Genomic DNA, 128,118 nt, shown 5'->3' on the forward strand with positions numbered 1-128,118 from the left:
CCTATTCTCAGATCATCCACTTGGAGCATCTGTTGAAATCACAGCAGATGGAACACATCAGAAATGTATTTTCCTTTTTACTTATTTTAGTTCCTTGGAGAATCCTGGTACCTGGGGTACTGCAGCGGTAAAATGAAATAAAAGTTTATTTTTATATCATCATTTGTAATATCATAAGCATTACCTGTTCCTGGAGAAGTAATTTCATTCCCTTCCCTTCTTGAAGTGAAAACTGGAAATAAGACTGAAGTGTGATATTTTGTGAATAACGCATTCAGTTGTTCTTTTTTGTTGTCTGTTTGTTTTTGCAGGGCCAATGGACACCTGATCCCCTGCTGCCTTTGTTTGAAATCCAAGAAGTTTCCTTGTGCTGATTTAACTGCCTGCAATCTTTTCTATCATAAAAAACAAAACAAAACAAAACAATGCTGATTCTGTCCATTTTAACCCCTGTGTGAAACTGACTTTTAACATACTTGTGCGTTCTTTGACCCTCCATGAAAGATGTCTGAACCTGGCTCTTCATCTGTATTTTCGGGTAACGTGGAGAATGGAACTTTCCTTGAGCTCTTTCCTACATCCCTGTCCACATCGGTAGACCCTTCCTCAGGCCACCTGTCAAATGTCTACATCTATGTGTCCATATTCCTTAGCCTTTTAGCGTTTCTGCTTCTGCTTTTAATCATTGCCCTCCAGAGGCTCAAAAATATCATCTCTTCCAGTTCCTCCTACCCAGAGTACCCAAGTGATGCTGGTAGTTCTTTCACCAATTTGGAAGTCTGTAGTATTTCCTCTCAAAGGTCCACTTTCTCAAACCTTTCCTCATGAAGAAAACAGAAGAATTCTTGAATGCTGCAGCAGCCTCGGTTTTCCCTTGCGGGAAGTGTCACATGAAGTAGTTGCTTCATGAAAGAAATAACCCCCTTTCTTTTCCAACCAATGAGACCTGTGTCTCCTCCTTCACCCCTAATCTCTCCTTCCAGTCATGATGCTTTCCATTTGTGAATGTAGGAGTTGATGCTGACTCAGAGAAATGTGTGCAAACCTTAAGGGGCAGAATTTCACACAAACCACCTGACCAATCCGGAGCGGACTTCTTGAGGGTGGATCAGTTCATTTCACTCTGCTGGACACCCGAGGCGGAAATCACGCGAGGCGGCCTCACAGTGGGTGCTGGATACAGACTCTTGCCCTTCATTTCCCTTACAAAACCGTGAAACCAACTGAGCTGGCAGGAACTGGCAAAATTAAGTCTGAGCTACTTAGAAGACATTTTCCATATTTAAAAGATAAAGTGGAAACATCAAATTAAAAAAAAAAAGAATCAGTTTAGATTTAATGTATAACATTCCTATAACCGGAGGCAAAATATGCTAAATGTTTTCACTTTAATAAATGAAAATCACATTTATTGATGAGTAAGTCACTATGGAAAAGTTTTGGAAGAGTAACTTTTAATAGCAAGACAAATATGTGTTATGATGCAGTCTGTAATGTATTTTTGCCTCTTGGTTTTTTTTTTCTACTTATGTTATAGTCATAATACTCCTACTGTTGTAGAATTCTTTGTGATAATTGCTGTTACTAAGAGAAACACCCTAAGAGACACTAAGAAGTTTTTATTTTATAGCTATACTTTCTATTAGTGGAAATTAAGCATATGGAAAAATATTCATTTAGTTCTGTTTTCTGCAGTAATAACTCCTAGCAGTCATGTAAGCATGTTCCTTTATTCAGTTTCATAGTCTTTATAATTTCAGTGCAGAATTCTGTTAAGGCTCCCAGATGTCAGATGTTTGTTCACCCACATTAGATTGCAAAACTTAAGGGACTAAATTGCTATTTTACATATTATTATATACTCCATGAATGTGACATGTCTCTGGTAATTAGTTGTTCTATGTTAACATAACACTTTGAATTAGAACCCCGGGATGTGGGTTTTTATTAGAAATTATAGACATTCAAGTTGTGTAGCTGCTGAGAACTTAGTGATCCTGGGAGCCCCACACTATGTTCACCCAAACACTGAACTTGGGGGCTTTGTCCATGCAGTGAGGCATACCTGTGAGCACAGACTTAGAAGACGGAAGAAATCAAGCTCCCCCTAAAAACAAAGCAAATAAACTACAGCTTCTTTAGAGTGAGAACTTTAATTTACTTTTAAAAATAATAAATGGCCCACAGCATAAACAATGAAGTTCATCAGCCTACGGAACCCACTGCATCAACATGCCCCATCTTCCCACGGCAAGTGGATCATTTCTTGTCCAAAGCATTTTCTAACCTTCAGTAATGGAGCTTCAGTACATCCTTTGGATTGATTGTGCAGGCAACACTGTCTAGTAACTCGAATGGGATAAAGAATCCGCCATTTTTACAAGGTGTATTTTTGTCATTCCAAAATGCTGAGGCAGATGAGGACTGGTAATGAGGATCTGAAGGTTGTTTGTTTGTTGTTGTTTTTCTTAAATCCATAAGCTTCACTTTAAATCAGACCACATTGAACTATTTATATGAAAAATGTTCCCAGACACCATAAGACCTGCACAGAGTTGCTGTCCTAAAATGCGTAATTAGTGAAAACGTGGTTTCTGCTGCCATTTCAAGCATGGCAATGTGTTGCAGTGTTATCATGTAGTGTAAATGCTGGACTAGAAGAACTCCATTACTTTAGATCATTATCAGCTGTCTCTGAGTGTGTGTGTGTGTGTGTGTGTGTGTGTGTGTGTGTGTGTGTACTAATGTATATATATTTTTTCACATGCTCCCAATTAAAAATTCTGTAAAAACTACAGGATAACAGAGGCATCTGTGTTATCACCTTTGCTTTTTTGGTTAATTTTGTGCTATTTTGGTTATTGAGGAAGAAAGGATATGGATCAAGTGATTTAAAAAAAAATAAAGTAACAAGTTTGCCACACAATAGGATAATCTGAGTACCATCTGTTCTAAGGGTAACTTTATATTCTTTCCTTCTGAAAGAGATACAAGGGCTTCTGAAAGTAAAACTGCCTTTAAAAAAAAATCTGCAGGTAGATCCCCCTCCCTGCTGCTGCAGTGGTTCTTGCTCTCCAGATTAAGTGGAGTATTTAAAAGCAACATTCGCAAATGTGTATCAGGACTTGTCAAGCTTGCCAAGATAACGGATTGCACAATTTGAGATGAACTTGTCTAGGAAGTTCAGAAAGCTTGGAGGACTGGTTTATAAATGAAGAAGTAGAGCCCACTGAAAGCCTGGTTCTTCTCTTGTTGTTTTCAGTGGGGTGGTCTTCCCTCTTAGGGAGGCTTTTCCATCACTCTGTCTGCACATCCTCTCTGAAGCAGGGTCCCTAATGAGTGAGTGACCCTGATCTCAGCCTCTCCCCACCCCGCAAGAGTCCCCCACCCTTGGGGCAGTGAGTCGCACACTTCCCTGGTCAGAAGATTCACCTAGACACTTGGAAAATACCCTGGTTTCCAGACCACAGCCCAGACCTCAGGAGCGGAGCCAGAAAACTGGTATTTGTAAGAAGGGCCCTGGGTGATGCTTGTGATCAGTGGGGCACATGGTGGCAAAGGGAGGGTCACATATATTGCTCTAGTGTATTTGCGGAGGTCAAGAGCTCTCACCTCTCATTTACTGCCTGAAACAACTGCTGTATCTCCAAGCTAAGTTGCCCTCCTATGCACAGCTTAAAGCACCCCCACCCCAAACCTTCTCACTCTCCTGCAAGGGTCTGAACTCCAGGCCACCCTCCTCAGTGGAAAGCTATGGCCATCGTACTGGGCTCAGTGCAAGAGGGACGTGAGGAAGGTCACATCCCTTCTTCCCCACAACACCATTTTCATAAGACCATGTGCACATAACAGACGATGGCAGACGACTGAGGGCTAACTGACAGGATTTATAAAATGAGAGAAAACATTTTACATTGTATTCTCACAATCCAAAGGAAAACAATGACACAACTGAAAAATGAAACATTCTCAAGGAGAAATGCCAGTTTCTAGAGTTGGCTCTGCCTCAGGTCTGCCTTTCCTGGAGAGGCTGCCACTTCAAGCCATTGCCAGGTCCCGCTCTGGTTTGCAAAGTCCTCTAGGACCCATCCCCACTGGGGCAGCACACAGACCCAAGCCCCCAGTACCACATTGCCCAGAGCCTGAGTTACTCAGGATAGGATGCCAAGGCTGTGTGTGGAGGGGTATGGTGGGTGTTGGAGGGAAGGGAGGCTGTGGGGGAAGAGTAGAAGGGAGGCTCAGAGCCTCCCAGGACCAGCTCTCCTCAGAATTTCTCCATCTGTGAGAGAACAACTGCTTCTCTTTCCTTCTAGTTATCCAGTGGGCAGCTCTTAGAATCCCACACGTGTCTGTGTGTGTGCACAGACTCATACACACAGAGAATCCCACGCATATGTTCTCTTCCACACACAGCCCTCCTGTGAACAAACAATATATCTCAATGCACACCTCAGTTCTCAAAGTCCATCAACCTCAATTTAACCCTGCCTTCAATGTCAAGCAGAGTACAGTAGTGCCCCATGCTCATCCTTCTCTTTCAAATCTGTGTCTACACATCCACCCTTTTAAAAGAGAGAATTGCTAGTAATGCTCCTTTTTATTGCAACAGAGTTCACTGATCCCTGTAGTCACATTTGACTATATGAAGACCTTATCAAACCATTGCAAGTACTGACTGCTTTTCTATATATGCAGGTAAGAGCCCTTCTGAAGTAGGGTCTTTGCCATCCTGAACACTGTAAGGAGACAGAAGGCCCTTGTCACTAGACATAGCAAATAGATACGGCTCCTGCCCTCGTGAAGCTTACAATCTACTGAGAAAGACACAAAACAACAGAACAAAAAATATGCATATTTACAACTGCAATTAGCACTATGAAGAGAATAAAATGGTGGAATGACAGACAACAAGGTGAAGTCACTTAAAATATGGTGGTCAGGGAGAGCCTTTTTGATGAGATCATATGTAAGTACTGAAGTGTGTTGGGAAGAATATTCTCTCAAAAGGAGTAGCATGGGGGTGCCTGGGTGGCTCAGTCGTTTGAGCGTCTGACATCGGCTCAGGTCATGATCTCACCATCCGTGGGTTCAAGCCCCACATTGGGCTCTGTGCTGACAGCTCAGAGCCTGGAGCCTGCTTCGGATTCTGTGTCTTCCTCTCTCTCTGCCCCTCCCCTGCTCATGCTCTGTCTCTCTCTGTCTCAAAAATAAATAAAAACATTAAAAAAAATAATTAAAAAAAAAACAGGAGTAGCACGTACAAAGGCCCTGTGGCAGGAAAGTTCTCCGCTTATTGGCGTAGAGAAGTCAGAGTGTTGTGGTTCAGAGCAGTGAATTGAAGGTGGGTAAGGGCAGATTATGTAGGGCCTGGTAGGTTATAGTAAGAGTTTAGGTTTTATTCTGAGTGCAGTGGGAATCCACAGAAGGATTTTAAGCAGAGCTGTTAAATAACTAACTTTACATTTAAGAAATATTACACTAGCTGTTTTGTGGAAAATAGACTAGAGATGGACAAAAAGCCTTATTCAGATCCAACCTGGGTGGGGTATACGAGTGGGTGGAGAGTTGTTCTCCCAGCTACAAATATCATATCTGTTCATCTTCTAGCCATGGAAACGGTCTTAGCTTAGAATTAGTGTCAGCACACAACTCCCTTCCCCTCCTCCTCCACCACATACTCATCTCCCTCACTCCTCCCATCTCTCTGTCTCTTTTACACTCACACGCATACGCACTCCTACCGTTTCCCTCCTCTCCTCACTTGTCCGCATTTGGCCCTCGCTGACGTTCTTTCGATCATTTTCAGTCCATGGTATCTCTTATTCCAGTATCTTCAACATGATGTGTGACTAATGTTCCAATAAAACAATTAATATTCTAATACTGGAGTAAAGTTGAAGCATTAAAGCATTTAAAGTTTTGCTCCTTTCAAAATTCCATTCCCGAAAAAGCTGTCATTCTTTATGCACTCTATGGCTTAACCCTTATGATTCTAGCCTCTCATGAATAGTTGGCATTTTTGAAAAGTTTCTCCTCAGTTATCTGCCTGCCCTGTTTAACTAAGTCTATGTGCCATAGAACTCAGGGTGTGTATTCAGAGTTTTGTTCAAATCCCCAAGTCCTAAAGACTACCTCCATGACCACAGGCAATCTTCCCGAGTCTCCAAACCTTGGTAACCTAAAGAGAAGAGTCATTTCCTTATGGGTTGTGAGGATAAGGAGAAACTGTATGTAAACTGTCTAACGCTACATTGCTTTCTACGTGGTAGTATTACAGATGCAAATACCAAGCAAACATCACTTAGAACTTTTGGTCCCTGAAGGTTCAACTTTTCCCATTTTTTTCTGCTTACCATCTACTCTCCTTGCCTTCATGAATTCAATCCCTCTTCCAGTCTTATCTTTAAGCAGTGTTTAAGACTTTAAGCAGTCCACTGTACTGCTTTCACCTACCCCCTATCTAAATCTCCCTGTGACCTCAGTGAAGATCCATGAACGGAAGAAGTTGCACAGCAGTTTCTCTCAACAATGTACTTACTTATTCAGCCTTTCCCTTCCCAAGGACTGTGCATGTTAGGGACAGAGTAATGTGTCATAATGTAAGCAATAGTGGTGGAGAGACAGATCAAGAACCAAGACTGCTGGTAAGCACCATCTGATTTATAAAATTTTTTTTTCAACGTTTATTTATTTTTGGGACAGAGAGAGACAGAGCATGAACGGGGGAGGGGCAGAGAGAGAGGGAGACACAGAATCGGAAACAGGCTCCAGGCTCCGAGCCATCAGCCCAGAGCCTGACGCGGGGCTCGAACTCACGGACCGCGAGATCGTGACCTGGCTGAAGTCGGACGCTTAACCGACTGCGCCACCCAGGCGCCCCAGCACCATCTGATTTATGAAGCATAGTAAATATGCTGGAGGGCTTTGGGGTTGCAATCAGATGGATGATTTAGGAAAATCAGATTGGGAAGAGTCAAGCAACACTAAGGCCTCTGCACATTTGCCCAAATCATCCAGTGTTGGCCCAGTTAAGCAGCACCTCTGGACTCCCGGTATGAGCTGCTCAGCCGCACAGCATATTGTTGGTTCCCAAACTGTCTTTGTTTCCTTACTGTTAGGGTAGTCTTTGCGCCACTTATCCCTTGCATTCAAGAATGTAAACTTACTGAAGAATTTTTGCACATTGCTACTTCTGGATTACTACATTTCACAAAAGCAGTTTCTAGTTTCTTTTTATAATACAATCCACTTCAGGGGTGCTTGGGTAGCTCAGTCGGTTGGCCATCTGACTTCACCTTAGGTCATGAGCTCAAGGTTAATGAGTTCAAGCCCAGTGTTGGGCTCTGTGCTGACAGCTCAGAGCCTGGATGGAGCCTGCTTCGGATTCTGTGTCTCCCTTTCTCTCTGTCCCTCCCCTGCTCACGCTCTGTCTCTCTCTCTCTCAAAAATAAAACAAACATTAAAATCCACTTGACCCCAGAGCTGTAGTTACCCTGAGAATTCAGAAGATAAGTCAAGATTTCCCAGTGACCCAGACATATCATTATAAACATCATTCTTATACCCAGTCCAGAGGGAACTCTGGTTAATAAAATACCAGATTCATTTACTATTATATCAGTTGTGATAAAATTAAAAGTATCTAGACATGCCTACCACTAGTAATAAAAGTAAACTTAGCTCAAGACCATTATTCAAGCAGGAATACTACTGATAATAATATTAATTGCCAACATTTATTAGTCATTGTAAGACAATCTTTTAAGTGCTTTATGTGTTCACTCACAACACTCCATAATATAGGTACAATTACCATTCCCATTTTTCAGATGTGGAAACTCAGGAAGGTCACAAAGCTAGTGAGTGGCAGAATCAGGGCTTCCACTAAAAAGAAATCAGGCTTTAAGTTCTACAACTTCATCATTATGCTTTACTCCTCTCTTCCTTTCATTCAGAAAGAGTCATTTTTAATAGAAATATTTGGGAAACTGTTTACTCACAAAGGCAGGTTGAGGAGGAATAAATAAATAAATAAATAAATAAATAACCAAATGTTAAACTTTATGATATGTCCCAGACCAGTATAAACATGTACTTGCTAAAAATGGAGAAAAGATCATAGGCTATTGCTCTCTTACCTAACTATGGCACCAGGTCCCACACAGTCCCTTTTGTCATTGACATGCCTGAGGCTGACCCTGTAGATACGGAGCAAGGGCCCTGCTTCTGGAGTCTGGACAGAAAGACATCTCAGTTCCATGGGCAGCATGGCAGCATGGGAACATACATGCAAGATGCACAGGGAAACCCTCCTTGCAGTAGATTCATTTCAGATGAAAGGAAGAGGTGTTAATTCATTTAGCAAATATTTATTGATCATCTATTATATATGCCAGGCATTGTTTTTTGGTCTTGGGATTCAAGAGCAAACAAAACAGACAAAAACCCTTCAAGAAGTTGACATTCTAGTGGAGGACAGACAGTAACAAAATAAATAAGTCAAATACATAACAGGTTTGATAATTTAAGTGAACAGGAGAAAAAACAAAGTGGGAAAATGGGATAGAAAGAATTAAATGTGACTGAAAGTTTAGAGAGGGGTAGAAAAGGTGATTTTTCTGAGAAGATGCTATTTGAGTTGCAAAGAGGAACTTTTTGTGCCCTTCCCCCCCCCCAAATTAAATTATAACACAAAAGACAATCATCTGAAGATTACAGAGTAAAAATGTTGAACCCCGTGATTTCAATCACTCAGAGTCAGCCAACATAAAACCATAAACCAAACAAAGCTTTCACAGATTTATGTGGGGGGAAAAAAAGGAACAGAAAAAAAATAGATTTCCTCACACATTGAATTGACTTCTTGCTCTGTCTTCCATCTGCTGATGTGGTCTAACATGCTCTCCTTACTTGCACAGAGGATATATGCATGAAAACAACTGGTTGGAGAGTTGAAAATGATATTAACCACTTGCTTTCGCTATCCAATTCCAAATATTGTGGTGATTATTTTCACTTAATAGAAATGAATGCACACGGGTGTCATGCCAACCCAGCCTCAGCTACTTGGCTAGAAGTGGGAACAGACTGCTATTAGAACTTACTAACTATAAAATTAGCTCTAATGGAAGTAAATATAAGGTACAGCAGACACACGAAGAAGGAAGTCTGTTCCCAAGTGGAGGATGCTTGAGCCAGCTGTTTGCTATATGGAATGCTGAAGGAAGCATTCTAGCAGCAACACCAAGTCCAAAGGCATGGAGGTCTGAGATGGCTTAGCATGTCTGAGGAACCACATGGTAGCCCATGTTGTTAGCACATAACACACAGGAAGGAAGGCACACCACCACAGGACCACCTTTCAAAATGTCTCCGCCCTCCACTCCCGGCACAACATCTTAATTCCTGGTGTCCTGGTGTCTGAATAGCACTTCACAGCCTGTAGCTAGATACCCACTGGGGCACTTTTGCAGGGCTGAGAGAGAGAACCTGAAATCCAAGATCAAGGACAAAGGGCTTGCATGAGAAGGTCACTCGTCCTTTCCATCTTACCCCATACACCTCTATCTCTGAGGGTCTGAGGCTGAGCCTCACTGATGACCCTGGGATGACAAAATTGCTAGTTATGGCTCTTCCAGAGACTGGCAGAAGACAGCGCTGGACAGCCAGGGCTTAAACCTAATGCCACATTAGGTTCAGGCATTATTCTACAGCAGGGGATTGCTGCTGGGCGCTCCTAACCAGGGGAAAGACATGATCATATGCTTCACACGTTTATTTTAAAGTTGGAATAATAATACATTTGAAAGTGCTTTGCAAACCTTAAAGTCTTATTTTCCCCCCAGTTCTTGGCACATAGGATGACTTAGTAACATTTGTAGAATGAATGAGGGAGTGAAAGACCAACCGCGCAGAAACAAATTCCCTCTGCTCCCAGAAAGACACCTTTAGAGCCCTTAAGCCTGTGAGGAGAACTGATCCCCAGTGATTTCACAGGCACCATCTAAAAACTCGATGGAAACTACTTGAATTGGAAGGCTTTCCAATGTTCTATTTCATCATAGAAGCTATAACAAATATTCACTTGCTTAGAAAAGTGAGCGGAAAGAAGTCAGACTGGAAGATATGTAACCACAGCTTGGATCACTGAGTTTTTGAATTGAGAACTTTTGATAAAGCAGGGCATACCATATGCCATGAGCATGTTCATGAGGACACGAGGAAAGTAGGATTAAGCCAAAGAATCGAATAAATGGCTGAACAGGAAAAAGGATCCTATTCGGTTCCGTAAACCCAACATTTATGAGACTTTAAACTTTTCTGTCTGTCCTACTGCAGCTCTCAATCAGCCGTTCCATATAAATAGCAAAATATTTCTAGCTTATTTGTACTCTTTGCTTCAGTGACCATACAGGCAATTTATCTTACACTGTTTCCAAGGCTGAATGAAATCCACAGTTCTGCCTGAATTCCTTTCTCCCTTTAGAGATTTTGCTGCCTCCTAGTTTGGGTCCTCTCCAACTTGCGAGAATAATGTGTTTTCTCCCCCTTCCTCTCTCCCCCTTCCTTCTGATGTTATCCTTCATTAACTCCAAAGTTTCCTCTTCTCCAGAGATTCCACTGGCTTCTTCACCTTTCCCCAGGAACGAACAGCTCTCTCATTTAGGGACTTGTCTACCTTGTGCTCAGAATTAGCAACATCTGCTAGTTTGTTTTTCTGCACCCTGGGCTGCTTAAAACTGTCCTGACTTGTAATCCCAGCAAAACTAAGGTCCAGGGGACATTTATGCTCCAATCTACAAAAAGCTTCTCCATAAGATCTGATTTACAATTACACTGCCATGATGAGAAAGCACTGAAGGAAAATGATTTATGAAATCAGTACTCATGTTCCAATCATTTGTTTTTTTTTTTTTTAATTTTTTTTTTTTAACGTTTATTTATTTTTGAGACAGAGAGAGACACAGCATGAACGGGGGAGGGGCAGAGAGAGAGGGAGACACAGAATCGGAAGCAGGCTCCAGGCTCTGAGCTGTCAGCCCAGAGCCCGATGCGGGGCTCGAACCCGCAGACCGCGAGATCGTGACCTGAGCCGAAGTCGGACGCTTAACCGACTGAGCCACCCAGGCGCCCCATCATGTTCCAATCATTTGTGACACAGCTCACCATCTCATCATAAAATAATAATAATAATAATAATAATAACAACAACAAACATTTAGAATGATCATATTTGCTTTGGTGACAAAATGGCTTTTTCTTACTTTTAGTACTACTTCTGTTCTAAAGTATAACTAAAATATGTAAGAATATTTCACTCTAATTTTAATAGCACTCTTTTCTTCCTACATTAATGCCACATTCAGTATCTCAAATTCAACATAATAATTTAGTCAAAGAATGTCATCATATATGAAGAGTAGCATTTTTAAAAGTCCTAATTTCCTTATAATACACCCTGTTGTTCTCTGGATGGGCCTCCCTTGTCCTAACTTGACTTGGGAGGGAGAGGGCAAGTAAGAAAAATGACAAGACCTTAGGAGCATAGCTCAGGAAGTCAGGGGAGGTGAAGGCTGCCAGGAACAGGCAAAGCAATTGTGGAGAGAAAGTATCCGGTTGATAAAGGCTGGTCCTTAGGAGGGCACTTGAGTGAGTGAATGCAAATTGTCCAAGGCAGCATTGGGATCTTGGCTCTTACTCTCTTCCTCTTGTGATCTAGACTTTATTGAAAGGGTTTCCTCCACTTACTTCCTCAGCTTCATTCACTTCTCTACCTACTGCAGCCTGCTTTCTGCGCACACACACACACACACACACACACACACACACCTTTGACTGAAATCATTGTGCTCTTTGACAGTCACCAGCTTTTTTTGTCATTAAATCCAGTGGACACATCTCAGTTGCTCCCTTGTCTGAATTGCCTGCAACACTGACACACTGTTGAGCATCCCTACCTCAAAACTCTCTCTTCCCCATGCTTTATTACCCCATGTTCCCCAGGCATTCCTCTGGCCACTGCTTTCCAATACCTTTCTCTGCATCTGTTGTCTTGACTCGTCTTTTAAACGTTAGTGTCCACCAGGTATTTGCCATTGGTATTTTCTTCTTTTCATTCTACACAATCACATCCATTCTCATGGAATTCATTTCCGTTTTCCTCCTGACAACTCTCAGCCAACCCATAATCCAACTGCCTCCTGACCCAAACTCAGCGTATCTAAAACTAAATTTCTCAGTTTCCTGCCAGTGCCCCCTCTCACCCCCAACCTGCCCTCTCTCTTGTATCTGCCATGCTGACTCCTCCTAAGGCCTCACTGGCACTCTAACACTCACAGAATCCTGACCATCAGACCCATTAAGATCTTGAATTCAGCCACATCTCCCTTTATCCACTGTTGTCTTTCAGGCCACTTTTCTCCAATCCTTCACTGGTCTTCCAGCTTTCTCTCTCACTCTCCTCCAATCTATCCTACAATCTGCAGCCAAAGTCATCCTAAGAAAATGAGAATATGATCCATCATTTACCATCCTTCAGTGACTCTCCACTAAATGCAGAATAAAGATAAATTTTCTCTATTGGTTATAAGGCCATCAGGCATGGCCCTTCAGTTCCTTATTTCTTACTATCCCAGCCTTCTCTCTGGGTCCTCCTACTCAGTCCTGCCCACATGCTCCACCCACATCAATATGGAAAGAAAGACTTATAGTCTCAATCAATCTCTGTCTCTCTCTTTCTCTCTGTCTCTTCTCCAGATCTTTGCACAGATGTCTGGCCAAAATATATACATAAATATATACTTATACATATATACCTTTTCACTTAGATGTCTGGTCCTCCAGGGGACTTCTGTGACCCTCCCAGGAGGGGTCAGTCACCCCCTATGGGTTTCATACTGCCCCTGTTCCTGTGTTGGTGGAATACACAGCACCCATCACTGTGCTGTTTCATGTGTCTCCCCTCACACACGATACACAGAGCTCCTTGCAGGCAAAGCTGCAAGTTATCCTCACAGCCCTGGGCCTGGCACATAAGATACCTTCAATAAAGGGTCCACAAATAAATGAGTGATAATCTAAGAAAACAGAATTACATTTTCCTCACACACATTAATATTTCCATACAGAATTCACTGAGAGTAACAAACCAAATAAAATTCCCTTTTAAATGTTTTTTAGGGGTGCCTGGGTGGCTCATTCAGTGAAGTGTCAGATTCCTGATTTCAGCTCAGGTCACGATCTCATGGTTATGAGATTGAGCCCCATATCAGGCTCTGAGCTAAACATGGAGCCTGCTTAAGATTCTCTTATGCTGTCTCTACTTCTGCCCCTCTTCCCTGCTCACACACTCTCTCTCTCAAAAAAAAAAAAAAAAAAAAATATATATATATATATATATATATAAGCTATATAATACCTCATAAAACCAGTGAAAACAAGAGAAAAAAAATTTAAGTTTAAATGGATTTTCCAAGTCATTTAACTGCATAAAGCTCAGGGCTTTTCAGTGTTTGCACTTTCCTGACCTGTGAGCTGCCCAAGGCAGGACCTATTCCTTTTAGCTTCTTTTGAGACTAGAGAACTATTATACACTCCTCTCCATGCCCTTGCTGTAGACTGTGTGTGCCCCCAACTGTCACTAATTCTCTTGGACCTACTTGCTCTTTATCAAAGGAATCTCTATGACTCACCAGCTTTCAACCTGCCTTCTTAAACAAGTGGACCTTTTTGCTCAAAGCAATTGAACACAATGAGGCACTACATACCACACAACAATTGAGTTAGGAGAACACTGAATAGACAGATCTCTACATAATCAGAAAATATCTGCTTATAAGCTGCAGGTATCTAGAATCATTTTTTTTTTCAGCACAAAGTCACAATTCAGCCACACTTTTCCACATTGTCATACTGAATGCTAAAATACAATAAATAATTCCTTGTGAGGGAAATATGTTCTTAGTGCTCAGTGCTATGATTTTTCCCCACAGGAAAATGATATTTTACCAAAAATAATTTATACCTTGGCATCCGAAGTAATGCAAATTGATGAAAATATGAGACTGTTAAAATTAAGGATATGAAATCCCTTGGCTCACACAATATGTAGATTTGAGAACTTTGGTGAATGTTAGAAATGTGGGCTGCACATTGTGTTCTGGGTGCATTTATATAGGTTGTACAGGTCTGTTCCCAATCCATGTGAAAACATACCCTAAGTAAAACCGTTAAGGAATGTTTACTGCAATGACCATACAGAGTTTATTCTAAATTTGAACTTCTTTGTACTTCCAACAGCAGGAATACAGAAGGTTGAAAGGCTGGCAGCCTCAAAGATTTTTAAACACAGAATTAGAGGGTCCATTTTTTTAGGTCCTTGTTATATAGGTTCTGTGATTCACTAATCAATTACTCCTCATCAGAAATAAGGAAGGTACAGACCCTGTCCTCAGGTTGCTCATGGTCTGATGAGGAGAAGAGAAGGAGAGGAAAAAAGAAAAAGAAAGAACAAATATATGTTGAGTGTCTGCTATAGGTCAGGTAGTATATAAAATGTTATGTACCATTTCATTTAATCTTCATGATAACTCCATGCGGTTGGGATTATTAGCTCTGTCTGTCACAGAAAGAGATGTTCAGAGAGATCTTCTTTCCAAGATTATCCTGCTGGGAACTTGCTGTAAAGCAATGTGGTAAGAGCAAGAGAAGCCAGAGAAGGAGGCAGGCCCATGTAACTGAGTGGATAATATTATTAACTGACATAAGAAATAAGAGTATGGGAAGGAGATTTGCATGGTTAGACATAAGGAATTTGGAGATCCCCATTTTGATGTCTCTGCTCCTGAGATGACAGCTAGAAATATGGGTCTTGAGTTCAGGGGAATTCAGGGCTAAAGCCATGAATGAGATCCTTAGGGATTAGGTACAAATCCAGTAGAGAAAAGTCTGGGGGCTGAAATTTGGGCTTAAAAACAAAACAAAACAAAACAAAACAAAACAAAACAAAACAAAACAAAACAACAACAAAAACACTGCCTACGAAGAAGAATTCACCAAAAAGGCAATGATGGAATTGTATGAAGTGCAAAACCAGGAACAGGAGAACACTGTGTTATGAAATAAGGGCTACAAAGTAGAAGCAGATGTTAAAAGAGGGCTGCATCGATATTTACATCTCATATGGGGGGGGGGAGGGGGGACTGGTTGAGTTATGGGCTGAGGAGGAGCCTGCTGAGGTGGAGACAGGGAAGATGGACCAGAAAGGAGGTAATCTGTTGATTTGCAAACTGGCCCCCATACAGGAAGGACAAGAAAAGACCAAAGAAAGAGGCAGACCATTCCAGATTGGTAGGTAGCTGTTTTCATAAGCAATAAGAAGCAAGTAAGGGAACTTATGAAGCTTGTTGTAGAGGCTACAGATGAGTAGATCTCCACACCTGCCTGCCAGAATCTTAAAAGTTTATACAGAAGCCTTAGCTGGGTTCAGTCACATATACCATCTAGATGGTCTCAACAACACCTTATTATCTCAAGGCTGTGTCCTTTAGGCAGCTTCTAGTACAGGGAAGGCAAGTGGAATGCACACTCCATGGACAGACAAAGAAGTTAGGGTCCTCTGATTATGTGGGTCCAACTCTCAGGTCAACCAAAGGTCATACCCTCCTCATGATGACCTCCTCCAACACAGGTTTCTCCCACTGGGTGGCACACTCCAGACCTAGCAGAGGGCTGTGTACAAAGTCTCAGAAATGTTTCTTAATGACTGAAGTATTTAATTAATTAATACTTGAAGGACCCCAGAGAAGATGGGGCAAAATGAGATCCAGAGTGCAGATGATTGAGATCAGCCCTGGACATGAGAGACATCACATCTTCCTTTCAAACTGCCATCACCAATGATAAGCATGGTGCTTGAATAGAGGAGACACTCAAATGTTTGTGGGCAAAAGGAAGGAAGTTATATTAAGGGTGCTATCAAAATAGAGTTCATCAGTGTTCCTTAATTTCAGTTAGAAAATTCTATTTAAAAAAAGTCTATTGATCAAGTCGAATTTTGGTAATCTACAGCAATTTTGTAGTAGGCATGCTAAAATGGCCTTCTCTTGATTTTTCACCAAGAGTGACATAAGCCTTTCACTGTTGATAGTTTAATACTATGCTTGAAAAAGGAAATAGGTTATTGAGCATTGTAGAAATTAAGTTATTTTTAAATATGAATATTCTCATGCTTCTATACTATAGGGTATGTTCATGGATAAAAAGAAAAAAAAAGTTGGGATGCATAAAAACAAGAATGAAATGTGGACATCTGCTCTTCTAAGTTGGTGTTTATCCAGTGAGTAAGGACAGAGGCCATAGGAAGAAAAGGTGTTAAGAAACTCTAAAAAGTATAACCATACAGGCCTGCAATCCTATGGCTATGTCAGTAGAAATGTAAATGTATAGAGAATTTAGATACTGCTTAGCAGGGTTTATCTTTTCTATTCATACCCTTCAAATACCATCTGAGACAGCACTCGGACCATGGCCCCCAGGTAAGAGCAGATTCTGTGACCCGTGGCTTTCTGTCACAAAAATGCCAGCCACCTCCTTTCCCTTTGGATTTGAATTTTGTTCTCTACCTTGGAAAGTCTGCATTTCCACTCATATTGACTTCTATGCTCCCTGCCTAGGTTTCCACTGACAGGAATGCAAGCCAACCATTTTCGAACGATGCAGGTTATAGAACACTGGAGAATCGTGTTATCTTCCCAAACTGTTCAATGGATAAACTTGTTTAGTTATTCTCCAAGATTCCTAATGAGACACCAATTTTCTCCAATGCCCCCCAACCACTACTAATGTTTGCAAGAAGTAATATCTGGATAATGAAAGGTCGTAAACTAATCTCCTTTCCTCCCCATTCCCATTGTTACCATGTGGTCAGCTGGAATTGAATAACTGCAGTAACTTCAAAACCCAACTACAGTCTGCAGACTGCTTTCTCCCAGGTGTTGTTTATTCTCTACTATGCTGCCAAATCAATCTTCCAGACACAAGCATAATTTGCCATGTTGAGGCCCTGTTGAAGAACCTACAATGGCTCCTATTGTCTGCCACGTTAAGTCTTAATTCCTTTGTGCAGTTTTTAAGATCTTCAGAATGTGGCTCCACTCCTACTTATACTACTTATACTCCTGCACTCCAAGGCACCCTCCTCTTGAACAGAACCATCTTCTTCCCATTCAGCGCCATTCTCATCTCTGACCCATGCCTACCCTGTCCTGTCCCCATTTCCCTACCAGTTGGAATGCTTTCCTTCCCCCTCCATCCCCCTCCCAACTCCTTCTCCATCCCTCCAAGACCAGGGTAAGCTCTACACCTTCCAGAAAGTTCTCCAGCTCTTCCAGTTGGACACTCTTCCTGCCAGTGGCAGACAAAGTCAAAACTAGGTAATATTTGGAAAGGAGATGACACACTTAACTGTTCTTTGCTGGGGCCTCTTTGGAAATATATCTTACACTTCTTTCTGTATTCCCTACATAATCTAGGAAAGGGCAAAGCAAGTAGTAGACCTAAATACTTACTAGGCCTTGACTGTAGAGTGTGTACCTGTCCTTTAGCTCTGAGGCCACAATGGTTTATCTCTGGTTAAATGTCAGCAGCTGGAGGACTAGTTACTAACATTCTTACTACAAACCCAGTTCTCACATTACATCTTTAGTAAATGCAAGTCTATAGCTGGATGAGTCAGAGAGAAGCTTCTATAACTTCATTCAATGTTAACCAAAATGAAATGTTTGCCTCTGGCTGGCTTTTACCACTTTCTCAGAGAGATGCAGTTGGTTTGGAATCTGAGCTCTATGTTAAGTGCGATAAGAAGCTAAAGAAAAATAATGTGGGAGCTCATGGCTGTGGAACCACTGAGCTTTGGTCATCCCTAACTCCTTTATGTCATCTGCTAGCCTGGGCTCAGTTCACGTGGCCATGTTGCCTACAAACCATTTCCATGACTTTGAATGGCACCATTTCAGGGCTACTGATGTTTAGTGCCTGTTTTAATACTTTTGAGTCACTTAGGAAAGATGGCTGATGTGGAATGAAATGAAACTTGGGACTCTTGGTTGAACTCTTAAAGTCCTGTTCATCAGATCCTTAAAGAAGACAGAGGCCTTTCCTAGACTCTCCTCAATCTGTTTCCTCAATCATTTCAAATATTAGAATTAGTTTCCCCCTGGATTGTTATTTTAAATGTTAATTATATATTAACAGAAGAACCAGAATAAATAGCGTTTATATTTTTGGTTTTCTGTGATTATTTATGTCTCTGCCTTCAGAATGAAATCATTTCCTTCCTGACTAATCAGAAGGCTGAATTTAGGTAACAGAGTATAGCTGTGGACCTAAGCTAGATTTCTAAAAAGAAAAATAATTTCATAGCTGACTATGCATGTCTTAGTTGAATGCCATCCTACACTCACTGGCAACTACATATGCATTCTTCAGGACCCAGTTCAAAATGTCTTTCACTCTGTGAAGCCTTCTCTAGCTTCCCCAAGCAGAGTCTGGCATCTCTCCTTCATATTCCAACGGCACTTTTTTTTTTATTCCTTGAAGTCACAAATATTTACTGAGCACCTACTTTCTATTACTCAGTCTCTTATACCCTTGCCATGATGTACTTTATGGAGTTTATCAGTTCGCCCATCTGTCTCCCCCTCCCACTCAACTTCCAGAGGGTGAGTACTATGTTTTACTCATTTTCCTACCCTCTGCACAATGCTTGCACACAGTATATGCTCAATGGGGTGATTTACATCATAAACTACAGGAGGGAGTGGTTCCTGAGCAGCCCATGAGTAACATTAAAGACAGGCAGACCAAGTCATCAGATCTGAGGTTGTGAAGTAGAAGCCAGTGTCTGGGCTTCTAGCCTTAGGCACCAGAGGGAAAGGATGGGAAGATGGAGTTTAGGCCTGAAAGTTTGACCTGTCAACAGAAATCATCTAAATAGCTCCTGAATTTGCCTCCTACTACCTTTCTATTACCACAGCCTCTGACTTTTTCAGGCATTCCTAGCTTCCTGCCTGAATTTACTGATGACCTCTCAATTGGTCCCTCTAACTCCACAGTATTCTTTTCCTCCCTCATCTCTTCGAATCCATCTTTAACATAACCCTTAGCCTGATCTTTCAAAAAACAAGTACTTGTTTTTCATCACGGTTACTCCTCCACACCACACCCTTTTCTCCAATTACACTAAACTACTGGAAGCTCTCTGAAAGTTCTAAACCATCTTGCTTTTATGTCTTGGCATATGATGCTTCTTTTTCCTGGATTGAAATCTTCCATATCCTTTATCTTACTCAATTCACTCTTTCAGGTTATATCTAAGGTGGTACCTTACCTGAGATACTTTCCTTAACCTTCCCCCCACATCCCAACTGGATTAGGTGCCCAATGCATGAACTCTCATACCACCTGCGCATTCCCCTAACACAGAATATCTCACAGTGCTACAACACTTGTCTGACTTGTCCAGGACACTGAGCTTCTTAAAGATTAGCACACTTTCTTATTTGCATCTGTCACTGTCTCAGTGGGTTCTTCCCTGATCAGCCCACTTAACGTAACACACACACACACACACACACACACACACACACACACACACAGAGTTTCCTATTTGCATTCCCTGCTCTTCAACACTTCTAACAAACTATACAATGCACTAACTTATTTTGTTTATTATCTATTTATGCACTAGAGATTAATTGCATGAGAGCAAGAATTTGAAAATCTGTATTTTTCATAACCATCTTGAATTTCCCTGGTCTCATGATGGTTTTTCCCTTCTACCTGGCTCTAAGTTATAGTTACATTACTAAGAAATAACCACTTGCACTTTTCTGAGGGAAACTGCTGGAGTCCTTTTCTTCTTGCACATGCCTACCTATATCACCAATATCTTATTTTGCTAACATGTGAATGCCAGGATGCTTGAAACTTCGCTCTGGTTTATTGTCAAAATTTCGGTTACCTGTTCATAGACTGACACCTTCTTACAACACTATAAAATTTTGTCCCTACTTAATCACTTCAAAGCAGCTACTTTAGAAGGTGTCTCCTCTGCTGCCAGCCAAGTTCATAAAGAGAAACCTTTAACCTTTGATTCCTCCATTTTGCTCGTGTGTTTGTTTTTTGCTTGTCTCAAAAGATTTTGTCAGTTTCTTTCATTGCTAGATTCTGAGTCTAGAACAGTGCCTAACATAAGAGCAGGTGTCCATGAAATATTTGTTAAAGAAACGAATTTGTATCTAGTAAGACACCTGGACATAATAGACCCTTAATACATGTTAACTGAATAAACTAATGGCAGATTAGAAGGAACAGGGATGCAGAATCACATCAAAGACAGAGGATAAAAATGCCATGCTAAATTTCTCCTTCTTTCCCATGTTCTGTATCAAATCAATTGCCACACTGTGATTCACTTCTTAAAAGCCTTCCTAATACTTTCTGTCACCTTCATTAATTCATTCATGTCCCTCCACCTCCATTTTGGACTATGAAAATATTCTGCTAGTTAGTTTCCATGTCTTCAGTCTTGTTCTCCTCTAGTCGATCCTATTCTAAGTGCCGTTTCTAAAATGTGTCCAGGAGCATCACTCCCCTGACTGATGAACTCCATTATCTGAGGGATCAAGTGTAGATTCTTTTGCAAGAATGAGGCCCTTCATGACTTGGCTCCTTCCCATCCTCACCTTCTATCCAGCTCTACCCTTCCCCACGTGTGTTCTGCACTCCTGCCTTTCCCAACTATTGCAATTCTTTACACATTTTTTTTTCACGTTGCTGTGCCTCTGTTCTCTTTGCTTGGAGCAGCCCTCATCTATTTTGCACACCTGATGAACTTTATCTTCCAAAATTTAACTTAATGTGGCTTCCTCTTTGAAGTCCCCTTTAACCCCCAAAACGGTTGCTCCTTCCTATGCCTCCCAAAGCACCCATCACCCTGTAAACTGTCATCATTTTATCATGTGTCTGTCTTCCTCTCAGGATTATTTCTCATACACCTTCGTATACCCAGAGCTTCACTCCATGGATGGCATCCAGTAACTGGACTATATCTATATTTGTATATTTTTTTTAAACTAGAAAGACTCACACACTAAGCTAAACATCAAAGTCCTTTGTACTTTGTGGAAATTAGTCAATTCTTGAGTCTTTATGAAACCTATCTGGAAACCCATGACATCAGTGCTCTGACAATTCTCCTGGGCTCACTGTTACACTGAAGGGCAGGGTGAGGATTTGAGCATGGGCGTTTTCTAAATTATAGGAAGGCAGGCTTAGCAATTTTTAAAAGCCTCTCAGCCTTTCCTCACAAACTAATCCATCCCAGTCTTAGTTTATGACTTAAGTTATACTTTTGGCAGTCTCTGAAATGGTTATTAACTCTTCTTCCTGCTTAAAAAGCAAAATGAAAAATACAATTGGCATTTATGATAATTTACCAAGAGGGAATTGATAATATTAAGCAAACAAGGCAATGTTAGATTTGGTATTAATCTGTATTTATAGATTATAAATATAGAGTCAAGGAAAAAGACAAAATGATATTCAGGAGGGAAACAGATTGGAAGGCAGAATACACAGCATGAAGCATTAGGGCAAAAAGGTAAGACAAGGGCACTGATGGGTAATGAGGATGGTGGCTTAGAGCACCAAGAAAACAAAGCACAGAGTAGAGTAGGAGAGACTTGGCTGTTCAGGAAATTCAGCCATAAATGTTTCACGTTCCAGGTTCCTGTCTAAGTACATTCCTTCAAAGGCACCATACCAGATTTCTCACTGTCTGTGTACTCAGGGTAGCATGCTAGTCAGGGAAAGGCTAGGGTTTCCCTAGGTTTCCTTGGTAGAACTTTGTGGAAAGTTTGTGGGTGTGCTACAGGTGGGACACACGCTTGCACTTCAGGCCACAGCACAGGGGGGCAGACCCCTTTACGGCTGGGCTTCCAGGCCCCCAGGGAGCTCCACCTCCTGACTAGTGCTCAGGTCTAGAGAACCTATGGTCCAGGGAGGGTTTCAGGTGTTCCAGGCTTAGCAAGGAGAAACAAAATGCCACATAGATAGAGTTTTACAGATGAGGGAAACAGGAAACAGCAGCCCTGCGATGAGCCTGTGAATCCATTCTCCGGTTTTCAGCAGGCCCCAATGGCGTAAGTTGGAGAGTGGAAGACCTTAAGGCTCTGTACCAGTCCTTATGTGCCAGGAGTTACCTTGTATGTACCTGTCCTACGGGCATCATCTTGATGATAATAAGGGTGAGACTCCTTAAAGGCATTACACCAATCTAACACACAGAAGGGCGGATCTCAAATGACCCATGTACCTGAAATGTATTGTACCAATACAACAACAATTCCTCAAAGGCAGCTTCATTTGTAGGAGACCTCAAGGCTGAGATGTCTAGCAGAATGTCCCCATTAAGAGTGCCAAGTCTGAGGCCCTTGACTTCCAAATCTTCAGCCAAGCTCACCGTGGTCACCTGCAAAATTATACTTCTCAGGGAATATATTCTAATGAAGCTTTAAACCACTTAAGTTCCATATGTGCAAATTTCCCATGCCCAACCTTCATTAGAATTCTTCCTCCTTGAGCCCTCTACTATAACCTTCTTCCTACTTCTAACTCCTTTAACTTGGTTCTTATGAGATTTTTTTTCCTTTTTTAATTTTTCTTAAGTTTATTTACTTATTTTGAGAGAGAAGGAGAAAAAACAGGGGAGAGGCATGGAGAGAGGGAGAGAATTCCAAGCAGGCTCCCCACTGTCAGCATGGAGTCCGATGTGGGGATCAATCTCACAGAAGTATGAGATCATGACCTGAGCTGAAATCAAGAGTGGGATGCTTAACCAACTGAGCCACCCAGATACCCCAAGATTATTTTTTCTTATTATCCTGAGATGAAGGGCAGTAGAAGAAGGAAAGTGTGTATCTAACTAAGAGTAGAAAAGTTTAGCACTAATAAAAATGGCTGAGGTCAATAAATACTTAAAAGCCAAAAAGTAATGAAGCAAGACTTTTGAAATCTCATTTCCAGTCCAAAGCAGGAAAATCATAATCCTAGGTTAAAATTCCCTTGTATCATCTTTTTTAGTATGGCCAGTCATTGAGAGAGGATCCTGGAGGACAGCCAGTAAAGCTAAGCATGTATTGGTTCTTTGCCTCCCCAGGGGAAAGAACTCGAGGATTCCTTGGTCTTGGGATTCACTTCAGTAGAGGCAGATTAAAGCTGAAGTCATTTCTGAACTACCAAAGGGAGTTTCCTAGTCACACTCCAATCACAGATGGGTGGACTGGTGAATAGGACTGTCTCAGATCAAAATGTGAATCTGGAGAAGTTTATGATTCCTTTTGAGAATGTGAATCCTTACCAAACTTTCCCTGGGCAGGTTTGTTATGCCACCCAGGCCCAGTCCTTCTTCTACCCCCTCTCACAGATCTTATCTGCCCTGCAGGTACATACTTGTCCTGGACACGCTGGGCTTTCCAAGGAGAAGAGTTAGCTAACTCAGTAAATTAACTTGCCCTCTGCTAATAGACAAATGGAGGAAGCTAAAAGAACCCCTGTAAGACCAGGCCTCTCTGGAAATCATTTTGCTTTGTTAACAATGACCTCCTAGAGGCAATGACTTAGAAGAGAAGCAATTCTGATGGTAAAGTACTTCTAGTTGTGTAGAAAGGGACACCGGAGCCATAAAAGATAATGGGACCGGGGCGCCTGGGTGGCTCAGTCAGTTGGGTGTCCAACTTCAGCTCAGGTCATGATCTCACGACTGGTGAGTTCAAGCCCCACGTCGGGCTCTGTGCTGACAGCTTGGAGCCTGGAGCCTGCTTTGGATTTTGTGTCTCCCTCCCACTCTGACCCTCCCCTGCTTGTGCTCACTCTCTCTCCGTCTCTCTCTCAAAAATAAATACATATTAAAAGAAAGTTTTTAATAAAATAAAAAGATAATGGGCCAGATACTTTGGGGCAGGCAGGTCCTTGTAGAGCTCCTCAGAAGTAAGCTCTGCATCTGCTGTCCTGACTATGTGTGGAAACCTGACAGAGGAATTCTGAGCTGTTCATTTATTTACTCACACAGTCATTTAACAATAGTAATGAAAGGCCTACTATGTGAGGTCCTGTGCCACAGAAATATAAAAGTAAACAAAAGAGATATGTCTTTACCCACAGGGAGCTTACAGTCTAATGGGAAGACAAACCAAAAATAAATGTAAGCAGACCAAAATCTGTAAATCGGTTGGCGTTGTATTTTAAACAGAGAATGTCCAGGAAGTCTTCTTTAAGGAGGAGACATTTAGGCAGTCTCAAAAATGAAAGGAGCCAGCCAGGCAGAGAGAAGGGGACCAGTGCTCCAGGCAAAGGAAACAATGTGTGGTGAATACTGAAAGAGCTTAGCATACTCAAAAAACAGAAGAAAGACCAAAGAGGTTGGAGATTGCTGGCAAGGCGAGAGTGACACAAATGAGGTTAGACACCGAGGTAGGAGCTACAGAAAGTTGACAGTAAGTTTTATCAGAACTTATAGGCTTGGGGTTTATTCAAAGTGAAATGAAAACACATCAAAGGTATTAACTAAGGGATTATGCTTTGGTATGCATTTAGAAAACTCTTGCTACTCTGGAAAATAGATTGTAGGTAGACAAGAGAGGCCAGGGAGAAACAAGCTGAGCATCTGTTATATTTGCCCAGGAGGGAGATGATGGTGGTCTGGACTTATCTGAAAGCAGTTGATAGATGTGAAATGTATTCTGGGGTGCCTGGGTGACTCAGTCAGTTGAGGGTCCAACTTGGGCTCAGGTCATGATCTCAGGGTCTGTGAGTCAGAGTAGCCTCACATGGGGTTCCACACTGTCAGTGGGATTCTCTCTCTCTGTCCCTGCCCTCCCTAACTCATGCTCTCTCATTCTCAAAATAAATAAGTAAACTTAAGAAAAAAAGATGTGAACTATATTTTAGAGAAAAAATCAATAGGATCTGCTGATAAAAGGTATATATGAGCTGAGGGAGGGGAAAGAATCAAAGATGACTTCAACACGTCAAAGGGAACAAGGGAATGTCACAGCCCATTCATTTTCACCCTTGGCTGTGACTCCTGAAGCCTTCTTGAGTTTCTCAGAACTTACAGGTCTTGAGAAAAAGCTCTTGTTTGTATCCATCAAAGGCTTCCTTCTCCATGAGCAAAACCATCTAAGAGATCCATCCATGTAAAGTTTTCAACATGAATTAGGAATTCTGAGAAGGCACAAAGAAATTAAAAAAATAAAATTCTTACCTGTGTGAATCTTATTGAAATTGGCAAAATAAAATGATGCCTTGCTTTGAGATTGTGAAAGATTCTTATTTAATTGCTCGGAGTAGTTATCAGAGGGTTTAAGAAACATGTCAAGAAGTTCAGTGGAATCTGGGAGACTGAGTGAGAACTCTGATTCTAAAAGTAGGCGTAATTTCTTTTCCTGATAAGCCACAAAATATAAAAGTATTTAAGTAATCTCTTCAAAGAATATAATGGAATAAATAAATTGTAAGAGCAGTAAGCATATAGTAGTATTTGGCACTTTGTGTGTGTGTGTGTGTGTGTGTGTGTGTGTGTGTCTGTGTGTGTGTTTAGTTGAACATGATCTCTTCCTATAGATAGATGGCCTAAGAAAATATTCACAAATAAATATGGACTCTCTTTTCTAGCATAATCACTATCAGTGGGACATATGGTGCATCTCTAAAAGTAATCCCAGTATTTTTCCCCACTTCCTTTTAAAACAATGCTGTTGCTAAAGTTTGGTGAATAAAGAAAATATATCCTATTTGGTAACCACTTGCAAATAGTGTGCTTTCTTCCTTCAAAACTATTGTATGAACTCTATTTATATCCAATAATTAGTCTTTCACACAACCAAGTGATTACTTTGGGCTTGGATCCTCAAGAAATTCCACTGCTGTGCTGAATAGTGGCTGGTCAAGAAATAAAGGGGTAGGTTTTAAAAACTGTCATATCTCCTTATTTCTACCATTAAAAAAATGACAATAGAAAATCATATCCTGATTCCCAGATCCAGGAATGCAAGTGTAATCAATATCACTACGTTAGTAGCAAGTAAGAACCCACCAAGAGCAGAGAAGGGCAAGGTGGTGGGATGCAAAGAGACTTAAGGGATGGGTAATGCCCTCAGGGAGTTTACAATTTCTTCCTATCACTGCAGTCAGCCTAGCTCCTTCCTGCCTCTGGACCCTTGTCCTGGCCATTGCTTTTACGTTCAATAGCTTCCCCAGACCTCTGACTTGGCAAACTCCAACAGTGTCATTGATTCTCAGCTTAAACACCACTTTATCAGAGTAAGGGGGTTTGGGGTTATTTCCTGTATCTCTAAGACAAGATCCTTTGTTTCTAGTATCCTGTGCATTCCTTCATTGCATCTGTCATGGTTGTTATCATACAGATATTTGTGAGTTTTTTTTTTGACTCATGTCATTTAATGATTATCTCCCCAGATAGACTGCAAAGTCCATGGAGACGAATGACCTTGTGCACCACTCTACCCTCAGCCTTAACACACTGCATGGCACATAGTGGGGTCTCAGTATTTGTGGGGTGAATAGATTTATTAATGACATGAATACAAATTGTCAAAAAGCACTTCATGGTAGGATAACTACCATAGAAGCTACCTTGTGAGATTAAAGGAGGGAATATCCAACCTGAAGCTGAAATGGTCACTATCAAAAGAAGAGCCTAGAGGGAGATGGATCTAGAAGAAAGAATAGGATTTATTCCAGAGAAGATATGGAAAAGTGTCTGTGACTGGAGGAACAGAATAGTGTGTATGGCAAATGGGAGGGGACATGAGAACACTTGTATGGTTAAATAGGAGGGTCTATAAGAAAGTGGTGGGAGTAAGAAGTCAGTTACATTTAGGCAAATCTAGGCAATGATAGTCCCATTAAACGTTTTGAGCAAAGTGATTACTATACAAACCTAATATTTTGACATCTAAACTACAAAGCAGTTAAAATAAAGGGTTTAATTTCCACTATAAAGATCTCTTGGCTTTACTAAAAGATGATGGAAGGATTATTTTAGACAACATCACTTTGGAAAGATTAAAATATTTGTTTACAACTAAAACAGAGCTAGAGTTGTGAGAGATTAATAATTAATGAGCCGAGTGGCTAAGTTAATTAAAGACCATTTAAAAAGTAGGGTAACACTTCAATTCTAATCATGAAAACTGACATTTGTGATTTGATTTACAAAATTTTAATTTATGTAAAACTTTTCAAAATCACATCTACCACATTTGGCAAAGTATCTTTCAGATTCTAAAATACCACTTGCTGAAGAATATTCCAGAATATTTTCAAAAACACAATTAATTACTCTGCTAATTGTAGAAAAATAGAACTGCAGCTCAGATGCCAGCTGAGGTACCTTGCCTTCAAATAAAATTGACATGGGGCGCCTGGGTGGCGCAGTCGGTTAAGCGTCCGACTTCAGCCAGGTCACCATCTCGCGGTCCGGGAGTTCGAGCCCCGCGTCAGGCTCTGGGCTGATGGCTCAGAGCCTGGAGCCTGTTTCCGATTCTGTGTCTCCCTCTCTCTCTGCCCCTCCCCCGTTCATGCTCTGTCTCTCTCTGTCCCAAAAATAAATAAACGTTGAAAAAAAAATTCAAATAAAATTGACAGTAAAATACCTGGCTTCCTCTCAGTTTCCCTGAGGATGACAGGAGATGGCTTCTGCCTAGTGACTTCTCTCTTGAGTGTCTCTCAAGAGTGTTATTGTCTGACAATAAGCTGTCTATTTTTAAAAATACTACATTTCCCCAAATGCAGAACATGTGGCCAACTCTTCTTAGGGACTTATCAATATAAAATAAGTGAAACTATGCAAAGGAAATGATCAACATCCACCCAAACTCTTGATTCTTAGACTAATGCCCCCTAAAGTGCAGTTCCCCTTCTTCTTTTTTTTTTTTAATAATTATTTTTAAGAGAGTGCAAGCTGGGGAGGGACAGAGAGAGGCAGACAGAAGATCTGAAGTAGGCTCTACACTGACAGACTGATAGAAACAAGCCTGATATGGGGCTTGAACTCAGGTGCCGTTCCCCCTTCTAAACTACACAGAACATGTCACCACTCACCACTGGAGAAGACTCATTTCATATGGCTCAACCTAATATCATCTTTCCTTGATAATCCATGTGTCTGAAAAATGCCTACATGTCGTCAGTAGTTCCAAAAGAGAAATTCAGAGATACATTACATGTCATGTCTTATTCTCAACTAATGATAAGACTTCAGTGATCCCACAGCAAATCCAAAGCATCTGACATTGAAATATACTCTATGAAATACACCACTGAAATATAGTCACCTCTTCAAAAGGAATTTCACAGCATGACTGAAAAACTTACAAAGTACAACTATTCTGTCATGGAACCTAAAAAACTTGGCTGTGGAGAGAGAAAATGAAAATTATTGTCAAGCTGGTATGTTTACAAAGGTAATGTATCATGGATTAAGGACTACTTGAGCAGAAATGAATATAATTGACTAAAATAAGTTTCAGTATTGTCTGAATGCAAATTGTAAATTTACACTGAGCATTTCCATGAATTTAGTACTCAACCACATCCGATATGGAAATCTCTAGGGTTGGTAGGCTTTCTCATCCCAGGCACTGCCTTCCTAGGTATGAGCACTAGAGGCCGCCATATGGGAAAAAGCTGAATTGGAAGACAGTGACTCTGATCTACATATATGGCAATTTGCCTGGAGATTTCTATTCAAAATGGTCTCCCAGAGTCTCTCCTAGGAAAAAGGAAAAGCAGCTAATTAATTCACCACTCCTAGAGTTGACTGGAATAGCAGATCGATGTGTACGCTATGAATTTAACTTCAAGGAAGAAAAGCCTAATTTTGGAAACGCGAATATTTTAGGAGCATCATAACAGATATCTAAGGATGTTTTCTTTGCCTGGTGAAACATGCGACTTTCTATTACAGTATCCCAGACCTGGGCCTTCCATTATCTCACAAAAGGGCATGTGGCCTTTCGAGAGGTTGTGCTACTCTTATGACAGAAGAATTTGTAGCACAAAGACCCCAGTACACTCTAAGAACACATGCAGGGCAATCCGGATCTCTTCCACTCAAAATACTCTAAAATAGTGCTGTCCAGTAGAGCAATTATATATATATATATATATATATATATATATATATATATATATAATCTCAATAACTTTTTACATTGATCACATGTTAATATGACAATATCCTATCATATGATAATATTTTAGGTTAAACACGTTACTATAGTTTTACCTTTTAAAAAATGTTGCTACTAGGAAATCTAAAATTATGTATGTATCATGCATTATATTTCTAGTAGACAGTGGTCCTTGAAAACTGGGAAAACCCATCCTCTTCTTAACTACTAGGGTTGGATGGAGCCCAGCAGGCATGCCAGCTTTGAAAACCCGAGTTGTAACTTGTGATGCTAGATGCTGAAATGAAGGTTTATACAACAGTGCAGAAGAATTTATCCTAGTAAGCAATGTGATGGGCAATAGATCACAAGGGCCAGGTTTCTACGACTGTTTCAGAAGGGAAGCTGTGGTTCTCAAATTGTGGTCCTTAGACTAGCAGCATCAGTATCACCTTGGAACCTGACAGATAGCAATTCCTCAGACCCATCCTCGACCAACTGAATCAAACTCTGGAAGTGGGTTCTAGTAATCTCTGTTTTTAACAAGCCCTCCCAGGTGATTCTGATGCACTCTCAAATTTAGAATCACTGTTATATCTCATTTAATATCCCACCTACTCTGAGGGGTTGGAAATAGTTACCATCCCATTTACCAAGTGAGGAAACTGTGTGAAAAAGAATTTGAGAAATATACCCCAGTTATGTAACTATTAAGTGGCAAAAAAAAATCAGCCTTTCGATTCCTGTGTTTCTAATCCTAGAGTGGATGTTTTTTGTCAAATCAGTGAGGGGAAGGAGAAGGAAAGTACGAGGAAAAAGAGGAAGAAGAGGGGGAGGGGGAGGAGAAGGGAGGAGAAGAAGAAGAGGAGGAGGAGAAACAAGGAAGCTAGATCATTTGTGGTTAAACTTTTTGGAGTAATCAACCTAAGAATCTGGTGAAATTCTGGTCTGTCTTCAACAAAAATGCACTTTTGCACAACACTGATATAAATTTCAGGAGGCTACTTGACCCTTGAGTGCTCGGCCTGCATCTAATTTTATAACCCCTCATCTAGAGCCCCAAATAGGATGATTAGTCATTATTCATAGTAAACTAGTCTCCCTTTATAGGAAGAGGGTTTTATATATATAATGTTTCCTACTAGATACATTGAAGAGAAAATTTGGTCTTAGATGTTGGATTAATAAGGACTGTGTGTTTCTTTTAACATAGGCAGTAATCACTTGGACATCAGCCTTAACAACAAATATACAGATCTGTCTCCTTAGGCAAAAGAAACAAAAGCAAAAATAACTACTGGGGCTACACCGAAATAAAAAACTTTTGCAGAGCAAATGGAACTATCAGTAAAATGAAAGGCAACCTAGTGAATGAAAGAAGATATGTGCAAATGATATATCTGATAAAGGATTAATAACCAAAATATATAAAGAACTTATACAACTCAATACCAAAAAACAAACATTCCAATTTAAAAAAATGGGAAGGTGAACCGAATAGACATTTTTCCAAAGAAGACATACAGATGGCCAACAGACACATGAAAAGATACTCAATGTGACTCATTATCAGGGAAATACAAATCAAACCATAACGAGGTATCACCTCACACCCGTCAGAATGAATGGCTAAAACCAAAAACACAAGAAACAAAAAGTATGGGTGAGAATGTAGAGAAAAGGACACTCGTGCACTGTTGGTGGGAGTACAAATGGGTGCAACCCCTGTAGAAAACAGCATGGAGGTTTCTCAAAAAATTAAAAGACAGAACTACCATATGATCCAATAATTCCACTACTGGGTATTTACCGAAAGGAAACAAAAACACTCATTTGAAAAGTTACAAGTATCCTATGTTTATTGTGGCATTATGTACAATAGCCAAAATATGGAAGCAACTCAAGCGTCCATCAATAGACGAATGGATAAAAAAGAGGTGATACACACACACACACACAGTGGACTATTTCTCAGCCATGAATAATATAATCTTACCATCTGTGACAACATGGATGAACCTAGAGGGTATTATGTTAAGTGAAATAAGAACAGAGAAAAACAGGGGTGCCTGGGTGGCACAGTCAGTTAAGCGTCCGACTTCAGCCAGGTCACGATCTCGCGGTCCGTGAGTTCCAGCCCCGCGTCGGGCTCTGGGCTGATGGCTCGGAGCCTGGAGCCTGTTTCCGATTCTGTGTCTCCCTCTCTCTCTGCCCCTCCCCCGTTCATGCTCTGTCTCTCTCTGTCCCAAAAATAAATAAACATTGAAGAACAGAGAAAAACAAATACCATATGATTTCACTTATATGTGGAATTAAAAAAAAATGAACAAACAGATTTAAATACAGAGAATGAAAAGTACAGTATAGAGAATGTAGTCAATAATATTGTAATTACTTTGTATGGTGACAGATTGTGACCTGTATTTCCTCCATTGGCTTAACTAGGAACAAAATGTTCATTTGTGGTTTATAATCCCAACTGCCTTTTAGCAGAGGGAGTAGCAAGCATTGAACTGATCCTGAAATCTGAAAACGGCAGGGTCTTAAGGGAGAAGGAGGGCCAGTGGCTTGGTTGCATTTGGCTGTAATGTCAAAGCACTGCTACAAAACAAGTAAAAAAAAAAAAAAAACTTACTAATAACGTCTGTGTTTTCCACTTGAAGATAACGTTAATGACAGGAATTTCTACTTGTGTTGGCTTTGGGAGCAAATTAGCCTGAAAAAATGGATGTACAATGAACATGTCTTTGTTGTTTGGGGTGCAGAAGGTATTTGCAGAGTCTGAGGCTCTTTGATAAGCACAATACAGCTCGTTTTTAACCTGACATGGAACTTTTATAATTTATTTCCAGACAATGATGATCAAGTACTTGGAAATGGTGAAGGAGGGGAGGCTGGTTTTTTATTAACCTGCAAAAATAAAGCGAAAAATTTATTCTTTCATAAAAGGGAAAGTAGGCTATCTTGACTGTTATATTGATAAATCCTTATTGTTTCTTTAATACGTAATTCTACATTTCAGAAGATAGGAAAATCTTAAGGGTGAATATATACCTCTTTTCATTTGGCATTTATTTAATGCCTTGAAATAACAGGCAATCACTGATATAAATGGATTGAGTTCTGAAAGTTTGTAATGTAGAAAATTTTCCATAAAAATTATAAATGCCATTATAATAATATATATCCTATTATAATTATATATTATTGTAATTATATACATAATTACACTAATAATGGATTATATTTGTTTTTCTAACTACATCAAAATTAGCTAAAATACATGTTTTTGGAATCAACCTGCAAATAATCTAACCATTATTTATGGCACTATTTCCATGAGAAAGACAATTAATGTTAGAAACCTATTTAAACCTACGATTGGAAAAAGTAGAGACTTTTAATACCTTCTACGACTCTGGAAAAAAAACAGATCAGGAATTTTTCTTTTGACTGGCTCTGGTGGAAGAACTTTCTCTCCTTTGGCAGCTAGTTTTACAAAAGGAAGGGAATTCGCCCCCTGGTGGTGATCACATACATGCATGAAATATTCATAAACCAGTATTTATATATTACAAACTGTTTATGTATTCCTTTTCTCCCCCACCATGGGATTTTTAAATACACCTTTATATCTCCCAAAACTTGTAGGGCATTATCTTGCATATGGCAGACAATCTGAAAGTTTGCTGAATTAATTATTAAAGATACTGATTTTCCACTAAACATCAGACAAGAGTGAATGACTTATTTTTACAAGCTCTTAGCACAGAATCATAAGCAAAATTATTTTTCTTACAATATGAGGACACTACCATAGGCATTGTTTTAAAGTAGTTCATAGTAGTATCAATAAATTTCTAACAAACTAGTTGCTAAGTTGAAACTTCTGTGACCAGCTTTTTTAAGTGCCACCCCACCACCAAACACAAACACACACCCTACCTGTCAAATTAATGTTTTAGTTAAACTGGTTCTCCTGTAATTCCCCAGATGCAATTTTCACTGACCAACCCCCTCCCGCCACCCCCCCCCCCCCAACTGCCTTTAACTTGTAGTTATCCTTTGGCCTTACCACCTAGAAAGGGATTCTTTTTTTCTTTCCATATTGTTAAATCTCACGGTCTAACACTCTTACCCTCTGGCAATATGAATAGCCATTCTGTCTTTTCTGAATACTGAAAACCTAGAACATGTAATGCTGGGGGCTGTTATCTCTCTTGTATTCAAAAACAAAAACAAAAAACAAAAAAACAACAAAAAAAACACCCTTCTGTATGAATTACCCTACCCAGACTATATAATTAGCACCTTCTTATATATCACCTTATCTTCAATTTTTTACCCATACAATTCAAAACTTTATTATACAATGTTGTGTTCAGATGTTTCTAAATTAAATTATAAGCTATTGTGTAGAAAAGTTTTCTTACACTTCTACATTTATTCATTCACTTCAGGAATTATGCCATTCGTTAATTCATCACATAATTCACTCATTTGAATAATAAATATCTATGAAACATGAATGAGACACTATTGATGATGTCATTGGGTTCACTGCATCTAGTACGGGGTTATTATACATCATCTATGACATGGAAAGCTTGTTGCTATAAAACAACAACAACAACAACAAAAAAGTAACTGCAAAAAGATGTTTCCCAGTGTTCTGATATGATGATCAAAGTTTTTCTGCCTCAGTTTAACATAATCTTATGTCTAGTTGAGATCTTACTTTGTGTGTGAACCAAATGGTATAGTGGGGGAAAACATGGACCCTGAGAAGGAAGTCCCTGAAAAACTGCAACTTCTCACTGTAACACATGAGGCAATGTCACCTGCTAAGAAAGGAGGTCAGTATTTACGAAAAAGTGAATAAGCCCATGAAGAAAGTGAGAGACTGCCTCCTAGAATCACTTTGAGCATCTCGCTCAGATTTGGGGACCAAAACTATGCAGTAACAACCTGTGATTTCCTCCAGCAATATTCAGTACCTAGGTGTAGGGCAGAAAAGGTCCATTTTGCCTTTAAACAAGGTCAGGACTTGGGAGGCTGATGCCATTGGAGGAAAATAAGGCCCAGGCAAGAGAATAGTTGGAGAGATGTTTCTAGCCAAGGAAGAGGGGGAAGGAATGAAGGAATACAAGCTTGAGGAACCAGGGAACTCAACAGGGCATGGTAGGTGAAAGTTGGATGACTAAGAAGCTGCAGTCAGAGACAGAGTTTAAATTTTTTTTTAATGTTTATTTATTTTTGAAAGAGATAGAGAGCGAGCAGGGAAGGGGCAGAGAGAGAGAGAGGGAGACACAGAATCTGAAGCAGGCTCAGAGCTGTCAGCACAGAACCTGACACAAGGCTAGGACTCAGAAACCGTGAGATTATGACCTGAGCTGAAGCCAGATGCTTAACTGACTGAGCCACCCAGGTGCCCCTAGCGACAATGTTTATATTGGAGTTTCCAACTTCAGGAATGATTAGTGAGGATGAGTTTGTGGATGGGTTGCTGACGTAGAATGGAAGTTAAGCTTTGTTCAGTTAAGGAGGTCAAGTTGAACCTTGAAAGACTGCTCACCAGAATGTTAATGTTATCTGTGATTATGGCAGGGGTTCTAGAAGTCATGACTCCTATGAGTTGGTGCCAAAATCTTCAATAAATGAAGGCTTATGGGATGGGAAGAGTGGTAGAACTACATGGTACAAAACTCAAAGAGTCATCAGAAAAATGCAAAAGGGAATTCTGCCTGCTAGTGAAGTCTCATTGGTTTATAGTTTTTTTCATTCTATGAAGCTGCTTTCCTTACTTAACAAATCAGAAAACACAAGTGTGGTTGATATGTATTTGAAAAGTGTACAAATTCAGGTGCAAATACTTGGAAAGGACCTACAGTTTTATTCTGTAATTTTTTTTTAATTGAGAGACAATTTACCAGTCATGATGCATTTCCTATCTCATTTAAAAATCACAAAAAACTAGGGGCGCCTGGGTGGCTTAGTCGGTTGAGGGTCCAACTCTTGATTTCAGCTCAGGTCATGATCCCAGGGTCATGGGATCAAGTCCTGCATCGTGCTTTACACTGAGCTTGGAGCTGCTTGGGATTCTCTCTCTCCCTCTGTCCCTCTCCCCAACTCATGCTCTCTCGCTAAAATAAATAATAATAATAATAATAATAATAATAAATAATCACACAAACTAACATTTTATTAATGCATTATACCTGATCAAAATCATATTCTGTTTTATCTATGATACAGGTAGCATTTAAGTATTCTACTGGGAAACCTGTTTACAATGATTAAGCCCAAAATTAAATTTTTAAATGATTAGACATGAGGATGTTCTCTTTCTGTACACTTCTCACCCAACTTAGGATATAAAGTACAAACCTTATTGCCACATAGCAAAGCTCCTTGAGAATCAGTCTTATTTCAAATCTGAGAAAATATCATACTAAGTTTTTTAAACTTAAATTAAAATGATAGTATGGGAACTCAAAGTGATAATATTAAATGCTAGGCATAAATCTTTATCTCTTCATCAAATAAATGAGGAAGTACAATCTATTGGTTAGAGCCTCATTGTAAGTAATCTCTATTTTGTAAGAGAGACCATGGAGAGGGTTATCACCCCCATCATTTATGCTCTTTTAAGTTCTCAAGAATATTGCTTGACTTGTCTAAATAATAATCAGGTTACTATTGAGAACTGTTTGTTCTCACCTAAACAATGACCAGGAATGATCAAGGCATATAGCTACAATTCCAAGTGCATAAGACAGAAGAGGGAGGCAGTGAACCTCTTGATATGTTCACTTGATATGAAGTCAGGCATTTTGGTTGGGGATGAGCAGGTTTAGAAAGGAATGGGAGCAGGCAGGAGAAAGTGTTGCAAGTTGGTAGAGTTGGAATGGTGACCTGGTTCCAGTTAGTTCTCAAAATTTCTATAAGCCTATCCTGATGGGAACTTGAGCTTGTTAGGCCCTTAACTATACAAGAACACTTAGAAGAAACCTGGCCAGCCAAATCTTCCCAAGTAATAACCTTGTACTCCTATGCCTCAGCCATATCCTAACCTCCATATTTGTTCCTCTAGAGAAACTCCACCTCATCCATCACATACCAACGAAATCATTGTGAGTAACTCATGAATTATGTCCTATGCATACAAGATTAAAAATCTCTATTAGGCCTTACCCTCACCAACATGAAATGGGGTGATGTTGGTGAAGCGTCCCCTGGTATCTTTACTGTTTTTGAGAAGGCTAAGGTTCACCTGAAGGTGAAGCCACAAAAGCCCTCATCTTTGTACCTTGTGTTGATCCCTCATGTGTGCAATGGGAATTTTCATGCGCAAGGAGAAACATGAGAACTCTCTCAAGATTGTAAGCAATGCCATCTGAACCCTAATTGTATGGCTCTCCTGGCCAACATCATCCATAAAAATTTCAAATCATGGAGAAACTCATAATCACAGTCTATGCCATCAATGCCACGAAGACACTGTGGGTGTCCCCTGTGGTGAACCATGATGTCATGGTGCTTCCCAGAGTATCATCCCTGTAACCAGTGGCACTTCCAAGAGTATGTCATGGATCCGACCTGCCATCTGAAGAAAGCTTCTAAGTTCAACGTCAAGAATGTGGTAGATCAGGAGTTGGGGGGCCCTTTGAAGAAAGTCCTGAGCAATACTGAAGACTAGATTGTCTCCCATGATTAACAGAGTCACCCACTCCTCCACCTTGATGCAGGGCATTGCCCTCAATGACCACTTTGGTAAGCTTATTTTTAGGTATGAATGTGACTACAGCAACGAGGTGGTAGACCACTCATGGTCCATTAGGTTCCACAGAGTAAGAATCCCCTGGGCAACAAGCCAAATAGTCCTGAGGTAGAGAGCGACTCTCAGCTGCTGGGAAGTCCTTGACTCACATCCAATCCCCAATCCACTGAGAAACTCCCAACCCTTCACAGTTCCCATTCCAAGCCCCTGAAGAACCCTACCATATATATATATATATATACCTTGTCACATATGATCAGCACAATCAATATTATACACTGTGCCCAGAGAAGGAAAATCTGCCAGTTCCCCATTAAGAATCACACCTAAGCTTTTTAGTATGGCATTTTGCTTCCTTGTTAAGCTCTCAGGTTACTTTTCTGTGCTCCACTCTAACCATTCATACAACCCAATATCCTATACGTCAGCCATACTGGCCTTTTTGCTGCATTTTATTAACTCTGTTTTAGTGAATACTGTTTCCTTTTCTTGAATGTTCTTTCTATGATCCTGGTCTACCTGACAAATGATAGATAATCTTGAGGTAATTGGTGTAACAGTGTCAAAGAAAAGTCAGAAGGGGCTATGGGAGAAAGGTCTCAATAATAAAGAGTTAGCAGCATGTTATTACTTATTGATGGAGCAAATCAATGATGATCTCGGTTGTGAAATAGGTACACATATGATGCTACTGAAGAGGCATGACCCAAATGTCACCTCTTCTCCATTGCTTTCCCTAGCCTCACTACCCACCTCCCGAGAAAAGGTCTTCGGCTAGAATTATTTTCCCTCTATTTTAATGAGAAAAGCATTTATGAGTTCCTTCATTTCTAAGCTTCTAATGAAGAAAATAAAGTTTCTTCATTTCTAAGTAAACCTTAGTAAATCCCACTCCTGGGGCATCTGGGTGGCTCAGTCAGTTAAGTGTCCAACTCTTGATATCGGTTCAGGGCATGATTTCATGGTTGTGAGATCAAGTCCCACATCAGGCTCTGCACTGAGAATGGAGCCTCTAGGGATTCTCTTTCACCTTCTCTCTCTCTGCCCCTCCCCTCCCCTGCTCATGCCCATGACCATGCTCTCTCTCACTTTCTCAAAATAAACATTAAAAAAATAATAATAAAAATCCCATTCCTTCCAGACTGTTCTCTGAGTCCTTCTTGCAACATTATATCTATCCTTTCCCTTTTTATTGGAGTCTTCCAGTCTATCCACAAATATGCACAGATGCCTGTATCCTAAATCACTTAACTTTAGTGCCCTTCCAGCTAATATCATATTTCTAACCTTCCACACCCAGCAATTCCAGTGGACAATATATTATTATTGCCTCCATTTTGTTATAAGGCATCTACTGCCCCTTTTAGCTTCTTTCTTCATCTTCTTCACTATTACCTCAGGTTATCTGATGACAACAACAAAAAATCCAGATACCAAATGCAGTGCCTTATTTTCAGTTTCCATTGAATATAGGTGATTTATCCTAGTTCTTGAAATGATCTCCTCCTAGTCTTTTGGGACATAACTCCTTTGCTTTCCTCCTATCCTTCTAAGCATACCTTTTCAGACTCTGTTCACAGGCGTTCCTCCCTTCCTTCCTCCTTCATCCTAGATATGTCATTGATTCCCTTCTCTTTCATTAGATATTTCACTTTCACAACTTCAACCACCATTCCTGCATGGACTAGTCCTATATATAAGCCTTGACCTCTCTAACACATTCTGGCTCTGATTTCTGTCTGCATATGGGATGTGACCCCCTAAAGATACCACCAACACCTGAAACAATATCCTTGCAACTAATTTTCATCACCTCTTCTTTTCCAAACATACCTTTATGTCTATCTCTTACATTTCCCTTCCAGCAGAACCACATTAAAACCATAAATAAGAGATAAAATGTCTCTTTTACTTTTAAAGGCTTTCAGAAATTATAATATCCTAAAACTTCTTTGGCAAACAAACTTTATAAACCAGGCTACAGAGAACTAAAGAGGAAATGATGTTTTTACACCTCAAGGTAGATACAATTCTGCAATTTAAGATAAAAAATGTCTCATTTTACAAAGAAAATCACTTCTAGGGAAGCACATAAAGAGAGTTAGATGGATTCCTAAAAGACTAGAGAGGCTCAGGAGTACTTACCTTAGAGGAATCATTTATTTAAGATATAAGGCAAAAAGAGATCTTAGAAAAAATAAGATGCTACATGAATGCAAAGATTGGTTCTATTGAAATTATGTTAATTTAATTCATTTACTCCATGGGGATTATGCCACTAAAGAGTTCAAAAGATTTAGTCATCTTCCTCTGTTACAGATTTATTTTAAATCCTTATGTTTTCAGCTGTCTACCTTTTGGTCTAGTGGCCTTTTGTACAAAATATTCCCATTAGAAGAAATATTTCTGACTAACCCTTTAAAATATGAACAAAATAGCATCTATTCTGAATTGCTAGCTGCTCTCTGAATAATAAATCTTCCTACAGTTAAACACGGATAATTAAGGTCTGTTTTAGAGACTTGATTTCAGAGAAAGGAGGCTCAGTAATTAAAGTGAAAATGAAAAAAATGAAAATGGAAACTGATCAGGAGTGAATTTCCATTTCCATTTAACAGAATCTCTCAGGCACTAAGTTTTATTAAAATTACCCAGGAGGCTACTCAAGCTATTTGCTTTCCAAATAACCTCTGATTTTGAATAAACAAAATGTAAGCTATGTTATTTTGGTTCTATAACAGAACTAGGAATGAAACGCAATTGAAAATTCAGGTTGCAGTGGAGGTTGAAAAAGATGAAAAAAAAAAAGAGCAAAGGTGCTGATCAGGAGTACCTGGCGAAGCCCCTCTGCTCCCTCCCCACAATAGCCTCTTCCGGGGAGAACCGCAGCCAGGAAAGGTCACTGCACAGTTTTAAAGTTGCTGTTCCTTAAAGCCTATCTACCTCTTAACCTCCATGGCTGGCAAGGGACTGCTGACCACCAAGGGGCTGCTGCAGTCCTCCAGGATGGCCTCTTCCAGTCGAGGGTTGCAGACAGAACTAGCTTCAAAGATGCCCTGTATCTACTCGTGTGGTGTGACAGTCAAGTATGTTCAACGTCATGGTGGCTGTTAGTTCAGCCCCAACAACAGATGAGAAGCACTGAATGCTGCAGGTCTGGGAGAGAATCCCAAAACACATGAACCATCCTCTCTAAGAAAGTCTCAAAATCTCATGCAAACAAACAGGAGAGGACCAAAAGATGAAAGAAAATCTCACTTCTTTTTTCTAGGTTAATAATGTTTACATTTCCAATTACAATTCAAAACATTCACACCAAACTAAAGTGATTAATTTATCTTATTTGTCACCTTCATAATATTTAAGTTCTACTTGAAATGAATGGAAAACAGCTTAGCAAAAATAAACAAAAACCAAAAATACTAATTGCCCAGTATTAGTTTAAGGAGCTTCATTTTTCATATAACCTTTATTCCCCAAATTCTATTTAATGAAGAAACTAAAGTATTATGCCAATTCTCGTGGGTTTCAGACACTATGAAAAATCTAGAGATAATCAGAAAGGCCTATTATTAAGGGTCATGCATGGGAAAATTGGAGGGTGGGGGTCTTGTGCACTCCAGAGTGGTACCAACCAGCATTTTGCTACATGTTTGTGTAAGTGTTCAATCTGCTTGGTGATCATGCACACTCTATGATAACCACTATCTTTGTATTAATCATTTTGTCCAGATAGCTTTGAGGGTTATAAAGAAGTATCTTTCCAAATGATTTTTGTGTAACAGAAGGACTGTGCCCAAAACATTGGATCATTTATTTTTGTTCCATTATTTCCCCCATATATGCCAAACTCAATTGGATTAACATACTTGAAACTTCTCATAATAGTAATTCATTTTTTAAAATATCTTAGCATTGCACATTACAGAATAGAATAGTATGTCAACTAGAAGGCACAATTCCTGATGTGAAGAAAGTTTTACTTGGATAGGCAACCAGTCTTGAACAAAGGAAACAATTAGGAGATAATTTCACAATTATGAATTATGTAAGTCTTAACATAAGCAAGTATATTATGACTTAATATGAACATTTAAGGTCACTGTCATATTTTCTTGGATTTACTTCTAATTCTTTATATGTTTTTCTTTTTTTTTTTTTTTTTTTTTCAACGTTTATTTATTTTTGGGACAGAGAGAGACAGAGCATGAACGGGGGAGGGGCAGAGAGAGAGGGAGACACAGAATCGGAAACAGGCTCCAGGCTCTGAGCCATCAGCCCAGAGCCCGACGCGGGGCTCGAACTCCCGGACCGCGAGATCGTGACCTGGCTGAAGTCGGACGCTCAACCGACTGCGCCACCCAGGCGCCCCTGTTTTTCTTTTTTAAATGGCATGTTTTATTTAACCATATGTCTTAAAATTTATTTTTTATAGAATATGTATCTAGTACACTTGTTGATGTCCCTTATTAATTTTTCCCATTATCTTTATAAAGCTTTATTGAAACCTGTATGTCAAGGTGACAATAATACAGTGTTTGGAAAATAGTAACAAAAAAAGGGTATCCCAGAGTCAGGTTTACCAAACACAAACTGGAAACCAGGGAGCATCTTCCTCCATTTCCCAGCAGGAAGAGAGGGCATAACAATAGCTTCTGCTGACTTATATGCCATTATTTTCTCTTTTTTAAATCATTATCTATGAGTAATTATAACTTTATTCATATATCTTTAATACGTTTTTTTCTTATTTTTCAACTGGGACCTCCAATTCAATGTTGAAATGATATAGCAGGCATCCTCGTGTCATGCCAATTTTAAAGGAGATGATGTTTTAATGATGTACCAGTAAGGATGATATTTGCTGTAAGTTTTTGGTAAATACATTTTAGGTGTTTTTCATTTACTGTGATAAATTTTAATAAAAACATTTACAAACAGCTTAAAACTGTCATGAAACAATTTATATTTACCCATATGTTAATTTGCTCATCATTCCTTCTTGTGTTTTTTTTTTCTTCTTCCTTTCCTTTTTTCTTCTTCCCCAAGTGAGTCCTTTAGAAGCTCCTTTAAAGAGTGCCTACTGGTAATACACTCTCAATATTTCTTAGCTGAAAATGTCTTTATTTTGCCCTTATGCTTGCCTGAAGTTTTAACTAGGTATGTGTTACCGTATTGACAGTTCTTTTCTTTCAGCATTTTGAAAATATTATCCATTTAGGGCCTCTCTCCATTGTTGATGTTGAAAAGTCGGCCCTCGCATTACTACTGCCGCCCAAAAGTATGGTCTACGGAGCTTGTCAGATGTGTGGATCTCAGATCCCATCCTAGACCAATTGAATCAGAACTCTGAAATGGTGGAGACACTTCTCCATGCTTACTTACTAACTTTACAGGTGATTCGGGGGCTCATTAGAGGTTGAGAACCTAAGAGTAATTTGTGTATAGGCAACTTGATCTCTTCCTACTTTTAAGATCTTCAAGACATTATGATGTATCTAGACGTAGATTTATTTTATTTATTATGCCTGGGAACTTTTACTTCTTGCATCTAAAGATTCACATCTTTCAATAATTCTGGGAAATCATCAGCCATTATCTCACCAAATATTTTCTCCTTCTGTAACTCCAATAACGTGTGTTTTAAACATTTTCATTTTTACTTTCCTATAGTTTTTAATGTAGATCTCTACATATTAATATCTCTAATGTTTTCATAGGAAAACAATTTCTGAATAGGGGTATCTGTAAATGACTACATCTGCAGAAATTTAATTCAACAACTTACACAACGGATGCTGAGTGACCCACACACACACTTCTAATCTCCGAGTTGGGAAATAACTTTCCACTAAAATAGTATAGCATTTTACAATTACTGCAGTACCTTAAAGCTTAATCAAAACAGCACCACCAAAAACTACACTGTAAAATGGAACGACTGAGACCCTTCTATTGTTTGTTTATGAAGTAAAATCTCTTAGAAAACATTCAAGACAAGTTGATACTTCATTTTCATATCACAGTGTGTTCTTTTACAAAAAGGTACCCACGTATCATATCTTTGTCAAAAAGGAGTAACTTATTTTTTTTTTAAGTAGGCTTCACATCCAGTGTGGAGCCCAATGCAGGGTTTGAACTCATGACCCAGAGAGACCAACACTTGAGCTGAGATCAAGAGCCAGATGCCCAACTGACTACACCACCCAGGCACCCTTGCAGTAAATTATTTTTTAAATACTTCTCAGTGAAGAAAACAGCCAAGCTAAGAAAAAAAAAATCCAAGATATTTTCCTGTGACTTTAAAATTCATTTCATTAATAGTTGTATTCATAGACTCCACAGAAAATCTGTTTCCTGATATTTCAGGGACCTTTCATCAAATTTGGTGATTCAATGACTTTCACAGAAAAGAATGTCAGCAGTTTTAGAATGCCAGAACAATAGCTTCATCTGAACCTCTCAGTGCTTCCCCTCCACTCGAAAACATGAGGACAAAGAGCTTGAGCAGAAATAAAACCAGGCATAGAACCTAATGGGGGAGGGGGCATATTCTTCTTTAACATGCTGATGGATAAATAGGAAATTTAAAACTTGATTTGTTTTAAAAGCTAATGCTTTCGAGACTAATTATCTGTAATGACAATATGTCTGTGTGCTATGTAAATAAGAACCTACAATGAGACACATCTGTCATAATGAAATGTGACACAGGAGAGATTAGACTAAAGCTTTCCTTACAGTGAGCTTTTAGACAAACTTTTTCTCTGATTAATAAAATGTCCCATTGTTTGAGACACTTGCAGTAAGATGTGGATGGAAATAGGATTGGATTATTATAGGAATTTTTGTGGATGAGTTATGCAGATTTGATCTGATTAGTTCATTTGTGCTCAGCAGAGGCTATGATCGCTCCCTCTCAGTCAGCCATTGCCATGTTCTTCAGAAAGGCACAGGATCCTCTGGGAGCTGAAGTCTGGTACCTGACATTAATGTATGGGCTTGTTTACATCAAGAAGCTCATTCAGAAGAAATTCTTTTCTCTCTCTCTCTCTCTCTCTCTCTCTCTTCATCTAGAGACCATCATAAAACAAACAGAAACTACCATAATCTGAGGCTTACCTCGTCTCACTCTCTTCTCTCACCTGTAACCTCCACCTCTCCCTTTCTGCTGGTTCTTTCCCATTAGCCTAGAAATGTGCACATGTCTCTGTCATCTTAAAAAAATAAAGTAACAGAAACAAGAAAGTCCTCTTTGAATTCTGCCAATTTAATTCACACTTGACTCACTGAAAGAATAGTGCATTTCTCATCTTCACTTTTATACTTCCCTTTCATTCAGACCCTATTGTCATCTGGCTCGTTCCTAGATTAGAAATATTGCTGGGACGCCTGGGTGGCTCAGTCAGTTAAGTGTCCAACTCTTGATCTTGGCTCAAGTCATAATCTCAAGGTTCATAAGATCAAGCTCAACATTGGGCTCTGCAATGAGAGCAAAGAGCCTGCTTGGGATTTTCTCTCTCTCTTTCTGCCCCTCCCCTACTCATGAAAACTCACACACTATCTCTCAAAATTAATAAATAAACTTAAAACCAAACAAACAAAAAAATAAATCTTTTTTTTTTTTAATTTTTTTTTCAACGTTTTTTATTTATTTTGGGGACAGAGAGAGACAGAGCATGAACGGGGGAGGGGCAGAGAGAGAGGGAGACACAGAATCGGAAACAGGCTCCAGGCTCCGAGCTATCAGCCCAGAGCCTGACGCGGGGCTCGAACTCACGGACCGCGAGATCGTGACCTGGCTGAAGTCGGACGCTCAACCGACTGCGCCACCCAGGCGCCCCACAAAAAAATAAATCTTGTTAACAACTGTAATAACAACAAGGTGTCTATTTTTCAGCCCCTACCTTGTTTGACCACTCCAGGGACCCAACACTATTGATGACTCCTCTTTGTGAGGTTCTTTACACAGTGGGTGTCTATGACTCCAGTTTTTCTTCTAATTCTCAGTTCTACTCTTCCATGGGCTCCTCATCATCAATCCTCCTACTAAACAGTGGTGAGCCCAAGACCTGCATCATGAGGCCCCTTCTCTTCACATTCTGCCTGGGCAATTGCATCGTTGCTCACAGCTTCTCCTTAAGTTGAGAATTCCAACATCTGCATCTGCTGTGCAAACCCTCTCCTCAGCTCCTGAGCTCCAAATCTATACATCCCACAGCTCATATGGATGTTAAATAGACACCGCAACTCAATGTAACCAGAGAGGCTTTATTTTGAAAGAAGAAAAGTTTTTCCTACTATATTCTTTATCCTCTCAGTTCTTCAACCAGTAACCAAAGAACCAGCTTTGCCGCTTCTCTTTCTCCTTTGTCTGACTTCAATATCACTAAGACTTGTTAGTTTTCCTTATCCCCTTCTCACCATTCTCAGTGTCTTACCTATCCCGTTGTCTTCCTTCTCAATGACACTATTGTAGTTTACACTTGTTATCCCCTGCCTATAACACTGCCTCCTAAACAGTCTTCCTGTTGTTATATTTGCTGCTCTCCAGTCATTCAATTCACTGCTGAAGCGATGTGCCTATAATTATAAACCTCACTCTGTTGTTGAAAACCCTCCACATTGAACATCTCTTACGCACCCCTTCAGATCCTTCAGCCTCCCTGTCTCCCAGGCCTCTGTCACTTGCTCTGCCCTAACTACAGCTACTTCACACATCTAAAATGCCTGCCTACAGAAATCTTCTGCCTGATCCCAAGGCCTGGAGCTTCTAGCTCCCCTCCACCACTCCCATGCTCAGATGAAGCACCACATGTTAGTCCTGGTTCTCCAAGAAGCAAATACCAAGATTCAATTAAACATGTGCTACAGATCTGATCACTACTGAAGGAGAGAAAGAAGTTAGGAAGGTTATATAGAAGAGTCCTAGACTCCAGTGCAGTTCTAAGGAAATCTTGGCAGGAATGCTGAGACATCCACAAGCTAAAACCTCCTGTTAGAGGAGTCCCTGTCTCCTAGGAATAGACCTACCTTACTATGCTATGATCAGCCTGCTATGATCAATCACTGGGGCAGACAGAGGAAGTGTGGCCTCTGTACACTTAGCGTGTACGCAGATCCACCAAATCATACTGCTGGACAGACACAGCAGCAGTCTACTATATGACGGAAGTGGCACATTTATGATGAGGCTGGAGCAGGTCCAAAATTATGAGTAAATTACTATCAACTGCTGGTCCAGACTGCCTGCCATCTACTTCTACAACACCAGTGTCTCTCTTTCAACCCATTAATTCCTGTGCTGACCAAGTCTCAGAGGAAAAAGACACAAGAGTGACTCATAGTGTGTTGGTGTAGCTGGAAATGAACAGTTACCACATTAGCCCCAAATGTGGGTGACTGAAAGATGGTCTGACATAATGACCCTGAATAGTCTCCTTGACCAGCCCAGTGCTTGGGCAATAAGCTACAGAGTAGACAGGGTAACAAAGATGAAGACTATGCATGGGCCTAATAACAATGGCTTCTTGTCATCATCACCAATCTGGCTACAGCCACTTATGAGTGGCCAATGTGCCAGCATCAGAGACTAAAGATGTGCCCTCAATGTATCGCCATCCCTTTAGATGTCATCCAACAACTATCTAGTGGCAAGTTAATTTTTCCATGCTGGAAGGGACATTAATTATTAATCCATACAACATTGACACATACTCTGGATAGAGGGTTGCCTTTCCTACCTGCAAAGCCTCTATCGACACCACTATCAAAGGGCTTGCAGAATGCTTTATCCTTCAACATGCTTTCCACACAATGTTAGCTCCCACGTGGGATTGTTTTCTACAGCAAAAGAGGTACAAAAGTGGACTTGTTACCAGGGGACTCAATGATTATACTACGTACCCCACCAGACCAACAGAATGACAAACAGCCTGTTGAGGGCTCAACTATGGATGCAATATCTTGTGGGGTTTGGGTACTGTCTTCCAAGAAGTGATATATGGGCCAAATTGACAGGTGACATATAGTAATATGCTTCCAACAGTAAGGGTTTATGGGTCCAGGAAGCAAGAGACACACAAGTTGTCCCCTCATCATCAAACACAGGGGTCCATTGACAGGATTTGTGCTTCTACTCCTTGCAATCCGAGGTCCTTCCCAATCGGAGGCCCTAGTTCCCAGAGAAGGGGCACATCTGCTACTGTATGTAAGAGTTCCATTGATTACCCCTGGACCATTTTGAGCTTTAATGACAATATTTTGAGCTTTCATGCCAACAGTCCAAAAGGTAAGGAAACGTTTTCCTGTCTTATTGATTTAATTAAAGAGCTGGTGTTACCATCACAGGATGGCTTCAAAGGAGATAGTGTCTGAAACCCAGGGCATCCACTGGGTATCTCTCAGTACTCACATGCCCATTGGTAATGGTTAATGGAAAAATGCAGCAGCCATGACCTAAAACGTACAGGGAAAGCAAAGGGTGAGACCACTTGAAGTTCTAGGTCACCTCACCAAGAAACCAATATAGACCAGCAAAAGCTGGCCCAGGATGAGGGAAGTATATAGAATGTGTGTGAGGACAGAGATGATAAATATCAATTAGAGCCTCAGGACCAGCCCCAGCCAAGAGATTGTAGCTTATTATTTCACTAGCCTACTTGCCTTCTTTCTGGAAATCACAACAAGTCTCCTTCCTGAGGGGAATTCTGTGACTGACTGACTTGTTCCTCCCCTCTGTGGGGAAGCAGTAAGAGCAATTTGTTCTCACAACAATAGAAGCCCAATATTGTATCACAGAAACCATATATAATGGAAGGTCACAAGCATATCTGAGGATCATAAGAGGTCATCTGTACTGGGTACATCTTATGCACTGCTTCAGATTCCCCCAGCCTCACCTGTCAATCAGCCCTTGGCTATCTGTTCTGCCTCAACCACTGCCACAATGACCGGTTCCAGACTCAGATGAAGCACCACACTGCAAGGCATGGATCTGGCTCTCTAGAAGGTGCCCAGTGATGCAGTTCAAAAGTAGAAGGGAGTTAATACCTCAACAGTGAGCTCTGTTTAATGGGAGACAAGAGAAGGTAAGATGCTATCAGATGGATTCCCTTCCCCTACACCCTCTGATGGAATGCTCTGAGGCACGTCTTTTTTGTACAGCGTCTTTGGAGCTGTTTCAAGTGGCTGAGAAACTGGCTCTGTTTCTTTGTGAAGTGATGACCAACTTCGTAATGAAGACCTTGTGTACCTCCCATCCTTCCCTGACTTATTGCACTTTTCCTGTCTCACTGCCCCCAGATTACCTTTCTGGGACAGCATTAGCATTTAATCCTTACCTCTGGTTCTGTTTGATAAAGAACCTGGGCTAAGTTTCACTTCACTGCTCACTCCCTCCAAAGAAAACCTCAGTTCCAGTTCCCGATGTCATTTTCACTCTCATCACCTGTGGTCCCCTACGTTCATCTTTTGGTGATCAAGCAGAGCTCTTCACAGGTTTCCAAGCTGCCCACCTTTTTCACAGCATCATACATCTGTATCTGCTCTTTACTGTGCCTGGAGAATACTCTCCCACCCACTCCCTCTGGTGAACTCCCCACAGTGCCAGGGGTGAAGTCAGACAACAATGAATCCAGTACCTCACGAAACTTCACTACAATTGAAATGTTTAGAAGCCTCTTTCAGTATCCTTGCTTAATACTGAAATATTAAAAGAAAAAGAAAAGGAAAAGAAAAGCCACGTATGAATAGATAAACACTTATTCTTCCTCTTATGGTAAAAAAAATACTTGAAATACAAGAAAATCACTATGGAGACAAGCTGAAATGCATTCCTTTATCAGCAAATGTAATTGAAAGATTCTCAGCAAAACTGCTGAATGTTTGAAGATGTAAAGAAATAAATATTAAAATAAGTATATAATAATACAGGTTTTCTGTATAGATAGAAAAAAGTAAAGATATTGCTAAAAAATCAATTTATGATATTACTAGTCTGGTTCAAAAAAGAAATAAAAAATAACTCCTTTTCTTATGAACAACTAAAGGAAGACATATACCAAGAAGCTATATTCTCAATGGTAAATTCTTTAATGAAAACAATTATTTATGAAAAAATTTGCTTAATTGAATGGCTACTTAAAGTGGAATTAAAAATATTCTGGGATAAAGTCAGAAACATTTCCACATATAAAATCCTGCACTGCATCATTCGTAGTCAAGATGTTACAGCAAAGCAGTTGAAGCCAGGAGTGTGCCAAGTGTTAGAGATGTCAAAAATGTAGTTCCTTTCCAAGAAGACAAGGTCTTTAAAATACAGACTCTTGTACAATACTTTGTAATGACATGAGGAATAACCGTGGTAATCTTTTGAATGACACAAGGTTTGTTTGTTTTTTTCTACTTGTGGCAAAATACATAAAAGGTTTGTTGAATATAAAGGTATTATACATCTTTATTATATAAAACACCATGCTCCAGATTTGCTGATTTTTTCTGGTATGACAATGGTGGTCAGGATTTGCTGTTTGGAAGATATTTTCATAGATTAAATACCCTTTATCACCACCTTCAAGATGAAGCTACCATTTTGATAATTTTGATTCTGATAATGAATGAGAAAACAACTGCTTCTTGAAAACAAAAAAAATTACTCTGGGGAGAGTATTTTGAACAATGACTGTTTGATATTGTTTCCATTAGCATATGATCATACAACTGACAATAATATATGCCACCTGTAACAACTCCTTCCTGTGCTCACATTTTAAAAGTTGACAATACATTTTTCAAACCTGTTTTCAAATCATCCACATGTGGAATTTCATTGGACCTATACCCACTTACAAAAATACATAAAATGCAGGACTTTTTGATGAGTCTGCATAAACAACTGATTGATATCATGGAAGATGAACATCTGGTGAGTGATTTTCAACTAAAATCTTTGCATAATTGGTGAATGGAATTGAAAAAACAGCATCATGATCTAGCAGGCACAACCAACAATGCACATCTTCAATTTGTATATATGTATCTTTGTGAGGTATTTTTCTACTATGACCACCTTTAGAAACAACTATAGAAAGAAACTGAGTTTAGAACCAGAACTTAAAACCAAATCTTTTCAAAGATAATATAGCATACCCAATGACATGTTTTCAATGATGTTTTAAAAAATGTAACTGGTTATCTCATCTTTGTCTCATCCCTTTTTAAAGTTCAATTTGCTTTTGTTTGGTATACGATTCATGTATATAATAAATATGCATCAATTAAGAGTACATGACCATTTGGCAATGATTTCTTGGATATGACATCAAAAGTGTAGGCAACAAAAGAAAAAAGTAGATAAATTAAACTTACTAAAACTACAAACTTTTGTGCATCAAAGGACACTATCAACAGAGTGAAAAGGCAACCTACAGAATGGGAAAGATATTTGCAAATCATGTATTTGATAAGGGATTAATATCTAGAATACATTTTTAAACACCTGCAACTCAAAAACAACAGAAAATAAACAACCCACCTTAAAAATGGGAAAAGGACTTGGATAAACATTTCTCCAAAGAAAATACACAAATAACCAGTAAGCACAAATCACTAGTCATTAGGGTAATACAAATCCAAACCACAAAGAGATACCATTTCATATCCATTATAATGACTGTTACTAAAAACAAAAACAAAACCAGAAAATAACAGGTGTTGGTGAGGATGTGGAGACACTGGAACCCTCATACACTGCGAGTGGGATTGTAACGAGGTGCAGCCATGATGGAAAACAGTATGGCAGTTCCTCAGAAAATTAAATACAGAATTACCATATGATCCAGCAAGTCCACTTCTAGGTATATACCTGATGAAATTGAAAATAGGGACTTGAACAGACACCTGTACACTAATATTCATGTCAGCATTATTTACAATAGCCAAATATATATTTGTTATTATATTTATATTACTGACATATAACATTAGTAATAATTGTTATTATATACTGTTATATTTTTGTATACATTTTGTATACATATACACAATGGAACATTGTTTAACCTTAAAAAGGAAGGAAATTCTGAACAAGGTATATAATATGAATGAACCTTAAAGACATTATGTAGAATTCCCCTGGAAAGCCATCTGGCCCTGGGCTCTTATTTTTTGGGAGATTTTTGATTACTAATTCAATTTCTTTACTGGTTATGGGTCTGTTCAAATTTTCTTTCTTCTTGTTTCAGTTTCAGCAGTTTATAATGTTCCTAGGAATTTGTCCATTTCTTCCAGATTACCCATTTTATTGGCATATAATTGCTCATAATATTCTCTTATTACTGTTTTTATTTCTGTTGTGTTGGTTGTGATCTCTCCTCTTTCATTCTTGATTTGATTTATTTGGGTCCTTTCCTTTTTCTTTTTGATCAAACTGGCCAGAGGTTTATCAATTTTGTTAATTCTTTCAAAGAACCAGCTCCCAGTTTCACTGATCTGCTCTGTTTTTTTTTTTAATTTCACTATCATTGACTTATGCTCTAATCTTTATTATTTCCTGTTTTCTGCTGGTTTTGGGTTTTATTTGCTGTTCTTTTTCCAGCTCTTTAAGGTGTAAGGTTAGGTTGTGTATTTGAGACCTTTATTCCTTCTTTAGGAAGGACTGGATTGCTATATACTTCCCTCTGCATCCCAGAGGTTTTGGGCTGTGGTGTTATAATTTTCATTGGCTTCCATGTACTTTTTAATTTCCTCTTTAATTTCTTGGCTAGCCCATTCATTCTTTAGGAGGATGTTCTTTAGTTTCCAAGTATTCATTGTCTTCCCCAATTTTTTCTTGTGGTTGATTTTGAGTTTCATAGCATTGTGGTCTCCTATGGAATAAAGACAGTCTCTTCAGCAAATGGTGCTGCGAAAACTGGACAGTGACATGCAGAAAAATGAACCTGGACCACTTTCTTACACCATACACAAAAATAAACTCAAAATGGATGAAAGACCTAAACATAATACAGAAAGCCACCAAAATCCTAGAGGAGAAAGCAGGCAAAAATCTCTTTGACCTTGGCCGCAGCAACTTCTTACTCAACACGTCTCTGGAGGCAAGGGAAACAAAAGCAAAAATGCACTGTTGGAACCTCATCAAGAATAAAAGCTTCTTTCTGCACAGTGAAGGAAACAATCAGCAAAACTAAAAGGCAACCAATGGAATGGGAGAAGATATTTGCAAATGACATATCAGATAAAGGGTTAGTATCCAAAATCGATAAAGAATTTATCAAACTCAACACCCAAAAAACAAATAATCCAATGAAGAAATGGGCATAAGACATGAGTAGACACTTCTCCAAAGAAGACATCCATATGTCTAACAGACACATGAAAAAATGCTCAACATCCCTCATCATCATGGAAACACAAATTAAAACCACAATGAGATACCACCTCACACCAGTCAGAATGGCTAGAACTAACAATTCAGGCAACAACAGATGTTGGCAAGGATGCGGAGAAAGAGGATCTCTTTTGCACTGCTGGTGGGAATGCAAACTGGTGCAGCCACTCTGGAAAACAGTATGGAAGTTCCTCAAAAAATTAAAATAGAACTACCCTATGACCCAGAAATTGCACTATTAGGTATCTATCCAAGGGATACAGGTACGCTGTTTTGAAGGGGCACATGCACCCCAATGTTTATAGCAGCGCTACTGACAATAGCCAAAGTATGGAAATAGCCCAAATGTCCATGAATGGATAAAGAAGATACAGTACACACACACACACACACACACACACACACACACACATGCACACACACACACACACACAAATGGAATATTACTCAGCAATCAAAAACAATGAAATCTTGCCATTTGCAACAATGTGAATGGAACTACAGGGTATTATGCTAAGCAAAATAAGTCAGTCAGAGAAAGACAAATATCATATGACTTCACTCATGTGTGGAATTTAAGATACAAAACAGATGAATGAACATAAGGGAAGGGAAGCAAAAATAACACAAAAACAGGGAGGGGACAAAACATAAGAGACTCTTTCATACAGAGAACAAACTAAGGGTTGCTGGAAGGGCTGTGGGGGGAGGGATGGGCTAAATGGGTGAGGGGCATTGAGGACACTTGTTGGGATGAGCACTGGGTGTTGTACAAAGGGGATGATCACTGAAATCTCCTGAAAACATTATAGCACTATATGCTAACTAACCTGGATGTAAATTATCAATAAATAAGTAAATAAATAAATGACATTATGTGATGTGTGAGATAAGCCAGACGCAGAAGGACAAACATTATATCATTCCACTTATTTGAAGTATCTAGATTAGTCAAATTCATAGAAACAAACAATAGAATGATGGTCACCAGGGGCTGGGGCTAAGAGAGGATGAGAAGTTATTGCTGAATGGGTATGGAGCTTCAGTTTGGAAGATGAAAAGTTTTGGAGATGGCTGTACAACAGTGTAGATGCACTTTATGTCACTGAACTGTGTACATTAAAATGGTTAACTTTTATGTTGTGTCTACTTTACCACAATAAAAATAATAATAAAAGGAACACGACTTAAATGTATGTACATCTGAATGGCAGAGCATTCTTCGTCCTCTGCACAAGGGCACATGTCCAATTAATGCTTGGGAAAGGAAGAAAGGAGGGAGGAAAGGACATCCATCTTGGAATTATGACAGGGAGACGTTATTTTCCTGTGTATGTCTTTGAAGGATACAAATATTTGGCACCCTGAGAGATACCAGCAATATATTCTCCCAGAACATGGAGACTTTTCTCAACATCTAACCTGCCCTCCTCCATCTTCCCAAATTCTGACCCCACAGTGTTTTCAACCTCACAACGGCTGCCAAATTTGCAAAAGTTAAGGGGAACTTCTGATAAGTCCTCAGTGAAATTAGTGGGAAAATCCATACCACCTTTCCTAAGCATGCAAACAGAACTGCATTCAGGCAAAAGCCTCCATTTGATATCATGTATAGGAGAAAAGGAAAGTCTACCCACATGCCTAACACCACTCCCAAATGACAGTCAGGCTCAGTGTAATAAGTGTCTTCAAGTTGCTGGGCCATGACCTAGAGCGTAATTATGATGAATTAAAATAAGCAAACTTTGCTCATTTCTCTTCTCCTGAAGTCTATGTTTGGCACCTTATTTTAATTGAAATCTTTGGAATTAAATACTACTAACATTGACACATACAATATGGGGTAATTCTTCTAAAAGATCAGTAAAGTTTAAAACCCTGCAATGCTTTCAACTTAAAATATCATTCTATGTTTAGGGAAAACGTCAAAGACAACAGTTTCCTTTTATTACAGATCACCTAGAAGACAGATAATATTTAATATGTGTGAGGATAAATCTGCAAAGAAAAGGAAACGTCAAAAGGCTGCTGTTAGACTCTATGGTATGCCAGTGTTTAAACACTGAAAAACCAATAAAATGTCATTTCACATTTAAAGTAAGCATGCTAATCTCCAGATAGAGAAGTTATAGGAATTCTTTTTTCCTTTAAAAAAACTTATATTCTGACAGTAACTTCTGATATTAATATTAATGCATGTTATTTTACAAACAAAATTGGTGTCGGCAGCTCAGGATACAACGTTTTACAGCAAAGGGAGAAAATATAATAGGAGTATGGGATGGAAGAACTCTTATTTTACCATTATTTTTAAATCTCTTCATTAGAAAGTATGTAATTCTATGAAGGCAGAAACCATATTATTTTGCTCATTTCTATATTCTCCCAACAATGCTAGCACATAATAGGTATTTCATAAGTATTTGTTAAGTGGATACATAAAAGTGCAAAGTTAGGTATTCACTTAACGTATTTCAGAGGAAAATTGCCAAAAACAGGCCCCCCAAATCAGTTACAGAACTGAAACCTCATCTCACTAGGGTGACGTGACTGCCACATGACTAGCTAGTGGCAGAGTTCCAACAGAGACCAGTGTCCTCACTTCCCCAGAAATTCATGTTTCAGTTTAAAGGAGCAGAGTGAAGATTCCATGCTGCTACATCAAGCTCTTCTCCAGTTATTCCCTAACAGCTGAGACAGGAAATGAGACAAGGAAGGATGAGCAACCAGCTTTCTTCAACCACTAAGAATAAAGACAGAGAGCAAAATGCCAACAGGAATGGGAGCAGATCTTGAACAAACAAGGGAAAAGAGGAGAGGCCCAGAAAGAGTCATCCTTCCTAGATTTGAAGATTTAGCATTATTTTCACAACTCCCTTCATCTGCTCTGAACTCATGAATGTTCTCTGGGTCCTTCTCAGTACGAGCCTTCAACATCAAAGAAATGACTACAATGCTAAATGTTTTTTCCTATACCAAATGTGTACCATTTTATTGAGTTTAAAGGAGATGTACCACTATATACCAAATAAAAAATAATGTTTCATATAATTAGTATTTATTTTTCCAACTACATACTTTTTGGGTAACAGATGTAGTTACATCCCAAGGCTTACTAAAAAGATTTAATTTCTACTTTACTGAAAAATATAGAAGTTTCCATTTTTATTAAGAAACACATCAGGGGAGGGGCGCCTGGGTGGCGCAGTCGGTTAAGCGTCCGACTTCAGCCAGGTCACGATCTCGCGGTCCGTGAGTTCGAGCCCCGCGTCAGGCTCTGGGCTGATGGCTCGGAGCCTGGAGCCTGTTTCCGATTCTGTGTCTCCCTCTCTCTCTGCCCCTCCCCCGTTCATGCTCTGTCTCTCTCTGTCCCAAAAATAAATAAAAACGTTGAAAAAAAAAATTTAAAATAAAAAAAAAAAAAAAAAGAAACACATCAGGGGAAAGAGAAACAATTGTAAAATACAGACAATATTTAGATTCCAAAGAAAAGAGGAACATTGTATTTCCTTTAAATTTTTTTTTAATGTTTATTTATTCGAGAGAGAGAGAAATAGAGTGCAAGGGGGAGAGGGACAGAGAGAGAGGGAGACACAGAATCTGAAGAAGGCATCAGGCTCTGAGCTGTCAGCACAGAGCCCAACAGGAGGCTTGAACCCACAAACGTCAAGATCATGACCTGAGCCCAAGTCAGACACCTAACCAACTGAACTGCCCAGGCGTCCCTGTTTTTAAACAAATTATAAAAAGAGATGATCTAGGGGCGCCTGGGTGGCTCAGTCGGTTGAGCGTCCGACTTCGGCTCAGGTCACGATCTCACGGTTCGTGACTTCGAGCCCCGCGTCAGGCTCTGGGCTGATGGCTCAGAGCCTGGAGCCTGCTTCCGATTCTGTGTCTCCCTCTCTCTCTGCCCCTCCCCCATTCATGCTCTGTCTCTCTCTGTCTCAAAAATAAACATTAAAAAAAAAAAAAAAAGAGATGATCTAGTTAGAAAGCACTGGTCAGTGTATATGGTAAAAAAGCAGTATCTATCCTCTGTCCTGCCATCTCTTCAATTTTACTAGAGCCAATGCTGAGACCTATTATCAGTCATTACCCAATCCTGTCTGTAGGATTTCTTAATTCAGTCATGAATATAAGCATAGAGTTTAGGTACCGGGAAAGAAGTGGTATAAGTGGAAATGAAATTTGTTTCCAATGAAATAAAGGCTTTACAGCACACTCAATATAAAATGAAGTACCCTTCTCCCAACATATATTCAACAAGCGCTGGCTTATATTTTCCTTACCTGGAGTAGATGGTTCTCATTCCCTTTCTACACAGCAGAGCCTGTTATACTAGCCAATTGTTTCTAAATTCTACCCCTTGAAAATTACAAAGAATGTTAGTAAATGCTACAAGAGAAACAAAATCTGTAATTAACCAAAAAGTTCAAAAAGACCCTGGCTTAAAGAAAATGATTAGAATGATTTGTTTGCTACCAGTTTTTCACACTCCCTTAATATGCTAATGTGAATAGAGAATCTCCAAAAAAGGGATTAATATGAACTGTTTTCCAAACTTTTTTGGCACCTTTTTTTTCTCAAAGCATCTTGGGGAGAAAATGTCTTTTTCTCTTTACCTGTGTCAGAAAAGGCACCTTCAGCCATGCTTAGCTCTAGTTTCTGAGTGGAAATCAATTCTCATATCACTTCCCTATTTAAAATCTGTCAGCAGTTTAAAATACTTCAGAATATTTTAAGAACATAAAATCCTGGGGTGCCTGGGTGGCTCAGTCGGTTAAGTGTCCGACTTCACTCAGGTCATGATCTCACGGTTCATGGGTTCGAGCCCCGCGTCGGTCTCTGTGCTGACAGCTCAGAGCCTGGGGCCTGCTTTGGATTCTGTGTCTCCCTCTCTCTTTCTGCCCCTCCACCACTTGTGCTCTATCTCTCAAAAATAAATAAACATTAAAAAAATTTTCTTAAAAAAAAAGAAAAGAACATAAAATCCTGATTTTGGCTTGTAATTCTGACCCCTACCTGAATCTGCAGCTTCGTCCCTTAACTTGTCCCAGTTAAGCCCTTAGAAGGTGCCCTCCCGGGGCGCCTGGGTGGCTCGGTCGGTTAAGCGACCGACTTCAGCTCAGGTCATGATTTCACGGTTCGTGAGTTCGAGCCCCGCGTCGGCTCTGTGCTGACAGCTTGGAGCCTGCTTCCGATTCTGTGTCTCCCTCTCTCTCTGCCCCTCCCCTGTTCATGCTCTGTCTCTCTCTGTCTCTCTCTGTCTCAAAAATAAATAAACATTAAAAAAAAAATTAAAAAAAAAAAAAGAAGGTGCCCTCCCGTCCCTGGGCTTTTGTGCACCGCAATTCCATAGACTGCAAGAGCTGCTTGCTGGGGAATGGCCCCTTCCTGGCGCTCTGGCCTGGCAGACATCACCCCACCCAGTCTGGTCTGGGTTCCTCCGTGCCTGTACCTCCTCCGCCGTGCCACAGCTCCAGTGACCGTTCACTTGTCTTTCCCACTCCTTCTGCGTAATAGGTACTGTTTAAATGTTTGTTGAAATGGATGGATGAATGAAGAGTTCTCACCTAACAGAAGTAATGAGGATGGGGAAGGCAGGGATTTAATGTCAACAGACTGTGAAAGAACACTCTGCTTTATACTAAACTCTTGGTTTTCCATGTGACACATTGTGCAGCCTATTTAAATCACCAAGGAACTGGCCGAAACCTTACCATTTATGGTAAAGAGAAAATTTCACTTTTATTTTTGACCATGTTGGACATATAAACATCCTGCAGCATAAAATCTACACACATATATTCTTCCATCCACTGGTGAATCATTCATCTATGATTCTATTTTTCCATTACTACCAGATTCTCTTTCTTGACATTTGAGGACTCTAATTAGCAAGAAGCTGCTTTTTCTTTCAGTATTATAGAAATATTTTTTAAGGGAAAGGAGAAATTAATGATTCCAAATAAATATCAGCCCCATTTATGCCTTATGAAGCAGGACATATAGGTTCGAATGTGTCCCGGAGGTAGAAGCTGGGATTCTGTCTTATGCAGATGAACAAACATTGCCAAAGTCCACAACTGCATGCTTGCATGAAGCCTCCAAATCCTAACGAGCTCCATCACTGTGGCCAAGGGCCGCAGTCTGACAGGTCTGCCAGCAGCACTGCTGAACTGCTAATGGGTTTTCCTGCCTCTCTGCTCAAGTACAACAGAAAGGTTGTGTGCTAAAACTTCCAACTAGTAAGAGGGAAGAAAAAAGAACTGCGATAATTTTCTGAAATCATAAATTAGGAGATTTATTTTTTACTTCCTCATCTCGTTGCTTTTTTTTTTCCTCTTCAGTTTAATAGAGTCCTGAAGTCAAATGTAAGATGTCCTAACTTACTGTTTATATGGATTATAGTAATCGGAATCAGGACTGCATGGATGCAGGGAGAAAGTAGCCATCTATTCCAGGCGGCCACCTAGATGGTGTGCTTTCCTTTTCAAAAATAATAGGGGCGCCTGGGTGGCGCAGTCGGTTAAGCGTCCGACTTCAGCCAGGTCACGATCTCGCGGTCTGTGAGTTCGAGCCCCGCGTCAGGCTCTGGGCTGATGGCTCAGAGCCTGGAGCCTGTTTCCGATTCTGTGTCTCCCTCTCTCTCTGCCCCTCCCCCGTTCATGCTCTGTCTCTCTCTGTCCCAAAAATAAATAAACGTTGAAAAAAAAATAATACCACTTACACCTTTTCTGAAAGCCTGAAAAACAGAGAGCTAGAATATAAGATAAAAAGGCCTGTCTTCTTGGAGAAGTCTGTCGGATTTGGCCTATGCAATATAATGCTTTATATTAACGTTATGTTTGACACTCCTTTATGTATAAACATACATGCACAAATATGAAGGCACTAGATCCAGAAGGTCAAATTGTTTTTGAAATACAACCATACCCCTAAAGACTTTATCTACTTCATAGTTTTGCTTAGTGATAGAATTAGTTTAAATTACATATATACATTTAATCTATTTCCCCATTTAATCTATCATAGTGCTAAACACTCCATAAATATGTGGTGAAATCAATGTTTTGTACAATGACAGGATTAAAAATATTTAAAAGCAGCGTACCTGGGTGGCTCAGTTGGTTGAGCATCTGACTCTTGATTTCATCTCACATCATGATCTCACAGAGCGTGGGATTAAGCCCCACATCAGGCTCTAAGCTAACAGCACAGGGCCTGCTTGGGATTCTCTCTCTCCCTCTCTCTCTGCCCCTCTCCCACTCGTGCTCACTTGCTCTCTCTCTCTCTCTGTCTTTCAAAATAAACAAATAAACTTTTGGGGCACCTGGGTCAGTTAGGCATTCAACTTTGTCTCAGGTCATGATCTTGCATTGCAGTCTGTGGGTTGGAGCCCCGCATCGGGCTCTGTGCTGACAGCTCAGAGCCTGGAACCTGCTTCAGATTCTGTGTCTCCCTTTCTCTCTGTCCCTCCTCCACTTGCATTCTCTCTCTCTCTCAAAAATAAATAAGCATTTTAAATAATTAAATAAACTTTAAAAAAATGTTTTAAAAACAAAATGAAGCAAAATCATAACATTTTTCTGCAAAAACGGTAGAAGTTATTACTCTTTAGTGTGTCAGAACTTTTGATTCACTATAACTTATAAGGATGGCCCCTGGAGTTACAGAATGAGCATGTCCTAATGCTGGGATAATATAGACCCACTGCACTTTCAGTTCTGCTGAAAGTGTACAAAGCAGTTCTGCTTTGATTCTGCTCTGAACATGTCGGTAGCACCTGGCTGGTTTGTCTGACACCGTATCTCTCTGCTAGCTATTGAACAGAATGTTGAATTTGGTATCATCTTTGCTTTGTATACCTTGATTTAACACTAGTTCTCTCTTTCTATTTTACCAATCCTGAGGAAAACCAAAATATTTCACGTTGAAAATATTACGCATGGCATTAAGAACACTTACTCAAAGAGGTGGCAGATTGAAAAATGGCTCTCCAAAAGACGTCCATGTTCTAATTCCTAGAACCTGTGAATGCTACCTTATTTGGGAAGAGGGTCTTTGCTGATGAGACGCATACCCTGAGATGAGGAGGTTACACTGGATTATCTGGGTGGGCACTGAATGCCATCACATGTACCCTTACAAGAAAGGGATGAGAGACAGACACAGGGAGGAGAAAGTGATGTGACGATAGAGCAGAGCCTGGAGTGATGCGGCCATGAGCCAAGGAATGCCAGCTGCCCCCGGAAGTCAGAAGAGCCAAGGGAGGGTTCTTCCCTAGAGCTGCCAGAGGGGACATGGTCTTGTCAACACTTTGATTTCAGACTTTGAGGCTCTAGCGCTGTTAGAAAATAAATCTGTGTTGTTTTAAGCCATCAACTTTCTGACAATTTGTTGCAGCAGGCACAGAAAACTGTAGTGTCATTTCCCCTTTAAGAAATTACAGATTAGGAAGGGCAATAAAACAGGTTCACAGGTAACAACAGTATGAGGTGTCAAATCACAAGTACCCCCCAAAAATGCAGAGGGCTATTCTTGGAAGTTACTCTTGTAGAAATATATAATATGGGGGGGGGACCCACTAAACCTAACTGGCCATATGAAAAGTATGGTTTTACTGCAACATACTAGATATAAATTACAAATGAAGAGGACAGGGCAGATGTCAAGAGCTCACAGTGAGATGAACTTGACCAGATTTGGCAAATAATCAGCTGGCAAAGGAAGAAGTCAAAGAGAGGGCTGGAAATGTGTGTCAGGAGAGATGGTAGTTGTTAAAATAGAGATAAAGAACACAGGAAGAAGAACAGATTTAGGAAAGGTGGATGAGTTCAGTTTTAAATACACTAACTGCAAATTATTGGCAAGATGTGTACATGATAACAAAATTCAGGAAGCAGGAAATGTGGAATGGCCCCAAGAGAGAGGTTGAGGCTGAACATAGAGGAAGATGTGGGTATCATCCATACGTATGATAGTTACAGCCAAGATATTGGGTAAAATTTATAAGAGATGGGGTGTAGAATACCCATTATTTGCAATATTTTTTAAAGTTTATTTATTTATTGAGAGAGAGAGAGAGAGCATGAGCAGAGGAGCGGCAGAGCAAGAGGGAGAGAGAGAATCCCAAGCAGACTCTGTGCTGTCAGCTCAGAGCCTGATGCAGGGCTTGATCCCTCAAATCATGAGATCATGACCTGAGCCAAAATCAAGAGTCAGACGCTTAACGAACCAAGCCACCCAGACACCCCTGGAATACTCATTCTTAAGTAGAGTGGGAAGTATGGAGAATATCTCTATGAGGAATGTAACAGAATATCCAGGAGTTTTAAAAAATATGCCATTGTGAGTTCCTCACACATGCTGAGAAGAAACAAGGCTGAGAGGAAATGGTATAGACAGAGCTTCCCAATCAGCATGCCTATGACACTGTGTCTTCAATGGGTTGCAGGTCTGCTGCAAGAAATTGATCCCCACAAGCTTCAGTATGGCTAGTAGATTCTTTTTGTTTGTTTGTTTGTTTGTTTTGGCTGATAGATTCTTGAGGGGTCAGAGTTCTCCAGTCTCCTTCAGCTATGAACAGCTTCAATGTGAAGCTCCACGCAGAGTGGCCAAAGCAGAGTAGGATCTGATGATGTGCCCTGTGGAAACCTCACTGTTTCGTGGTGGCCAAGAATTTGAAGAGATTATCATTTTAAAAGTCTTGGTTAGGTGGGGCACCTGGGTGGATCGGTCAATTGAGCATATGACTCTTGGTATCGGCTCAGGTCATGATCTCACCGTTTGTGAGTTCAAGCCCCATGTTGGGCTCTGCGCTGACAGTGTGGAGCCTGCTTAGGATTCTCTCTCTCTCCCCATCTCTCTCTGCCCTTCCCCTGATTGTGCTCTCTTTCTCTCTCAAAATAAATAAATAGACTTTTAACATAAAATCAAAGTCTTGGTTAGGAATTGCAAGCCAATCAAATTCATTCTATGAGGTCAGCATCACCCTGATACCAAAACCAGATAAAGACTTCACTAAAAAGAGAACTACAGGCCAATATCCCTGATGAATATGGATGCAAAAATTCTCAATAAAATACTAGTAGATCAAATCCAACAGTATATTAAAAGAATCATTCATCACAATCAAGTTGGATTTATTCTTAGACTGCAAATGTGGTTCAATGTTTGCCAATCAATGTGATACACCACCTAAGAACCATATTTTCCTTTCAGCTGATGTAGAAAAAGCATTTGACAAAGTGCAACATTGATTCATGATAAAAATAAAAAAATTTAAAAAACCTCAACAAAGTAGAGACAGAGGGAACATACCTCAACATAATAAAGGCCATATACAAAAAACCCACAACTAATATTATCCTCAATGGGGAACAATGGACAGCTTTTCCTCTAAGGTCAGGAACAAGACAGGGATGTCCACTCTTACTACTGTTATTTAACATATTACTGGAAGTCCTATCAGAGGAATCAAACAACACAAAGAAATAAAGTGCATCCAAATAAGCAGGGAAGAAGCCAAATTTTAAATATTTTAACTAAAGGGGCACCTGGGTGGCTCAGTCGGCTCATGTCATGATCTCACAGCTCGTGAGTTCGAGCCCCACATTGGGCTCTGTGCTGACAGCTCAGGGCCTGGAGCCTGCTTGGGATTCTGTGTCTCCCTCTCTCTGTCCCTCCCTGCTCACACACTGTCTCTCTCTCTCTCTCTCAAAAATCAACACTAAAAAAATTAAATATTTTAAATATGACATGATACTCTATATAGTAGACCCAAAGACACCATCAAAAAACTGTTGGAACTGATACACGAATTCAGTAAAGTTGCAGGATATAAAATCAACACACAGAAATCTGTTGCATTTCTATACACCAACAACAAAGCAGTAGAAAGAGAAATCAAGGAAAAAAATCCCATTTAAAACTGCATCAAAAACCATAAATTATCTAGGAATAAACCTAACCAAAAAGGTAAAAGATCTGTACTCTGAAAACTATAAAACACTGATGAAAGAAACTGAAGAGGACACAAAGAAATGGAAAAACATTCCACGCTCATGGACTGGTAGAATAAATTATCATTAAAATGTCTATAGCCCTCAGAGCAATCTATATATTTAATGCAATCTCTTTCAAAATACCACCAGCTTTTTTCACAGAGCTAAAACAATCCTAAAATGTATATGAAACTACAAAAGACCCTGAATAGCCAAAGCAATCCAGAAAAAGAAAAGCAAAGCTGGAGGCATCACAATTCCAGACTTCAAGTTATATTACAAAGCTGTAGTGATCAAGACAGTATGGTACTGGCATAAAAACAGACACATAGATCAATAGAAAAGAACAGAAAACCCAGATATGAACCCACAACTATATGGTCAATTAATCTTCAACAAAGCAGAAAAGGATATATCCAATGGAAAAAAGATGTGTCTTCAATAAATGGTGCTGGAAAAACTGGACAGCAACATGCAAAAGAATGAAACTGGACCACTTTTTACACCATAAACAAATATAAATTCAAAATGGATTAAAGACCTAAATGTGAGATAGGAAACCATTAAAATCATAGAGAGCACAAATAGTAACCTCTTTTTTTTTAATGTTTATTTATTTTTGAGAGAGAGCACATGCAAGCAGGGGAGGGACAGGAAAAGAGGGGGACAGAGGATCTGAAGTGGGAAAGGTGTGCTGTCACAGGTGCTGACAGCAGACAGCCCAATGTGGGGCTTGAACTCATGAACCTCAAGATCATGACCTGAGCCAAAGTCAGACATTTAACCAACTGAGCCACCCAGGCACCCCTGTAACCTCTTTGACATTGGGTGTACCAACTTCTTACTAGATATGTCTCCTAAGGCAAGGGAAACAAAAGCAAAAATAAACTATTGGGGGGTGCCTGGGTGGCTCAGTCAGTTAAGCGTCTGACTTCAGCTCAGGTCATGATCTCACAGTCTGTGAGTTCAAGCCCCGCCTCAGGCTTGTGCTGACAGCTCAGAGCCTGGAGCCTGCTTCGGATTCTGTGTCTCCCTCTCTCTCTGCCCCTCCCCTGCTCATGCTCTGTCTCTCCTGTCTCAAAAATAAATAAAAACATTAAAAAATAAATAAGCTATTGGAACTACATCAAAATAAAAAGCTTCTGCACAGCAAAGGAAACAATCAACAAAATTAATAGGCAACCTATGGAATGGGAGAAGATATTTGCAAATAAAATATCTGATAAAGGGTTAGTATCCAAAATATAAAAAGAACTTATAAAAGTCAACACCCTTAAAAACAAATAATCCAGTTTAAAAAATAGGCAGAAGACATGAATAGACATTTTTCCAAAGAAGACATACAGATGGCCAACAGACATATGAAAAGATGTTCAACATCACTCATCATCAGGGAAATACAGATCAAAACTACAATGAGATATTACCTCACACCAGTCAGAATGGTTAAAATTAATAACATAGGAAACAACAGGTGTTGGCAAGGATGTGGAAAAAGGGGAACTCTCTTATACTGTTGGCAGGAATGCAAACTGTTGCAGCTACTCTGGAAGACAGTATAAAGGTTCCTAAAATGTTAAAAATAGAACTACTCTACAATCCAGCAATTGTACTATTTACCCAAAGGATACAAAAATAATAATTTGAAGGGATACCTGCACCCCAATGTTTATAGCAGCATAGTTAACAATAGCCAAATTATGGAAAGCACCCAAATGTCCATTGACTGATGAATGGATAAAGAAGATGTGGTATACACACACACACACACACACACACACACACACACAGAGAGAGAGAATATTACTCAGCTATCAAAAAGAATGCAATCTTGCCATTTGCAGCAATGTAGATACAGCTCAAGAGTATTATGCTATGAAAATAAGTCAGTCATAGAAAGACAGTAGCATATTATTTCACTTGTATGTGGTATTTAAGAAACAAAATAAATATACATAAGGGAGAAAAAGAGAGGAAAACCAAGAAATAGACCCTTAACTATAGAGAACAAACTGATGGTTACCAGAGGGGAGGTGGGTGGTGGGATAGGTTAAATAGGAAATAGGGATTAAGTAGAGCACTTGTGATGAGCACTGGATATTGTCTGTGCTTAATCACTAAATTCTACACTTAAACCTAATATTACACTGCATGTTAACTAACTGGAATTTAAATAAAAACTTGAAAAAAAAAGGAATTGCAAGCTATTCAAGCATAAAACCTATTATAAAGAGGTTATAGTCACAGAAGCAAACTCCAATGTCTCAAGAAAAAGTTTTTTTTTAAAAAAAGTTTCTTTTGGAAGGTTTTAATTCTATTTTTCTTTTTTTTTTTGTTTTACATTTTTTTTTTCAACGTTTATTTATTTTTGGGACAGAGAGAGACAGAGCATGAACGGGGGAGGGGCAGAGAGAGAGGGAGACACAGATTAGAAACAGGCTCCAGGCTCTGAGCCATCAGCCCAGAGCCCGATGCGGGGCTCGAACTCACGGACCGCAAGATCGTGACCTGGCTGAAGTCGGACGCTTAACCGACTGCACCACCCAGGCGCCCCTAATTCTATTTTTCTTATCATATGTATGTAATATAAAGAAAATACAAGCTGTTGTCTGCCAAACTTCCCATACAGCCACCTCCAAATCCCCTCCTGTTTACCCTCAGTGTGCAATATTATTATTTTACTGTGTGTGTCATGATATAAAAAAGATTGAAAAGCACTGATATAGAGAGACAAGGGGTATCAAATCAGATCCTTGTGAAATATCTCCATTACAGGAGAGAGGGCGGTGAAGAAAAGACACAGAGAGGGTAAGTATCTGGCATTTGGGAGACAAGTCCTGCCTCAAAAGGTGGAAAATTTCCCCAAAGGAAATGGATTTAGATGCTGGGCCACCAAAATAGATAATACTTGCCCCAAACAGGTCGGCAACGCCAAATATCACAGAAAAGTGCAATAAAGATTAAAAAATATCCATGGGATTTGATAATTAGGAAGCACTAGAAATGCTAGCAGCATCCATTACAGGACAGGCAAGGAAAGGCCACACAATAGGGAGCTGGGGTGGAGGTGGGGGAATGGTGTGGACAGAAATAAATAAACTGCTCTTTTAAGAAGGTTATTGTGAGAAAAGTAGTGGAAGTGGAGGGGAGCAAGGATCAGGGGATGTCAGACTTGCGTGTGTTTCTACCTCAAAGGTAAATCGGCAGCCCAGAGGCAAGTTTAAAGAGGAGATATTTGTAACTGCAGAGGAAGGCATACCCTTGACAGAGAAAGCTCCTGAAGAAGCTGAAGGGATGAGATTGAGCCCAGGTAAAAGGATGGATCTTGGATAGATGTACACTGGCTCAAGAGAAGGCAGGCAAGGATGGCACAAATCACTTCACCAATCAGAAATTAGGAAGCTGAGGTGGCTGTGTCTGGGAGCTCTCTTTTCTCTGTTTTCCAGGGATACAGACTGAGACATATTAGAAATGGAAAAAACAATGGGTTTGGCGGGGTGCCTGGGTGGCTCAGGAGGTTAAGCATCCGACTCTTGGTTTTGGCTCAGGTCGTGATCTCTTGGCTTTGTGGATTCAAACCCCACATCAGGCTCTGCACTGGTTGGTGTGGTGCCTGCTTCAGATTCTCTCTCTCTCTCTGCCCCTCCCCAATTGCGCTGTCTCTCTCTCTCTAATAAATAAACTTAAAAACATTTTTTTAAGGGTTTGACAATTAGAAGGTCATTTATGACCTTTGCAAAGACAGTTTTAGTGCTTTATTGAACCAACAGGTATTTATCATACTAGTGAATGGGGCACAAGACTGGAGGTCCTGAAACGAGAGTCCTGGATTTTAGATTTAGCTTTTCACTCAATTAGTTCTTCATAAGTGAAGGCACCTTTTGGGGACTTATTTCCTCAAAATGGAAGAGTTGGAAGAAATAATGACTTCATCCATGTCCAACACTTATAATATTTGTCTGCTCTATACAAGGCACAGGCCTGGCCAAATATGAAATACAAAGATGCAACAAGATGCAACAGGGATTGGGCCCTCAACGGCATCACTGCCTCCAAAAGCAATTACTACTAACAATAAGTCATCTTGTTCCAGGAAGTGCTCCTTCTCAGGTCAAGGTCAGCTGTTAGGGGAAAAGCACTGAAATTTATATTTTAAGGGGAAAAATATAACCAATTTCTAGTATGATTTTTAAAAATACTATCAAACTTGGACTGAAAATCTCAAGACCTTTAGCTACCTAATAAAGTTATTCCTCAACATGATAAATCTGAGAAATGAATGAGTCACAGATTTAGGGGTCCTTTAATAAGTGAGAAAATTTGGTATTAATTTGAATACTGTGAGTTTTATCTGAATCTGTCCCTTGGATGTTTAGCACAACACACTAAATGGAAAGTTGTGACTGCACGTGTTATATTTTTTAAGACAAAATAGATTCTGCCAACTTCTGAGCTAAAGGAACAGAAAATACAGGCACACATAATGAAGACTGTCGAAATGTGATATAAAAAAAAGATGTATGATGTTATCTCACACATCTTCCCATCAACATGTTCATTATAATGCATTCTTTTGTTCTATCCTATTCGGAATTTCTAGCTGTCTATTTGTACATTGATTTTGCACCTCCCACCACAGAGCTTAGAAACATTGACAAGCATCTTCCCATACTCTAAAATGCTGCAGTATGAGGAGGAGGACATTTCTATTGCTTTAATCTTCATAAAGAATGCTCACGTGGCTAATTTGTTCAGTTCCAAGTCTTTGGTATCTTGTCACTCCTTTTGAATATAAAGATGTCTAGGCTGACCTCCTTTTCCCAAAAAGGATCCTTAGTATAGCTCTGATTGGATTCAAAGTGCTACCAAGCTCTTTGCAGAAGAAAGGCTATGTTAGAAGAAGTACAGATTATTCCAGAGGTGTGTCTGTACCATTCCAACCCATAATTATCAAGATGTGCAAATCACCCATCATTGGTAACTAATTCTCTGTTGTGGCAAATTAGTTTATGATCACTTACCTCCCCTCCTCCCAAAGCCCCTGCTTCCAAGTCAAACATCTCTGAGGTTCTCCTAAAGGGATGGGGTTGCTTCCTTGTTTTACTTCCAACATATGATTGTGTTGAATGAAAGGCAGTGGGCAGCCAAGTGACTGCAGAATTGAGAGTTAAGAAGACCTGACTGCAAGCCCTTCTCCTGCTACTTATTTGCTGTGTAATGTTTAGCAGTTACTTAACCAGATGTTCAATTTATTCCTCTGTAAAAGAAAGATTAATAATACCCACCTGACCTACAACATGAGGCTGCTGTGAAGAAGAAAAGGAAATAGATGACATAGAACATTTTTTAACCTATTCTTATGACTTGGCTTGCTATGGTGGGACAGCAAAGGCAAGCAACCTGAGCACTGATTTTCTCCCCAAAGCAGGCAAGACCTTTCCTTCTGCCTGGACTGCTTCTTCCTTTGAGCAAGACCACATGGGACCACCCCTTGAAGGAATACGGATGCAGGGGCCAGCCCTGCTTCCTACAGGCCTGTCCTTACATTCTGGTGTCTCAGGGTGGGGCACTGGGACTGGTTTTTGTTCGTTTGCTTGCTTGCTTGTTTGTTTTTGGTAATTTCAAATCTCTGTTCTGAAGCTTTTTTCCCAGAATTATGGGAAGTCAGACAGTAGTATTTTATTTTATTATTTCATTTCATTTCATTTCTATTTCATTTCACTTTATTTTTGAGAGAGAGAGCATGTGCATGAGTCCAGGGGAGGGGCAGAGGGAGAGAGAGAAAGAGAGACAGAGAGAGAGAGAGAGAGAGAGAGAGAGAGAGAGAGAGAGAGAGAGAATCTTAAGTAGGCTCCATGCTCAGCGTGGAGTCTAACACGGGCCTCAATCTTACGACTCTGGATCATGACCCGAGCCAAAAATCCAGACTTGGGCAGTCAACTGACTGAGCCACCCAGGTACCCCAGAATAGTAGCTATTTTATTTTTTTATTTTTATTTTATTTTACGTTTAAATGTTTATTTTTTATTTTTGAGAGAGAATGGGGGACAGGGAGCAGAGAGAGGAAAACACAGAATCTGAAGTGGGCTCCAGGCTCTGAGCTGTCAGCACAGTGTGATGTGGGGCTCAAACTCACTAACTGAACTGATGCATAGGGGCACTTGTACCCCAATGTTTATAGCAGCACTCTCAACAATAGCCAAATTGTGGAAAAAGCCTAAATGTCCATCAACTGATGAATGGATAAAGAAATTGTGGTTTATATACACAATGGAGTACTACATGGCAATGAGAAAGAATGAAATATGGCCCTTTGTAGCAACGTGGATGGAACTGGAGAGTGTGATGCTAAGTGAAATAAGCCATACAGAGAAAGACAGATACCATATGTTTTCACTCTTATGTGGATCCTGAGAAACTTAACAGAAACCCATGGGGGAGGGGAAGGAAAAAAAAATGAGGTTAGAGTGGGAGAGAGCCAAAGCATAAGAGACTCTTAAAAACTGAGAACAAACTGAGGGTTGATGGGGGGTGGGAGGGAGGGTAGGGTAGGTGATGGGCATTGAAGAGGGCATCTTTTGGGATGAGCACTGGGTGTTGTATGGAAACCAATTTGACAATAAATTTCATATATTAAAAAAATAAACATTAAAAAAATACAAAAAAAAAAAAACCTCACTAACTGAGAGATCATGATCTGAGCTGAAGTCAGACGCTTAACCAACTGAGCCACCCAGGTACCCAGAACAGTAGTTACTTTAAACAGATTTTTATCTTCTATATAACAAAAAACACTATTAAACAAGGAATCATTGGTGTTCACATCAAACAAAAATATGACATTTAAAGTGACCAAAATGCAGCCACTGTTTCTGTTCAAGTCACTGCATAACTTCGTCCCATCTTGGAATCTGATATGAGGCCAAACCCAGCAGAGAATGACAGACTATTGGAATTTTTTCCACCAAAGTCACTTCTATTACCTCCAAATAAACTAATGAGTTTCAATTAAAACTCCTGAAGTCCATTTTCAAATATTCTGAACCCACATATTTATCCCCTTAGTCAAATCAGGATTCTAGGGATAGACAAATTTCCTGTTAGTCAAGATCAGTTATGACTGTTTATCTATTCCTGAAGTAAAAGCTGAGCCACTGTAACTTCAGAAAATAACACCCAGTATCATCAATGTGAATTGCTCTGAGTATGTCTAACTTCCAAAGAAAGACCTACCTCCTCAAAAATTAATGTTTTTTTAAAAACTATTCTATATTAATCTTTTATAAATAATATGAGACATTTTATGATACCACATTAAAGGATCCAATTACTTCTTTTAAAAAGTATTTTTATTTTTCTCAATTTCATTTTTACCGTGTGATTCAAAATAAATGGCATTCTATCATGAACAGTATTGTCACACGTATTACCTCATTTTAATCTCAAATTACTGTCCCTATCTTGCAGATACAGATTCCATGTCATAGCACAATGCTGGTGCAAAATAGATATCTGAATGAATGAATCAATCAACTGATCAACTGATTGATTTTAAGTGACCTGCCCAAGCTTCAATAGCTAGGAAGATCAGACTTGAGCCCATAACTTTGGCCCACTGTTCTTTCTACTGCGTCACACCCCCTCTGCTCTTGCTAACAACACAACAAAAAAAGTTTAAGCAAATTGTCATATCTAATATAGATTTACAAGCACCTGATTATACTTCCTCTCAAGCACATATGGAAGTGTTGATTCCAGATTCTAAGGAAATATACTAAAATGGAATTCATTATGATTAAGAACTAGAAATTATCTTGTCTTTATCTCTTCTCTGGATATGCTCTAAAGAAGGTATCAATTTTACATTTCAAAACAGATTGTTCTCTTATTCCATTCCTAGAATTTTTACCATTGTTGAGAATCCTAGCAAGTCACAAGTAGCCATGTAATTGTGGGCTCAGGAGTTAGGTGGGAATGTAATTTGGCAACAATTGCTTTAGAAATTAGCCAGATATGTTATATAGATTGTGCATCCCTTTCTCAGTAAGATCTAGTGTAGGAAGGAAACACAGCAATCATGGAATAGAGACTTCAGTGTTCTTCCCACAGAGCAAAATTTCTTAAAAAATCTGAAGGCTGTGATTGAGAGAACTCCTTTATTATGCTATTGCTAGAGAGCAGACTTTAATATTATCACACTGAACAGAGAGAGAACAGAGTATAAAGCCTGATGAGGAACAGAATGACCACTAAAGAGGCCAAGAGTCCAGTTCCTAGCCCTTCCCATAATATTTTAAGTATAATCACAAAGCAAGCTCTGAGGAAACATTGAAGTGAAAGACAGTACAGCCTTATACCCCATTACATATCTTTCACAAAATAATGATCCATTTTCTCCTGCACTCAGGTCAGGAGAGACCAAACAGCACGTTACCTGATGAGATCACACCCTGAAAAACATAACTTCAAGCATACCTCATTTACCGACTGGCACTGAAAAGCAGGTAAAACTTTACCCTTTAGGGGAAAAAGAAGATAATCAACAACCTGTATGTGCTATATTCATTTTTTTTTTGCTATATTCATTTTTTAAAGCAACAGAATGCTGAGATCAACTCTCGAGTTCTTACTCACACATTCATAGACTCAGAGTGAGGGTTAGGAGTCACAACCAACTCTTGAAACATAATGGGTCAATGGGATATCAATATTGATTTTCGTTATAACCAGTCACCAAACTCATGGGATCCACTGCAATGCAGTGGAACATGTGTGTTGTGCCATTTTTGCCATTGTGGTGGTTATTAAAGACATTCAAGAGTGAAAATGTATGAGTTTCTCATTTTGTCAAAGAACTTACAAGAAATGTATCTTCCAGGTGTGCCTGGGTGGCTCAGTTGGTTCAGCATCCAATTCCTGATTTTGGCTCAGGTCATGATCTAGCAGTTGTGAGACTGAGCCCCTTGTCGGACTCTGTGCTGAGCATGGGGTCTGCTCAAGATTCTCTGTCTCTCTGTTCCTCTCCCCCTCCCCAGAGCTCGCTTACTCACTCTCTCCCTCTCTCTCTCTCTCTCAAGGAAAAAAAAAAAGTATCCTCCATACCACATTCCCTGCCCCAATAAAATGCAAAAGAAAAAAAAAAAAAAGACTACATACTTCCATTGCCCGCTTTCATGTGATGCTGCCCTAAGGACCACAAAGCCTTGGGCTATTCCTCTAAGGGGTGGGGTGTGCTGGGAGAATGCATGAGAATCACAGACTTTTTTTTTTTTAAGAATTTTTTTAAAATTTATTTTTGAGACAGAGAGAGACAGAGCATGAGCAGGGGAGGGGCAGAGAGAGAGGGAGACACAGAATCTGAAGCAGGCTCCAGGCTCTGAGCTGTTAGCACAGAGCCCGACACAGGGCTCGAACTCACGGACTGCCAGATCATGACCTGAGCTGAAGTCGGACGCTTAACCAACTGAGCCACCAGGCTCCCTGAGAATCACAGACTTATGTGTTAACTGCAAATGTCCTTGGCAGCTCCGGGATTGGGTGTGTACAGCCCTATAGTAAATGAGTGAAAGGGCTATGTCAAGTCTAAACCTGATCCTCACTTTCATATGGTGTCTTCTTCTCTCAAACACACACGCACACACACACACACACACACACACACACACAGAAGGAACAGACATCATGCTTAATACTGGTTCATCCTTTATCTTTAAAAAATTAATGCTGTTTGCCAAAACTGTATAAAGATTTATGTTTCTAAGTCAAAATCAGAGATTACATAATGTACCTTTCAGCAGAATCAAATGCAAAATGTGTTATGACCTAATAGAGAAAATTAAAAAAAAAACACTTAGGTGATGAATTATCTGGATTATGGTATTTTCTAGCAAATTAAAGATTTAGCAGAAAAACTTCTGTTTAAATGCTTATGGCTTTACATATTTCTACACTGTATTAGTTGTTTTCCTACCTTACTATGTATGGCATGTTAAAACTGCTCTATGACAGGACTGGATAGTTCCTAGGAAAAGTAGGAGATGGTACCCATGATGGGTATTACACAGAGTGTTATGAGAGTGTAGACTAGAAGCAGAAGATGCCCATCAAACTCAAAGAGGGTAAGAATGCGGGGAGAGAGAGGGAGGGTTTCTGTTTCTAAGAAAGTGGTTCTTAAGGTTTTAATGGCCATGAATCCTTCACCTGCCATATAATTTCACCTGTTTAATAAAGCATTATTTTTAGCCTTACATCTACCTACTTATTTTTCTTTATAAAATATTTATTCAAATATGCTTTTTAAATTCTTCCAATACCCCAAAAAGCAGGTGGGAAAAGCAGTGTTACTTATACTTCATAGATTAGGCAACAGAAATCATGGAGTTAAGTTTCAGAGATTAAGACTGAAACTCTTGCTCTCTGGCTTAGCTCTCTTCCCACTAGATCAGCTTTCAAACTGCCCTCTGAGTACCCCTTTGGGAACCAATGGAGGTGGGGAAACTGAGTGTTTGGGTTTTACCCAGGATAGCTACTTGTTTCTTGGTTTTACATGTTGGATTTCTATGTTAGTATTTGAATAAAGAGCTAAATTTATTTGGTTAAATTAACTATTTCTTAATTAATGTACTTATCTCTTCTTTATTCACTATAGTATTTATTATTTACTGTAAAATATATCATTATTATAATGTGAAAAATGTAAACACTTGGGTAAAGTATCAAACTTATGATATAAAAACTATATAACGTTTCATCATAGAAACCTAGATTAAAAGAAGCTAGGGGTGCTTGGGTAGCTCAGCTGGCTAAGCGTCATCCCAGTCCTGATTTTGGCTCAGGTCATGATCTCACAGTTCATGACAGTGAAGAGCCTGCTTGGTATTCTTTCTCCCTCTCTCTTTGCCCCTCTCCCACTTGCATGCATTCTCTCTCTCTCTCTCTCTCTCTCTCTCTCAAAATAAATAAACTTTAAAAGAAGCTAGACCCTTGGGGCACCTGGGTGGCTCAGTCAGTTGAGCGTCCGACTTCAGCTCAGGTCAGGATCTCACAGATCGTGGTTTCGAGCCCCCTTGTTGGGCTCTGAGCTGTCAGCACAGAGCTTGGAGCCTGCTTCGGATTCTGTCTCCCTCTCTCTCTGCACTTCCCCTGCTCATACTCTGTGTGTCTCTCTCTCTCAAAAATAAATACACATTAAAAAAAATTGAAAAAAAAAAGAAGAAGAAGCTAGACCCCTTCCTTAATAAGATTCCTGAACTTAGTAGGAATGAATAAGATGAAATGAAACATCCAAGGACTGATCCTGGTCTCTGGGAATAGTGGTGATGAAGTAATGGGCTAGGTCTTGAACAAGAGCTCAGCTCTCTTTCCTGGACAGAGCAGACCAAGCCTACAGAAGGCAGCAACTGAACCAAAACTGAACAAAGGGTTAGAAAAGAAGCAGAAGTACAAGGAATAAACTTAGGCTGGGGTTGGGAGGGTAGAGTAGTGGGGGAAAACAGTGTAGAGAACTGATGAAATGGAGGAGAAATGAAGAAAAGAAAAACATAGAAAAATATATGAGGAAGAAAACAGGATAACTTTATGACTCATTGTTTATGGGAAGGAGAAAGAAAGAAAATGGAAACGAACAATTTCCAAGTTTTCAGTTCCATAGACTGGGTATATCCTGACAACTAAGACTCAAAATAGCAAGTAGAAGCGAGTCTGGGGAGGGAAGAGGAAGAATTCAGTGTGGGATATACTTAAGAATTTAGTGTAGGATATCCATGGAAAGACACAGATCTGATGGTAGAGTGTGTGAGGGGATATCTAAAGGAAAGTTCTACCTGAGCTGGAGATATTTAGGAGTCATCAGCATCCACATGTCTATTAGACCTATGAGAGCGGAGAAGAGCAGCCAAAGAGTACACAATGTGAGAAAAGAGGAAGGTCACAGTGGAAGACAGGGAATACTATGGAAGGGCCCATAGCAGAAATGATAAAGGGAGGCCAAAGAGATGGAAAAAAAGCAACTAAGTGGTATAAGGAAAAAGGGAGTTTTGAGAAGAAGAAATGCACATTCAGCATAAAGGACTGTTATGCACTGAAAACAATCCTTTGAATTCAGTAATTAAGAAGTTGTTGAGAAACTTACTGAGGGCAAATTCAGTGTCCAGAATGTTAAAAGTTTAAGAAATCTGAAATGGAAAATTCAAATGATGATAAAATCCAGTGGGGAGAGGGGTGCCTAAGGAGTAGGGCACCAGAATGAAAAGAAAGTAAAATCAACAGAGTTAAGACAATAGAACAAACAACCAAATGTGCTGTTGAAATATACCAAGATGGCTGTTTGTGTAGTTGGGAGTGGATAAACAAAGTGCCATAGTCTCCAGTGAATGCTGCAGATAACTGGGCCACCTACTAAAAGAATAAAGAGGAAGGGACAGGGAGTAGTGTGGTCACATTACCTAAGTGTTAAAAGAGGATAGGCACTGACAGGAGAGGAGAGGAAAAATAATGGGAATCAGCAAATGGGGAGCCCAGTTAGTGCTGAACAATCCTACCCTCCACCATTAGCAGAAAGCCTGAAATTTCTTATGATTCTTGGAGAATAATAAGCTTTCCCACTGGAGCTGAACAAGATATGGTGAGAAGAATGTTCTATGAAGATGTCAAAGAAACAGAGGGTCTTCCTTGTAACAGAACATGATTTGCCAGTACCTAGTTAGAAGACTGTGATCCATTAAAGTATAAGAGTCAGAGAGATGTGGTGTTGAGCTGAAGAGTGGTGGGCACGTATACAAGATATGATAGGTGACAGGGATGAGACGTGGAAGAACCTGACAGGAAGGAGGGATGGAACTGGCTAGCTTCAACCTCTCAACACAGGCTATTTGTGTGTCCATCCCTCATGATTACTGGACTTGGATGGGGTGGGAGGGATGGTGTGCCCCTCCGAGTTGCCTGGCTTCTAATCCTGAAAGTAAATGGTCAGAAGAAGTGAGATTTAGCAATTGAGAGTTTTGTCCCTATGATAGGTAAGTCAAGAATAGTATACATAGAGACCAAAAGTTCATCTCAGCACTTGCACATCCTTTCTATTCCCTCAGGGTACTTTTTTCCTCCTTGAATCACTATCATGACACTTTTTCATAAAACTGGTTTTCATTTGCCAACATGGCTTCTTTGAAATCCATAGAAGATGTATCAGGTATCCATCAATCTTGAGGCCCAAAATCCAAGAAACAGTAATCAACAGGGGTGGAGAGGGAGAGGGGGAGGTCAGTGGATTCCTAGGGGATGGTCTAGATGGGGAGATGTCATCATTAGAGGAGGTACAAGCTTTTTTCCTTCATTCCAAACTGTTCATAGTTTAGTGCAACAAGATTCAAGAAAGAGTTCTCGCTACTCTTAAGAGTCCCATGTTCTTTTTCTCATCAAGCCCCTTTCTTCCATAGTTCTTAACAGTCATCCACCATACCCCTTCCTTCACGCATACTTTCATATGGTTATTTTTGCCTGGGCACTGCACTGAGCTCAATGCTGAAGGGAACATATATCAAAATGTCCTTAGTGTAAAGGGGCAAAGGCAGCTGAGAGGCAATGGGGAAATAGAGCCCTGGAGTAAGAAAGCCTGGGTGTGAGCCCTAGCTATTTCATTTAGTAATTTTGTGGTTTGGGGCAAGATACCTAACGTGATTACTTCTACTTTCTCATTTATCCAATGGAGATAATAATATGTACTTCAGCAGGATTTTATGACAATTAAATGACATGTGTCAAAGTGCTTTGGAAATTATAAAACCCCTACAATGGACTATGGTAAGTGGAGGAAAAAAGGTCTAAATAGAATTGTTTGGATATTCACAGAAGACAGCATACTCCCTACCACATGTTAAAGCTGATACTTTCCTTATGCTTTTACTAATTATAACAGATATAGAAAGACCTAAAATCACAGCTCCATGTAAACAAGCTCAGAATTTCTCCTCAGGTAAAGTAGGCCAACAGTCTTCTCAGTAGTATTTTGCAAGCTAAAATTATAAGTCACAAATACATGTTATTTTTTCCTAGTAACGGGCCTAAATCAGGCAAGATTCAAATAAATAACTTTATTTACTGAATCATGAAATAAATAGAAAATTTCCCATAGAGATAAGAAACTCAAATATCCTTAGCCTCAAAGAACTTTTGATTGTAACCATATAAATGTCATTGCGAGAGATGAACTTTTTCATGTATTGCTATTCTAAAGCCCCTTATACCATTGTAAAGTCCCTTCCAACTCCAAAATCTGAATACATGAATAATTTCTGAATTGCAGCAAGTTTTCACACTTGTGAGTAAAAGCCAACCTCATTAAAAAATTGAAAAGGAATACCAATTCCAGTCCAAGAAAGGCATTTTATCTGAATTGCTTAGAGCACTCCTTATTCATACTTGTGAATCATGGGTGTAAAAACACAGACCAAAAAAAAAAAGTCAGAAAATGTAAATGTCTTTAAAAACACCTTTATGTGAGAAATCATTAATATAAAATGGTGAGGCATGAAGGAAAAATGAACTGCACAGATAACAGCATAAGCAGACATTACTCTTGAAGCAACTTACATAGGATTTGCATTTATTTAAATTCAAATGATTGCTGACATGTATTGACTATTTGCTTCATAGGAGGTTGTTACCATAGCCATTATACTTTTATCAATTCACTTAATCCTCAGCAACCTTCTGGGTTTGAGGAACCACCAACCGGTTCTCCACAGTGGCCACATCATTTTCTTTTCACTTCCTTTTAAAGTATTTAGTTTGAACATTTTAAATAATGCAACATAGTATTTTGATATTACAGTATTAACATAGCACTTGATTAAAGGTCTGCAAATCTTTGTAGTTACATGTTTTAAGTTGAAAAATTAACTCAGAAGGAATATATGAAATTGTCAAATTCACAGAAGCAGAGAATAGGATGGTGGATGCCAAAGGTTAAGGAACGGGAAAGACTTAGGGATGTATTACTCAAAGGGTACAAAATTTCAGTTATACAAGATGAGAAGTCCCAGAGATCTACGATACGACATAGTGCCTATAGTTAACAATACTGTATTGTACACTTAGAATTTGCTAAGAGGGTAGATCTTACGTTAACTGTTCTTATACACACATACGAAACATATTAATAGTAAATAGCAAGGGCGGAAGAAAATTTTTAGCAGTGATGGATGTTTACGGCATAGGTTGTGGTAATGATTTCAAGGGTGTATACTTATGTCCAAACTCATCAAGTTGTATGTATTAAATGTATATACAGCTTTTTGTACGTCAGTCATACTCAATAAAATCATGGGTTTGCACTACAGGAAGCAAACTGTCACAATAATTTAAGGCATCTACATGTTCCAAATATGAAATAATTTTAAAAATCAAGAACTTGCAATATGCCATCTTAATTTTTTTGAGAGGTAGAGATGCTTCTAGTTACTTGACAATTCATTTTATCTCTTGCCTTGATTGTTGATACCTCCTGGTCCTTCCAAGAGAACACTTGTTGGAGGAGAAATAATAGGATTCTTTCAAGGTTCTGAGGACCTTATTACAACCTGAGTCTGGTATACACTACTGCTTTGGGGCTCTGATCTCAGCAGGTGAGTGCAGGTGGGGAAAGTGCTGCCTGTTTCTTTCTCTTTCTGAATCTGGCACTCCTGCCCTTTGACTGCTTCTATGAAATCCCAACATCCTTCCCATAAACTGTTTCTTGTCATCTCAGCCAGAATGGACTTCTGCTGTTGTCACCAGAGAAACTACCATTCACCTGGCCAACTCCTACTATTCTTTCAGGCCTCAGCGTAGATGCTGGAATTTTTATCCTGCCTGGTACAAAAAGCTGAATTTCATCTGCCTGTACTTCCATTCCTTTATTCCCCTACTTGCCAGGTTTCAAATGGTTAATGAGAGGAGTAGACCCGTTTTTCTTATATTTAATGATTCATTCTCATAACCCTGTATTTCCCTATTTTCAATAGCTTTGTTTTATATTGAATTTTGTGATTATATTCACAGCAGTTATTTATGCCCAAGTCCCTGTACTTCATTGATTTCATTTTTCTACTCTTTGGTTCTTAATTCTGAATCCCCCAGTCAGCAAGGTATCTGCAAGCAGTTTATTTTCTAGGTCTTTGCCTTTGCACAACAACATACTTCAGCTGAGAATGGAATTCTTAATTACATTTCCTCCTCTTAAAATATTTACAAATTTTCCATTATCTTTAGGAATTCAGTATTGCAAAGAAGTCTGAATAAAACAACTAAATTTTGGTCTCTTTTAAGGAAAGCTGCTTTTCCTCCTTCCTGACTGGTATTTGCAGGATTTTATAAATAGTCTTAAATTTTTCATTTTTTTTTGACAAGGCATGTCTACTTTTGATATTTAGAATTAATTTAGAATTTGCTTGGACTACAATGAACCATTTTTCAAAATTGACTGCTTTTTTTAAAAGCATGTTAGAGTTATTATATCTCCTGTATCAGTCACGGTATAATCAAAGAAGCAAAACCAGAGGGGATATTATTTATTACCAGAACAGAACCTTTAGAGTGCCAGGAAAGTCTTTCCTTGAAAGAGGCAGAGTTCCGGCTGCATTATTTCTCTGCTTCTACTATAGTTTTCACCTAAGTCAGCAAAGATAGTCAAATTCCATGTTCACAAAGCAATGGTAGACGAGGTTCCAGCCTTAAATTGTTAATGTCAGGCTCAAATAGGTAGGACCAGATCCTACTTACCAAATTCTATTCTACATTCAGAGCAAAGGAGGATACTTTAGAGAAATTAAATTCATGTGGCTTTTCAACAATCTTGAGTCACCCCAACTATGCCAACTCAAGTTGACCCCAAATTTGTTCATTCCATGAGTTCAAACTCAGGCTTTAGATTGAACACTAAAATTACAGACTCAAACATAAAAGGATGATATTTTTATTAATAAAACAATAAGAAAAAATGGGCATTATTGAAAACTATGTCATCTTCTTAGATTACATTAGAGAAAAAAACCCTGAAATTATTGCTGACCCAAAGAAAATAAAAATGCTGATAATTTTAATACTGTCTCTAGGGAATATGATTGGTCCAAATACCACAAGAAAGCAGAGGAGAAATTAAAATAAAGAAAAGGAAGCAGGACGCCTGGGTGGCTAGGTCAGTTAAGTGTCCGACTTCACTTTAGGTCATGATCTTGCAGTTTGTGGCACAGGTCAGGCTCTGCACTGACAGCTCAGAGCCTGGAGCCTGCTTTGGATAATGTGTCTCCCTCTCTCTCTGCCCCTCCCCTGCTCTCTCTCTCTCTCTCAAAAATAAATATTTTTAAAAATCTTAAAGAAAGAAAAGGAAGACACAAGTTAAGCTAGAGAGAAAATATTTCCTTAGAGTAAGGTTGAATCTTAGGGAACATATTAAAGAGAAATTAAACTGAAAAGGAGATTTCAATAGCCTTCAGATACAAAAGAGAAAGGATAATGCAGTAAGATCTAACTGGTATTAAAGAGGGTATCAGATATAGGGAAAATGTTTGGTTATTACTGTATCAGAAACAATGAGTCCAAAAGTTTCAAAATTATCCTAAAAAATCTGTAACAGACAGAACTGTGTCCCCCTAAAATGTGAATGTTAAAGCCCAAACCTTCAATGTGACTATACTGAGAGAAAAGGTCTTTAAAGCGATAATTAAGGTTCGAGGAGGTTATAAGGTAGGGTCACTGATCCAACAGGACTAGTGTCCTCAGAAGAGGAGGAAAAGATATCAGGGATATGGGCACAGAGAAGGCCATGTGAAGACACAGTGAGAAGAGACACCTGAGAACTCATGGGCTCCTGTTCTCTCTATCCATGTGATCACAAAGAACAGCCTATGTGAGCAAAGAGCAAGATGATGGCTGCCTACAAGCCAAGGGAAAAGGCCTTAGAATGAAATCTACCTTGTTGGCACTTTGGTCTTGGACTTCTCAGTCTCCAAAACTTTAAAAAACAAATTTCTCTTGTAAATCCACCCAATCCGTGATATTTTGTTATGGTAGCTCTAGCAGACTAAAACAAAATCTGAGAGAGAAATAAAGTACACCAAAAATAACACTCTTGAGAGAGCTAGGGTCCAGGAAAATACTAAAAGGTAGATTCCATTTTTCAAATTATGTATTTATTTATTTATTTATTTTTAAGAGAGAGAGAGAGAAAGAGAGAGAGAGAGAGAGAAAGTGCACAGGAGGGGCAGAGAGAGAATCCCAAGCAGGCTCCATGCTCAGCATAGAGTCCAACACGGGGCTCAATCTCACAACTGTGAGATCATGACCTGACCTGAAATCAAGAATCAGATGCTTAACCAACTGAGCCACCCAGGTGCTCCTTAAAAGGTAGACTCTTAAAATTGCTAATAGAGAGTCTATAATAAAAGCAATTAATTTTCTTGCCTCCCAAACTATATCCCTCTAATACATTTATTTCTAAGAAGCAAATCTGATAGTGTCAGTCCTTTCTCCAAACTCCACACACACACACACACACACACACACATACACACACACAAAAGCTCAAACTAATTAGCTTGGAAGATAAGCTTTTCCAATACCTGGTTTCTATGTACCTTCCTGAATTGTTTCTTCATAGATCCCAGCCCTGCATCCTGGGTTCCAGTTGTACCAAACTATTTGCAGGCCTCTGAGCATTATTAAATTCATCATGTGGTCATTCTGTCTGATAGGCCCATTTATCCTAGTCTGTGTGGATCCTGCAAGATTCAGCTTAACACTTCTATAAAGCTCTTCTTTACTCATTCAGATAGAAATACTCACACATTCATACCACCTATAACATTTTATTTTTCTTAAATATTTGCCACCTTGCATTTTAAGCCAGTGGCTCTCAAAAGTTGTGATATAGCCCCCTAGGAGGCATTCTGAAAATATAAGAGGTGTTTTTGGTCATTGCAAGACTGAGGATTGGAAGAGCACTATAAACATACAGTGGACTGGATCAGGGATGCTAAACACCTTTCAACATGCAGACAGGCCTCTGAAAGAAAGAAAGAAAGAAAGAAAGAAAGAAAGAAAGAAAGAAAGAAAAGGCATCATGTCCACCTTTTGAATGTTCCATTAGACTTTCATGTAGGTGAAAAACCTACTCAACTATGAGTTGAGAATCAAACTCTGGCTTATAGATCACCAAAACTATGATTGCATGCTGTTATATACTGAGGTCACAGGAATATAACTATCATATAAATTGAGGAAAGAATGTACTTGGTGTTTGTTCAGAACTTTACCAAGTTGTTCCCATTTCAGAAAGTCAGGTCACCAAAGGAAGCACTGTATTTTAGTCACCAAAACAACACAACTGGATTAGTCTGCATTTGTAGCTGTAGAATCATGGTGATTCTAAGTAAATGTACCAATTTCCTTATTTGGATCTTATTTCAAATGTCAAACATAAATTTAAAATGTGGGCATTCAGTTAAATATTTGAAATTGGGTTGTACAGCTTTTTGTACAAATGAACAGTCACCAATGCCTACTCTGCCAACTCGTTTTTCCTTTCTTTCTTTTTTTTTCTTTTAGAGAGAGAGAGAGCACAAGTAGGGGAGAGGGGCAGAGGGAGAGGGAGAGAATCCCAAGCAGGCTCCATGCTCAGTGCAGAGCCCAATGCTGGGCTTCATCCCACAACCCTGGGATCATGACCCAAGGAAACTCAAGAGTCGGACACTCAACCAACTGAGCCAGCCAGATGCTCCTGCCAACTCATTTTTCTAATCAAGCCAATAAACCCATCAAGATTAAGTGAATATTTTACAAAGGAATATGTTAATCCAACTGGAAAGACACATATATGTTTCATACATATATATATTGAAAACTACTGAAAACTACAATACCATCACTGGAATGTTTGATAATGCTCTGTGCAAAAAAAGATAGGTCTCCTTGTTTCCTTCAGAGCAGTGTATGGCATGCTACACAACATTCAAGAACAATTACTCTTAATAGCTGTATAAAAGACTACTCTGAAGATGATAAAAAGAAATCATATTAAATGATTTCCTCTATTCCACTGCATTGTTGCCTTAAGAAGGTTACAAAAGGTGAAACCAACTGCATAATATAAATAAATCTTTATTACAAGTAGGTGAATGCATCCTGTCTCACAGAGAGCCTTCACCATTCGCATATGTCAAGTTTGCAAAGACAGAAAAAGTTGCAGAGAAAATGTTATTTTCAAATTGCTGACAGTGAATAAAAAAGAATTGTCAATTTTGAAATCCTCAAAATTACTTAAAAGAAAAAACATTTTTCCAACATTGTTGCTTATTAACAAATAGAGCATTAGTAATGATAGTCTAGAGCCAATTTTAAAGTTTTTTGTTTTTTTTTTTTAATTTTGAGAGAGACAGAGTGCAAATGGGGAAGGGGCAGAGGAGAGAGGGAGACAGAGAATCCTGATGTGGGGTTTAAACTCATGAAACCGTGAGATCACGACCTGAGCCGAAACTAACAGTTGGATACTTAACCAACTGAGCCACCCAGGTGCCCCTAGAGCCAATTTTAAAAAGATGTACACACATACACACAAAAACTTCATAAAAAAAAGTATCAGGACTTGTGGGTACCAGAGGCAGGAGATGAGAAAAGGGGAAATTGGAGGAAGGTGGTCAAAAGGTACAAACTTCCAGTTATAAGATAAATGTATAGTAGGGATCTAAAAGAAAACACAGGCAGTAATCTCTTGGACATGGGCCTTAGCAATGTATTTATAGATATGTCTCCTCAGGCAAAAGAAACAAAAGCAAAAATAAACTATTGGGACTACACCAAAATAAAAAGCTTTTGCACAGCAAAGGAAATGATCAACAAAACAAAACAGCAACCTACTGAATGGGAGAAGATATTTGCACATGACATTCCAATAAGGAGTTAGTATCCAAAATATATAAGGAATTTATACAGCTCAACACCAAACAAACAAACAAAACAAATAATCAAATTTAAAAGTGGGCAGACCTGAATAGACATTCTTCTAAAGAAGATACACAGATGGCCAACAGACACATGAAATGATGCTGAACATCGTCCATCATCAGGAAAAGGCAAGTCAAAATCACAGTGAAGTATCACCTCACACCAGTCAGTATGGCTAGGTTCACAAAGACAAGAAATAACAAGTGTTGGCAAGGATGTGGCAAAAAGGGAACCCTTGTGCACTGTTGGTGGGAATATAAAATGGTGCAACCACTGTGGAAAACAGTATGGAGGTTCCTCAGAAAATTAAAAATAGAAATACCATATGATCCAGTAATTCCACTACTAGGTATTTACCCAAAGAAAACAAAAACATTAACTCCAAAAAATATACGCACCTCTTTATTATGGCATTATTTATAATAGCCAAGATGTTGAAGCAACTGAAGTGTCTATCAATAGATGAATGGAAAGAAGAGACAGTATATCTACCTACCTATCAGTCAATATACCTATCTAAATCGATACACACACACACACAGTGGAATATTACAAAATATTACTTAGCTATAAGTAAATGAAATCTGGCCATTTGCAACAACATGGATGGACCTAGAAGGTATTATCCTAAATGAAATAGGATAGAAAGACAAATACCATATTATTTCATTTATAGGTAGAATCTAAAAAACAAAAAAACAAGACTCTTAAGAAACAGACTCTTAAATACAGAGCACAAACTGGCGGTTGCCAGAGGGGAGGTAGGTGGGAGGATGGGCAAAATAAGTGAAAGGGATTAAGAAATACAAACTTCCAGTTATAAAATAAATAAATTACAGAGATCAAAATTACAGCATAGGGAATATAACCAATAATACTGTAATATGTTGCATGGTGACAGATGGTGACTACACTTACGGTGAGCATCAAGTAATGCATAGAAATGTTGAATTACTATGGTGTACATCTGAAACTAATATAACATTGAATGTCAACTATACTTCAGTAATAAATAAAAAAATAGTACTAAGGATGTTAAGTACAACATGTGACTATAGCTAACGCTGCTGTATGATATATAGGAAAGCAGTTAAGAGAGTAAATTATGAAAGTTCTTGTTACAAGGAAAAATTTTTTTCCTTTATTCTTTTCTTCTTTCTTTCCCTTTTATTGTATCTACATGAGAAGACGGATGCTAGCTGAACCTCTTGTGGTAATCATTTCACAATAAAAGCAAATCAAGCCATTATGCTATATGCCTTAAACTTATACAGTGATGTGTGCCAATCACTTCTCAATAAAATTGGAAAAAAATATGTAGCAGAAACACTTCTAAGTTTCCTTTTGCTTCTAAAACTTTATTATGCTATTAGTCTTAAAACTGTATTTAGTTCATTGGAAAATAGTACTTCTTTCCATCTCCACACATTTAACACTGAACAAAAGGTACAATTATATGAAACCTGTATCTGTAGAGGAGTTCAGAAAATGAGCTTCAGAACACAAAGCTGCATGCTTTCTTCAGGAGTAAATCCAATGATACATGAAAGAATGTGTTGTTACTCTTAATTTCCTCAACATAGTGCTGAGCTTTACCTGTATGTCAGGAATACTACGGACAATATGTGAGGCATTTCCTCATCTGCAGTCACTCTCCTTCACTGCCACAATGTACACCTTGTTGGGCTACCACCTGGAAGTATTTTTCAATTCAACTCATGCTTAACTCACAATTTATGTTAAACTGTAATGGTCATTAGATCATGAGTTTGATGTGCTAAACTTATACTACTCATCAAAATAAAAACATCAGTATCGGGGTGCCTGGGTGGCTCAGTTGGTTAAGTGTCTGACTTTGGCTCAGGTCATGGACTAGCAGTTCGTGAGTTCAAGCCCCACATCAGGCTCTGTGCTGACAGCTCAGATTCAGAGCCTGCTTCAGATTCTGTTTCTCCCTCTCTCTCTGTTCCTCCCATGCTCGCTCTCTCTCTCTCTCTCTCTCTCAAAAATAAAATAAAGATTAAAAAATAATTAAAAAAATATAAACATTAGTATTAAAGTAAAAAAAATATATATATAGGTTTTATTAAAAAAAAACCAACTGACTGAAGTGATAAATGATAGATATTACTTTGGGTAATTACAGTTTTATGTTTGTTCATTTTTCTAGTAAATTCACATTACAATAAATGCCAATTCTGTATGCCAGTATTAGCAAAATTAAAAAGTCAAACTACGGAAATATGGCTGTCCACATAACTAAACAAAATTTTTCTTGGAAATTAATTATGCTCATATAACTACACTTAAATTCTTAATTTAGTTGGGTAATTGTGAGATCAGATTTTTAAATTATATAATACATAATATCACAGATGCATGTAAAATAATTTATTTCATAAATACATTTATACTTTCTATTTTTAATTTTTTTAAATGTTTACTTTTGAGAGAGAGAGAGAGAGAGAGAGAGATAAAGTATGAGCAGGGAGGAAGCAGAGAGAGAGGGAGACACAGAATCTGAAGCAGGCTCCAGGCTCTGAGTTGTCAACACAGAGCCCAACATGGGGCTTGAACTCATGGACCATGATTATCATGACCTGAGCTGAAGTCAGAAGCTTAATCAACTGAGCCACCCAGGCACCCCTATACATTTCTACTTTCTAATGTGTTCTGATTTACTATGTATCATTAGTATCCCCGGTAAATATCAATTTGCATACAGTAACTGGGGTGCATTATACATACCTAATACTTAAATTGAAGTATTGATTTTTTATAAAATATATGTTCTAAATAGAAGACATAAGGTATGTATTTTGTATACCTTATCCTAAATGGTAACTATACCTGCAAACATGAATATTAAAGAAAATTAGGAAAAAAGAAACACCAAATGTTTAAAATTTTTTTAATGTTTATTTATTTTGAGAAAGAGAGAGAGCCAGGGAGGGGCAGAGAGAGAGGGAGAGAGAATCCCAAGCAGGGTTCACACTGTCAGCACAGAGCCGAACATGGGGCTTGATCTCATGAACCATGAGATCATGACCTGAGCTGAAATCAAGAGTTGGATGCTTAACCAACTGAGCCACCCAGGCACCCTGCACCAAATGTTTTTAAAAAGTCATTTCATTATTCATCAGCAATACTTAATTACTAATAATTATTGAAATAAATTCCATGAATCAATGAATGTTCAAATCCTTTCAATAATAGATTACCCATAATCTATCAAATGTCCATGAAGAGTCTGAATGTCTTATCCAAATAAGATGGTTCTCCAACAAATTTTTAAAAAGATTTGGCTCACATTATGGACTTCTGTGGAATTTCTGATATAACCAATGAAAAGATAAATATCAAATTTGAAATAATGCAAAAGAGTGAGGTGTATCTTCCAAGTCATATTTGAAAAGGCCTTTCTCTTTATTCAATTTATAATTATTTTAATTTATATTTTATATATTAATATGTATATTTTTAAATATACAGAAAAACTAAAAGTCTAGGGCAATAAACATCCATATCCCCACTACCCAGATTCAATAATCGTTAAGTATTTTACCATAATTGGTTCCTATATGTATTTTTTGGCTAAAACATTTCAAAGTAAAAATGTAGATATCATGCCACTTTACCCCTAAATTCTCAAGCATAAATCTCTTACATATAAGGATATTCTCTTACATAGCCACAACAGCATTATCACATCCCCCAAATTTGGAATAATTGTCTAACGTCATTTTCAAATGTCTCCAGTTGTCCCCCAAAAAATACCTTTTATAATTGTTTTTTTGTTGGTTGTTTTTAATGGGAATCTAATCAAAGTTCATACTTTGCATTTGTTATATAACTCTTCCAGTCTCCTTCAATCTAGAAAATTTCTTAAACCTATTTTTAAAGAAAAAAAATTACAAAATTGACTTTCTTCCACTAGGCCACTTGTGTTTTACAATTCCACATTCTGGATGTTTCCAGTTTGTCTCCTCAGGGTGCGGTTTAACTTATTCCTCCCTCTCTCCCCTGTAAATGGGAAATTTTTTCTATAGGTTTAATTAGACTCATGCTCAACATTTTGGGCAGAATACATCATATATGATGTTTTGATGTTTATCCTTCATTTTCACTCACATAGGAGATGGGAAAGAGCAAGTCTTCCTCTATTAAACTAATGCTATCACATGGGTAAGGAGAGATAGTCAGATCTTTCCATTGCAAAGGTACATTTATAGCATCAATGAGCTCCTTCTTAAACTTTAAGGAAAAGGGACCAATCTTATTCAAGTTGAAGGGAATTCTCATGGCTCTTTCAACAAATGAAATAGTTAAAAATAACCTTGCTCACTTGGGACTTTTATAGTTTTTAGCTTTGTAGTGTAATCTATCTAACATGAGGACAGATTAAAAGATACTTGACTCTGAAATATACTGCTCTCATTTGGATGCAATGATAATTAGACTTAAAGACAGTTAACATTTTACAATAGCAGATTGGGTGGTTTTAAACAGATGTGGAATATGTCAGTCAGCGTTTTCAAAAGAAATTAATTGATCTTCAAAAGGACCTGAGGACAAACTATGATTTAATCAATCTAATTAAAAACGTTTAGAATCCAGCCAAGACTTTCACATCTACATGTCTGAAAACAAGCTAAATTATGGCAGCATTTCCTGCTATCTATATAGTTGAGAGTGGGTTTAGTCAGTGTGCTTACTGCAAGTCATGAAAACCAATTACAAAGATGAAACAGAACATTTTAAGCTAACTTTAATAGGCTTAGTAAAAAATATTAAAACATAGATATCTCACTGAATTTCAATGAAAGACAGTTCTCAAATATTTCATATTCTTATATGTTAAAAAAATTTTACATACTCTTATAAGATATATGTTATAAACCTACATTTATTTTGTAAGTTTATTGTTTATTGAAATTATGTGTTTATTTTTGGGTTACTTGTTGGGTTTGTTTGTTTGCTTATGTTTTCTATGTAACTCTAATAGGGAGTCCCCAGAGAGAGGTATAGTCCCTCCATAGCCTCTTGTATGATTATTTCCTTTACTAGTCTATTTTGTATTCATTGTTGCTTATTAGAGAATAGACTTTGACATACTTTTAATTTCTGGAAGCTGGATGTATAACTCAATAAATTCTGGAATTTTTAGATAGAATAAATGTTTTTTTTTTTTTTAACGTTTATTTATTTTTGGGACAGAGAGAGACAGAGCATGAACGGGGGAGGGGCAGAGAGAGAGGGAGACACAGAATCGGAAACAGGCTCCAGGCTCTGAGCCATCAGCCCAGAGCCCGACGCGGGGCTCGAACTCCCGGACCGCGAGATCGTGACCTGGCTGAAGTCGGACGCTTAACCGACTGCGCCACCCAGGCGCCCCAGAATAAATGTTTTCTGAGATTCTCTTACTAGCACTCCATGTCATAATACAGAAAACTATTTCACCCTTCATTTATGAGTTAATGGCCAAATCATTCTTTGTCATTTTCCTTTGACAGCCCATAATTTCTCTTCGCATGTGTTCCCTACTAAAATTAAATGTTTCTCCCTCTTTTCTATCATATACAAACTAGTCTGGTTTGTTTTAGCTTATCCTAAACTATTTCTATTCTGGGATCCACACATGCCTGTGCTCTTTTTTTGTTCCTTTGTAAGGAAAAACTTCTAACCTTCTTATTCATTCATTATTTATTTTTAATGTTTGCTTATTAATTTTTTAGAGAGAGGGAAAGCACAAGCAGGGGAGGGGCAGAGAGAGACACACATTCACATAGAATCTGAAGCAGGCTCCAGGCTCTGAGCTGTCAGCTCAGAACCCGATGCAGGGCTTGAACCCACAAACTATGAGATCATAACCTGAGCCAAAGTCAGATGCTTAACCAACTGAGCCACCCAGGCACCTCTCTTATTCATTTCAGTAAATTAAAGCATTGACTACATCATTGTATTTTCCAACCTAATTGTGCCTGAAAATTTAAATGCTGGATACACACATTATTTGATAATATATTATTCTTTTTATGTCCCTTTTATATCACATTTAGGACAATGTTGATTTTCCTTAATTGTGGTAAAATATATATAACATAAAATTTCCCATCTTAACTGTTAGTGTTAAATATATTCACATTGTTGTCCAACCAACCTTCAGAACATTGGTTTTGCAAAACTGAAACTCTATACCCATTAAACATCTCCCCATTCCTCCCTGCCCCAGCCCCTGAGGACAATGTTTTTAAAATTATATGCATAAGTAAATTACATTAAGTGTTAATTAAAATTTCATTTGGGATAGAGAAGAAATTTTACAAACTATTTGTAGAAAGAAAGAAGAAAGAAGGAAAGAAAGGAAGGGAGAAAGGAAGAAAGAAAGGGAGAAAGAAAGAAAGAAAAAAAAAGAGAAAAAGAAAAAGAAAGAAAGAGGAGGGAACAAAAAAGAAAGAAAAAGAGACCTTGGGTCTAACACTGTGTGATGGTTAATTTTATGTATCAAGTTGACTGGGCTAAGGGATACCCAGATAGCTGGTAAAACATCATTTGTGCATGTGCATGTGAAGGTGTTTCTGGAAGAGTTAACATTTGAATCAGTAGATTGGGTAAAGAATATTGCCCTTACCAGTGTGAGCAGGCACTAGCCAATACATTGAAGGCCTGAACAGAAAAGAGGCCAAGAAAGGGTCAGTTTGCACTCTCTATTGACTTGGGACACCCATTTTTCCTGCTCTATGTCATTGATGCTCCTGATTCTCTGATCTTGTAACCTAGATGGAATTATAGCACCAGCTCTCCTGGTTCTCTAGCTGGCAGACAGTAGATCATGGGACTCCTCAGCCTCCATAACTGTGTGAGCCATTTCTATAATAAATATACAGTATTATATATAAAAATACATACCATATTACATGTCCTATTGGTTCTATTTCTCAGAAGAACTCTGACTAATACACAGGGTCAAGGACCACTACTCTAAACTACTTGAGGGAAGAGTGTCTTATTTATCTTGGTATTTCCAAGGCTTATAGCACTGTGTAAATAATAGAAGCTCAATGAATATTGTTAAAAACAAACCACATACCCCCAAACAGCTTCACTCAGATTAAGGTCCCAAGTCAGAAAACCAAGACTTAATATCTAACCTAACTGCAGTTTCAGCCCACCGGGAATATAACCTTTAACCAGTCAACATAGGGATATCCTGGTCAGTGCTAGGAAATTTACAGATAGACCCCTTCCACTCCCCTTAGGAAGGTGACTTTGCCTAAAACAATGGCATCTTGCTAATACAGTAAAATCTTGGTTTGTGAGCATAATTCATTCCGGAAACATGCTTGTAATCCAAAGCACTTGTATATCAAAGCAAGTGTCAAGAACCATTGGCCCAGTTGTGATCATGTGATGTTCAGCGTCACATGCTACTCATATTGCAAGACATTGCTCGTTTATCAAGTTAAAATTTATTAGAAATGTTTGCTCGTCTTGCAGAACACTCACAGAACAAGTTACTCGCAATCTAAGGTTTTACTGTAATTGCTTTTTTCCGTTCCCTCTCTACCATTAAAAACCTTTCCTTTTCTGTAGCCCTTTGGAACTTCCCTCTACTTGCTAGAGGGGATGCTGCCTGATTCATGACTAGAGTAATAAAACCAATTATATATTAAAAATTTATTCAGTTGAGTTAACAGTATTTATTGAAAAAATGAATTATTGATATACTTAGTGAAAGGAATCAGTCACAAAATACCACACTTTGTATGATACCATGTAATTAAATGTCTAGAATATGAAAATCAATAAAGAAGTAGATTAGTGGTTACCTAGGGCTGGGGAAGAGAAGGGAGGAGAAAAAGAATAGGTAGTGACTGCTAGTAGATATGAGGTTTATTTTCAAATTGATAAAAATGTTCTAAAATAAGATTATGGTGATGATTACACAACTCTAAATGTACTTTAAAAAGGTTGAAATGTATACTTAAAGTGGGTGAACTTCATGGTATGTAAATTGTATCTCAAAATTTTTTTCAAAAAGAATTAGTGACTAAATGAATAAATTGTACAATGTGTAGTTCCCATCCTTGACAAGTCATCTAGAACTCTATCAAAAGTCTGACCAATTATGGTTTTATAATTTCATTTGAAATGCCAGGTATTTTCAGATTATCAGATACACAAATGCATTTTATATCCAAAGCAAAATATAAATTCCAATTTTATTTTACTTAACCATTCAGAACAAACTTTATTCAATGCACCAATTCATCAGCATGGTGTAAATTCAAGAGAAGGGAAATATGGAGTAATTTCCTCCTATATCAATAACTTACATGAAGTTCAAACAAGAAAATTATACTTAAGAAGTAAGGAATAACTTGTCCAAGGTAGATACCTTGCAGGCAGAGCTCCATGGAAACCTGTTACAGCCAACTGCATAAGGAATAAAAACCCTGTCCAGTCACAACGATTGGATTCTCACCTCTATATCACCTCAGGAGAAGCTGGTGCATCCCTAGCTGAGGTGGAGTCAAGGTTCTGCTGAGTCACACTACCACTGGATCTTAGTTCCTGACCATACCATGCTGGTGCTCAATGCTTGCAATTTAAAGCCTCATAGCTACATACTACACTATATGTTAACTAACTTGAGTTTAAATTAAAAGAAAAAAAAGCATTTGACAAAGTACAACATCCATTCATGATAAAAACTCTCACAAAGTAGGTTTAGAGGGACTTCTCTAAAGAAGACATCTGGATGGCCAACAGGCACATGAAAAGATGCTCAACGTTGCTCCTCATCAGGGAAATACAAATCAAAACCACACTCAGATATCACCTCACGCCAGTCAGAGTGGCTAAAATGAACAAATCAGGAGACTATAGATGCTGGAGAGGATGTGGAGAAACGGCAACCCTCTTGCACTGTTGGTGGGAATGCAAATTGGTGCAGCCACTCTGGAAAACAGTGTGGAGGTTCCTCAGAAAATTAAAAATAGACCTACCCTATGACCCAGCAATAGCACTGCTAGGAATTTACCCAAGGGATACAGGAGTACTGATGCATAGGGGCACTTGTACCCCAATGTTTATAGCAGCACTCTCAACAATAGCCAAATCATGGAAAGAGCCTAAATGTCCATTAACTGATGAATGGATAAAGAAGTTGTGGTTTATAGACACAATGAAGTACTACGTGGCAATGAGAAAGAATGAAATATGGCCCTTTGTAGCAACATGGAGACTGGAGAGTGTTATGCTAAGTGAAATAAGCCATACAGAGAAAGACAGATACCATATGGTTTCACTCTTATGTGGATCCTGAGAAACTTAACAGAAACCCATGGGGGAGGGGAAGGAAAAAAAAAAAAAGAGGTCAGAGTGGGAGACAGCCAAAGCATAAGAGACTCTTAAAAACTGAGAACAAACTGAGGGTTGATGGGGGGTGGGAGGGAGGGGAGGGTGGGTGATGGGTATTGAGGAAGGCACCTTTTGGGATGAGCACTGGGTGTTGTATGGAAACCAATTTGACAATAAACTTCATATATTGAAAAAAAAAGGCAAAAACTCAAAAAAAAAATTAAAAAAAAAAACAAAGTAGGTTTATAGGGAACATATCCCAACATAATAAAGGCCATATACGAAAACCCCACAGCTAACATCATATTCAATGCTGAAAAAAACTTCAAGCTTTTTCTTTAAGATCAGGAATAAGACAAGGATATACACTCTCCCCACTACTATTCAGCACGGTACTGGAAGTCCTGGCTACAGCAACTAACAAAAATAAATAAAAGACATCCAAATTGGTAAGAAAGAAGTCAAACTTTCACTATTTGCAGATGACATGATACAGAAAACCCTAAAGACTCCATCAAAAAAACTACTAGAAATGATAAATGAGTTTAGTAAGGCCACAGGATACAAAATCAATATACAGAAATCTATTCTATTTCTATGCAGTAATAATGAAGTAGAAGAAAGAGAAACTAAGAAAATAGTTCCATTTACAATTGCACCAAAAATAACAAAATATCTAGAAATAAACTTAACCAAGCAGGTGAAAGACCTGTGCTCTGAAAACAATAAAACACTGATGGAAGCAATTGAAGTCAACACAAACAAATAGAAAGATATCCCATGCTATGGACTGCAAGAACAAATACTGTTAACATGTCCATAACTACCCAAAGCAATCTACAGATTTAATGCAATCAAAATACCAACAGCATTTTCACAGAACATGAATAATCCTAAAATTTGAATGGAACTACAAAAGATCCCAAATAATCAAAGCAATATTTTTTTTTAAAGAAGAAACTGTTTTCTTTTTTTTAAATTTTTTTTAACGTTTATTTATTTTTGAGACAAGGAGAGACAGCATGAACGGGGGAGGGTCAGAAAGAGAGGGAGACACAGAATCTGAAACAGACTCCAGGCTCTGAGCTGTCAGCACAGAGCCCGACGTGGGGCTCGAACTCACAGACCGCGAGATCATGACCCGAGCTGAAGTCAGATGCTTAACCGACTGAGCCACCCAGGCGCCCCAAAGCAATATTTTTTAAAAAATTTTAATGTTTATTTATTTTTGAGAGAGAGAGAGAGAGCACAAGTGGGGGAAGGGCAGAGAGAGATGGAGACACAGAATTCAAAGCAGGCTGCAGGCTCTGAGATGGCAGCACAGAGCCTAACTCAGGGCTTGAACTCACAAGCTGGTAGATAATGACCTGATCCAAAGTTGGATGCCCAACCAACTAAGCCAGCCAGGCACCCCCCAAAATAGTCAAAGAAATGTTGAAAAGGAACTAAACTGGAGGCAGCACAATCCCCAGTTTCAAGATATAATATAAAGCTGTAGTATGCAAAACAATATGGTACCAGCACAAAAACAGACATACGGATCAATAGAACAGAACAGAAAGCCCTAAATAAACCCACAATTATATGGTCAATTTATCTGTGACAAAGGAGTCAAGAATATGCAATGGGAAAAAGATGGTCTCTTCAACGCATAGTATTGGGAAAACTGGACAGCTACACACAAAGAATGAAAGTGGACCACTGTCTTACACCATACACAAAAACAGACTCAAAGTGGATTAAAAACTTAAATATTAAGACCTAAAACCATAGGTTTCATGTTCATAGGTTATGTTTATAGAAAAAAAAAACATGGGTAGTCATTTCTCTGACATTGGCCACAGCAACATTTTTCTAGATATGTCTCCTGAGGCAAGGAAAACAAAAGCAAAAATAAACTATTGGGACTACATCAAAATAAACATCTTCTGCACAACAAAGGAAATAATCAATAAAGCTAAAAGACAACCTATTGAATAGGAAAAGATATCTGCAAATGAGTACCTGAAAAAGGTTGGTATCCAAAATACATAAAGAAATTTTACAACTCAACACCAAAAACTAAATAATCCCATTAAAAACTGGGCAGAAGACATGAATAGACATTTCTCCAAAGAAGACATACAGATGGCCAACAGAAAAGAGGCTCAATATCACTCATCATCAGGGAAATACAAATCAAAAGTACAGTGATAGGGTGCCTGGCAGGCTCTGTTGGTTAAGCATCCCAACTCTTGATTTTGGCTCAACTCACGATCTCATGGTTCAGTTCATGGGATCAAGTCCTGTGTCAGCACAGAGCCTGCTTAGGATTCTCTGTCTCTCTCTCTCTCTCTGACCCTCCCTCACTTCTGTGTGCATGTGTGCTCTCTCTCAAAATAAATAAATAAACAAACTTAAAAATGAAAAAAAAAACCCACAGTGAGATACCACCTCACACAGTTAGAATGGATAAAATCAAAACCACAAGAAATAATAAGTGTTGTCGAGGATGTGGAGAAAAAAAGAACACTCGTACACTTTGGTGGGAATGCAAACTTGTGTAGCCACTATGGAAAATAGTATGAAGGCTCTTCAAAAATTAAAAATACAACTATCATATGATCCTGTTAATTCTCCTCCTGGGTATTTACCCAAAGAATATGAAAACACTAATTAGAAAAGATATATGCATCTTATGTTTATTGCAGCATTATTTACAATAGCCAAATTATGAAAGCAATAGAGGAATGGATAAAGAAGATCTATCTATCTATCTATCTATCTATCTATCTATCTATCTATCTATCATGGAATATTACTGAGTCATAAAAAGAACAGAATCTTGCCATTTGCAGCAACATGGATGGATCAAGAGGGTATAATGCTAAGTGAAATGAGACAGAGAAAGACAAGTATCATATGACTTCACTCATATGTGGAATTTAATAAACAAAAGAACAAAATAAAAATGATGCAAAATAAAAAAGATTCAAACCAAAAAACCATACTCTTAAATACAAAGAACAAACTTATGGTTACCGGGGGGCGAGGGGAATGGATGAAATAGGTGAAGGGGATTAAGAGTATGCTTATCATTCTAAGCACTCAGTAATGTATAGAATTATTGAATGAGTAATATTGTATACCTGAAAGTAATATAACACTGAATGTTAATTATACTGGAATCAAAATTTAAAAAATAAAAATAAATAAAATATAGTTTCCCAAATTTAGACACTTACCAACCATTCATCACCCCAAACCATACTAGCACTGCCTAGCTTTTTGTCTCTGTCATCTGTCCTTGCTCCCTCACCAGAAGGTTGTGACATTTGCTTAGCTTGAAGACTGACCCCATACAAATTTTCAAAAGAATGCAAGATTGGTTTCTAGTGCCCTACTTTTCACAGCAAGTCCCCTATAATTTTGAAGGCAGACCCTCTGATCCACAAGATAAAGGAGTTTCCCATACCTCACAGGACATCCGAGTTGTATTCAGACTGGAACCAGGTCCATGGGTGACATGAAGTCAGTGTTTTGGCTTGGGTGTTGCAGGACCAATTCCTTTGATGTATTAGATGGATTCCAGGAGACTCTCCTCTTCAATTCATTCTCCAGAAAGGCATTTCTTTCAATGGTTGATTGTACACTGCTCTGTCTTCCAGAGTAACAATTACGTGTGTTGCATATTTTCCAAGTCACCATTTGTTTTCAGCTCTCTGACATATTTCTGCAATTGATCTTTGATCACTTTCATCTATACAAGATCATCCTCTAGTGCTCAGACCTCCTGGGAGCCTTCAGAATATTGTATTTCAAACTTCTCCTTGGCCATGCAACCTCCATATGGAGTCCGTTATTTTTGGTCAGAAGGTCCCTATTCCCAGTTTAATTTGTTCTATCTGTGTCTCCAATCTAGCTTCATATTCTCAGCTTTCCTCTTGGAATCATTGTATTCATCACTTGCTGCTTTTGTGTCATAGTAGATCTTCCTAAAAGGCAGTATCTTCTCCCTCAAAGAGGAAGGTCTTTTTCCTAAAGTCCTCTAAATATATAACTAATGGAGAAATTAGTGTTCTTATGGATGGTTTTTGGGCTCAGCAAGTAAAGACTCTGATGGCAATGAGGAATCTAAAATATTTTTATTATTTTCAAATTCAGTACTGCCTCAAACTATTACCTCCCTCCTTTAGTGCAAATCATGCAAAGCTGTCTGCACAAATTTGGTGATAACAATGATAGTAACATAAACCGAAGGGAATGTCGGACTGGTGGTGGTGAATGGTACACATACTGTGTTGATGGAGGAGTGACAGCATTAGAGCCCACCTGAACTAAAAATGGCAGGGATGAATGAGAAAATAACAGTACACCAAGGGGAAAAAATATATATATATATGGATAATCTAAGTGGCACAGCTACAACTTCCAAATTACAACTACTTTCCTTCCTGTTACCTCACAGTTCCCAGTGAGCCCCCAAAGATGAGAAAAATAGGTTTTAAGTGCCCACACATAGGTGACAGGACAACAATGTGGTTCCAAACTGGCTCTGTAACTTGAAATCCATTCCCCATTATAACTCCCACCCCCCCACTTTAAATATAAGACAAGTTGAGAATGTGACAAGAATGAAAAAGATTGAAGAGATTTTTTTTCTTTTTCTTTTTCTTTTTTTTTTACTTTGAAGGGAGTTGGAGTTGAACTGCTTCCCTCCTTGTATCTTTTAAGATAAATATGCTGAGCTTAGAAAGAACATTTCAGAGAAACTGCACACATATACACTAGAGTTCAGGGGATGACAGGGACTGTTGCCTGAACCTTCCTTAAAAATGGCTGAGGCAGTCTCCATAACACGAAGAAAGGTGGGAGCAACAGGAACAAGCCAGTCTCCCATCCATGATGGAGCAAGGTAGCTGGCCTTGAGTTATCCTGAAAGGACTCTGTCCTGTGTGCTGAGATACATTGATCCAGCAGCAGAAAGACGCTATGGAAATGGTATCACCAAAATCAGGAGAGCAGAACTCACTGAAACACCCACCAGCAATAAAGCCAGCATTAGGGCATCTGCCACATGAAGGGCTGTAACTGTGGATTATAATAACACCTGCCACATAAGTTTGTGTTCTTCAAAAGTTCTCCTTACTGGTCTCAGTTAATGAGCACACAGATCATGCTCATTGGGGAAGAAGGTATTTAAATGATGAAAGGGGGCGGTTTGCTCATTAACAAGGCTCACTTTAATCTCTCACTATGGATGGCAGAGAGTTTGGGGCCAGACATTGGATTAGAGAGAATCTCAAGTTTAGTAAACCAAAGAGAGGTTATCCAAGAAAGGAGGAACAGATAGATGCTACAGGACTAGAATCCAGAGACCTTTTGATGCAGTGAAACAGATCATGTCACCCTTCTGCTTAAAACTCTCCAGTGGATTCCCATTGTATCCAAACTCTGTACAGTGGCCTATTGGCACCTACTTATCTTCTCCCCACCAACCTCCCCCCATCCCTTCTCATGGTTCAGGTCTAAGCTCAGATGTCACCTCAGTGAAGCCTTTCTTGTGTAGCCTATTAAAAATGATTTCCCCTAGTGCTTTTTTTTAAAAAAAAAAGTTCCCCTTATCCCTTATTTCTGACTTGGAGGGGTCAGAAAGAGCAATTGTGAGTAAGGGAGAAAGTGAAGGATAGGAGAATAAAGAAACCAAGTACACTCCTGCCCACCATCCCCCAGTCGGTTTCAAACTTCAGTCAACCTTGAGTCATGGAGGAAGAGAGAAGCTTTAAAGCAAATGGGGGGAAAATAAAGTTTTGATATTATACTCTCCTGGGCTTGTTAAAATCTGAAAATGAGACTGTTTATTAATCTATGAAAGTGAACAGAAAAACAATAGGATATTCCCCAAACGTCGTCCAGAGGTGGGAAAGAAAGAGCACATACATTAAGCTTAAAGACAGCAGTAGGAGAAAGTCTAAGTTACTTTCCAAACCCTACCAATTCAGCTCATTTTTTTTTTAAAGGACACAACTTTTCTTTTTTTTTTTTTTTTTAATTTTTTTCCAACGTTTATTGTTTGAGAGACAGAGACAGAGCATGAGCAGGGGAGGGGCAGAGAGAGAGGGGGAGTCACAGAATCTGAAGCAGGCTCCAGGCTCCAAGCTGTTAGCACAGAGTCTGACGCAGGGCCGGAACTCAGGAACCTCAAAATCACGACCTGAGCCAAAGTCGGACGCTCAACTGACTGAGCCACCCAGGCGCCCCCCAATTCAGCTCATTTAACAAACTGTTTCTCCTGCTGTTATCCTTAACTGAGCACTTATTAAATGCTAGAATCTTATGTCATTTAGTACTTAAAGTAAATCTATGAGAAGGCCAGTCCTCACAGTCTCCTGCTAATTTAGGAGTAATATTCCTTTGCAGTTTATTAAAAAGAAACTTTAAAGGGATTTCCTAAGGAAGGGATTTCCTAAGGAAAAAGAAAGAAAATGTAAAGATGAGCTCTAATTATGAGAAGACAGCACAGCACAATCATGTTTTCAAAGGCTTGGAAATCCCCTAGGTAATCCTTTCCCTAAAATAATTCCAAACCCAATCCTCCTAAGTGGACCCTTAAACTCAAGTGAAAGTTCTTCTCTGAAAGGCACAGCCTCCATCCAGTTTACCACTTATCTGGACAAAGTACTTATGAATCAAGATGGATTTACACACAGATGATGATGCTTAAGTTCCAAGTCTTTCCCCTTCTTCCTGTCCAAGGCTGGGAGGGGGCCAACAATATGTTCACATGGGCATATATTTATGTAAAATTTGCAAAAGAAAGCAAGCAATTTAATCTCAATTGATTGAGACCCCTGTCTCTTTCCACTCAGGACTTCCCTTCTGTCACATTTCTTCTTGTGCTGGGTGGTATTGAAGAGGCTCTAGACATGCGGGGATCTGGTTGGAGGAAGCTGAGTTGTGATACAATTAGTTTGGGTTTAGTGGGATATATTTATGTGGTTCATAGCCAAGGGATTGCTAACTCACTCTCCCACCCTCCCATGTAGCAACAGCTTTCAGGAATGTTCCTACTGCCTATACTCTACTGATTCATTGGGCATGAAGACAAGAGAGTATATAGAGGATCAGGGGTCGGATCACAATATGAATGTGACAAAAGTGTCCAATTGCTCTTAACATGAAATAGTGGAGGACAAAAAGGGTTTGAAATGTATGGAGCCAGAAACCAATCTGTGGAAAATTACTCTAGTCATCAAATGTGTAAAATCATAAGATTTGGTTTTCATCAACAGCTAGTCAATCAGAAGTTCTCTCCTGTTATGAATATGGCATACGCAATTATAAACATACCATGTATTTTTATGGGAATTGTGCAAAATAGAATTTACCAGAATGATATGTTTTTAGGCAGCATAAATATAAATCTAGCAGTACTACTAACAGTAAGTACATCAACAGGTGAAATGCACGTTTTTGTTTTTTTAATGTTTATTCATTTTTTGAGAGACAGAGTGAGACAGAGCACAAGCAGGGGAGGGGCAGAGAGAGAGGGAGGCACAGAATCTGAAGCAGGCTCCAGGCTCTGAGCTGTCAGCACAGAGCCCGACGTGGGGCTCAAACTCACAAACCGTGAGATCATGACCTGAGCTGAAGTCTGGAGCTTAACTGACTGAGCCACCCAGGCGCCCCGAGCGTCCAACTCTTGATCAGTTCAGGTCATGGTCTCATGGTTCGTGGGATCGAGCCCCACGCTGGACTCTGTGCTGACAGCATGGAGTCTGCTTAGGATTCTCTCTCCCTCTCTCTCTCTCTGCCCCTCCCCTGCTCATGCTTTCTCTCTCTCGCGCACACACTCTCAGAATAAACTTTAAAATAAATAAAATAAAATAAAATAAAATAAAATAATCTCAGATCCCCTTGACGAAGCTGTCATGCTAAGAGCAGTGCCAGCTCTTAGCTTAATAGAGCTTAAGGTCACCAGACTGAAGTGTCTCAGAACAAACATTACTTCACTCATCATGCTACCAGAGTTAGCCTCTTTAATCTGTCATTAGAATGTTGTTTGTTTTGTCTAATAATTATCTAGTAGAATGGATCTTTGATAAAGTAACCTACCCACACTTCTGAAGATCCTGTCATCTCTGGAAAAAAGTACTATTGCTATAAATTGGTGGGGTATAACACCTTATTTCACTCAGTTAAATCTTAAAACAAAAAATCCTAATTAGAAAAACAACTTAGTTGTATAACTTAAACTAAATCATGAAGCCTCCAGGAGTTTTTCGTGTCCTCCCTATCTCCACACATAGCTCAAGAAGGATGAGATGATAACCTGTTTCTCAGTGGAACCCAGAATTTTATTGCCATAGCAGATGGATCCAGTTGCCAGTTCTCACTTCATATAGATCGAAACCTGCTTCTCATTGTTCTTCCAATCACACTATTCGCCTGGAACCAAACTCATCTGAATTACTTAGAAATAGTTTTAAAAACTTTTTCCTGCTTATGTTCAAATGAGGACTCAGACTGGTAGTGGCGATATCAGATATCATGAGTGTTACGAATACATATCACATGGGATAGAAGAACTCTCCTTGTAAAAGAACCAGAGGAGGTCATCTTACAGATATTTCTTTGCTTTTCAGTATTTTATTGGCATTTTGGCAATACATTTTGTGACATTTGTGTTAAGTTAAATTCAAGGATGATTTGGGATATGAAAGATCAAATACACGGGCACTTAACCTGTGACTAAAGTCTAAACGTCTGTCACTAATACCCAGGAATATTTCCTCCCCTAAAAGTTCTCTATTCTTACACTGATAACATAAATATCAAAGTATCATGTACCCAGCAACTCTGTGAAACCCTCTTTCAAAGGAGGTTATCTCCTGGCTCTCCTAAACAAAATGCTAACAATATATCTGAAAGTCTGAGCAGAGTCTGTCTTTTGCTACAGTCATGCATTTATCTATAGACGGATGAAGACAAGAAATACAAATATGGGCTCAAAATGAACTGTGCTAATTTTTATTTTCTTAATAGGCCTTTTATTTTTCTGGAAGTAGAGAATAAATTTAAAAAAAAAAACTGATTAAGGGGAGCCTGGATGGCTGAAGTGATTGAGTGGCCAACTTTCGATATTGGCTTAGGTAGCAATCTCCCGGTGGTAGGATTGAGGTCTGTGTCAGTTCTGGGCTGAGCATGGAGCCTGCTTGGGATTCTCTCCCTCCCTCTCTCTTTCAAAATAAATAAATAAACATTTTTAAATTTTTTTGAAATAAAATAACAATCAAATAAAATATTGATATACAACATAACATGTAATATAGATTGCCATGAATAAATTTCTCATATCATAACCAGAGTTATCATTGGGAAGAAAGAAGATACTAATGTGGAATGAAGGAAGTCAAGAAATGCTACTGGGGGTAGGATCAGAACAGAAGTAATCAGTATGAATTCATTATTAAGTATAGATACATACATGTTTAGATTTTTTCCTTTTATCTGTTAAAAGTGCCTAGTAGCATAGAGCACATCTAGCACCCAGATCTTGGTTTCTAGGTATCATCCTCCATGAAAAGGAACCAGAGATCCTAGGAAATCTCCTAGGAGAAAGGAGAAATGGACTGTAGCTAGGACAGTACAAGACAAGTCTGGAATATCTTCTTATGCCAGAAAGCAAGGGAGTGCCCAAAAGGATACAGGAGCCTGCTTGAAGGACTACCACCAGCCAAATCTAGGAAGTCCAGCCAAATCCAGAACAATCTGAGCATTGATAAGGTAAGTAAGAGACTGCAATCCGTTAAATAAAACAGAAATTCATGAGTCCATACTGATCGTATATAAACAATAAAGAAATAAATACAGAAAGTAGAAGGGATGGCTCTTCCCAACAGTAAAATGCCAGCTCAGAAATACAGAGGAAGTGATAAGAGTTGAAAATTGTCATTTTGCAATAATCATAATATTCATTCAATCAGTATCACAAGCATGATATATAGAATACTTTATTTTCTTCTGAAATAATAAAATAAAATCCAAGACCTATAGATTTATTTTCATACAAGTTTTCCTAGATAAAAATGAGGGCTGTAATTGGTTTTAAGACAACTCTACTATGCTGTAATCACAGTGGTAAAATTCTGTTTTGGTGAAAATTGGTACTTTGTTAACACCAAGCTTCATAGTTTGAAAGAACACGTAAGAAGACTGATAAAAGGAAATAAGAATGGTTCCTTTCCTCAGCTCCCAACACACAGCATATATTACTTCTCGGGGAAGCGTAAAACTATTGTCTAGAAGCCAGAAAGGAAGAAAAAAAATAAACTAGAGAAAGTAAACTCATCTACAGAGTTTGAAATAGAGGAAAACAGGTGTGGAACTCTGGTTCTAGGTTTAAAACAATTTTATTTGAATTAATAACTACATAAAAATTAACCATATATCATTTTCTTGAGCAAAGGAAGAAGCCTAAGTCAGAGTTAAAATACACTGAGAATGGACAACTAAAGCAGTACTACAAGAGTCTATTGGCCCCTGCTGGCCTATATCATTAAGTTGTATACTTACCATGGGTGGGTTTTATAGCATGCAAATTATATCTCAATAAAAAAAAAAAAAAAAACAACGGGGTGCCTGGGTGGCTCAGTCAGTTAAGCGGCCGACTTTGACTCAGGTCATGATCTCGCGGTCCGTGAGTTCGAGCCCCGCATCGGGCTCTGTGCTGACGGCTCAGAGCCTGGAGCCTGTTTCGGATTCTGTGTCTCCCTCTCTCTGATCCTCCCCCATTCATGCTCTGTCTCCCTCTGTCTCAAAAATAAATGTCAAAAAAAATTAAAAAAACAAAACAAACAAACAAAAAACAAAACCCTGCTGTCATTTACTGAATACCATAACAGGAATTTGCACTAGGGTTTAAATAGCACTGCCTTCAGTGATATGCTGATAAATTTTTAAAAACCAGTTGACTGGTAGAAAGAATGTTTTAGCACATGATTTACAAATAATAAAAATCACAAGACTCCTTATTGTAATTCCATACACTTCAGTGTAACCTGCTATTTCTTGCAAAATCCACTATCACTTTTTATAATTATTTCACCACCAAGTGTCAAGAATTCAAACTATAAAAAAATGCTTGATTTTTATCCGATTCAGCAAAGAAGTTGTTCACATTAGTGACAGAGTGCAGTTCTGCTCTGAATGTTGGCTGACATTTTTGTTTCTATTGATGAGCAAGACAAAAGTGAAACAATGAAGATGTATGCCAGAACTTCACTTATTGTTCAATGATGGGAGCAACTTCTTTGCTGAAATCATGATAATTTTCAAATACTGAGAGAATATTTCCTCAATTTTGGGAGGCTACTGACAATGTGACAGCCACAGCCATCAAATGTGTTAAGTTTAATCTTCATTAACATTTTTACTATCACCTTGAGTCTGAAGACAATGGACAGCAAGTCAAGCTCTGCTTTGTATCACTTGACAATTCCCATAGTGTAAACATGCTCACCATGGCTAGTTTCAAGCAACCAACGTGACATCACTGAATGCAGAGCTGAGAAGAGACGTGCAGTATCACGTCTAGTGATAGTACTACTAACTAGTACTAGTAGTAACTAGTAGTACTACTAGTACTACAACTAGTATTTCCACATACGTATCTTATAAGCATTGCTAATGGTAAAACACTGAAAAACGATTAGAAAGGGATGAGTTTTGAGGTTTTTTTTTTTTTAATTTTTTTTTCAACGTTTATTTATTTATTTTTGGGACAGAGAGAGAGAGAGACAGAGCATGAACGGGGGAGGGGCAGAGAGAGAGGGAGACACAGAATCGGAAACAGGCTCCAGGCTCTGAGCCATCAGCCCAGAGCCTGACGCGGGGCTCGAACTCACGGACCGCGAGATCGTGACCTGGCTGAAGTCGGACGCTCAACCGACTGCGCCACCCAGGCGCCCCGAGTTTTGAGGTTTTTAACTTTTGTTTTTAAAATAATTTAATTGGTGGGGCGCCTGGGTGGCTTGGTCGGTTAAGCGTCCGACTTCGGCTCAGGTCATGATCTCACGGTCTGTGAGTTCGAGCCCCCCCCCCCGTCAGGCTCTGGGTTGACGGCTCAGAGCCTGGAGCCTGTTTCAGATTCTGTGTCTCCCTCCCTCTCTGCCCCTCCCCTGTTCATGCTCTGTCTCTCTCTGTCTCAAAAATAAATAAATGTTAAAAAAAATTTTTTTAATAAAATAATTTAATTGGAAGTTTATGTAATTTAATTTTTAATAATAACAGTGTTTAACTTCCAGCTCATTAAATACCTGGTATTTCAACAATGGCTCTCATCAACCTCATCTAGCACACCACTGACCCTTCCTTTTACTATGGAGAAAGCTGAATGTCCCAGAGGCTGTCACTAATGAGGCCTGGTCACACAGGACAGTGCCAGCCAGGTCTGTCTATATTCAAACCTCTTTGTACCTCTCTTTGAAACGTAGGTAGCTGGTGACCTACTCACACAACACCCAAACACCTTAATGTGAGTGGACTTATCATTTGTTGGGGTAGTCATTGCTCTCCTTCCCAATAGGTGGAATGCAAAACGCAAGCAGGCAAGGAGGAAGGAACAAATGGAAAGAGAACAACTACATGGCACTTTCGTTCAAGAGGCGGCAGGGTCGATTCCCTCCTGAGATGTGGCTAAATTAAGATTTAGCAACCAGCACTTGTGCAACAACTGGTAAAAATAATAGATCGTTTATTGGTTTTTTTTTTTAACGTTTGTCATTCAGGGTTGCATTTTACCCGTTTTCACTGTATTTAATGAAAACGTTATTAAAGACTCATCTTAGAGGTCACAGCAAAGGACAAATATTCAAATAAAATAAGTTTCCAAGAGAGAAAAAGAAATGTATCGGAACAAATCACTCAGCTTTTAACACAAACTTGGCCCCAAGTCTGGCCCACTCCTCCTCCACCATATTTTCAAATAGGCCGCCTCTGCCCTCCTTGACTGCCAACTAGTGGTGCCAGGTTGTGGCACATGCCAGCTTCACATCTCCCATTTCAAGGCATTTTGGGACAAAATACTATGATTAATTAGCATTAAAACGCGGTAAGTCATAACATCGCTCAGGAGCCATCTTACACTGTGGAGTTCCAGTACAAAAGTGTTTTTGAAACTTTTTAGACACGGTAGGTTTCAGCAAAAAAGCGCGGTCTTACCGAGCGCGCAGAGAGAGACTTCGACTGCACACAGAGCCTCCACAGCAGCGGCGGCGCCAGCGCAGCGAAACGCAACGCAGCGCCTCCAGCCAGCGCCGCAGCCGCACTTGCGCAGTCAGCTCCTTCGCGGGCTGCTCAGCCCCGCCCCTCAGAGATCCGAAGTTCCCAGAAAGGCGCCAGGCAGAGAAACGCTCACGCGCGAGACGCGGCCGCGCAGGCGCAGTCAGGGCCTCCTCACCTAGCCGGAGCCTTTTCCCCTCCGTGGTCTTTGGCTTGCGAAGTGCCGCTGGGCTTCGCATTTGTTGAAAGGCTGGGGTCGTGGACCCCCGCAAGGTGTCAGCAGCACGGAGGTGCAGGGCGTCGTCGAGGGTGCGGGGCCGGGCGCCGCCGGTGGCGCGCTCCGCCCCGGGGCCCCCGCCACTGCTCTGGGCCAGGCCCTGGCTCCAGCCTCCGTCCCGGCCCCGGCCTCGCAGTTCACCCTGCTGGTGATGCACCCCTGCGGAGGGCAGGACGAGTCTGCGGCGGAGGGCGTTCTCAGACAGCCTCCGGCCCTGGGGGACGGCGCCGGGACGGGCAAGTCCATTAGGTACCTGTGCGAAGTGGCGGGGGCTGGAGAGGAGGAGGCAGGGGAGGACGAAGCCGACCTGCTGGACACTTCAGACGCCCCGGGGGGAGGCGAGAGCACGGCTAGTTTGGAGGATCTGGAGGACGAGGAGACACACTCGGGGGGCGAGGGCGGCAGCGGGGGAGCCCGGAGACGGGGTGGCGGCGGGGGCAGCATGAGCAAGACCTGCACCTTCGAGGGCTGCAGCGAGACCACGAGCCAGGTGGCCAAGCAGCGCAAGCCTTGGATGTGCAAAAAACACCGCAACAAGATGTACAAGGACAAGTACAAAAAGAAGAAAAGTGATCAGGCCCTGAACTGCAGTGGGGCCGCCCAGCCTGGCAGCGCGGGAAACGTCAGACTGGAGGTATCAGACCTTAGCTGGGGTCTTGGGGAGTGGGAGGTGGTTAGGGGGGGGAAACAACACTCTTAGCGCAAACCGCGTTTCCAGCGCTGCCCGCCGGCTCCCAAATGGGCTAGGTTGCTATGGCTCGACTTGTGGCAGAGAGTTAGTGAGTGCTTGTCCTAAATTAGAGTTTATACACACATGTGCAAAGCCTTAACCGTTCAGGTACATCCTTGTGAGAGATGAATGTGTCAGTGGAAATGTTGTGACATATCAGCAGACCTGTTATTTCAAAGATCTGCAATATGGGCTGGAAGGACAGGTAGTAAGTGAATGATGTGGTTCATCGCTAAAGGAGCAGGCAAAGAGACCTTAGGAAACTAGATGAAATTATACTTTAGAGAAGGTAATCTCTTCCTGATTGCATTACCCTATTCACAGCGTACTGTTACCAGTATCCCTATTTTAGTACCCAACTCTTAGTACCCCATTGCTAAGTACTCTGTTCTTAGTGCCCTGGTCTCCCTTAATCTTATTCTTTTGTACTCTGTTTTCAGTAACTCTATTCTCAGTAGCCTTATACTGTCCTCAGTACTCCCATGCTTAGTACCCTGTACTTAACCTTGCTCTCAGTATCCCTTTTCTTAGTACCTTGTTCTAACTATCCCTTTTCTTAGTGCCCCTAGAAAGGGAAATGGAATAATAATGGGGTGTAGGTCTCAGAAGATTTTTGGAGTGTTTAATTTGAATTGTTTTGAAGGTTAAAGCCAGTGCTCTGGTGTTGGACTTTGGGCTACAAATCTCCATTCCATCATCATTTGCTGGTGGTGTGGCCTTCTTGAATAGGTTGTTAAACTCTTAGAAGCTTCAGCGTCTTCATCTGTAAAGTGGATTTTAAAATGGTACCTGGTTTGTAATGTTGCAGTGAACATGTGAAATAGTCCATATTGAGTGTTCACACAGTGTTCACACTATCTAGCAGATAGTAAAAGCCAATAAACCTTAGCCACTATTATTGTCATTATTCGTAGTATACTTGGAAGTTGTTACAGATAAGCAGATATTTCATCTGTATGTTTTCCTCCTTTTAATAAAAGCTATAGCCCCTCAGTACATTGAAAAATTGAATTTTGTTAAAAATGATCCAGAAAAAATTTTAAACTAAAAGCTGTCCTAGAATGTATTCTGAAAGTCTTTAAATGTCTTAGTTTTTGCTGGACTTGAACAACCTCCTCATTGCCAAAATTTTAGACTTTGGGATTGTTTATAAATGTAATGTTATAACTATTTTTAAAATTTATAGCCCTCAACATCTCACACTTAATTTACACTAATTAGGGCCTGAGTGACTTCTCTTTCCCTTTTATCTCATTGAGTCTTAATCTGTTTAGGGTAAAAGGATTTATTTGAGAATCTGATAAAACCTAATGAACCCTTTTCCCAGAAAAAAATATATACATGTAGGTATTTAATTTGCATACACATTATAGAGTTCAAAACCCCTGTGGACCTGAACCTGTGTCCTTGTAAAATGTATTTTACCAAATCTTAGATTACAAGGAATTATGGAAATAAGCATTTCACTTATTACAGAATGAAAGTAAGGTTGATTTTTTGCCCCCTATATGTTCCAAAGTTACTCCTGTGTTTCAAATTCACTTCAGAATTCTTCAGAGAGAGAATATACTTCTTTTCAAGAAAGAGGTATTTTACCTATAGTTACTTTTATTCTTTTAACTGTACAGCTTTTACATCTACAGTTTGAGGAAAATGTATAAAAGGCAAATAGATACTGAATTAAGTCTCCCCCTTGACGTCCCACAAAGAAGAATCTTAATAATTTTCCTATTCTAAAATAATTTGCATGATTTTTTAGGAAAGAGAAGTAATTGCTATAAGCAAGAATTAATACCCTGCTGTACCATTTGTCTTATATTATGGGACACTTTACCAGTTCTGAGACTTCAAGAGCTGTAAGTCTTTATCTTTGTTGAACTGAGTGTGAAGAAAACCAACAGTGACCATCAGGATATAAGGAGCAACTGTATAGCACTTCTTTAGTAGTGGAAAGGAGGACAGATCATTATAGGCTGAGATACTCTGGAAAGGCTTTGCAGAGAAAATATAACTCAGTATAAGCCAGAAAGGGTGGCTAATAGTTTATGCTTAATCAGCTAAGTGTCTGATGTGCCAGACACTGTGCAAAGCTGTAAATGGAGTGTCACATCCTTTAGCAATGCTAGATAGGTGCTGTATTTCACATACATGGAAACTAAGGCACAGAAAGGTGAAGTAACTTGGTCTAGGTCTTATAGCCAGCAAATATTCAAACCCAAGTAGTCTGATTCTAGAGCCTTCACTCACATAGTGTATCCTCACACAATACTGTTTCCCTCGAATTTGGGTAGGTGAAAGAAAACAAAGCTCATCTTAGTGAAAAAAGGGAAGTGGGAATACAGAAGACACTTTTGGGAAGAAACAGGAGGACCACTCTAGCTAGAGTGGAATATTTATGTGGAAAATTCATGAAAAATAAATTTGGAAAGAGAATTGGAAGCCAGTTTATGTATGGTATTGAATGGCAGGTTATGGGATTTAGGTTTGGAGTCTTTAAATGAAGCTTCTAATTAGGAAGTAACAGGGCTCTACTCTAATGGGATGGTTTAAAGTTAAGGCTTGTAGACTTAGAGATTTAGGAGATTATTATAGTAGGACTGATGGGCAGTGGTAGGGGTCTTCTGTAGTGTGAAAAGCAAATTAGAAATTAAAGTTTTTAAAATCATTTACATAAATCAAATAAGGAACAAATTTATATAATATTTAGTCTATGCATCTAAAAGTGTATTATATGAGAGAACACATAAAAGGAACTAGGGTTAAAATAATTGACTTACGGGGTTGATCATTATCCTTAAATATCTAAAAGGCTATCGTTTAGAAGAAGCAGTAGGTTTATTTTGCATAGTTTAAGTAACTAGGAACCTTAGGTGAAAATCACAAGACATATGTCTTTCAGCTCGACCTAAATAAAAGCTACCTAGATGTTGGAGTTACTAAAACTAAACGGGATGCCTCAAAAGTTGGTAAACTCCTTAGGGCAAAAGGTGTTGAAAATTTTTGAAAAAGGAATTTGAACACTGTAGAAGTTTGGACTAGCTGACTCAAGGTTATTTCTACTACAAGCTTCTGTGTTTTTGTGACATTAACATTGTGAATCTACATAATGCTTTTCTGGGGTTGTAAGAATAACACCATCAAGTAAGTTTCATTATTTCATTTCTGTGCACACAAAAATGACATGTAGTTAGTTAATCCTGTGGGGAGCGAGGGAGGAAGAAATTATTTTTGTTTTCTCTGGTATCAGAATGCTCTTTTTACAGTTTTTTTTTTTTTCCTTTACATTTTACGGCCTAAAGTGTTTAGGGATTGAACATTTTTGTCACATCCAGTTGATAAACTTCTCATAACGAAAGAGAGAAAGTGGATATTTTAACAAAGAACTCAGAGCCAGTGGGGAAAGAGGTCAGGAGAAGAAAACAGCTTCAGTAACCACCTAAATAAAGAGCAAAGAGAGGAGAGTAAATTTACGTATGGCTTCATGGTAAAACACTTACAGTTTTATATTTGCTTAGTTAGAATTTCTGGGTGTGGTCAGTATTGTATCAGGTTTTCTAAGAGTCAGAATATCTTAGTTAACTACAACAATATTTAGTTATGCCAGGAAAATTGTGAGTATTTTAAGATTCTGTCAGGTAACAGGATACATATTTGGTAGTTAGTGCTGATTTTGTTTAGTTACGGATGTCTCAGACTATGGTTTTCATTTTAGAACTTAACTATTTTGGCTATACCAATAGCAGGAGATTATTTATACCAGTGCTTTCTAGTCTTTTCAAAGCCAGTTTGTCATTTTTTTCCTAGTGACTTCCAAAGTTTGAAAGCTTCGTCTATCAGTTGCTTCTTTAATATTTTACTGCTCCCCCTCCCCGCATTTAACTTTTGTTAAATGGGCAAGAAACTATCAGGGTGTCTCATTAGCAATATGTAAATTGCCTTTGAGTTATGTATTTATGACAAACTTTGTTTTGGCCTGGGTGGCTTTATCTGAAGAGAATGTTTAATTTCCACTTGGCATTTTTTGTAATATTGAAAATAGCTAACAAGTAACTCTTTGCTTCTTCCACCTCTGCCCCACTATTGATTTTGAGACCTTCAAGAGACTGGAAATCCCAGGTTGGAAATCGTAGAAGGTGAGGGAGTGAAGAATGTCCTATAAAATTAACTGCCATCCCTTTACCTATGACTTAAACAGGGATTTTCCCAATGTTTCACAGGGACTAAGCAAGAAGCAAGAGAAGCTGAGACCCATTCCTTACATCATTGAAAGCTTACAATCATGGATTATTACTTAACTTAATCCTATTTGTATTTTTATTATTTATCCCAGGAAAGTACAGATAACATACTCTCCATTGTTAAACAAAGAACAGGAACCTTTGGGGATCGTCCTGCAAGACCCACTCTTTTAGAACAAGTGTTAAATCAGAAAAGACTGGTAAATATCTGTTTGTAAAGTACTTACAAATTTGTCAACAAAAGTTTTTGTAAATAGAATTATGTAGCTTTTGTGATTTTAAAACTTGTTAAACGGTTACCAGGATCGAATTGTTCTTCCACCACACACTAGAATGTCATAATGCTCTCCCAAAACTGGATGAGCTGAAACACCTTTATTCCTATATCTTCACTGACTAAACCTTGAATATCTGAGCAAGATAGGGTTTTAAAAGAGACTTTCTTTGTACTGAATTCTGTGATTTATGGGATAATGCTTTAGTGGTATGGAAGTATAATTAGGTTACCATTTAAGAAAGATCTCTATTGGGGCGCCTGGGTGGCACAGTCGGTTAAGCGTCCGACTTCAGCCAGGTCACGATCTCCCGGTCCGGGAGTTCGAGCCCCGCGTCGGGCTCTGGGCTGATGGCTCAGAGCCTGGAGCCTGTTTCCGATTCTGTGTCTCCCTCTCTCTCTGCCTCTTCCCCGTTCATGCTCTGTCTCTCTCTGTCCCAAAAAAAATAAATAAACGTTGAAAAAAAAAAAATTTTAGAAAGATCTCTATTATAAACTTGGTAGAAGGCATCAGAATTCAATCAGAAAAAGAGAGATTATTCAATAAATACTGAAATAACTGGTTAATAATTTGAGGACAAAAAAGAATTTAACTAATCATGTCACTGTACGTCAAAATAAATTCCTGATAAAGATTTTTAAAAAATGGCATTGAAACTTTATCTCAAAAATATTTTTCTGGCTTAAAAGAAATAGACAAAATTACAAAGAAATGAATACTATAGTCAAAAATGGTGGTAAAAATGCAAACTTCAAAATAACATATAGGAAAAATCTTTGCAACAAATATAAGAGACTGTGGTTAATATGGTTGACATTTTTAGTTTACAAAATATTTATATAAGTTGATGAGGAAAAAGTTTTGACTTTAATACATAGCAAAAAATATGAACAGGGAAAAAAAGCAGAAATGCCACCATTTAATGATATGAAAAGGTATTCAATGTCCGTAGAAATCACAATAAACAGTACAACAGATGAAAATTATTTAAATGATAACAAACAATGACGTTGAGGGTTCCATGAACTAGATACTCATTCTTTTGATGGTATCATATGTTGGTATAATAAGACTTCTGCAAAGCAGTTTGGGACTATGTATCAGAAGTCTCCAAACTAATCATTCATTTAGCTCAGCAGTCATACTTACTGTGGAGATCTTTGCAGGAAATAAATTCTGTATATGGATAAAGTTAAGCATAAAGATGTTGCCAGAAATGTAATTATCACAGTTAGTAAAATTGTAGTTTAAACAGCTTAAATGCTCAAACAGTGTCATAATAACCGAGTAGACTACTGTGCATTTACTTAATAGAATTTGGGACTATCTTTACAAGTACATGTTTTTATTGAAGTATGGTTGACTACAAGTAAGTTTTAAAACCAGTAACTAGAAAATGTACTTTGCTCTAATGTTAAGGTTTTTTTTTTTTTTTTAAGTTTATTATATTGAGAGAGACAGAACAGTCAGGGGAGGGGCAGAGAGGGGGTGGTGGGGACAGAGGATTTGAAGCAGTCTCTGTGCTGACAGCAGAGAACCTGACATGGGCCTCGAACCCACAAACCGCAAAATCATAATCTGAGCCGAAGTCAGATGCTTAACCAACTGAGCCACCCAGGTGCCCCTCTAATGTTAAGTTTTAACATCAGTATTTAATGATAGTATTTCCACCTTGTTCAGTTTATCTTTTTCAGTTTTTTGGAACCAACGTATTTTTTCTCCTCATCAATTTCTATAAGTATTTTATTATAGTAAAATCATACTAACCAGAGTCTGTTATAGTTGTTATATGACTTTATATTTTAAAATGACAGTTGTACAAAACTGTATATATTTTTTTTGATCAGTCATATTCTGTCTTTTCTGAACTTTTGGTAATGTGCTAATATTACTTTTATTAATACCTATATACCCATACACACACACACACACACACACACACACACACACAGACGCTTTAATTTCTTCAGAAAGACTTAATAGGCTAGTGGGAGAAATTGGATCCTTAAGTGGATTTCCACACTAGCATGTAACGGCCATTTTCACATGTGGCCCCTTTTCATGTCCTTGTTTTTCTTGCTATAATCTTGGGCCAGTGCTATTCTTGGCTGTTTGCTCTTATGTTTCATAGACAATATATATGCTGGCACATCAAGAAAGCATTTCCTTTGTGTTCAAAGTCACCAATAAGATCAGGCTTCACTCACTATTTTTAGGTTTTAGTATTTTGATGTATGACATCAAATTTTATTATTATTAGTTTGCAGTTTAATTGCAATGCATCAGATGCAAGGGTGAATGCAAAGGCATGTTTTATAAGCATATTGTGCCTTGTGCAGGGACATAACAGTAATTTTATAGCATGTGAAGATAATCCCATAAGAATAATGTTAACAAATACATTTTTTCTTTTTAAGTCATTACTAAGAAGTCCAGAAGTGGTGCAATTTTTACAGAAACAGCAACAACTATTAAATCAGCAAGTTTTGGAGCAAAGACAGCAGCAGTTTCCAGGAACATCAGTGTGAAAGAATCTATCAAGAAGATCTACATGGTTTTTATTTTGTTGTAGTAGATGGACATATTTTTATACTAAAGATAAATGGGGTAAGACATGCCAGTGAAACATAAGCAGTCATTTCCTGTAAATGTATGTGTGCATTTGGGGATAAATAAGTATTGCACTTTGTGCATCTAATCCTTTCAGGTTACTGTGAATTTGAAGAAACAGCTTATCTTTCCAAAATAACATTTAATTACCGTTGTTTTTTTAAACAAAGTGTTCCTCTTCAGTCATAGTTACTGAAGGTAATGGAGCAGTTACTTTCTGTGGAAGTCAAAAAGTTAATAGATACTAATCTTTGGTCATTTAATTCAGTGGTTCTTATCAAGGGTCATCTGCAAATGTATGGATATGTTTTTGTTGTCACAGTGACCTTGAAAACTCCTAGTTTTTTAGTGAATGGGTCAGGAATGCTAAGTGTTGTATGGTGTCTGGCATGGCCCTTCACAACTAATAATTATCTTACCCACAATGCCAGTAATCCTTCTCTTAAGATACACTGATAGTTGTGATACTACTTGTGGTGATAAAATGTAGTCAGGGCACCTAGAATTGGATTCTTGTAATAACCTTTCCTTTACAGTTAAGACTGGAGCTGTCAAAGAGGTAAGCATATTTTAAACGTGTAAGGAAAGTGATCATTGTTACTATCTGTGAAATTAGGATGTGCATTTCTTTTCAGGCATGTGCTGCTAAAACCTAGGAGAGGGGTTATCTAAGTACACTGGAATGAAAGCATCTCTTCAAGTTGGCTTCTCACTTCATGTTACCTATTAGTATTGATCTCTTTTAAAGCAGACTTGTGTGTTAAATCTGTGAACGGTATATAGATGTATCTCATTCCACCAATGTCAGGACAAAAAAATTTTTTTTGATACTCATTTTCCTTTTCAAAAAGAGATTCTGAAAGTAAAAATAACACTCCACCATTTTGTCAATGTTTTCCGAAACAGCTAATTTAAGATCGTATTATTCCTAAAGTTCACAGAATGATGGGTAACTGGATAGATAACTTTTTCCTTGTATCTTCTCCTAGGAAAAGTTTTAAAAGGCAAGCCTACCAATAAGAGTAACCAATCAAATGTCAAGAGAGGATTTCCAATGTTAGATACTAAATGTATGTCTCTTAAGTCTAACTGCAAAAATGTGTTTGTTTCTTGGGTTTTAAGCCCTGAAATATGTATCCAGTTAAACTTAGTCATGGCTGTTCTAAGAAGTACTTAAGGAGAGAAAGAATATTTTTGTTTATTTTTTATGTGTGGTTTATACCTGCCTATCTGTGCAAAAATAACAGATTTCACCAAAATTATTCATTAAAGCCCAGTTGTTGACCTTTGCATTGTCTGATTCACTTGTTCTCTTCTTCAGTTTTTTCACTCTGGATGCAGAGGAATTCATTTACATTTGTTATTAACTGTTAGTTCTCTTACGGTATTGGAGCTTTACTTAATTCCTACAGTGTAAATAAACTTTTATGGTGAAAAAAAATCAGCTTATCCTTTAAATAGGATAGGAGGCATATGAAAGGAGGGAAAGTAATAGGCCAGGGAGTACTGAATTAAAATAAAAGAGATTGAATTTATGTATATGTAAGTATCTATCTCAACATATACTTGCAGATAAATCACTAAAACAATAAGGTTTTTACTTATTTGGGGGTAGATTTATTACATGTGTCACTACTAGTTTATCCCCCCATGTGCTCATAACTTTCACCTTATGGCTTTACAGCTCCTCCCACCAGGAAATTGACTTTATTTACCTACCCCTTAAATCTGAACAACTGGCCTGTGACTTGTTTTAGCCAATAGAATGCATAAGAAATAATATGCCAACTTTGAGTAGATTTCCAAAGATTTTGAATAGTTGCCCTTGTTCTTTTAGAACCCTACTCAGCTGCCTACTAGCCTAGCCCAGCCTAGTTTGCTGGACAAGGAAACACATAGCCCAGGCACCTTAGTTACCAACAGCCTGTAAAAGCCAGGCATGTGAGTGAGGCTATGCGAGACTAGCTTTCCCCCAGGCGACCTGCCAGCTGACTGTAGTTGCATTTGAAATCCCAACCCAAATCAGCCAAACCTAGCCCAGAACTACAGAACCACCCAGCTGACCTGTAGAGTTGTGAGCAATAATAAATGTTTATGACTGTAAGCCACAATGTTTTGGGGCGGTTTGTTACACAGCATTCTTGAGAGTAGGTAACTGATACACCTAGCTATATAGTTATTGCTGCTTAACAAACCACCCCAAAATCTAGTGGTGTAAAACAACAATTTATTATCTCTCATAGTTCTGTATAGGATTGCTATAGTTTTAAATAGTTGTACAAATACTTTGAAGCTAGGTGTGGCAGGCTGTACTTTCCAAAGATGGCCACAACAAAGTCTCCCATTCCACATGCTCTTATGTGATGTGGCCCATTAAGGACTGGATTTTAGGGGCATCTGGGTGGCTCTTATCAGTTAAGTGTCCAACTCCTAATATCGGCTCAGGTCATGATCTCATGGTTCCTAAGATTGAGCCCCGTGTCGGGCTCTGCACTGACAGTGTGGAACCTGCTTGGGATTCTCTCTCCCCCTGCCTTCTGTCTCTGCCACTATACTGCTTGCATGCACACACACGCACAGCATGTACACACTCTCAAAATAAATATTAAAAAAAAAAGAATTGGATTTTATTTTGCTACCCCCTTGAATCTGGGCAGGCCCTATTCCCACTTTAACAGAATAAGGCAGATGTAATGCTATGCTAGTTCAATTGAGACTGGAGGAAAGAGGACACAATAAATACATTTATTTATATAAATATAAATAAGCTTCCAGCTTCTGTCTTCCAACAAAGTCAGAGATCAACTGCCAAGATAGAGTGGGGAGTTGATAAGAAACTTTAGAAAAAAGGCAAAAGTTGGAAAGACACATTGAAGTCAATGAGATGGCTAATAGTAGTCGCTTGCTAATAATCCCGATAATCTGTTTTTCCCTTCTTTCACAATAGAATTTTGTGTTGGGAACATCGCCACACAACAAGATAGCTGATTTTCACATGATACCATGCTAAAGAAACCAAACATAAATGATGTGTGGATGATTCCATTTATATAAAGTACAAACGCAGGTGAAGCTTGCTGTTAGAGTTCAGGCGTGGTTAGACTTGGGAGGGGGTAGAACCCAGGAAGAGGCATGAAGAGGCTGCTGGGGTTCTGGTATTATTATTCTTGCCCTAGATGCCGGGCATGCAAGTGTGTTCTGTTAATGAAAGTTCAGCAAGCTATACGTTTTATATACATATACATCATATTCACATGATTTTTATGTTTTTCAGTATATTGTATTTCAATATTTTTAAGTTTTTCCTTTTTAAGACTATTTATCAGCTGCTCTTGCATGTGAGTAAATTCTGGCCAAGAAAGTAGAAGCAGAATGATGTATGCAATGTCCAGTTAGTGCCCTGAAAGAAAGCAGACAGCCCACTTTCCTTCCTCCATCTTGCGTTAAATGTGGACAAAGCAGCAGATCACCTGTAGGCCAAATGAGGTTAATTCACTGGGGATAAAGGAACAAGATAGAAGGATCCTCCTTAGATGGCCTCCATCCATGTGGAGGAGCAGAGCCACCATCCTAGCCTGAAACCCCTTGTTTTTGGATGACTACGTGAAAGAAATGGAATATCCTGTGTCTGCCATGATTATTATGATGTCTCTGTTACATCCAGCCAAACCATATCCTAAATAATACTATGGGTAAAAGGATTGCTGAATAAAGATTTGGAATACTGGAAGCCAGGAATCTGTAATGGCGTTCTGCAGTCCAGCTGTCATGGTAGGAAAAATACGTATTACAGGCTTGATCTCAGATTGATTTAGTGGAAGAGGAGGACGAGGAAGTTAGGATACTTTTGAGAGAGTGCTTTCAGTAACAAGATAGAGTTCAGGCTGAGCAGAGGAGAAATGAGGGCAACAAGGAATGGGGTTTTCTGTGAGATTGCAGAGCCAAATGTCAGAAGAATGAGAGAGCACAAGATATGTAAGCTAGGAAACTAGTGGTATGCATCACGATGGATTAGTGACAGCCCCAGTGCTGTTATGCTCTATAACAACATATGTTTCCGTGAATCAAGCTCTTTGAAATCATTAGCTGTAAGACCATTCCCAGGCTTCCACTAGGAGTGTGATTCAGAGGGATGGATAAACAAGCCTGTAAGACTTAATGACAAATGTCACTCCAGGAGGGCTCACTCCAGGGAGAAACAGAGTGATTTACTTCAGCTCATCAACCAGCAGCTCTAGAGTATTGCAAAAACTTGCTAAGAAAGTGATCATAAAAGAAAAAAGAAAGACAACTGTAAAATAGATATCTTGCTTCAGAAGTAGTTAACCCGAACTGTGGAGAAAAAGAAGACAACCAACCAGATAGCCCTCAAAAGACCAGTCAAAGGTCATATTGGTCAAAAATTATCATGGGCGCCTGGGTGGCTCAGTTGGTTAAGCATCCAACTTCATCTCAGGTCATGATCTTGCGGTCTATGAGTTCAAGCCCCGTGTCGGGCTCTGTGCTGACAGCTTGGAGCCTGAACCTGCTTGGATTGTGTGTCTCTTCTCTATCTGCCTCTTAGTGCCCTGCTTGCACTCTCTCTCTCTCACAAATAAACATACATAAAAAAAAATTGTTTTTTTAATTATAAGTCATCTATAGTCAAAGACTTTATTATGAATAGGCAAATACAAAAGGGTTCTAACTAATCTTACCAAAAATTATATATATTTATACACACATACAAGCTTGTATACAAAACTGGGAGTTACTTCCATAAAGGAAAACTGGGGCACTGATGGTGTGGAGTAGCAGAATGGGGGGTTCAGTGGTTAGGAGACCATCTTTCATCAAAATAATGATTTGTACTGCTTGAATTTTTACTAGCGCATGTATGACCTTTTCAAAAATGTTTTACTGTTTTTTTTTTTTTTAAGAGAGATAGTGTAAGCAGGGCATGGGGCAGAGAGAGAGAGACAGAGAGAGAGAGAATCTTCAGCAGGCTCCATGCTCAGCACAGAGCCCAATGTAGGGCTCAATCCCACAACAGTGAGATCATGAACTGAGCCAAAATCAAGAGTTGGACGCTCAAATGGACTAAGCCACTCAGGTGCCCCAAAAATGTTTTTCTTATTACAAACTGAAATGAAAATGCTTTTTCCTTTGCTTCCTATTTCAGTTTATAGGGGAGAATATTTTTACTAATCTTTATTTCCATATACGTAGCACTTATTTATAGTGCAGTTTCCTAACATCCATTCTGAAGTCCAGATGTAAACTTCCCTCCTGGAGGTACATAAAGAAAGTAGATTATAATCTGAAGACAGCATGTTAGAATGATACCAATTCTCTAGCATTTTCTAAGTTTCAAAAACAACTCTGTCTACTTACTTGATCCTTACAACAATACTGTAGTGTGCTCACAACAGTTATTTTAAAAAATGTTTTTAATCTTTATTTTTGAGAGAGAGAGAGAGAGAGAGTACGAGGGGGAGGGGAGGGAGACTCAGAAGCAGGCTCCAGGCTCCAGGCCCCGAGCCATCAGCACAGAGCCCAATGTGGGGCTGAAACCCACAAACCGCGAGATCATGACCCGAGCTGAAGTCCCACACTCAACCGACTAGGCCACCCAGGCACCCCTCACAATGGTTATTTTATAGATGAGGAAGCAAGCTTGCAGAGGTTGTCCCTTGCTCAAGATTGCACAACTAGCAGGATTTAAATCCAGGCCTTCTGATTCCAAGTTACTTACTGCACGCTATTGTAAGTAGTGTGAGCCACGTACGTAATCATGGTGAGGCCAGTGCTGTTGGAACACAGACTTTACATTTGACAATGGATGTGCTATCATAAATAAATAGAGCCTTTGTACAGTAACCCCTTGAGTTTTAGAAGCTTAAAAAAATTATTTACACCCTGATTATATTACTTTTAAAAAGTACTTCCATGTGTTAATTCATTGGAACCTCAGAACATGGCAAGTATTGTCTCTGTTTTTGGATAAGGAAAGAAACTCAAGAGAAGTGACTTATAAAACAAGTCCAACTGTTGGACGCAGAGCCAAGATTTGAACTTAAATCTTGTCTCCAAAAATGATGCTCTGTCCACAGTAGCATGTTGTTGCTGAAGTAGAAGCTAACACTTTTAAATGTCTGGTTTCAAACAAGGTAGGCACTTCAATACATGCTAATTTTTACATTTCTGTATGCACACACATACATAATTTTATATAAATACATCAATGTAATCATATTATGTATACTGAGGATTTGGGGCTTAGGTTTTCCCTCTTGTTCCATTTTTTGGTTCCCCACCCTCAGTCTTCCATGCACTGCCCAACTTCCACATAAACTAAGTCAACAACCTAGCATGTGGTCTTTATTTTTTTCTGTTTTATAAATTTTAAACACATATGTACACCTATAGCAACCATCAGTTACATAAAAATGTAGGCATATAATTCACATCATATATTACTTCTTTATGCTCTAGAACCATGTAGATAGAAGTTCCCCTGAGTCACTTCTATAGCTCTGATTCATTGCTTTAGATGGCTGCAGGGCATCTCATGACAGCAATGTATCATCACATTCTATCATTCCACTGCTGATGGCATTCACCTGGTGTCCAGTTTCCTTTCCCTGTGGGGATGTTGCATCCCTGGCATGCATCCTTACATGCTGGTATGTACTGGTGGTTCAATGGCCTTGGAATAGATTCTCATAAATGGGATTGTCGGATGGAGGGAAATATATAGATATGTGATTTCTCTAGATATTATTATATCCCCCCCCCCAAAAAAAAAACCTCTACTAACTGCAAATGTCTATCAGAAATAAAGGAGAATTTCTTTTCTTGTATTTGCCAGCAGGAATTATTATTCTTTTGTAACTCTTTCTGAAAAGATATGTACTGGCAATTGTTACAGGTACTAGCATTTCCCTGAATAGTAGAAAATTTGAGTACCTTTTCATGTATGCTTGTTGGTTATTTAGACTTGCTTCTCTATGAATTGCCTAGTGATATCCTTTGTCTATTTTTTCATTAGGCTTCCTTTTTCTATTCAATGTGTAAAAAGTCTGGTGAATATTATAAAAATTAACCCTGTCATTTTTATTCTTCTTTTTTTTTTTTTTGCTAAACTAAAATATGCCTATTTATTCCTTTAATGGTAATTTTTGCCACACAAGCTTTCCATTTTTGTATATTTCAACAGATCTGACATTTCTTTTGTGGCTTTTGGGTTTCTAATGTTGGTTTAAAAGATCCAATTTGGGATCTTTAAAATGACTGTTGATTTATAATATCCTATTTCTTTTTCTAGAATTAGAAAACATAATTAATACAAGTTTTGTCAAATAGTCCTAATTTATTTTGTGTAACTAATTGACACGGACAATTTAGTAATCTTTTTTATCATTGTGACTCCTTCAACTTCTCATTTTCTTTAGCTTTGAAAATGAATATTAGCATGACAACAGACACCGCTGAATGACACATACATTTGCCTGTGTTCAGACAGCAATTTATTTTAATGGGCTGAACTGCCTCATTACAGAAAAAAAGTCTGATTAAAATATTGCTTTCATTGAGTTGAAAGTTAACAAATGTTTTTTAAAAACTATTTCAGTGAAGGTATTTGAGCTGTTTGTAATTAGATGAGTTGATCTCATCTCCTATTCAGGACACAGGCTCCTTTCCTCTATTATCCTCACATATATTACTTCCCCTCCACATAACCATTTGTAAGCATGGAGACGAACAGTTTTTGTTATCATATACTGCAGCAAATAAATCTTTCCTCTTCGTAAGTTTGCCCTAATGATACAGAATCACATGCAACCTTTTCTAGTTGAAAAACCACAAAAGAAGTTATGACTAATGAGATTTTCTGTTTTCCTCTCTTACAATTGCACCTTATATCATTTACTGTCCTCAAGTTGGAGACCAAAGTCAACACTAAAAAGACTTTATATCAGTTGCCTTTGAAAATCTAATAACAGGGTACATTAATAATATTACATTGTGGGGCGCCTGGGTGGCGCAGTCGGTTAAGCGTCCGACTTCAGCCAGGTCACGATCTCGCGGTCCGTGAGTTCGAGCCCCGCGTCAGGCTCTGGGCTGATGGCTCGGAGCCTGGAGCCTGTTTCTGATTCTGTGTCTCCCTCTCTCTCTGCCCCTCCCCCGTTCATGCTCTGTCTCTCTCTGTCCCAAAAATAAATAAACGTTGAAAAAAAAATTAAAAAAAAAATATTACATTGATATTAAACATTTGCACAAAAATGTATTACTACGTATTATAGTTATATAAAAATACACATACATACCTAAACTTTCCCATGATGTTGATTAGAATCATCTGAGGTGGTTGGGGCACCTGGGTGGCTCAGACTCTTGATTTTGGCTCAGGTTATGATCTCACAGTTTGTGGGATTGAGCCCGCATCAGGCTCTGCACTGACAGCGTGGAACCTGCTTGGGATTCTCTCTCTCCCTCTCTCTGCCCCCCCCCCTTTCATAATAAACATTTAAAAAAAAATCATCTGAGGGGGGATTGTGAGTATAACTGTGACAGCATTATTTCCTTCAGAAAGTGAGGGAACCTGAGTCTTGAGAAATCAGTATCTTTCTAAGATGACCAAAAGTTGTCTGCCACTGTGAAAACTTAAGTTTGCTTCTAGTAGGGCAGTGCTCAGAGACCCTTGTTTCCAGGCTCCTGGACTACACTTGTAAAGCTGGCCTTTTCTTTCTAAAAGAGACTTCATGGCATGGACACTCTGCCTTTTGTGCTAATGCTTGGGCCCTTGTATCCAACTATGTGCCTGGATGAGAAAAGCCAAGCATTCCATTCATACTGAGGTACCGTTTTCTCTTCCTTACATCGAAATGATATTTTGCTACGTTTCCTAGGTCTCTTCCATTTCTCATTTACCTCTTTTGTGCCGGCAACAATCAAAATTGCCCTTGGCTCACTAGTCCCAGATACTTGCTACCTGTAAATAGGGCATAAAGTCCATCCAGTATCTCATTTCTTGAACACTTCCGGCTTTGTTTGCAACTGGAAGATGACTACAGCCCCTGCCCCAGGCCAGGCATCGCCCATTCTGAACGAGTATGAGAACTTAGAACTGACACACAAGGAGCAAACACTCAGGTGCTCGCTGTGGAGAGGAAGGCAGGTGCCTTCTGACCAGCAAGCACCAGGCCCTACCTGAACTCTTCTAGATGCAAAGTGAAGGTCAGATGCTGGGATCAGCACAGTGACTATGCCAACGCAGCAGCAGCAGGAACAGCAGTGTCCTCAGAAGCCAGCCCTGCCTGTCTACACTGTACCCTTGCAGGGAAATGTCATAGCTCACCTCTATTAATAATTGGAGGCAGGAATTGATTGTTCTATTTCTAGCAACCAAAACAGCAAGTCTTCCCACATCGTCTAGGAGAGAAGCGAGGACTTTGAACAGAGATCTCTTAAATAGCTGATGTACTGTCAAAGCAACTCGAGCCAGGATAGTGATCAGAACCAAAGTAGCAACTACTCAGTAATAAATTACAGGTGCTTTCAAACAGGCATGCCTGCACTTTGTGAGAAGAAGCCGCTTTCACCTGAAGCCTCCTGATGAATCCAAGACAAAGTTTCGTCAACATTGCGAACCTAAGAATGATGGTTATGACCATTGCTTCAGTTATCCAACACACCACCCCCAAAGCATAATGGCTTAAATTAACCACCTTTTTGTTGTCATTGCTCGCATGCGGTGGGTTGGCTGAGCTCAGCTGAGGGGTTCTGGTGGTTGGGTCTGGGGTATCTCATGGGACTGCATTCAGATGGCAGCAAGGCTGTGACTGCAACACTCAGCGTGGTCTCACAATCCTCCAAGGAGCACTGAGCAATCTGACACCCTGCCCTGGGCCAAAACCAACCCACAGCCTGTTTTTGTACCGCAGCAGGCAAAGAGTAGTTTTCACATTTTTAAATAGTTGAAAGATCAAAAGGAAAAAGTTTCATGACATGTGGAAGTACTGAAATTCAAATTTCAGTGTCCATAAAATTTTATTGGAGCCCAGCCATGCTCATCATTGACATAATGTTATAGCTGCCTTTGCCCTCCAATGGCAGAGTTGAGCAGTTGCAACTCTTGGCTGTAACATCAGAATCCCTTGTGCTTCTTTCTAATCTTTACTGAAATTTTACTGAAATTCACATTTTAAAAATAAATGCTTGAGATAAAACAATTATAACTGTTTAACTGTCAAAACTACCTTTCTTTGCTACTGCAGTGTGGCTGAATATCTATTTCCAAACCAAATCGTGAGCCTCCTCGCATGCCCACCAGCTGGCAACGTGGTCACTGGACATGCAATTGGAGGCTTGCAATTATTTCAAAGAGGAGAAATGAAATACTTGCTGATTTTTAAAAGGAAGAACTGGAGGGGTGCCTGGGTGGCTCAGTGGGTGAAGCATCCGACTTCAGCTCAGGTCATGATCTTGCAGTTCGTGAGTTCAAGCCCCGTGTCGGGCTCGCAGATGTCAGCACAGAGCCCGTTTCAGATCCTCTGTGTCTCTCTTTCTCTCTGCCCCTACCCCTCTTGTGCTCACTTGCTCTCTCGCTCTCAAAAATAAATATTAAAAAATAAAATCAAATAAAAAGAACTGGAAACATTTTTGCCTTTACAATGTAAACTTGAAAGGCCTTTCTAAACAATAGCTAGATAATGATGAACATGAAGAGATACAATCCTTGCCCTTAAAGAGCTCCCAGTCCAGCAGAAAGTTGGACAAGTAAACAGTGTGGTGCAGGAATTAATAACTGACCACTGGTGAACACAACTATGATGGTGGCACAGAGAAGAGACATCCAACCTGGCTTGGGAAGGTCTTGGATGACTTACTAAGGGAACTGATGGGAAGGAAGTCAAGTTGGATTGGCCCAGAAGCCTTCCCAGGTACCCACCTACGGCCTGATGGAGATGTTATTGCTTGGTTCCCCAGAAGCCTGTCACAACTGATAGTGCACTGACCTCATTTGGTGTACTTGTTCATCTTCCTCCACAAACTGGTAAATTCCTTTAAAGGCAGAAATGTGCTGTTTGTCATTGCGTCTACAGTGGCTGACACATAAGAATGATCTGGTAAATAAATACGCAGAGGTTTCTCAGATGATGAAAATATCACCCCTCTAAGACAGGCTAACGTTTACAGACAGTATTATATGTCTATGTCATGGTATATTTAAAAAAATCTGTACAAGTTAGTGTTTGAAATGTCAATACCAAATATTTGATACAGGAACAGGGTCGAGAACCATGAGGATGCAAAGGCAGACATGATACAATCACTGTCCTCCATAAACTCACAGCTTAAACTAGAGGTCTCATAATCCCCAGAATAGTCTGTCTTTCATCTGTTTATAGTTTGGAAGTCCACAAATGCCTCTTTTTGAATAAGTAGGGCATTTCTTAAAAAAATAAAGAAGGAAAAAACCTTGATCAAGGATATAAGAAGGCTAAGCAAAATTTCTTGAGAGATTTATATATTTCTCTCCCCCCCACCACCACCCCGCCCTTCCATTTTAAGACCAGAAGGAAATGGAGGGAGTTGAGAATTTCCTCCTGGATTTTATCTTAGTTTTTCCTCACTAGCCATCTTTAGCACCTTCTCGATCAATGAACAGATGTTTACAATAATAAAGTTATTTCCTATATACTGTAATATCACTTAATATTTGCCACGATCCAGAAAAAAAGCAATTATGTATATCTTCTCTGAAATTACTACAAAGTATCTTCAAGATTCTATATTTCATGCCAGTTATCCGAAGATATTTAATTCAAAACGATTACCTAATTTCTCTTATAACATGTTGTATTTTAAAAACATCTCATTTTCAAAATAAGATGGCTTAAGATCATCTTCCGGATCCACACACAGTGACCCTTTTGTGATGTTTGTAGGGAAAAACGAGCCAAAAACATATAGGTACAGTAGTGTTTATTATAAACAATCAGGTAACAGTATAAGTGTGCATTTGAAGGATAACTGGAGCCTAGATATTATGATCAAAAGCATTACTTAAATAGAAATAGTTCCTTTTGTTGTTGGTTTGTGTTACATTAATTTGAACTTAATATAGATTATGCCAGGATCCCCTAGTCTTGTCATACAGTTCAACTGCTAAATCGTAACGGGGAAGACAAATTTGGAATGCATATTATTTTTTTCTTTAGTTGTTGAATATATATGCCAAGTATCAGGGACACATTCAAAGTTAAGCAGGTGCTTAAAGTCTAGCAGGTGATATTTATAAGAAACTTTTGTTGTTGCTCCCAATCCCTTAGAAGACAATGAAAAGGGGATTCTGAGTGCCAGTGCTAGGTTGTTGTTCAACTTTTCCTGATTTATACAGAGTGTTAAAAAAAAAAAAGGTAAATATGTTGAAAAGTGGTTATCTTTATACTTCCAAAGCACTGGCATATAGTAAAATATCATCTAACTAAAACAAACTTCTCACATCTCAATTTTTTAACAGGAAAAAAAACCCCAGAAACAATGGGCTTGAACAACACAACAAATGTTCTGGGTCTTAAGAGCAGGCCACATCGTTGTTGTTCTCTAATGCACGACCCTTGTCCATGGCAACCTTAAATATGTTTGGCATTGCTACGTCTTAAAATGGCTTAGCATGTCCACTTTGTGAGTTCTCCTCTGAAAGAATGCTCTTAAATTTTTTCTGGATTGTCCATCTCAAGGGACAAATGCTAAATAGCAAACGTGGAAGTCTGAAAGCAAACGATGCATTACAACTTTGGCTAACTGTTGCCAACAGAAACATTAAAAGGCCAATGAGAATGTGACTGTCAGAGCGACTGAAGGGTTAACTCTTCTGCATTTCACTCGCATCCTAATACGGGCTTTTGGTGAGACATGACTGGTGATGATGCAAATGTACCACTTTAATCAAGTGTTTTCTTCAAAGGAATAACA

At 39.0% G+C, this 128,118-nt stretch overlaps 2 protein-coding genes across 2 annotated transcripts; both read left to right on the top strand.

The window, feature by feature from the left end:
- The first annotated feature begins 504 nt into the window (after positions 1–504).
- On the top strand, positions 505–828 carry SERTM1 (serine rich and transmembrane domain containing 1). Its single transcript, XM_047076291.1, has one exon. The coding sequence runs from the start codon at positions 505–507 to the stop codon at positions 826–828; it is 324 nt and encodes a 107-aa protein (XP_046932247.1).
- A 57,693-nt stretch (positions 829–58,521) lies between these two features.
- RFXAP (regulatory factor X associated protein) lies at positions 58,522–116,445 on the top strand. Its single transcript, XM_047074705.1, has 6 exons — positions 58,522–58,647; positions 66,625–66,739; positions 106,931–107,079; positions 107,208–107,936; positions 112,363–112,470; positions 114,963–116,445. The coding sequence occupies exons 1-6, from the start codon at positions 58,522–58,524 to the stop codon at positions 115,071–115,073; spliced, it is 1,338 nt and encodes a 445-aa protein (XP_046930661.1). The 3' UTR covers positions 115,074–116,445.
- The last annotated feature ends 11,673 nt before the right edge of the window (positions 116,446–128,118 follow it).

This window comes from Lynx rufus, unplaced genomic scaffold (genome assembly GCF_022079265.1).
Source record: "Lynx rufus isolate CCGP_SWC_20201006 ecotype Redwood Valley unplaced genomic scaffold, mLynRuf1.p SCAF_1, whole genome shotgun sequence".
Lineage (NCBI taxonomy): Eukaryota > Metazoa > Chordata > Mammalia > Carnivora > Felidae > Lynx > Lynx rufus.

Coding starts and splice junctions, on each gene's coding strand:
- SERTM1 (XM_047076291.1), top strand. CDS start 505: ATGTCTGAACCTGGCTCTTCATCTGTATTTTCGGGTAACGTGGAGAAT.
- RFXAP (XM_047074705.1), top strand. CDS start 58,522: ATGAAGCCTCCAAATCCTAACGAGCTCCATCACTGTGGCCAAGGGCCG. Junction 58,648..66,624: donor TGCTCAAGTACAACAGAAAG/GTTGTGTGCTAA, acceptor TCTACCTCAAAG/GTAAATCGGCAGCCCAGAGG. Junction 66,740..106,930: donor AGGGATGAGATTGAGCCCAG/GTAAAAGGATGG, acceptor GAAACTTTTTAG/ACACGGTAGGTTTCAGCAAA.